Here is a 144,179-nt window from a genome sequence, read left to right on the forward strand (position 1 = left end):
CCAAAATGCTGCACAATACCTTGGTTGAGTCCACATTTTGGCAATTAAGAAAAATGCCGCTATAGTCCTTACTATGCAGTTTTCAAAATTGTGTATGTGTGTGATTTATGTTTCATCTCACTTGGATAACTACCAAGTGTTGTGATTTTGCAGTTGCATGAGGAGAGTGTGGTTGGTTTAGTAAGAAACATAAAAATTATCTTCCAACAATGAGCTGACTTTCTGTTGTTGCACATTTTTATCAGCATCTAGTGCTGTCAGTGTTTGGGACTTTGGTCATGGTAGTGGAAGTAAACTGGTATCTTGTATTTCTCTATCTTTTGGTGCTATACTTTCATTTACTCATTTGCTATCTATATATCTTCAGTGAAGTTTCTGTTCTGGTTTTGATCAGTTTTTTAATTGAGTTATTTATCTTCTCATATTGGATTTTAATTAGCCTTTGTATATTCTGAATAATATTTTTTATTAAATATATCCTTCAAAGACTTCATTTTTGCAAATCAGTGGCTCACCGTCTCATTTTCTGAGCAGATTCTTTTGTAGAGAAGAAGTTTTAAATTGTAACAAAGCCCAATTTGCCAATTGTTTCTTGAGTTTAAATACAACTTAACACAAACTGGCAGTTCTGAGCACATTCCTTGTCTAGAATATAGTCATCTTTCACAAAGTACAGAAGCTCATGCAAAACACTGCTTTTGATTTTGCCTTTTCACACAGTTTGTCCATTGTCCCACAGAGTTATTTCAATGAAATCTCTTTTATCTAACCTGCTATCCATTTATATACCTATCTGTACAATTATATTTAGCTTAATTATTTCACAATGTATATGCATATTAAAATATCATAATGTATACTCTCAATATATGTGCTTTCTACTTATCGATTATACCTTAATAATAAAGAAAATCAAAGTAGAACAGTGAAACCTTAATAATAAAGAAAATCAAAGTAGGACAGTGAAATAAAATCGAATTCTTGGAAACAAGGGCTGGTTCTTTGAAAATGTTAATGAATTTGCTAACATCATTGCATATGAAAATGGTGATATTGAGGCAAGACTAAAGAAAGACTAAATATCAGTGGCCCACTCAGTTTGCCTTAGTGGGCTTTCACATCTCTTCCCAATGGACATTGGCTCCTCATCAGCTCATAACTGCCCTCTAAAATGGAGAATTGTCCTTAGATGTGTCTGAGGTAGCTTGCATTGGAAGTCAAATGGGACATCTTGTGACCAAGGCCTGATCACACCTTGTTTCAAGGTCAAACTAACATTATGTAGTAAATTGTGCAACCATAATAGACTATAATTAATGTTCCTAGTTTTTAGTTAAGATCACATCTTTTCTAAATGTTTATCTCTGCCTTTTCGTGCTTCAGTCTATAAAGAATCCACTTGTATGTAAACTTTTGGGTAAATGCCCAAAATTGGGATTTCTGGGTCATAGGGGAGCTCTATGTGGAGTCTTTTGAGGAACCTTCATACTACTTTCCAAAGTGGTTGAACAAGTTTACACTTCCACCAACAATGCAGTAAGGTTCCCTTCTGTCCACATCCCCTCCAGCATCTGTTGTTTTTAGAGTTAGCCATTCTAACTGGAGTGAGGTGGTATCTCAGCACAACTATGTTTATTGCAGCATTATTTACCATAGCTAAGATATGAAACCAACCCAGATGCCCCACAGTAGATGAATGGATCAAGAAAATGTGGTATATTTACACAATGGAATTCTATGCCTCCATCAGAAAGAATGACATTGCCCCATTTGTTAGAAAATGGAAAGGCTTGGACAAAATTCTATTAAGTGAAGTAAGCCAGGCCCAAAGAAACATAGGTCCCATGGTTTCCCTTATTTGCAATATCTAGTATATGTCTGAGTCAAACAGAAAAGGTCAGATAAGGTGATGTTAGGGAAATGAACCCTAAGATATGTATTCAAATGTTTTTTTCCTTTCATGTGATTGTTTTCTAACACATTTATAAGATTATTTCTTTGTTGCTTTGTATGTCCCTCCATACCCTGCTTTCACTGTATAATTTGTGGAGGGGAAGGGAAAAACAAATCGTTTAAATAGGGATACAGGTGGACCCATTGCAACAATGAGATGTGCAAGTCATTAAGTCGAAAGGGAACTTTACAACTTTGGTGTGGGGGTGGGGCGGGGGGGGAGCAGGGAGGATTGGGTTGGGGGGTGGGGGGAGGATGGGAAGGGGAAACAAAGGAGGAGGCTACAATGCTTGATAAGAAATGTACTCATTATCTTGCCCATGTAATTGTAACCCCTCTGTACAGTATTTTCACAATAAAAAAAAAAGAATCCACTTGTAAGAAACAGGATTTAATACAACTAGTACTAAAAGAGGCTTAAGAATCTGACAGCAATCTGTCAGAATCTGATGCAATTCTGGAGGTGGCGCATCAGTAAGGATCCCGTGGCTCTTGATCTATGCTAGAGCAATCGTCTATGGCTTGCTGTTGCAGTATAGTTTCGAAGCCTGCTGCCCATGATGTAGTCAAATACATTACAGGAAGCAAAGGTCATATGGCTGGGTGATGTCTTTAACATATGATCATAGATGAACATCTATTATAGGATTGTGGAATTGGGTGGCTGTTGTACAGCACTGTTGAAAATAATACATTAATTATGTTAATGAACATAAATAGGACATTGAGAGTTAAGTGGTTTCCTTGAAGCTAAAGATACATTTTCCTCCTTCAGTAAGACACAGATGTTAAACAAAAAGTGACAAGAAATCATAGAAGCCTCATGTACTTCTGTAAGCAAGTTTACTAATATTTAATTTTCCTCAACTCACAAAGTGTTAAATTAATACAAATTATGTGCTTTCATTGAACTGGGTAGAGTATACATTAAACTGTAATTAGTGTATGTGCAGTTCAGTAAGTTTGGCCCCATATCTTCTGCAGCGAAACCATTGCCAAAATCAAAGTAACAAGTGAACATATCTGTTACCTCCAACTCTACAACTTTCTGGAACCATTTGGCCATTCCTTCCTTACACCCCACCCATGACAGCAGAACAAGTTTTGACTATTGTACAATCACTTCAGCAAGTATTTCCATATTGACACACTAAGTGAATTATTTAATGGATGTAGGTCTTCTCTGTTTCAAGCAGAAATAAATGAAGCGTATGTTAAGGATGTAAATATGCTATGAGTCACATAGCATTTATATATGTATATGTACATATGTATATGAAGTATATACGTGTATATATGTATATGTACATATATACGAGTACACACACATATATATACATATATATATATGTATATATGAAGGATGTAGTGGACTGGCTAGTGCTACCAGCAATGGATTTTTGGGAGAGAATGTAAGAAGACTGGGTTAGATGAGGTAAGAGTCTCTATGAAATAAACATGGTACAAGGAAAAGAGATCATCTCCTATTAATGAAGAATCAAGAATGAACTCTTCATTTCCCCAGGACTAGCCCTGACTTGGCATTCTGTCCATTGTTGTGCTCCAAAGTAGCAATGTGTCTTTAGCTCATTATAGCTGAAAGTCATTACCATTGAGAAATATCTGTGATGATTTACTTGTCATGCAGCTCACTTGCTGTGTTTTACAGCTACTAATGAGGATGAAAACAATCAATTTATGAACAAATTCTTCTGCCCTTTTAATTTTTTTGTGCTCTTACTGAATTGGCCAGAACATAGTTAATTCTCATTAGATTGCCCATATTAACAACACAAGAGTTTCATGGACATGTGCCAGGTAAAGCATTAAGAATTGATAACATTGAATGCCACTGTGATGGGCACTTTGCATTCTCATGGAATAGACACCAAAGCAGGAGTAAAAGAGAGCTCCATTTAAATTTTCATTATCTCAAGGAAACAACAAGCGAAACATCCTTTTTATTCTGGCTGTGAATCCTTCTGAGTACCTTGAAGAAGAAGCAGGTCTTATTTTTTTTTAAGTTATTTTCAAGAATGTTGTATCCCAGTGTGAACAGGTAACATGGGGTTTGCTGTTTTCCATGTCCGTAGCAGTCACACTGTTAGACCTTAATCATTGTATTTACTGTGTCTTGTCATATTGTAGGATATTTCTCTACTTGTGCCCTTAGGTATGTAATTAAAATTGTTATTGCAGCATAAGAACAAAGACCCTTACAGTTTTATAAAAAAATTAATTTCAGTTTTCTGGCCTGAATTATTATGTCTTGATTGTTATTACATTTTAATCCTTAATCTTTATGTTAGAGAGAAAGATAAGACACAAATGGAGATTGTTTTGATGTGTTTAGATGAATTCTTTAAAGATATCTGAAGTTGCTGGATTCTGGAGGCTCAAGCCTGTAATTCTAGCTATTCAGGAAGCTAAGATCTGAGGATCACCATTCAAGGCCAGCCTGAGCAGGAAAGTCTGTGAGACTCTTAGCTCCACTTAAAATGAGAAGTGGTGCTGTAGCTCAAAATAGTAGAGCTCTAACCTTGATGAAAAGAGCTCAGAGACATTGAACGGAGACTGAGTTCAAGCCCCATGACCAAAAAAATAAAAATTTTATATACATATATATATATATAATATTACATATATTTTATTGAAAAGACATGGATTCCAAGAACCTCAGCTTTTGGCCTTATTTGCAATCAAAGTTTTTAGAGCTAAAAGATGAAGATTACAAATTGAGATCATCTTTAGTTAGGTTGGACCTTAAATCCAAACACTTTTTTGTTATAAAATGTCAAGAGAATTAATTTTTACCCAAGTTGTGGTCATCTGTTTTGGAAAGCCTAGGAGGTTAACATAGATCTGGACACTGAGAAGTTGAGGAGGAAATATCTACACATATGGAAGGGCTTGGAATTGGATAAGGGCTAGATCCTAGATTAAGGCATGTGATTATACAAGGTTTAGATTGTCCTGAAGTTTCTCTTGGTAGAAAAATGGAAATTAAAATGTACTGAGTAAAATGATATAGACTTAGAGAAGCACAGCAGAGAAAACTGATCTTATCTTACAAAATATAATATGCTATCATGTGTAATATATAATGTTATATAATCTGTAAATATACAATATATAATACATCAATTAATAAATATTAGACTACCTATAAAGTGTCTCAAAAAGAGTATTGGTAGACACATGAACATTAAAAGTTCATATTCTCCTCTGTTGAGAACCTAGGAAAAAGAAGTGGGGAATGTTACATAAAATTGGAGGAAAAGCAGTCTTTGTCATAGAGGGGTAGGAAACTAGGCTGAATCATATTTGGTTGTGTGTAAAGTGGAATATGTGGGTATTGGACTTGTACATTCATCTCAGGATTTTTCTAAGCTAAGTGCTGATGGTATATCCAGGTTTCTCTTTTCTGCTCAGAGTAAAATGAGAGAGAAAACAGGAAAACTGAGGAAAGAATTGTTAAGCAACAGGACATGATGGTTTGGGAATGCCTCAACTTATCTAGATTTCAAAGGAGGCTAAAATGAGGGGAAAATATGACTTTAGAGAGGATGAAGATTATAGCTGAAGAGATGAGGTTTGGGAACATGAAGCCATTCAAGTATCTTAGCTGAGACCTGGACTAGAGAGAGGTCAATTAAGAAAGTTCTGCAGAGGATACTTTTGTCTAATGTGGTGGGTAACTATTAGCATCCCTAAGTTTAAAATATAATCATATCTCAAAAAATACTGCCAGCCCAAACTGACGAGGGTAGACACTGAAGTAAATAACTGTTATCAGATTCTCATATGTTTACAGACAGAAAAGAAGCTGATAGAGTTGCTAAGCAGCAAATACACGTTATTATCCCAGAAGGAAAGGGAGATAACTGAAGGCAGAGCCTTAGGTACGAGGCCAGTGCCATGGCCCCAGAGATATAGGTTTGCCACAGGTACCTTATTGGGTAGCAGAGTCGAAGGCCTACAGTGTGAACTTAAGGCCTGCCATACACACAGTGTCTGGCATCTATTTCTGGAAACACTGAAACAGAATTCCCAGGGAAATTATTTCCAGCTAATAGTACACAAAATTATCAGTTACATTTTAAAATTCTTCATGTAAGCCAGACCAGATCCAAAGCAGTAAGCAAGTTGTGAAGCTGGTCTTCCCTTGGGGTGTCTATGAACCTTCAGAGCTGAGATTTGAGTGAACAAATAGATGCAGAGGCGCAGGAGAGGAATCCTGAAAGCTACTGGGAAAGCTGAATTAAAAAACAGCACTCTGTGTGTGTGTGTGTGTGTGTGTGTGTGTGTGTGTGTGTGTGTGTGTGTGTGTGTACGTACATACATACACTGAGGCTTGAATTTGGGGCTTTGAGTTCACATAGCTGGAGCTCTACTAACTGAGACATACCTTCAATTCTGGCTTCTTTCTGTTGGTCGTGGGGCTTGAACTCAGGGCCTGGGAGCTGTCCCTGAGCTCTTTTGCTCAAGGCAAGTGCTCTACCACTTTGAGCCACAACTCCAGTTCCATTTTTTGAGTGGTTAATTGGAGATAAGAATCTCTCAGGGATTTTTCTGCCAGCTGGCTCCTAATCATGATCCTCATATCTCAGCCTTTTGAGTAGCTAAGATTACAGGCCTGAGCACCAGGGCTCAGCAAAATTCTGGCTTCTTATTGGTTAGTTAATTGGAGATAAAAGTCTTGAGGTTTTGTCTGCCTGGGTTTGTCAGAAGCCTCAATCCCCAGCTCTCAGCTACCTTTCCAGTAGCTAGGAATAAAGGCATGAGCTACTGATACCTGGTTAAAAGATAACACTATTGATGAGTAAATTTAGGAAGGATGGGGAGACTTCTATCCTGCTTGTAAAGAAGAAATCTTTCTTGATTTATTATAGAAATGAGAGAATGCAAAAGTATGAAGTAGCCAGATAAAAGATAACTCTCTCTCATACACATACATTTTTTAAGCAAACCTTACAGTTTGTAGAAATAATAAAGCAACAAATTGACATGATATTGAACATAGTTGAACTGAACACTTGAGAGTGTTATTTAACCTGGAGCCAGATTTAAAGAGGTTACCCAGACATATTAAAATTAATTACATACTAATGAATGAATTCAGAAGAATGAGTAAGAAATAAAGCCTGCACTTAATGAGTCCTATAAGGAATCTCATTAGAAGGAGAGAATAGCATAATTTTTTAAAAAATGAATTTATAGACATATCAAGTAAAAAAAAGCACAAAGAGGATCATTGATAGCACTGGAGACAGAAGAAAGAAAGAGAGTTATTGATTGAAAATTGCTAAGATGTTCTAGCCAGGCACCGATGGCTCATGCCTATAATGCTAGCTGTTGAGTAAGCCTGAAATTTAAGGATTGTGGTTCAAAGCCAGTCTGGAAAATAGGTGCATGAGATTATTATCTCCAGTTAATCACAAAAGCCAGACTGGAGCCTTGGTTCAAGTGGTAGTCTTGGTGGGAAAGGGGGGCAACTCAGAGATAGTACCCAGGCCTTAAGTTCAAGTCCCAGGACTGGCACAAACTAAAGCAAACAACCACACCAAAAACAAATGAAATGTAGAACTTTCTGTATATATAAGCTGTGCCAGTATAAGCACATACAGAAGCAGAATCTTAGTCTATATTGCAGTGGTATCAGGGAGGGTAATCAGGACTGTTTTCAGGATGCATGTCTAGAGACTTTGTGTGATTAAATAGTCAAGTTTTTTTAAAGTATAAAATGTGTGTAATTTCTAATTTAGCAGGAGGAGGGGAGATAATAGCTCCTGCCCATATAAAGCTCATTAGGAACACAGTATTTTTCTAAAAGTTCTTCACATTTTTAAATGATTGAACCCTTACACAGTTTTATGAGACTGTTAACATCATACTCACTATTAATGAAATAACGAAGGCAGAAAAAGACTAAGCAAGTTGCTCAGTCATCAAACTAGTTAGTGCTAAGCTGAGAGCGATGGATGGCTCACAGCTGTAATTCTGATTACTTGGAAGGCAGAGATCAGGACAATTGTGTTTCAATGCTTCCCAGTGGAAAAAGGTAGTGAGACCTCCATCTTAACAAAAAGGTTAAGCATGATGATACATGATGATAAGCTGTCATCCCAGCTGTAGAGAAGACCTAAATAGGAGGATGGCAGTCCAGGCCAGCCCTAAAAAAACAGATAACAACAAAAAATCATCAAAAGCTAAAAGAGCTAGAGGCAGGACTCAAGTAGAAGAATGCCCAAGGCCTTGAGTACAAATCCCAGTGCCACTCAAAAGAACTAGTAAGTGCCAAAGGTTGGATTTTAACTCGCCTAAACAAGCACTAGATCCTAAATTCAAACCTTAGTTTGAACCCTACCACTAATAAAAAATATTTTTAAAAGGTTTCATAATGCCAAGTGAAGAGAAAAAGGAGCAGATTAAAGTAGACTTGAATGTTCCTTAAATGAGTCATAAGCAATTGTAAGACAAAAACAAAAAACCTTTGAAGGGCTGAGATTGTTCTTTAGTTGTAGTCCTTGCTTCTTATGTGTGCAAAACCATGGGCTGAATCACTAGCACTGTATTTAAAAAAGAAAAAAAGAAGCCCTACAAAACATGTGAAAAAAATCAAATGGTCAAAAATGCATGCTAGGTAAATAAAAAGTAAAATCCTATTATTCTATATTATTATCAGATCAAATTGTATTTCAGGCAACATGGCACTAATAGAGATAAAAAAGTCCACTCTATTTTGATAAAGATTCAATTTATCAGGATAATATTCCAATACTGGTCTACGTACCTCAAAATATTGCTTTAAAACATATCAAGTTTATTGAAGGAGAAAGTAAAATAATTGATTTTTAGCATACCTCTCCTTGATGATCAAGCAGACCAAAAAAATCAATGAGAATATAAAAGACTTGAATAAGGCAATTAAGAAGCTTAGTCAAACAGGACCTCTGAAGAACATTATAATCCAAAAACTTTTCAAGCACTTATGGAACATAAAAGTGGTAAGTTATATAATTGGTATTCTGACTGAAATAGAAACTACATACTAGACTTGAATTTTATGTAGGTTTTAAATTCAGAACATAAGGTCAAAATTGCTGTTGGTACAAGTATCCTTGAAGTTCCTTGAAAAGGTTCCATATTGGAGACCAATGTTGGAACAAATTCTAAAGATTGTAAAGCAAGTCCTGTATTCCTGTCTCAGCCCAGTGTTAGTGTAGCTGTCTTTGAGTACTACATACCATTAGGTTGAAATTAAAGGCCATGCTGTGTTAAAAAGGTACACATTGAAACTTTATAACACATGTAGTGTGGTAATATACTCAATTAGAACCATTTGGTTTAAAAGATAATATGAGGAAAAAGCTGATTCATGACCTAAACCTCACAATCACTTTGTCTCCTGTTTGTGATGGAAATAGCTAGAAATAACTGCTCAAGCTCTTTCACTCTTTCCTCTTGCTAAGTATGTAGAGCTTAGTTCACCAAGTTGACTTTGCATAAGACAAAGGTATCAATCACCCCCAAATCTTTTCTCCCTAATAGGCAAAGTTAAATCAAGATTTCTGCCTTCTCTGAGATCTTGTCAAGTTTCCATCAATGAAAGTCAGACCCATCTTCTAGATCTTCAAATAAGCTTTGCCTTTCATTCTTAACCCTGAAATACAGCTCCAAATCTCCAGACTATCCTAATGGAAACACTTCCACAAACTTTCAATGAGGGATGAAGTGGGATTCCATCCATGACAGGTTTTTCCATGTGAGTTTCATTGGCCAATGTGTTGGCAGAAATAATGGGGTACCAGTTCTTTCTTTTTTCTTGTGTCCCTATCTTGGGGTTTATTTCGTTTAGCATCATCTTTTTTTTTATATTGTGAAAATATCACCAGAGGGTAAGATAATTTCTTGTCAAGCATTGTAGCCTCCTTCTTTGTTTCCCCTTCCCATCTTGCCCCCTCCCCCAACCAGTTCTTATGAGTTTAAAGATGTCATATTTATGATGGCCCCTTGAAGAGTTTCTGTCTTCCATGATTAGAAGATAACCCCTGATGCTTCTGATTACTACAGCACAGAATAAACACAATTACAGTCTTGACCATAACTTACAACTTAGACAGTACTGTCAAATGTACCGTTCCTGTAGACCAGGAACACAGATATGCTTTATTAGTGTTGTAAACCACTGAAATTATTTATGTTTCTTTGTTTGTTTGTTTGTTTTGCTGGTCGTGGGGCTTGAACTCTATGCCTGGGTGCTGTCCCTCAGCTCTTCAGCTCAAGGCAAGCGCTCTACCACTTGAGCCACTTCTGGCTTTTTCTGCTTTTGTAGTACTGAGGAATCGAACCCAGGGCCTCATGCATGCAAAGCAAGCGCTCTACTACTGAGCCACCTTCCCAGCCCTGCTGAGCCACTTTCCCAGCCCTTATTGTTGTTTCTTAAATAGCAGCATGGAGTTATATGTATAGCTAGTGGAATGTTACTCCCACTTATTTTCAGTGAAAACAAAATTGAACTATAGAACATACATTAGTTGGACAAAGTTAGAACAGAGATTAGGACTTAGATTTTCTGCCTTTGTGGTCTTTTTTCCCCCTATCCAACTTGGCTTCTAAAATATTTATTTCTAACCTATCCATAACTTCAACTATGATTTTATTTGTTGAAATTTGAAAATACTACTTGTGGCTATCTACCTTTTCTCAGTATTATTTTATTCATTAAAATTATTAGTTTATTCCTGGGGTGCAAGTGCAATTGTGATGAATCTATTTCTGTGCAGTTTAAGGAGAGCTGACCTCTTCTGTCTCACCCTGGGGATGTGTCTCTCTTGTCTCTCTCCAGGTCTTGTTCTCTGGTCTGTCTCATCTGCTTTATTCTGCTACCAGGATCTGATACATGACTCCTATGCTGTGGCTGAGATAAATTGTCAGTGAAGAGCAGGCCACCTGAAGTACCTGGTGAGGATCTCAAGTTGAATTGGATTTTAAATCACAGGCAGAGCTTTATAAACAGGCAGTTGTTAAGACTGAAAAACAATGAAAGCAGAGGAATGCTCCTACTGTGAAAATAAGACTGGTCTAATCCATGGAATAAGAAAAAATGAACAGAATATACATGGTAACAAAGAGGGTCACTATCCTCATTTCCCCATCGTTTAAAGAGAATTAACTTAGCAGTGCTAATTTAAATCAGTCTTTCCCCATTTTTGAAGTAGTCCTGGGCTCAGGCATTTTGTGATTTAGAATTGAAATGAAAGTCATATATATACACAATGGAATTCTATGCCTCCATCAGAAAGAATGACATTGCCCCATTTGTTAGGAAATGGAAAGACTTGGAAAAAATTATATTAAGTGAAGTTATCCAGGCCCAAAGAAACATAGGTCCTATGGTTTCCCTTATTTGCAGTAACTAGTATATGTCTGGGACAAGCAGAAAAGGTCAAAAGCTATGTACATATGACCAGATAAGTGATGTTAAGTGAAATGAACCCCAAGATAGGGACACAGTGGTTTTTTTCTTGCTTGCTCTTGTTCCTAGCGTATTTATAATGTACCATGTGATTTTTTTTGTTTCTTTTGTATGTTCTTCCCCCATGGTATAACCCCTGTTTTCACTGTATTTGATGTTGGTGCCCTGCACCTTGTATATAAACTTCTCTAGCTTGGGGAGAGGAAGGGAAAAACAAAATGCTTAAATAGGGATATAGGTTGACCCATTGTAACAATGAGATATACAAGACACTATGTTGAAAAAAAAACTTTACAATTTAGACAGGGAAGGGTAGGGGAGGGGGAGTATAGTTGTGGAGGTGGGAGGGAAGGGAGGGTAGGGGAAAAACAAAGGAGGAAGTAACAATGCTTGATAGGAAATGTACTTATTACCTTGCTCATGTAACAGTAACCCCTCTGTACAGTATTTTTACAATAAACATGCATTTCAAAAAAAGAATTGAACTGAGAAGCATTAGCAGAAACAGAACCAGACAGAATTTTGAAAGAAAAAGAGAGAAAGAAAGAAAGAGAGAAAGAGAAAGGGAAAAAAGGAAGAAAGGGAAGAAAGGAATGAGAAAGACAAAAAGGAAGGAAGGGAGGGAGGAAAAAAGAAAAGAATCTCTGCCCATGCAGTCCTATCTTGTGAGGGTTTTTGGTAATGGAAAATATGATTATGCATATCTTTTGATTCTGACATTTGCCTTCTATGACATAGGTAGGCATAGTTACATAAGCTCACATGGCAAAAGACAATTTATGAATATAACTAAGCAAATGATTTTAGTATGAGGAGATTATTTTGGATTGCCAAAACAGATCCAATGTAATCACCAACGCCCTCAAAAAAATCTGATGGACAGGGCAGAAAGAAAAGTCACAGAGACAGAAAGCATGAAGATTTAGTGCACCTACACTTTCTCATTCCCTTCTACTTTTACAGGCTTTAAGGTGGAGAAGGCCACAAACCAAGGATTGCTAATATCCTGGAAATGTGAGAAAAAAATTTATGGATAGCCAGCAAACAACAATAACAAAAAAAACAAGGAAAAATTAAGGAGAATTAGGTCCTAAAACAGAAAGGAACTGAATTCTTCCAGTCACTTAAATAGGTTTAAAAGTGACTCTTCCCCTACAAGGCTTTTCCAAAAGAGTCTAGCTGATTGACATTTTTCTTGGCTTCAACATAATCAAAAGAATCACTGGAGCTTCACTTGAACATCTGATCACAAAACCATGAGATAAAGAATGCATGTTTAAAATTGCAGTTTGGGATAATGCATTTTTGCAGAAATAGAAACCTTGCACAGGAGAAGAGAAAGGGAATTTATATAGAAGTTCGAGATATTAACAAAATAAAATTTGAGAGAGATTACATAGGTTTTGAAGATTACTTAGAGAGATTACCTGGATTTTGAAAAGAAATTGGGAAAAGAGTTGCAGGGTATGATCAGACTGGAGAAGGGAGAAAAGAATTGTAATACAGTGAGCTACAATGACCAAGATGAATTCTGCCATGAGTGGTACTTCTTCACATATGAATGACTATCAAGGAAGCCATGGGGGAGACTGAGGTCTGGGTATGCAGTTTAAATAAATTGAACTGGAGTTGGAGGAAGAATAAAATAAATAAAAGTAATAAAATAAATTTGGTAATCTGGGTAGTAACACAGATTTTTTTTTACTAGAGATGGTAGGAGTGGTGTTGAGGAAATCAGGCCCTCACCAATTGCCAGCCATAGAGAATTCTGGGTGGCAAAATGCCCTTCTGTTTATTAGCGAATGGTTATTTGGTCCTTGACAATACTTTCAAGAAATGTTTTATACAGTTTTGTGAGTTTTGTTTGACAATCAGAATATAACTTTATCCTATAATGAATAAAGATATTGTAAAGTTTAAGAGTGAACACTTGGTTTTTATACGGACTCTTAAGAAGCAAGCCCCTGAACTGTGAGCTTTGCTTTGCTTTTGGAGGTGCCCATCTTCAGAAACTCTGAAGCAGTCACTGAAATCCCAGGTAATGTAGCAGAGCATCAATTAACCAGCCTGCTTATGGAACAGGTGCTCTGATTAAGTTGATTTTTCTGGTTAAATCAGAATAAATCAGAAACCATTTTTATTTTCTTTCCTATTGTTGGCATTCTTCATAAAAATGCATATATCTGAATGAAGCAGAATGAATGTAATTTTCCTTTACTTTCCATTTTGGTGTGATAAGGTACACACGTAAAGCAGGAATTTGAGTGGGATATGAATTCAGCTAGATTATAATTCAAATTGAATAGATCTGATGCCTTTAATTTTTTTAGGTCTTTCTACAAAACAGAATAGGAGTAAGATTTTAGAAAATTGATCTGCTTAGTTGTTTGGGGACAATTATTTGTTATTATGTAACATATATCCAAGATAATTTTCTCTTTATTTAAAGCAATGAAATACAGAAAACAAGAATATTTACTGCATATAAAACATCGTAACTATTTTCCAAAGCAAATAAGATTGGCATACTTTTATCACAATATTCAGAAATGATGCTAACATTTGAAGAATAAACAATGTCTTTTGATAAGTAGTTTTTCTTGTTTTCTCTCATTTTCTCTAAATCTAAAGTTTTTTTCTACTTACAGGCTTTGCCCCCCCATATGTGTGTGTGTGTGTGTGTGTATATATATATATGTGTGTGTGTGTGTGTGTGTGTGTGTGTGTGTGTGTGTGTGTGTGTGTATGTATATGGTTACAATTAGATGAGCAAGGTGAGTATATTTCTTATCAAGCATTGTTGCCTCCTTCTTTGTTTCCCCTTCCCATCCCTTCCCATCTATTCACCTCCCACCCCTCCACCACCCTCCCACCCCCCCATGCCAAAGTTGTAAAGTTCATTTTCAACATAAGGTCTTGTACATCTCATTGTTACAATGGGTCCACCTGTATCCCTATTTAAACAATTTGTTTTTTCCCTTCCCCTACACAGATTATACCAACATCAAATACAGTGAAAACAGGGGTTATATTATGGGGGAGGGACATACAAAACAACAAAGAAATCATCTTATAAATATGTTAGAAACAATAGCAAGAAAGAAAAACCATTTGTGTCCTTATCTTGGGGTCCATATCTATTTTTATTGTAAAAATACTGTACAGAGGGGTTACATTTACATGAGTAGGGTAATGAGTATATTTCCTATGAAGCATTGTTACTTCCTCCTTTTTTTGTTTTTCCCCTACCATCCCTTCCCTCCACACCTCCCCAGCTCCTCCCTCTCCCCTCGCCCCAAAATTGTAAAGTTTGTTTTCAACATAGTGTCTTGGAACACCTCATTGTTACAGTGGGTCAACCTGTACCTTTATTTAAGCATTTTGTTATATCCCTTCCCTTCCCCAAATTATAAAAATGTATATACAATATGCAGGACACCCGAATAAAATACAGTGAAAATAGGGGTTATACCACGGGGGAAGAACATACAAAAGAAACAAGAGAATCATATAGTGCATTATAAGTACATTAAAAGAAATAGCAAGCAAGAAAAAAAACCCAAATACTTGTGTCCCTGACTTGGGGTTAATTTTGCATAACATCAGCATATATGGTCATATGTACATAGCTTTTGACCTTTTTTGCTTGTCCTAGACATGTACTAGTTATTGCTAATAAGGAAAACCATGGGACCTATGTTTCTTTGGGCCTGGCTTATTTCACTTAGTATAATTTTTTCCAAGTTTTTTCCATTTCCTAACAAATGGGGCAATGTCATTCTTTCTGGAGTCATAGAATTCCAATATATATGCCACATTTTCTGGATACATTAATCTACTGAGGAAGAGGCATCTGGGTTGGTTCCATATCTTCACTATGGTGAATAATGCTGTAATAAACATGGTTGTGTTGGTAGCTTTGGTATGACCTTGTTTGTGATCGTTTGGGTAAATGCCCAAAAGTGGGATTGCTGGATCATAGGGGAGCTCTATGTAGAGTCTTACAGGCTGTCTTTTATTTACTCTATGCCATGATTTAGATTTCTAATTTAAAAAAGCTGCTCCCCAGGGTAATGCTGTTTGGAAAGCGATGGAACCTGTAAGGGGCAGGGCTTAGTGAAATGCCTCTCATCATTGCCTTTCAATATTTTGAGTATGGCCTTGAAGAGGGTAGTAGGACCTTGTTTTCCTTGTCTCTCTCATCTGTGTCTTTCAGCTTCCAGGTTGTGGTGAAATGAGCATCCTAACCATATGCTCCCACAATGATATACTATCTTTTCACAGTAATAGGACCACTAGACCTTGGCATAAATCCTTTGAGTCAAAGAAACCTTTCATTTTCTTATGAGATTGTCTCAGGTAATTTGTTAGTGTAGTGGATGCTGATTAACCCTCTCAAATTCTGTGATCCCAGTATTTCTAGACAAGTTAGTAGGGGCTCAACTTCAAGCTAACATAAAATGAGGTATAGATGATGCTGAAGCAGCTTTACTCAGAAAGCTGTTATTCTTTGTACTGAATCTTCTGGAGAATCCATTGCAAGATTGCTTCTGACGGGCTTGACTTCCCATGAGACTTACTCAGCACCTCCCATACATGTGACAAGTGATCACCTCATAAAAGAATATCTGGATCAGCATCTGAAACATACTAAAACACATTAAAATACATCTTTCATTTTTCTCCAATCATCCACTCTAGTCTTCAAATTCAAGATGAACCACAAGTTAGAATTAATGATCTTAGAGGGTATCAGTGGAGTAATAAATGGATAGATAGTTCAAATCAGCTGAACCTAATGAAGTAGAATTTAAAGCAAGAGATTTTGTATGGCTAAGTGATGACACAAGAGATTAGAATAAAAAGGGAGGTTGGCCCTTAAAGTCTAGAAGAAACCCTGAGGAGATTTGTGATTAATTGCTTCCTCTGAGGACAGTAAGGATAGAATGATGATTGATTCTTGGTTTTTATTTGTAGTCTTGAAGGAGACTCATCGAGTCAATATGATTGTTTTGAATATAGTTTATATTTAAGAGAAATGACTGAAAATTGTCCATGTGTCTATGGAGCATCAAAAAAGAAGAAAAATTGATTTTGTATCAAGTCACATACTGCTCATTGTTTGCTAGCTGAGAGTGTGTTGCTGAAATCCTCCTAAAAGCTCATGCAATTTAATGATGTGTCTTTCCACATTCCATGTAGAAAGAAAGCAATAAACACTGAGTCTATTGGTACTGGATGTGTGCTATGGGGGTTGACCTATGCTCCTTTGTAAAATCAACTTGGTATTCACCCTCAACCCTCCTCCACTGAGGTTGTCTAAGTTGCATTTTATTTCCTTCTACCTCTACCTTTCCTCTGTATTGTTCTCCACTGCATTTGCGAACTACATGTGTCCTTGCTGTTTCCACTCAGAAATCCTGCAGCCCTTTAACCTTTCAAAACTCAGGTAGTCTCCCCCATGTATGAAGTTAATAGAAAGGTATTCTGAAATAATACATCGTATAGAGTGATACCTCTCAATTGTGGGGAAAAATATTTGGTAGTGGTTCAGATTATATTTTAACTTTAACTACACCCATGTCATGCCTATGTATAAATATGCAAATAAATGTGTTGTAAATGTATTATAATTACAGTCTTGCCTAAACATTTATAGTTTTAGAAAATATTGTCTTCAAGATGTATTGACTTGTAGCTTTTTCACAAAAATAGAATTGAGTTTACTGTCTCCTGCTTGTTACCAAGCAGGAGTTAGTGCTCTGGGTTAGTTATATAGCATGATTAGTATTGATCTTGGGGAAAATAAAAACCAACTGTGTTCTTTTTATAAAGTGAAGGAGAGATTTCTTTTTTTTTTGTTAAATCTATTACTGTCACTTTTAAAGGTAAATAAATCAAGGTTTTCAGACTCATTTTGTACCTCTTCTTCATATCTTCTCAGTGGAAATAAGTAAAAGATTCCTAGACTAGGTTAAGTTCTGGTTATGAGACCTGACACCTCGTAGTTAATCATTTACTGTCACCAAAGGAAGATGGGATCTTGTTTGCATTACCACTGCCACTCTGAAGAAACAAACGACTTCACTGAAGATGTAGGAAGCTTGAAATGTGTTTAATGGTTATTTAAAAGCCATTGTTCAGAAAATCCTGGGTCATAGACTCAGTAAAGCTATTAATATCAGCGAAGGAGAGTGTATTTAACAACAGTGTTTTGGCAAATTAATTTCTTTCTGTGACAAGTGCCAGTGGTTTATATATTTTTTCCTAAATGTTCATCTGGGAAGACCTTTGTCTTATTGATAAAATTTAACACCTTAGGATTGGTGCTTTGATGTTTATGCAATTATGCTAGTTAATTAAGAGAGAGTTTAATGCTTTCAGGAGATTATATTTTAACATTTAGGGTTCATGTTCTACACTACCTTAAAACAATTTTTGTTTAATTAGCCTTAAGTTACCAAGCATTTCAGGTAAATTGAAAAAAAAGAGCATTTGAGGTATATGAACAATATGATATTAACAAGACATGGATGTATGGTGTTTCCATTTTGATTCTTGATATAGACTGAATGTTTGTGTTTCAAGCTCCAAAAGTTCTACACTGAAACCTAATCTCTAAGGAGAGAGTAGTGTATGTGTGGATATGAGGCTTTCGGGGGATAACAGGGTCATGAGGGAGGGACCCTAGGAAATGGGATTGGTGGCCTTATAAAAAATCCCCAGAGAGAATACACTGATACCAAAAACTTCCTCTATCTTTCAGAACTGTGAGAAATAAATGTTGGCTAGCTACTCTTCTTTATATTTTGTTATAGCAGATAAAATTGAGACAAAATGAATTTTATATTTAAATTACACTTCTATTATCTTTAAATAACTAAATTTAAAGCAATATGCTCTTCTTTATATATTTTTTAACAAGGCATGATTGTTATTTAGGTGGCTTATATTCAATATTTCAGTCTTTTCTTTTTTTTATTATTGTGAAAATACCATACAGAGGGTTTACAATTACATGGGCAAGATAGTGAGTACATTTCTTATCAAGCATTGTTGCCTCCTCCTTTGTTTCCCCTTCCCATTCCTTCCTCTCTCCACCCCCCCCACCCCACACCCCTCTACCACCCCCCACCCCCTTTTCTACTCCCCAGCACACTATCCCTACCATATTGGATCAGCTAACAAGCAGAGCCTGTGATGCCATTATCTATGGAGAGAGAAGCCTTTCAAGGATACTGCAAAAATGGGAAGTAGGAAAGAGAAGAGAAAGGAGTGTACAAACAAAGTTACAGGGAAAAAACAGGGAGAGGCACAACTATAGAGCATAAACAAAACCATATACCAATTGTCTATGTTTCAGTATTAATTGATAACTCCACAGATAAAGTAGATGACTTCCCATACAGCCTTACTGCATTCAATGAAAAGCAAGCCTCCTGAGACATTGAACAGTTTGGAAAATTTAGGAAATAATTAATGCTCACTGAAGCTGAGGGAAGGGCCATGAAAATGGATATGAGTAAGCCCGACTACAATGTCTATCACATCCATGTGCATTCTTCACTCCTCAGTTGGCTCCATAATAGATAGGAAATTTATGCTTTGTAATTGTATCTTTATAGTAATGTCCATCATCTTACCTGGCCTTGTGTCATACTCCATTCGATCTGATAAAGATTTTCCTAGGTGTTTTATTTTTTGTGGGCCTATTACAAATGGAGTTGCTTTCCTGATTTCAGCCACGCTTTTCTCATTGTTGGCATACAGAAAAACCATTGATTTTTGAGGGTTAATTTTATACCCTGCTACTTTGCCAAAGTTTTGAATCAGCTTGAGTAATTTGGGAGTGGAGTCTATGGGATTCTTTAAATACAAGATCATGTCATCTGCAAAGAGGGAGAGTTTTACTTCATCGTTCCCTATTTGGATCCCTTTTATGTTTGCATCTTGTCTTATTGCTGTAGCTAGGCATCCTAATACTAAATTGAAGAGAAGTGGAGAGAGTGGACATCCTTGTCTCATTCCTGAGTTAAGAGGGAATGTCTTTAGTTTTTCACCATTAAGTATAATTCTGGCTATAGGTTTGTCATATACAGCCTTCATTGTATTGAGGAATGTTCCATGGATTCCTAATTTTTCCAGAACCTTCATCATAAAGGAGTGTTGGATCTTGTCAAATGCTTTTTCTGCATCTATTGAGATAACCATGTGGTTCTTATCCTTGCTCTTGTTGATGTGATGACCCATTACAACAATGAGATATACAAGACGTTATGTCAAAAAATAAACTTTACAACTTTGGGTGGGTGGTGGTGGTTGTAGGGGGATGTGGGGGTGGGGGTGGAGAGGGGAAGGGATGGTATGGGGAAACAAAGGAGGAGGCAACAATGCTTGATAAGAAATGTACTCACTATCTTGCCCATGTAATTGTAACCCCTCTATATGGTATTTTCACAATTAAAAAAAAAAGACTTTCCTGGTTCTAAACACAATGCTTATCACAGTTTCATTTTATTCATAATATTTCAATGGCGCTTCTGTACTGGATGGAAAAGCATAGATTTCTGTTTTTATTACCCTGCCTCTACAGGTTTACTGTCAAATGTGTTACCTTATGATTCTCAAACAAGAATGTCTTCTAAATATTTTCAAGAATCTTTACAAGTATCCATGTATTATCTATCTATTTTATATTGTATGATATATAGATATATCTATTATGTACATAATATATAATTATATGTAAATACATAATATATAATAGATATAACTGAGATATAATAGATATTTAGTAATATATAATAAATGCATATACTACATAATTATATAATAAACACATTATATAAACATATATTATAAATTTCTCTCCTTCCTCCCTTCCTTCCTTCCTTCCTTTCTTCCTTCTTTCCATCCTTCCTTTTATTTTGACAGTACCAAGGTTTGAACTCAAGGTGTTCTACTTGCTTAACTTGCTCTCTCCATTGGCATTTTATCCCTTGAGATGCTTCTCCAGGCATGCATATTGCTAGTTATTTTGGAGATGAAGTCTAGCAACCTTTTATGCTGAACCAGGCTCAAGTTTTCAAATCTCAGTCCCCTGAGTAGCTAGGATTACTATGTATGTTATATAAACATATATGTGTATATAATATACAAAATATCACATATATTTGTATATTATTATGTATATGTGCTATGAGAGAGGGTGATGGAGAAACAGAAACATTTATGTGATTTGTGGGTATCTCTTAGAGATAGAGTGGCTATAAAAGAAAAATATGGACATTGGTTATAAAATCTCAAAAGCCCACCTAACCTGAGATTTATGTTAATTTATGGAATTAGTTAAGTGGAAGAATAGAAATATTTGAAACTGGAAGAGCCTGAAGGAACTCTTAGTGGAATCTGTGACACAGTAGGAATAAAGCTCTACTTTTAATGGTAGAAATTTAGATAAAGGACATTTTTTCTTCATTTAAAAATATAGCTTTTACTTACCCATTATTGTTTTATATATTAGAACTTAATAGTTTGACAAGTTTACATTATTTCCAAAAGTTCTTTTCTTGAACAGATTACCTAAATTGTACAATGCATGTGTACAGTATTTCTTTGTAAAACTGACCCAGCACAGACACATACACAGTGATGACATCATGGCTGGGAATGACATGGCCCACACTGGTACTACGTTTGTGAAGCATTACCAAAACCAAAATGGCTTCTGCTCTTTAAATTACAGAATTTTATTTCTAAGAAGGCTGGCTTTGGGACTACTGAGGTGGGGAGTGTTGTGTATTGAGTTCAATTGCTACCTCCGTCATCTCAGGGAGAGTTCTCTCTTGTTTACTTTAATAATTGACACCCCAAGTAGCATTCTCTTTCTAGAGTGGAAAACTGAAGATCAAGTCTCAAAGAAGGAACAGAGATCATTCTAAACTGTAGTCTGAACTTTTTACTCAATTTTCTATTATTTTGGTGCCCATCTTAGGTCTTGAACTCAGAGCCTGAGCTGTTACCCTGACTTTTTCTGATGAAGGCTAGCACTCTACTACTTGAACCACAGCTCCACTTCTGGCTTTTTGATAGCTAATTGGAGATTACAGTCTCATGGACTATCATGCCACTGAACTGCCTTCAAACTGCAGTCCTCAGATCTCAGCTACCAATAGCTAAGATTACAGATGTGAGCAACTGGTGCTGGGTTCTTTCACTCTATTTTAAAATTGCATTAGTTAGTTCTAGACAATCTTGAGAAGAACATTCAAATACTTGGATTACCTAGCTTTTATTTATCCTGATATTCTTTTACTGTTGAGTACAACTGTACTTTTTCTTGCCAGTATTAAACCTCATTCTCTTTCCCTTCTCACAAACTCCTCTTCCCCTTCTTCTTCCTTCTCCTCCTCTTTTCCTCCTTTTCTTCCTTGTCTCTTCTCTTTTAACAGCTCTCCATTTTTCCTCTAAAGTGAGATGCTCTACTCTGGTTTGTACCTGCCCTTGGTTGTTTGGAAGGACTTCCAACCATGGGATACCTCCTAGAAATATAGGCACCAACTTTAAATCAGTTATTGCAAAATAGTAAGCTATTTTGTATATGGAAAATGATCAAAAGGTTGCAGCTTATCCCTCTGTACTTTAAAAAAATCTGACTATGACAATCAACTATCAACTTACCATAAGGTAGAGAAGTGGAAAGAATAAGAACCTTGAATTAGCTATACGCAGGACTTTCTCTCCTTCTCTGGCACCAGGCAATCTTATTTATTATGACAGTATTGTTGCTCTTGTCAATCACAGCCTTCTTAGTCTATGTCAACCCATTTATTCTGGAGAATTTAAATTTTGAATGAGTAGGCAGACCCAGTAAAGTTTAGCATTCATTGTACATGCCTGTCTTTGAACCTGATTTCACTGTTACTGAAATCCCTTCTCAAGTTTACCATTCAGTTAGAATATGCATTTTGGGGGCTGGGAAAGTGGCTCAGTGGTAGAGTGCTTGCATGAAGCCCTGGGTTTGGTTCCTCAGCACCACATAAGCAGAAAAAGCCAGAAGTGGCACTGTGCCTCTAGTGGTAGAGCACTAGCCTTGAGCTGAAGAGCTGAGGGACAGTGCCCAGGCCCAGAGTTTAGGCCCCATGACCAGACCCCCCCCCCAAAAAAAGGAATCTCATGGACTTTCCTGCCTGGGCTGGCTTTGAACCTTGATCCTCAGATCTCAGCCTCCTGAGAGCCCAGCCTAATAAGTACATTTTTTTGTCAAGCTTGTTACCCTTCTCTCATTGCATTTTTATTTTTGTAATATATTTCTAATGACAACTCCATATTTTCCTATAGGATATTGATTGTTTAAAAGCATGTAGAGAAATAGAGATAAAAGGCTCAAACTCAGTCGCATATTAGAAAACAGCAGGATGAAGGAAAGGTAGTGTACAAAAGGATTCACTAATAGTATAGTATTATGTATAGTATATGGACTACTATAAATATAGTATATGGATTCCTATAAATATAGTATATGGATTAATATAGTAATCCATGGTAACTGCTTCTAGGACAGGGAAGTATTCTCCTTTGCCCCCCTCCCCCCATGTGTGACTTGAACTCAGGGCCTGGGCACTATCCCTGAGCCACTTGGTGCTCAAGGTTAGTGCTCTAACACTTGAGCCACAGCACCACTTCCCATTTGTGTGTGGTTAATTGGGCATAAGCGTTTCATGGAGACTTTTCTGCCTGGGCTGACTTTGAACATTGATCTTCAGATCTCAAGTCTCCTGAGTAGATAGGATTACAGTCATAAGCCACCAGCACTGAGCAGGGAAGTACTTTGTAAAGAAAGTTGATGTAGCCAGTTATTGATATTGCTTACTAAATGACTCTAGGTTCTTCCCCCCTCTGGCACGTGAAAGGCCTAGGCACCTGTAATTTTGTCCAATGAGTTGTTTTGTTCCCTTCTAGGAGAGTATTTAATTGCTGGGTTGGGTGTCTCCTCAGCTCTGTCTCATTCTAGCATTGACAGTGATAGAAAAGGAGAGCTCCCGAGTAACTGTGATTAGGAGACACCCACGAACTTGAGCAATGAGAGAAAAATGAATTATTGCTATTTTAGCAAAGATTTTAGACCACAACAAAACCTAAGCTACCCTGGTTTCTTCTGATTTTAACCAAAATATGAATAAAAATAGCAAAGATGACCAATAAGAAGGATAGAGCAGATGAAATGAATAAAATCACAGACTTCATTTAAGTTTGCAAACTTTATCATTAGTAAAAAATTAGTAAGTCTGATTATAATTATATCCATATTAGATATATTGCAAGCATCATTAGCTTTTCTTTGCCCCATTAAGGACCTCTTCCTTGCCCTCTTGCAGCTGGAAAAGCCACAATCAACCATATTCACAGCTCTTATCCTGTCCTGTCTATTTTAAAGAGAAGTCATTTCATAGGCAGATTCTATATGCAAATCAAATCACATTGTTCAGGGGGAAAAGCATAAGAGCAAAGAGCATCAGAGAACAAGGCAAGACACATGGAAAGATGTGGGATCTCTCTCACATTCTCTTCTCAGCCATTCTCAGAAATATAACAACTATGATGTTGTAGGGCTGGCAGGGAAGTTAATACATAAAAATGTGACATTTCCTTCATTAATAAGCAACTGAGAAGCCTCGCACCAGTGACTCATGCCTATAATTCTAGCTGTTCAGGAGGCTAAGATCTGAGGATAGTGGTTCAAAGCCAGCCTGGGTAGAAAAGTCCCTGTGAGATTCTTATGTCCAATTAATCACTCAAAAACAAGAAGTGGTGCTTTGGCTCAAGTGATAGAGCACTAACTTTGAACACAAAAAGGCTCAGGGACAGCACTCAGGCCTTGAGTTCAGGCCCACAACCACCACCACCACCACCACCAAAAGCAACTGAGAAAGGTGCTTTATGGCATGAGCTTGAAGAATACAGTTCTTATCTTATAATCATATCACATAGCAGCTTCATAAAGCTTTAATAGCAGGCTTTTCTTTTTACAAAAAGATGGCAAAGTACTATGAATGGTATGTGTGGTATACAAAGGCATGTAGACATTCAATTAATGTTAGAATAAATGCAATGTCTGAAAAGTAAATCAATGCTTCAAAGCAGAAATGTCCAGCATTAAGTAGTCTAAAATACAACAGATAAATGTAGATAAATGCAGCAATTATGCAATGCACTGATTTTCTGAAATTCTTTGTATTTCTAAATATGCACAACAAAGCCACCTGATTACAGCGCACAGATTATGGAAAAGTGGAAGGCTGCTTCCCCATCTGGGGGCTGTAATTAGATCTCCTGGTTTATTTCCAATCAGGCACTTTTTATGCTAGTGATTTGAATAATACAACTGCGAAATTAAAGTAGTTATATTTAAAATTGTATTAAAGTATCACTAAAAGAAAATTAAATGTTATTTTAATTCTGATACATGTTCCTTTTAGAAAACACTGTTAGGATGCGATACATTATCAATATTGCTGATTGATTCATAGCCTTAATCCAATAGCAGCTGAAAATACCTACCACAAGAGGGCAGAAAATGGATGCTAATGGTTTAATCTGTGCTATCCTGTCCAGAATAATCTTATCCTACTGGCTTTCTTAGAGAAAAGCTCACAGTAATCATTAAAAGGATTCTCTTATTACAAACACAATTACCCCAATCTTAACCAATCTTATTCTATTGATACCTATTAAAGATGAAAGACAGAGAAAGAGAGAGAGAGAAGTAGGGATACATGGAGAACTGGATAAATAGAGGGAATGCTGGATAAATAGAAGGGGAAAGAGAGAGAAAGAGAAAAAGTTCAATTAGTTTAGTCCATGTTCTTGTTATTTTAGCAAATATATAAAAGATGTCAAGCTAAAAAATACAAAAAAACAAAATATGGTTTATTCATTCTCTAAAAATGAAGAATAAAAGGAATACTTTTGTAATTTCAATATAGTTGACTGAATTTGTAGTGTTGTTGCACATATTTGAATAAATTCATTTTTATATACAGTAAACATTCCCTATTTGAAGGGAAAAGAAAGGCAATTTGGCCCAAACTAATCTTTCAATTGGATGCTAATCAACTGTAAACATATGCTTGAGGCATGACTACATTTCTATTTATCAGGTGGTAAAAACATAAAATATGTATATCTATCTTGCAAATTAGGTGCAGATATAAAAACTCTGTCAGCAACTCTCCTACTTAACTATAGGATCTATATCTCTTAGTGCTAAAAACTTAGTTTCTCACAGTATTGATTTCTTATTGACTATGGTCCTCATATGAAACACCAGTGTAAACTTGATGCATCGTAAGTAGTGATTTACAGTAGTCAGTAGATGCTACAGCTCAAGAACATTTCTCACAAGGTGGAGTACAGTGCTGGATTTCTAATCACAATAAAGCTAGTCCGTTATTCCTTCTCATAATACCTGTCAATTCTGATGATATCTTCAACCTAAAAGCTATTACTAGAATTGTATTTGCTTTGAAAATGATGAATAGTCACAGAGAATTATTTATTGCTCTACTCAATCTTTGTCTGAATATATGACTTGTATATTTTTGTGTTCTCACACACTTGGAAAATTGTGTTCTTATAATACGATTAATATATACTTAAATGTTTAGTAAGCATCTACTATTTTCTGAGAACTGTGTTAGGCACTTTATATTATCTTTTGTTATTTGCCCTGGGTTATAGATAAACAAATAGAAAATTAGATATAAATTTGCCTTCTTCTAAAACCTTTGGAAGAACAAATTACATATGCCAGTCTCATCTTGTTAAATGAAGCAGATGTCATGTCCCCAACCTCTATTGACCGAATAGGGAGTTTCTCAGGAACCAACTCATCAGGGTGAAGAAGCAAATGTTCTCATGTAAAAACTTCTATGGTACATGATGAATGCAATTATGTTCCAGCAAATGCAATTAAAGATGATGGGAGTGACACACACTGTTGCCTGCTGGAGGTTGTGAAACTTTTATAGCAACGGTGATGTTCATAAGGATAAAAGAGCCTCCTAGGAAATGGGAACGAATGAAGACATAATAATGATAGAATGCCAGCTGTGTTTGGGAACAGATCAGCTTGATTAGAGCATAGACTTGACTCTAAGGTAGTGCTAGAAGATACGACTAAAAGAAGATATGGCTAAAAATCCATTTTCTGCTATGCTATGAATTCTTTCCTCTTTCTTCTAGGTGGTGTGAGGTATAGACTCTCTCAACCCCCTACACCCACCCTGCTCTCTCTGTGTTTGTGTGTGTATGTGTGTATAGGGAAGAAAAAGAATCCAGAGTTTTAAAGTTACACAGCAATAAAGTTTGAGAAAGACTTGAGAAAGATCAGTAGCAGACAGATGAAAAGGGAAAGGTTCTAGCAGTGTCTGAGGCAGGAAGTCTTTCGTGATGTTCATTGGAAGGCCAAGCCAGGCTATTGCAAAGACAGGAAGAGTTAGAGAAATGGAGAAGGGGTGTTAGACTCAAATAGGAGGATGTTAATAAGGTAATTCTCCTTTGAATAGAAAGCATATATATATGTATATATATATATATATATATTGAAGTTTTGCAAAGCAAAACAATGATTATTATTCTGTTTGTTCATTGACTGTACAAAATTGGGCAGTGTATCAACAGAATATTTAGCATTTCTTTTTTGACTTAAACTACAAAAGGGATTTACACAGATCGATTTTATGGGCAAAAGCTGGACAATGAAAGATTGACTTTGCTTATATAAGTAGTTTGAACTGAATTTCACCCTATTATTAAAACAGGAACAAAAAATTATATGTGATTATTATTTTTGTAAGTAGTCAAAGTGAAGAATTTTTGAAGGCTTTTTATTTAACTCAGGAAATTATACAAGAGAAAACAATCAAGAAGGAACAAAATGTCATTTCCTCAGGAATACACTAATTATTTATATTATGTCATATCTAAAAGAAAAGAAATTTGAGCTTTCATGCTTCTCTCTCAAGGTTGTTTTGTTTGTGAATGTTTTCTTTTTCTGTAAAACTCTGAAAACCCAAATTGCTTATATAATCTACACCCTAAAAGCTTCTAGTGATATCTTTGAGAAATTAATGAGTTTTATCTCATTCTATCACTACTATGACATTTTTCCTGTGTTCTTTTCATCTTAAGAAATATTGAAAGCACTTTATCTGGTTATTTGATTAAGTTTCTATGAGCCTAATGGAGTTGTATGATCTTTGGTGTGCATTAGCTACTCAATATGTACAATGTAATTGGAATAACTGTAGTCACTTGCATATAAATATACACATATGTGTGTCTCACTATTACTCTTCGCTAATTCTTAGAGGAGTCATTTATGTGATTAAAAATAAGCGATTTAATGCTCTATAGGAAATGGACTTATTACCTTGCTCATGTAACTGTAACCTCTCTGTATAGTACCTTTACAATAAAAAATATGTATTTAGCAAAATAAGCCATTTAAGTGATTAAAAGTAAGTCATTTAAGTTTTGAATCTCAATATGCTTCATTCTAACAACTTTCAATCATATTTTTTCTATTTTCCACTTTTTAAATTTATTTTTTAAATTTTCTTTTAAGTAGTTTTACAAAGGAGGTACCATATAACAAAATAATTTATTAATATAATGCACCCTGATCAGTTTCACCCTCTTCAACATTCCCTTAGTCTTCTTAATTTTGTGGCATATACAATAAACTTTTTCCTGCATTCTTCCCCCTTCTCTTCATTCATTTACCCCTTACTCTTAACCCCATTTCCCCTCTTGGACACACCCATTTCCTGGTATTGATTTTTTTTTGGAATTGACCTAGTCTTTCTAAAAGATTACACTATTTGAGCTCTCCATAGGGTCTATTATACTTCAGTTAGTTCATTTGTAACCACTTGAATGCAGCTCAGCCCAGTTTACTTGTAGATTTATAGGCACATTCTATTACTACAAATGGCAGCAACTATGTAAACTTTGTTTCTCTGGGTCAGGTTTACTTTACTTAATATATTTTTCCAAATCTTTCAATTTCTTTATGAATATTGCAATATCATTCTTTCTAATGGATGAGTAAAATTTCGCTGTGTATATATACCACATTTTCTTGATCCATTCTTCCATTGAATGGCATCTGGGCTGATTTCATATCTTGGCTATGGTGAACAGTGCTGCAGTGAACATGATTGTGCTGGTAGCTTTACAGAAACCTTGTTTGTGCTCTATTAGATAAATGCCCAGGAGTGGGATTGTTGGGTCATAGGGAAGCTGTATGTTTAGCTTTTTGAGGAACCTCCATATTGCTTTCTAGAGAGGTTGAACAAGCTTTCATTCCCACCAACAGTGTATCAAAGTTCCCTTTTGGCTGCATCCTTGCCAGCATTATTAGTTGTTTGTTTTCTTGATGAGAGCCATTGTATCTGGATTGAAGTAGAATCTCAGGGTTGTTTTGACTTGCATTTCCTTTATAAACCTGTATATTTTTATTTGACGTGAAAACTTTAAATTAGGATTTTATGCTATTTCCAAATCAATATGACAAGTTTATAAACAAAATCTATACTCTGATTTTAAGATTACATATGTACTATACATATATATATATATATACATATTTCTTTTTTCTGAAAACTTTTGATTTAATGCCAGTAGCATCAGTTATATAAATAAGAACATCTGATTGAATGTAATTAGTTATTGACATTCAAAAGTTTAAATATGCATAAAAGTTGAATATTTGGAATTTTCCTTAGAAATTAATAGAATTTTAACTCAACATTGCATTGGCATAAAGTCCAAAATCTGGCTTATATTTTATGGTGATAGAATGGGTCAACTTTAATTTTTCCAGAGATTAACAGTAGGAGTCTATGTATAAACTTACCATAGAGGAGCTACAATAAAAAGATTTTTCAGTTGACAGTAATGTAAGTGCATCTTGTATTTAGAAGTGTGATCTGTTCTATCTAATGAAACCTGAAGCCTAGGAAAGTAGATATTACCATAACAAAATTCTAAAGGGTTACACATATCCCCAAGTTTGTCCAATTATTAAATGACAGACAAGAAATCAAATCCCCCCTCTGGTTTATTTCCTGTTGTCACTGTATTTTATTTTGGTACCCTGTGTATTATATATAAATTTATCTGAATTAGGGAAGGGAAGGGTAACAACAGAATGGTGAGACAAAGGACAAAGAGTGAACCAATGTAACAGCCATACTCACAAGGCAACATGTTAGAAATGAACTTTACAGCTTGGGGTGGGGGGATTGGAGGATGGTAAATAAATGAGGGAGGGGATAACAATGTTTGACAAGAAATGTACTCACTACCTTATATAGGTAACTGTAACCACTCTGTGCATCACGTTGACAATAAAATTAAAAAATAAATCACAAGCCTGAATAATAACTATTGTGTAATTATTTGTTCCATTTTTGAATGCCATACTCCTAAAAGATACTGCATTTTAATTATATATTTTAGCATGATTTTTAAGAAATAACAGTAAGACACCTAAATGAGAATTTTAAATATTAAATGTATCCAAAATTTATTAAACTTATCCCTCAATAAATTGAAAGTATAGTGAGGGAATGGGGTTATTTTTCTATTAGCTATCAAAATGTATTCTAGAATTTTGGATATCTGGCATTGTCCAGAGTAATAAACCATAATACATCTGATAACAATGAAGTTTCAGAGTTGTATGGAAAAAAATGTACCAGTCAACAAAATGTGTTGAAAAAAGCATATGTACTTTCTAAAATTTAAAAATTAGCCCATTATATTGTCCCTTATATACATATATTTGAAAGTAAATTCAATTTTCTGAGAAATCATGTAGAAAAATATGTAAATTCAGCTTAAATATATTGGCACAGTGAATCACATATAAAGTTTTAAATTAAGGGCTAGAGATGTGACTCAAGGGGTAGAGTACTTGTCCAGGGTAACTAAACATTAGCAAAAACATAATCTCATGTACCAATGAGTTTGGTTCCACCTTTCAAAGTGCAGAATGATTAAATTTTATGAAATTGTATGTCATTTCACCTTGCGGTTCCACTCTCAGGGGCCCTTCTAGGAATATTGTGGTAGTAGTAAAATTGTATGATACTACTATATTGTGATGAAAATGAGAATGGTTGGTGCAAGGTATTTTTTCAACAGAAAGGATAGACAAGATAATTTAAATATCAAAGAGCACTGGAATTTTGAAATAAAGTTAATTCCATCCACCCTATTTAATTTACCTTGAATTTAGTAGTAGATAATACATGCACACAAATTAAAATAGATGGAAGTATGAGCATTAAGTCTGATATGCCATCTTTACTTCACACAGCCTTGGGGGTCCTGGACTCTATAAGCATTTATTGCCCCACTATTTCTATTGTGAGACTTTAAGTTCTCACGACCCAGAACTTAGAGTTGAGTACTCAACTTAGAGTTGAGTATGCAGCAGAATAGGTGTGCTTACATCTAATTTGTCAGAACTTACCTGCGCTGCCACACTAACATGATGGCTACTTGACCAACTGAACATTGAAGTCTCAGACAAAAGAATAACCGATACTCTAAACAGCTAGAAGCCTCTCAAAACTGTAACTAAATGAGCCATTTAGTATCCTCCAAGTATAGAACTTAAAAGAATGATTTTAAAATACAATTTTATTGTTTATTTAATTTTCTTTTAAATATTTTTATTGTGAAAATACCATACAAAGGGGTTACAATTACATGGGCAAGATAGTGAGTACATTTCTTATCAAGCATTGTTGCCCCCTCCTTTGTTTCCCCTTCCCATCCCTTCCCATATCCCCCCCATGAGTACATTTCTTGTCAAGCATTGTTGCCTCCTCCTTTCCCCTTCCCATCCCTTCCCAACCCCCGTCCTGTTACCCCCCCCGTCCCACATCCTACCCCCTCTCCCCCCACGACAAAGTTGTAAAGTACGTTTTTCAACATAACCGTCTTGTACATCTCATTGTTGCAATGGGTCCACCTGCATCCATATTCAAACAATTTGTTTTTATTCCCTTCCCCTCCATATATATATATATATATATATATATATATATATACAATGGAATTCTATGCCTCCATCAGAAAGAATGACATTGCCTCATTAGTTAGGAAATGGAAAGACTAGGAAAAAATTATATTAAGTGAAGTAAGCCAGGCCCAAAGAAATAGGTCCCATGGTTTTCCTTATTTGCAATCCCTAGTATATGTCTGAGACAAGCAGAAATGATCAGATAAGTTGATGTTAGGTGAAATGAACCCCAAGATAAGGTCTCAAATGGTTTTTCTTTCTTGCTATTGTTTCTAACATATTTATAAGATATTTCTTTGTTGTTTTGTCCCTCCCCCATGGTATAACCCCTGTTTTCACTGTACAAGTATGTTTTATAAAAGAGTAGTGTTCAGAAATACCACAACCTGTCTTTATCCATTAATTAGTGATAACAATTCAAAGTTGTCATGAAAATTAAACTAGACATTGTATATGAATGAAAGTGGCAAATGATATGTATTCATCATGATTGTTATTATAGTTGTCTAAAATGCTATAGGGGAATGGATATGTTTATGGAAATACATTTCATGTAAAGTATATTTTAAATATCTTTTATTTTTATTTTATATAAATCTTTTTTCTTAATCTAGTCAATGTCAGGAACAATGCATTTAAATGCATTTACAGATTTTACATATAATATATATTTTTTATAATATAGAAGATTCCTCTAAAAATTGAGTCAAAATTGAATTATTATATAGAGAATGTCTGTGTCTTTTGAATTATCTTGGAACTAAAGGTTTCAAACATTTAGACATGATGGAAAATAAAAAGTTATAGAAGAGTAGGCTTGACCTCCAAATTTTAGCTTTTATTCTAACTGGAGTATTTGAAGATAAGTTGTATGACCTTTTACAGTAGATTTCTCCTAAGTAAAAGTGATGTCAAAACAGGTTAGTGTTAGACCTTGCTAAGTTTCCCGTTATTCCACTTAATAGTTCATTGAGTTTTGTGATTTCAGAGAGGCCACAGAAATACAGTGATCCTCAGTTGTCCACTCTGAAAAATGGAAACTACTACAGGCCACAATGCCTTTTGCTTTGTGCTAATTATATGTTTAGTAAATGTCCTTTTCTTTCCCTCATCTATGTGCACCTTGGCTTTATTAGAGTAAATTAAAAATGTAGAATGGACCTTTTATTTTAGACAAGATCTAGGCAAGATTCTACTCAGTCCAAATATTCTGATTTTAAAATGAAACCACAGATTAATAAATACACAATCATAATCAATAGGTGGTACCAAAAAATCAGCAAGAGATCTCACTAGGAGAGTTACATGACTCTATTTCTTTATAAGGCAGGCGGAGAGGGTGAGACCTATATTAGAAAAAGAGGTATCTTCAATAGAGGGCAATTTAGTAGTGTTTTAAATCCTGGAGCAGATATTCACAGTCTCTGTCTTGGTTGTACTTAAATGTGGCTTTGGATTTTGCTTTTGATATAATAGCTTTGGGCAAGGAAAATACATCTGTGATCCTTAGGGCACCTGGTACATCTCTGCCCCCAGAGAAGAAGGGATCAGAGCTAAGCATGACTCACAAAGGGCAAAGCCCTAGTGGGACCATGAGCCTGCTTGTAAAGCACTGGATCAAGAGAAGAGGACTAGAGTATTTGAGAAAGCAGTAAGGCTACTCCTCACTCAGTGACAGGCAAAGTTGTGCAAGATAATTGGCACTTCTTGGAAGGATCTAGGAAAAATGCACCCAGACATGTCAGGGAGACAGGCAGACAAGAAAGTACAAGTAGCAGGTCAGTGTGAGGGTCTTCTGCAAACAGAGGTGAGAATTTATTCATCTTTAGAGAACTTAAACTTTTATGTGATGGATGAATTCTGGAAATCTTAAGGAAGGAAATTTGGGGGTGAGGTAGAAGTCATGACAATTACCAATAATGAGCAACAGCTAGAGATGATCGTCTATGTGCGCACGTGTGCCCGCGCGCGCACACACACACACACACAAATACTGCAAAAGAAGCAGTATTTTTCCATTTAAAGCTAAGAAACAGTCTTACCGAGGTTCAAAATTCAGGTTCAAAATTTTCACCCTTGGATTTGCCAAACCATCAGGCCATTGACTCCACAATCCCTCATTTTTGTTTCTAGATACTCATTAACTAAACACTGAAGAATGTGCTATTTAAAGTGTAAGATGTGTGCTCGCTTTGTCAGCACATATACTAAAAAATGTAAGATGTTAGGTATTTGCCAAAGAGGAGGGACAGTATGGGAGTATAAAAGCTCAAATCTCAGATACCACTGACAACACATAAAGAAACTTGCAAACATAAGTTTTATCTTATCCAAATTCTTCTGATTGTTTTATATTGACTTGGTACATAGAGAAGTTTAGATATAAATTCCTTACCCATTTTGTTATACTCACTATCCAGAGTATATGAACTCTGATCCTGGACATGTAAGCATACTTCTTACTCCTAATTCATTTGTCTAAGAGAGTTTCTCATAATACATAGAAAGGATTGGCTGGGTGCCAGTGGCTCATGCCTGTAATCCTAGCTACTCAGGAGGCTGAGATCTGAGGATCACAGTCAAAGCTAGCCTGGGCAGCAAAGTATGTGAGACTCTTATCTCCAATAAACCACTAGAAAAACAGAAGTAGTGCTGTGGCTCAAGCAGTAGAGTGCTCACCTTGAGCTGAAGAGCTGTGGGACAGTGCCCAGGCCCAGAGCCCAGAGTTCAAGCCCCACGACCATATATATAGAGAGAGAAATATGTGAAATATTTTAAATGACAGATTTTGGTTGTATTTTAGTGGTATTTTTATTCTAAATCTATATAAACTTGTAAAAATAATAATATTGGTATTTTTAACAAGTTTACTTCAAGAGTTCTTTGTCAACATCATCATCCATTCACTATCCATTGGACTGGAAATAACAGGGTTATATCACTTAAACTTTCAATAATAGATGTTTTTATTTCTTCACACAAATGGTACTTTACTGTCTCTTCCCCCTTATCTTTTTCCTTTGGCATTTTGCAGTACTGGTTTGATGGGATAATTAATGGCACAGTTGCTTACTTTAAAGTCATTTCTGTGTTAGAGTAATATAAAAACACTATTATTGCAGAAGAGAGCCCTGCAATTAATTGTTAAGGGCTGATGTAAATTAAAATTCTATGCAGGGAGATAAATGAACCTGTCACACATAGAATTGCCAACTAAAGTAGTTATAGCTTTACTTCTTTGCATTGGTTTATAGCTTTCTATTATAAAATGATATATCATTATTTGTTAAGATATAGGTATTCCTCTGTAGTTAAAGTTTTCCGTTGAAGAAAGAAAGGGGTGAGGTGGTCATACCCATGTCTTTCTTTCCTCTATGATTCAAGCTCTTGGTGGATGATTTATAATTATTCATGGACCAAAATAGTTTTAAGGGAAGGGATTTTCATGCTCTAGATGACACACAGTCACAGGCGAACACTATAACCTCAGAAAAAGTAATTCCTGAGGTGGCAGAAGTAGAAATCTGTGTGAAATGTGCAAAGAAAGTGTTTTAAGTACAGGTCACCTCTAAATTACTGCCTACTGGCTTTATACTCTGTCTACAGGGAACTTCTGATTTTAATGTTTGAATGAAAGACTTCTTTTCTTTTTCTTTTCTTTCTTTTTCTTTTCTTTTTATTTTAAATTAATTCTTTGCCTGGCACCATGACACTAACACAAATGTTTTGGTAGCCTAATTAATCTAGGCTCTGGATAAACCCATGATATAGCCTGAAAACAAATGATTTAGCAGTCTACCTTTCAGTATGCTACAATTAATTGAAGAGCCTGAGGCTAGGTAAGCTTTGATACTTAAATGTCAGCACTTGGTTCAAGAATTCTATTTACATAATTTGTTTACTAATTGCTGACTTGGTCCATTAGTTATTATGATATTGAGCCTTGAACAATCTGACTTTTTAAGTCAGCTTTTTTGTTTTTTACCTAAGACTGAGCCTAAAGGAAGGAAAGCTGGAACTTATTAATGAGGAGGCAAAATTTACTTGGTTATGAGTGAAAATAGATACTTCGAGTATATCAGTATCCTTCCAAATCACTGTAATCAAATGCAATGGGTTCACATCTTACCAAATTAAGCATAGCCAAGAAAAGACTTACTTATAGCATATAAGGAAAGGAGAAGAGTTATTTCTAAAGCAATGACCTCCTGGAAGAAGGAAGGAAGGGAGGGAGGGAGGAAGCAGGGGAGGAAGGAAGGAAGGAAAGAGGGCTGGGAAGGTGGCTCAGTGGTAGAGTGGTTGCCTCACATGCATGAGGCCCTGGGTTTGATTCCTCAGTACCACATAAGCAGAAAAAACTGAAAGTGGCACGGTGGCTCAAGTGGTAGAGCACTAACCTTGAGCTGAGGAGTTGAGGGACAGTGCCCAAGCCCAGAGTCCATGACCCACAACTGACAAAATCAAAAAAAAAGGAAAGAGGTATTTTGTGGGGAGCCTATATATATTCATATAGAAAAATATTTAACAGTTTGATACACTCTGGGCATGCTTAGTTGAAAGTCATAGGTCAAGAAGAAATGAAGATACATATTTGGGCCTGCTTAGCTCAAGGTCATGGAACACACATTCCAAAGGCTAAAATTGTACACAGAAACACTTTTGGGCATGCAAAGTTTCATCCTAAAGTTGGAGAACAGGGAGGTCTTTGAGCAAGCTCAGCATTTGTCATGCAGTTTTAGCTGTATATAGCAAAAGGCACTTTGAATTGAAGGTGTCTGCTTCACTGAATGGCTAACAATTGTTCCCATAATTTTTGAACTTACAGAAATGTTCAAAAGTTTATGACACAAAGCACTCTAATTATAGACTGTCTTTGAATTTTGGAATAGTACTTGTTACCATTTAATTTTATTTTAAGTTTTTAATTTTATTGTCAAGGTGATGTACAGAGAGGTTACAGTTACCTACGTAAGGCAGTAAGTAGATTTCTTGTCGAAGTTGTTACTCCCTCTCTCATTTTTCTTCTACTTTCCTTGCTCTCCCAACCCATCCCACCAAGTTGTACAGATCAGTTTCAACAGACTGTCTTGTAAGTATCACTGTTGCATTGGTTGCCCCTTTGTCCTTTGTCTCATCATTTTATTACATTTGTCAATTTGCACTATAGGAAGCTTTATTAAGGAGACTTTGTTTTACAATTATTTTGTTCAGAAAAAGCAATTGTCAGAGGGTCCAAGAGGATCTATAAATAAAGGATAATTTTGTGAGATTAGGTTAAAACAAATCACAAAATGCATCATAATCACAGTGAGCTGTCTCTAATATTCAAAATCTTTGGGAGGTTTGGGGAATGTAGCTCAATGGTAAAGTGCCTGGTTAGTGTGAAGAAAGTCCCTAGCACATCAAAAATCATGTGTTTTACTTACGGGAAAGAATTCTTAGAACAAAGGTGAAAGGAAGTCATTTCTCTCTCTCTTTCTCATTCTCCCTTTCCCTCTCCCTGTATTTCTCTCGATCTCCTTTTTTTCAGTAAAGGTAGAGAATGGAGAAAAAGCTCACTAGTTAACATATAGGATTTTTATTAAAGTGTGACAGTGGAGGAAAATTCTATAATAAAATTTTATGTTATGATACCTAATGATCATGGGATATTATTGAAGGTCATAAGAATTTATCCTAGTTCAAAATACATCCTCCTGGAGAGATTCAGAGTTGAATAGGAAATGGCCCAATAGGAGACAAATGTATCCACTATAAACAGGAGCAATAAGAGGGCATATTTTCAAATGTAGTTACTGAACATTGCTGCCATTTGAGATATAAGCCTCTGCATGTGAATTTTTCCAAAATGCAGAAGGTAGATGTGGAAATAACACCATGAAATATTTCACAAAATAGTTATATTGTAACAACTTGGAAAATGAATTCTTGCTCATATTTAATATCCTTTCTGAAACTCCTCCTTTACCCTTTCAATAATCTAGCCCCCCTAAACCTCATCTTTGCTTAGGAACACTGCATATTTAAATTATTACTAAGAAATGTTTTTCTTTCCCTCGATATTTATGCTACCAATGTGGGTTATGTTTGGGGAACCCCCAGAACCCTATAGGAACTCTGACCTGTGCATGGAGAATGCCTGATATCAGCAGAAAATTGCTTTGTTTTGTGTCTGAGGAAAGGCACCAGATTCTGAATGACTTTCTGCAGTCCTTCTGTCAAGGCATGATGGGTGTCCATGTGCACTTTTCTTACTGCTTGCTTCCTCATGTCCTGTTAACTGTCTCTTGAAATGTGCCCTTTGACCTGTACCTGCAAATGCCTCAAACAAAACTTTTGCTTTCTGATGCCTTAAAAGTGGAGGATGGGAAAGACTCCTTTGGTTTAAATCATATCAGTTGCTTGAACTCATTCTTTGCTCCTGTGGGCAAAAAATATTGTTGCATGAGTTTGTCACTGGTGGTCATGGCATCCACTGGACAAAACCGTCATATGTTAATTGAGAGGGGTAAGAAATAGACAAGATGGCAAAGCCCAGGAAATAAAGGAAAGAATTGATGAACTTAATTGTCATCATCATCAAAATGAAATTGATTCATTGTTTCTGCAATTGTAATGAGTTGGACCTTGGGTGACTGCCTTATTGAATGAATGCCCAGTGTTTCATTGTGATTGGAGCAGGAGGATGTTTTCTTGCTCTAGAGCCTTTCTCCTTGACAAGTGCCCTCACAGCACAGCCCAGTCCTTGCTTTCAGTAGTTCATGCAGCTGCCATTCTCCCATAAGCACATCACAGTCGTGCTACCCATCCAAAGATCTTTCATCAATGGCTAGCATGCATACATAAGTTTGGATACAATTGAAGTTATATTTTCTATAAGTGGCATTTTAAAGTAGAAAAAAGTCCCTATTCAAGCCTGCCAAGTAATCATTCTTATAAATTGCACAGCCCTATTCAAAATTCTGAACTGCATGAACATTTAGTGTATGTAATCTCTGATTACTACTGGCTCCAATAACTAATTGTTTCAAATAGGTTTCAGCAAAGTAATTTAATTAGAATTTGAATGAATGCTTATTTGAAGCCAACATTCAAGCTGCATTTTGAAAAGAGTGCCAGCCTTAATGATGAAGGAAAATACATATAAATGGCTATTGTAATGATGCAAAATGAATTTGATATTTGAAGATATCCAAGAGGCTAGGAATGGTTAGAGATGAAAGAAGAAAGGAGGGGCATTGAGTGATGTTTGTTGTAGTGTGAGGTTAGCCTGATGTGGCAGTGCACATTTGAGGGGTCTCAAAGTGTTTGTTACCCTCATTTATTGGGAAATACTCTTCTTCATAAGTGAAGTTCTCAGGAACATGTAGCAGAAGGACTAATCATTCCTTGGTGAATTCTGCACTCTGATTCAAAAGTGCTTCTTTAAATGCTAATGTGTGTTTCCTACAACTGTTTCCTAGAGCACATTCCCTGAGTGGAATTCAGGTTGCTGCTTTAGTAGATGATTTTGTGATCTTCATTCAGAGTCCTGGGTGAGACTCATTCTACAATTTACTTTTATCTCCTCACTTAGAAGCAGATCATATGATAGGATATTTTTTTCACAACCCTTTTTAAAAAAATAATCACTGATACGAATAAGAACTCTAATGCTCCTTAGAATTACCCTCTAGAATATATATATATATATATATATATATATATATATATATGTATATATGGAAAACAGTGGCCTTTGCAAAGTCAAAAACCAGATAGTCTTTTTGACAGTTTTAGTTCTAGCTTCAATATTAGAATATGCCTCTTGATGCTTGGCATTCTGTCTTTAGGTGTGTGTCGTGGTTTTCTTATCCTACACCTCTAAGATTATCTGATCTCTAGTAGAGTGACTGGGTTTTTTGAATTGAAGATACTAAATAAAATGTATTGTTCTATCCCAAATGGATATGGTTTGGAGCCAGCTCTATAGAGAAGCTTTTAATCATTGAATTTCTCTTCTAGTTGATTGAGATGGTGGCACCAGTTTTAGCAAAGAAAAGGAAATCAATTTTTCCCCAGAAATAATTTCTCCTGAGGCTTCTTGACATGGTGTGACATGCAAAAATGATGGATGCTCATTCGGAAATATTTCAGCACCAAGGCCTTTGATTTTCAATTAGATAGTATGTATTTTTTGTTTTGTTTTTAGTAAATCGAAGACTGGGCTCCAAGTCAGAACTCATGGGACTTGTTCTTGAGCTCACTGCAATTTAATACATTTTAGAACTGTATTAACACTTTGTGTTACATTTTGTTGTTTTCATCTGTAACTTTGTAGGAATACCAACCAGACTGAAGCTCCTTGATAGTAAATTAATGATGTATCTTCACAGACCTGGGCACAGAGAGGGCTCTCAATAAAAAAATATTAAAATAAATGAATTAGAGCAAAACAAATGAGAAATTACAACAGTTAAATGTGCTGTTTTATTCAATTGATATAAAATAATCACTTATCATCTCACATTGTACTATCTTCTAACAATTTGACTGCAAATGATTTGCTATTTCCTTCCCTGAAAAGTTTGTAGCAATTTGTTTGGCCAATAAATGGGTTCTCAAGTGAAGACATTGGACTACTAATGCTTGGTCATAAGAAACCTTGCATATTCTTCCAGAATACCATACTTGCTCTCAGAAGCCAGCCACCATGCCATGGGAAGCCCAACCACAAAGACAGGCCATCTATTGCTTCTATTTTTAGTCTTAGCTTTTCCTTTTCGTAGCCCTTCATATTTAATCTATCCACTGAGTGGCCAAATGAAAACCAGAATTGATTTCTAGACATATGTATCAGAATGAGTTCAATCTGGAGAAACTACATACTTATTTGAATAGGAGAGTTTTCTTGAAAAGAATTATTAGCTATAATAAATTGGAATTTTTACTGAAGTTGATTAATATGAAACAACTGAATGTAAGCAGATAATTAATACATATGGTATAATACAGGATAATCTCTATCACTAGGGTTAAGATTAAATGCCAGTAGGCGAGTCAGTTCTCTAGTTCTTGCCCCTTGCTCTTTGCCTGGGCTGAAAACCCAGATATCACTGGAGAAATGATAGCCATTGGGTGATAGTTTCTGTAAATAGCCAGAAATCTGACCTCTAGAACAGCAGAAAAAGCTGTTTCCAGGGATAGTCTTATCAGAGACGCTTTCCTAAAAGTCCTTATCAGAGGTGTGCTGGACAAAGCTGTTGTTTTGGGAGCCAACTATGCACTCTAAGAGCCAGGTGCTGGAGAAACTGCAAGTCTCCCAGGTGAGCACATTGGGACCAGGATACAAAGCCATTTCCCCCTTCAGTGTATCTACAGTGATTCCTTTTTTTAAAAAATAATTTTATTGTCAAGGTGATGTATGAGGGGTTCCAGTTGTATATGTAAGGTAACGAGAACATGTCGTGTCAAACATTGTCGCTCCCTCTCTTGGTTTTCTCTCACTTTCCCTCCCCCACCTCATTCCTTCCACCAAGTTGTACAGATCATTTCCAACATATTGTCTTGTGAGTATCACTGTTGTATAGGTTTCCCCTTGGTCTCTTGTCTCACTATTTTGTTTTTCCCCTTCCCTCTCCTAAATCAGGTAAACATATATATAAGACACAAGGTATCAAAAATCAAATACAGTGACAAGGGATAAGCCAAAGGAAAACAATGAAAGAAAAAAGAAATAACTTCACACAGTGCATTCAAAACCACCACAACAAAGAAAAACCTCTTGTTTCCATAGCTTGGAGATCATTTTGATTAGCATCATCTTATATGGTCATATGTACAGAGCTATTGAGTTATTGTGAGCCACTGCTAGGACTATCCTAGACATACATTAATTATTACAAATGAGGGAAACCATAGAGCCCATGTTTCTTTAATATGATTGTTTCCAAGTCTCCCCATTTCCTTACAAATGGGGTGATGTCATTCTTTCTGATGGAAGCAGAGAATTCCATTGTGTATATTTATCACATTTTCTTAATCCATTCATCTACTAAGGGGCATCTTGGTTAGTTCCATATTTTAACTATCGTAAATAATGCTGCAATGAACATGTTTGTGCTGGTCGATTTAGTACGCCATTGTGATCATTTGGGTAAATGCCCAGGAGTAGGATTTCTGGGTCATAGGGGAGTTCTATGTTCTTTTGAGGAACCCCCATACTCTACAGTAATTTCTTTTTTTAAAATTTTTTTATTGTAAAGATACTATACAGAGGGTTACAGTTACATGAGTAAGGTAATGAGTACACTTCCTATTGAGCATTGTTACCCCCTCCATTGTTTTCCCCCTACTATCCCTTCCCTCCCTACCTTCCCTGAGGTCCTTTTTTTTTTAAATTGTGATTAAGTGATTACCTAATTTCCCAAATTTTACAGTATTGTGGAATAATGATGCTCATGTAAAGTCACAAGCTCATTCTAACTTTCCTGGAGCAAATTGTCTATCACAGTCTATAACATATAACGGTGTACACATATACACCATACATGTGATATTTAGTATGGGGATATTTAGTAGTGGTTCAACCAGATGAGTGGGAGTTCTTTGTTTCTTAAGTCCTGTTAATTTTGTCATATCACCTAACATTGTGGATTTAACATCCACTTATCAGGGAGACCATGTACCGTTTGTCTCTTTGCTCTTGGCTTACCTCACTCAACATGATTTCTTCTAGCTCCATCCATTTCCCTGCAAATGCCATTATTTTATCATTTCTAATGGCTGCATAATATTCCATTGTGTATAGATACCACAATTTTTGAATCCATTCTCTGTGGTGGGGCATCTGGGTTGTTTCCATATCCTAGCTATTGTGAATAGTGCTGCAATAAACATGGAGGTGCATGTGTCCTTGTATATTGGCTCTGTTGTTCAGTGTAGATGCGTAGAAGTGGTATGACTGGGTCATAAGGGAGGTCAATCTTTAGCTTTCTAAGGACGCTCCAGACTGCTTTCCAAAGTGGTTGTATAAGTGTACATTCCCACCAGCAGTGTAATATGGTTCCTCTTTCTCCACATCCCCTCCAGCATGTGTCATTGACTGATTTGTGGATGTGGGACATTCTGACTGGGGTAAGGTGGTATCTCAGGGTTGTCTTTATTTGCATTTCCTTCACCACCAGGGATGACGAACATTTCCTCATGTGTTTCTTTGCCATTTTTATTTCTTCATCTGAGAAGTGCCTCTTTAGTTCCCTTGCCCATTTAGTAATTGGTTTGTTAGGTTTGGGAGGGATTAGTTTCTTGAGTTCCCTATATATACAGGATGTTAACCCCTTGTCTGATATATTGCTGGTAAATATTTTTTCCCAATTAGTTGGTTGTCTTTCTAGCTTGGTTGCGATTTAGCTGTGCAGAAGCTTTTTATTTTAAGGTAGTTCCATTTGTCGAGTCTCTCTCCAATTTGTTGTGACCCTGGGACTCTGTTCAGGAAGTTCCTTCCTGTGCCTATTAGTTCAAGTGTCTCTCCTACTCTGTCCTGCAGTAGTTTCAGAGATTCAGGTTTAATGTTAAGGTCTTTAATCCATTTTGAGTTGATGTTGGTGCATGGTGATAGGCTGGGGTCCACTTTTAGTTTTCTGCATATGGCCACTCAGTTTTCCCAGCACCAGTGGTTGAAGGGGCTGTGTTTCTTCCATTGTATGTCTTTGGCTCCTTTGTCGAATATCAGCTGTCTGTAGGCCTGTGGATTTATTTCTGGATCTTCTATTCTGTTCCATTGGTCTTCGGGTCTGTTTTTGTGCCAGTACCATGCTGTCTTTGTTATTATAGCTCTGTAGTAGAGTTTGAAGTTCGGCATGGATAGCCCTCCCATGTTGTCTTTATTCCCTAGAATTGTTTTGGCTATTTTAGGTCTTTTGTTGTTCCATATGAATTTTTGGACTGTTTTCTATATTTCAGTGACATACGTCATTGGGATTTTAATAGGAATTGCGTTGAATTTGTATATTAATTTTGGCAGTATTACCATCTTCACTATATTAAGTCTGCCTATCTAAGAGCATGAGAGGTCTTTCCATTTCCTAGTGTCTTCTGCAATTTCTTTCTTTAACTTTTTATAGTTTTCATTAAATAATTCTTTTACATCTTTGGTTAGGTTAATTCCTAAATATTTTATTTTTGGGGAGGTTATTGTGAATGGGGTTGCTCCTTTTATTTCCCTCTCTTCTTGTACATTGTCAGTGTACAGGAAGGTAACTGATTTTTGTGGGTTTATTTTGTATCTTGGTACTTTGCCGAAGTGATTTATGATTTCTAAGAGTTTGGGGATGGTATTTTTGGGATCGTGAAGGTATAGTATCATGTCATCTCTACAGTAATTTCTAACACAAAACGTTAATGCCAGCTTGCAAACAAAAAGTACTTAAAGGACCTGTATGGAATTTCTCAGAGCAGGCAAAAAGGGAAAATTGGGAGATGAGTCAACAAATTGATAGCTGGTAAAATATGTGAATGAGTCATCTTGGACATGGTATTGAGTTGAACCTTAGGCTAGTTCCAGATCTGGCTACTATCTGAATCCTTCTGCAGATACTTACCACCTCATATATATATATATATATATATATATATATATATATATATATATATATATATATATCTTGACTATTTTTATTAACGTCTTTTGAAGTTCAGTTAAATCCTGGGTTGCTTTTCTAAGTGAATCCTTGCCTAGGTGATCTTACTCATTTCTATGACTTTCAAAATCATTACTAATCTGATGACTCAGATTTAGATTTATGTTCAGCACACTTCTTTTCTAAGCTCCAGAGTCATATATCCAACCTGCCTCCTTGAACGTGTCAGAGGCATTTCCACATTTGCATGCTGAAAACAAGAGCCATCCATTCTACCCAGAAGCCAGTTATACACATATTTCAAGTAAATGGCACTACTAAGGTTAGAAATCTGAGACGAATTCTTGACCTTTTCCTTTTTGTAGCCCTTCTTATTTAATCTATCAGTGCCAGCTGTGCCTTTAGGATAGTTTGTGCAGTCTGTGTCTCCACTGTGACCAGCTGAACACCTGAACCTGAACCTTCATCTATTGCTTAGACCACAGAAAAACGTATTAACTGCTACCCCCTCCCCTGCCCCTGGCCTTTTCTCAAGTCTGTTTCAGCCATATTATAATGGCTAATATTTCCTAACTAACTAATTTACATGAAGCAATTGGCTTTTAAAGACAGGTTTGTTTGTACTCACAGTTTAAGAGGTTTGGGCCCTCTTGCTTTGGGCCTGTTGGGAATTTTATGGCAAAAGCCAGAGAAAGGACAGAACCACTCACCTTATAGACCATCAAATGAAAGAAGAAGGAAATGAGGATGAGGGTGGATTCACAATCCTCTTCAAAGATATGCCCCAATGACCTGAAAGACTCTCAGTAGGCCCGGCCTCTTAATATTTCCACCATCTTCCCATCAGGCCAAGTTGGGCACCAATGCTTTAACACCTGGGACTTTTAATCTCCAATTTTATTCTTCATTTTCACAGGCCTGAATAATATTCATCATCCTTCATAGCTCAAAGTATTATGATACCCAGGTTGGTTCAATCTAGCTGGAATACTATTTTTCAGGCCACTTCGAGGTAAAAAGTTAAAAAACAGTCTACCAAACCATGACAGTGGGAAGATTTAAATAACTTACAGCCAATTCATACTATGACTTTACGGTTCAAATACGGTTCATTCAGCTGTTGTGGGGAGTGGTGGAATTTAGCTTTCCTGTTACATGAGACAAACATTCTTTTTCTTTTCTTTCATATAAAATGAGGATAAAAGTAACTATTCTTGGAAAAATATATCTATGTGTAGCCAACAGAGTCATTGCGAGAACAATTGTAATTGTTCTCACATTATATGTGTAATATGTATTAGTATACTCTTATACAAATTTGTATATGGAATTTTATCTTTTGTAGCAAATTATCCAAACCAGACAACGTAATTGTTGTCCTTTGTAACAGTCACAATAGCTGTCAGATTCTGGCAGCTCCCTGAAGTCAATAGCCTTAAAGAAGCCAGAGTTATTATGTAATGATTAACCATTTTCTTAATTATGTTTTCCTCAAGTGTGAACAAAGGTCCTTCAACAACTTTCTCCTTGTATATATTTTTTTTTTACTCTAGAGGGTCTATTAACTTACCCTCTGATTTTTTAAGCTGGTTTTTAAGGCTCACAAAACTTTAAGTCATAAAAGTTTATGTGATGTCTCAAATATCAGCTATATACTGCATAATTTTTAGACAACTGAACAGATTTGAGACTTTGTAAAGTACTTGGAAAATACTTTTAAAAATACATTGTTTGGGGTAGAATTTCTAAGCCACTACATCTGTTAAATACAACCAGAATAGTTTTCTTTCTTTGGGTCTCCAATAAATATAATTGCCCACAAACCAAATATTTTGAGTTTTGGAAAATTTACCAAGTCTAAGTATTTATATACCTCATTGAAATTATGTTGAGTTATATTGTATTGCGTTTTAATTTACTGAAGTTACATTTAAAAGCTCAGTGTTTTATCAAGATGATTTCTACAACTCACCTGAGATCATTTCCAAAACAACACAGGAAATATATATTCACATGTATACATTTATAATAATAAATTTATATAAATTTATAATAACAATAATGTTACATTGGTTATGTTAAATAATCATGTCTTTCATCTGCTTTTCTTATGACTGTAGTTGTTATTTCTTCTTAAATTTCTACTCATTTTATATTCCCATATTTTGGCTTTCATGAAATGGAATATTCAGAGCGCTGGAAATGAAACTGAAGCCAAAATTCCATGCTATGAATTTATTTCAGTGGGGTGGGGAAGGAACACTGAGGTTCTGCTTTTCGGAATAATTTTTCTCCAAGGTATGTGTGGGGAGCTTACATTCTCCAGTCAACTGGATGATATATGGATAATTTACTGCATTTTGTCTATAAAGACATTTTAAAAAGTTTTAAACTTTTTAAATACTGGAAAATATTTCTACAATAGAATAGCAAGTTACCAAGATATGAAAGATACTAAGTTATGAAAGATAATTTTAGAGTTCAGTGGGAAGCATAACAGTATTATAGTTATTTCTATTTTTCATCACTGCCTGGGTATTTTCCTTTGACTGTTTGGGGTCTTGGTATTAATTTTGTCTTTCTTTTCTTTTCTCTTCTTTTCTTTACTCAAATGAACTCTAATATGTTTAACTGTCTAAGGAACTTTTTCTTTAAACATTGTTATCACAGTTTTCACATTCTTTGTCCTTTTCCTCATTTACAAACACAACACAGCCTCCAAATTGTTTAGTAGCATCAAATATTGCAAAATGTTAAGAAAAATGACAGAATTACAATATGCAAGAAGATGGTTTTATATGTATTCATTAAATATAACCTTTTCCAAACTAGATTAAGAAAAGTTACCTAAGAACAGTGTTATGGCAATAAATGCTTAACAATGAAATTTCCAAATAGAGAAAGCAACATTTTATGTTTGTCCTATCTGTGATATAAATATTTGCAACACTGGAAATTTTAATCTACCACCATGTTTCCTCGATTTTTGTGGGAAAAAGTGTTTACAATGGCTTTTGCCAGGTAATAAACGTCAGCTCTAGCATAACACCAAAGATGTAAGTTTCCTTTGGGTGTCCCATAGTGTAGTTTACATTCTTCATCTCTGGCTATACTCAAGCACATACATATGCAAGCACACACCTCACAAGGCCAAAATCAAATTCCCAGACCCATCATGCAAACTCACTTTGAATAATAGGAATCTTTTTATAAGTGCTCCATTGTTGTTTCTAATGCTATCACTTGGAACAATAATGTTAGCATTCACCAAGAAGAGTTAATTTGCTGACCTCACATCTACTTCTTAACTTTCCTTCTTTCTTTGGATCTTTTTAGAATAAGGAAAGTCTAACTGTGAATCTCACTGTGGCTGCCCTTATTGCTATCTTAATCCTTGGGGAAAGAAAACATTGACGGCATCCTTGGTAAATAGCTGTGGTCCCACTTGGGGAGATGTGGAGACAGCGAAGTTTCCTCTTCCTATCCGTCTCCTGTCCCCAACTCTGCAGCTTATGCACCATGAGCCTGTACTCCAACTTTCAAATTCTTTACAGAACCAAACAAAAAAGCCATGGGATCCTTCCAACTTCTCTTTCCCAAGATACATCACAGGCTTCATGCGTTGCTATGGAATTTCCTGCCTGTGATATACCTACTTTGGTGGCACTCCCAAATCTTATCAGAATGAACAGAACTGATTGTTATAAAAACTCACTTCTACTTATGAGTGGAGATGCCTGATGTCACAGAACTTAAATTTTCCTAATATTTGCCTTAGATCATTTTTGTCAACATATTGTATTTGTTTAATATATAATTACTTTATGCAGTGTGCCTCTAAGATATTATAAACTTTCCATCATGCACTGTGATTCTCTAGTATTTCAATTGTCTTTAGCAGGGAGTTAGTCTCAACCCTTAATGAAAACCTTTAAAATTAATTCCATATGAGAAATATAACTTCTTATGTTTCCTATGACATAAAATGAGAAATTTGAAATCAGAGCAGTAAGTCATCAGAGTAGATAAAATACAGTCGAGTAAAAATTAGAATTTCCTAAATGCTGAATATTGAATGAATAAATTCTAGAAGTAAGATTAATAAAGGAATATTGACAACTTAAAAGTTGTTTTAGTTTAGGAATTATCAATACACTTAATTCATCCACTCTGTCACTGCATGCTAAACCAACTTATTTGCTGGCTGAAATGTATTTTGTCCTTGGGTCCATACTTGTTTTCAGTCACCTGTATATATATATATATATATATATATATATACACACACACACACACACACATACATACATAGGCAATCTGCTATTCTAATAAAATTGCTTAATGTAAAATTTAAACAATTGGTGAACATTTATTGCAAGTATCCATAATGGGGAAGGAAAAATTATTTTCAAAAGAGAAACAGTATAGGTCTCTTTCGAAATGTAACATTTTCATTAGACATGTACAATCATTTTTTAATGAGAAGAACTGGACGACTGTGAGACATTGAGGAATTTAGAATGAAGAGAAGATTCTGAATCTAAATCTAGTTTTTAAGGGGAGATAGTAGATTCAAGTGGAGAATTCTCCCCAGAATGTCTTCGCTTAGAAATTCAAAATATAAAGCTGGTGCCGGTGGCTCATGCCTATAATCCTAGCTACTCAGGAGGCTGAGTTCTGAGGATCGCAGTTCAAAGCCAGCCCAGGCAGGAAAGTCTGTGAGACTCTTATCTCCAATAAAAGCCACTAGAAAACCAGAAGTGGTGCATTGGCTTAAGCAACGTGCTCTTGAGCTGAAGAGTGCAGGGACATTGCCCAAGCCCAGAGTTCAAGCCCCACGACCGACCGATCAAAAAAAAAAAAAAGAAATTCAAAAATATGCATGAGGAAGGAAGAAAAAATACAATATTAATTTTGTAGAAAAAAAGATAAACATAATTATCATGAGGTATTCATGAGGTACTTAATTGTATCACATATGTCTAGTTGTATGACTGAATAATACAGCGAACTCTCAACAAGACATGTCCGTTATAGTGCAGACAGGAAACTGAAGAATAATGAACATATGACTGGGACTGGCCTACAGCTGAGTTTTTATGTTCTAACCGAAGAAGCAGAAATAAGTAACAAAATCACTGGAGAATCCAAGAAAAAGATATCACATAAAAATAGTATCTAAATGGTGACTGTACTTTTGGAATCTTATGTAAGGTAATTAGAGTTAAGTGATTCGGCTTGGCATTCACAAACTCTCTTTTCACAGTGTTAGAAAACTGCTAAAAAAAATTTGTTGACTGGAATCAAAGTCCAGTGCCCTAGATCATGGCTTGTGAAAATATCTTGCAACTCTTTGTTTAAATCTGAGGACGTTTTCCTATTTTCAATAATTTTTAGTCTCATATTTTCTGAATTTTTTGCGACCATAGGAAACAGTGCAATAGTTTGGCTAGAGTTTAGTCACTAAATCATCTTAATCCAGAAGAGAAGCCTTTTGAAGGATGTGCACTGTTCTCTTAGGCACTGTTTCGGATCTTGGAACTCAGTTCTCTGGCACTACTGCAGTTCTGATCTATACACATAGAATAGGTGTGTGTGTGTGTGTGTGTGTGTGTGTGTACCAGTCTTGTGGCTTGAATCCATGCTGTATCATTTGAGCCACAGCTCCAATTCTGTGGAGCTAAGAGTCTCATAGGCTTTCCTGCTTGCTTGGCTGGCTTCGAACTGAGGTCTTCAGATCTCAGCAGTAGCTAGGATTACAAACATGAGCAACTAGAAACCAGTTTGAGTAGATGTCTTTTTAACGGAAAATGAGACTGCTGTAGAGCAGGAGCTCTGTTCTCTTTGACCCAACTAGTAATAAAGCAATGACTGAAAATAGAGACTTTGAAATCACATGTAAGGTGTTCATCACTGCTCACCATTTGCCAGTGGTGTAATCTTGGAGAATTTAGTTCACTTCATTGAATTTCAAGGGTTTTTGTTTGTTTGTTTGGTTTGGCATTGTTTGCAAAGTACATATAATTGCAGTGACGGATATCATTTGAAACAGTGACCATCCCTTGGTATTGCTTTTTCTATCAATCTCAAAGACCTCATTTGTTTTTTCCTATTCTCCTTTTTTTGGCTTTTATGACTTAATGAAATACTGCATTTTCAAATACATTTGAAAATTTAAAGAAAAGGAGATGACAGCTTATATACATTTCCCTATTTCGGTGGTAGAAAAACTACTAGGTCACAAGAAAGACAAAATTAGAAATATTTGATGAAACAAAGATGAATTTGTACTTCTTAATTGAGGCCACTCTCTCACTTTTTCATTCATGCAAGAATCACATACTTTTTTCATTGATTATTTTGATAACAGAAAAACTGTAAATGGGTAGAAATTTTACATAGGAGTAATAACTTAAGGAGCCATTACATTGATTTTAATGTCTATGAAAAGTATTTCTTATACTAACTTTAATGAATACAATATTAACTGTAGAGCCGTAGGCAATATTCCTAATTGTAGCCTAACCAATACCCTTCCTTTCAGTATGATAGTGGTCAGAAAAAAGATTTTCTGAAATATTTTGACTTTTTAATAAAGTATTTATAGTCTTCAGAAGTGAAATAGTAGGTTACCCAGAAAAATACAGAAATGAAATATTCTTTATAATGTAGAATATTCTTTTGTAATGCAGGCAAAGAACGATAATGACTTTGAGAACTTCTCAAGGATTCCAATTGGAAATTGGAAACAAAAAGTGAATCTTTACCTAGGCAAAAAGGCTCTTTATGAATGATGTAAGTGAAGTTAAACTCTCAATTTTCTTTTTCAGTCTGGTAATAGGAACACAAACTCTCAGTGACTCTGTAATCTCTCCTAAGTGGTCATACCATGGAGAATCATACTGAAATCAGCTCTTTTCTGAATGATTATAAGTCTTATTAGTGGAGTTTAAGTTGAATCTTAAAGCATCTATTGTCTCTTTCTCTTTCTCCATATATAAAATTTATCTATCTAGGGGCTGGGAATATGGCTTAGTGGCAGAGTGCTTGCTTAGCATGCATGAAGCCCTGAGTTACTAAACTCAGGGCTCACCTCAGTACCACATAAACAGAAAAAGCTGGAAGTGGCTCTGTGGCTCAAGAGATAGAGTGTTAGGCTTGAGCAAAAGAAGCTCAAGGACAGTGCCCAGGCCCTTGAGTTCAAGCCCCAGGACTGACAAAACAAAAACAAAAACAAACTATCATATCTGTATATGTGTATGTGTGTGTGATTGAAAATATAAACACCCGGATGAATTTTTCTGCCTCATTCTAAGATTACAAATAAAGAAAATGATGAGAAAATCTCTATCAGGATAAATGAGCTATTGATTCTGATTGTTTTTATTTGAGAAACAGCAGGGATAATTGTGGTTTTTCAGTTGGTATCTTTTGAGTGATGAAGCTTTAATGGGAGGATAAATAATATGCATAAATCAAGGAAATGGCCCCTGGGTGTTAATATTGTGCTTTTTGTCGTTGTCTTTTGTATGATGAGCCATTTGTAATTTCACAAAGCTACCTGGGAGGACAAATGTAATAATGTCTTGCACCCCTAGGCAGAAAAACACCATATAATTACAAATTTAAAATGTTATTACTACAATTCTGTCCTCAAATGTCTGTTACTTAAAGGAAAATCTTTTCTGTAGATGAATCCCCCTGACTATGCTGATTGTTCCCCTTCTCCAAAAGTGCTTGAAAGTAGCTGAAAAGGGTCCTTCCTGAAGCACTGGCTCCCTTGGAGTAGCAACAGGATTAGTGATAGTTGACTTTTCTGAGTTTGGTGTTCAAAAATTGCCAATAAATATCGTAATGAAAGGAAAGCAAGCTGACTGAAAATTCTTCTTCTTAAAGCTTTAGATATCTTTTTCTCCCCTGAATTTATTTCAATTAGCATGATTTAATTCTGAGATCTGAAATGAAGATAATTTTCTCTTGAAAGGGATATATTTATGATTAGGAGTCAGAGAACATTGGCAGTTTTCAGGAAACAAGGTTGGTTGTTTCTGCACTAATTCATACACCATTTCAATAAACATGAAAAGAATTTACTCTGTGCTAATGACTTGTGACATCATGACAAGGTAAAACCTGGTGATCATTGTGTGGTCGACAGACAGACTCTAATCAGATGTAATATTATAATTGTTTCAAATGCTTTGAAAAAGAAGCACAGCATTAGGAGAGAAAACAGCAGGTGTCCTGACCTTAGCGGAGGGCTGCAAATAATTAGGAAGACTTTCCCCAAAAGGAAAGTATTATCATAGTATTGCATCATTTTTAGCAGAGGGCATCTTTTCCAAGTAATCATGGTTTTCATTGTTTCCCAAATATGTCCTGTGATAGATTAAAAAGTGTTCATTTACAATACAAGGATTAGAAAGACCACCTTATACTGGGTCCCTCCAGTATCCTCACTTGCTTACTGCAGAATTGAATATGTGTTGATTCATTATTTCTAAGCATTAATATTTTTGTCATTGGCAAGCAATTAAACAGCACCTAAAGGTGAACATCGGAGACTAAGTTTCCTCCCTGTTTCTATAAAGTGAATTCTAAAACATAAAAAAGTAAAAAAGAAACCAACTTTGATATTATTTTCATCCGCTAGCTGAATGAGGATTTTGAACAGAAGTGTTACCTTGCATACAGCTGTGTTTATAGAGACAGCCCGTGCCTCAATGACTACAAACATACCTAGATTAAACAGTTTTACTTGGGGGTGAATTTCCATTGCTACTGGGCTGGACTACAGCTGTTCTGCAGTTAAGGCTGCATTTCCATCTCTGTCATTCAAATAGCTTTCATGCGTTCTCTTTTCCACTTTTAAAGCAGAGGGCACATGAAAGATGCTATATAAAGTCAAATTCATTTTTATAATCTCTGATATCATCTTCATCCTGTTACTGCTATTCTGGGATTGTGTAGCCACAACACAAAGAACAGCAATCAACAGCAGAATGCAAGATGAGATTAGAATTGCTGAGCTTGATCACCCAATCAAATAGTGCATTTTTAGTTGAACACATGGTTTGACTATGACTGTCCATTTGCAGAAATTACAAATCACCTTTTAATGGCCTGAGTAATCAGTGTAACATAACTTTTCTTCTTTCTCAATGCAGAGTTCAATCAGAATATATATATATGTATATATGTGTGTATATCTATATCTATATCTATATCTATATATATATGAGTACTTTTGAGTTGAAATGTACCACTCAGCAAAAATTAAAGTTCTGTGAAGGAAAATTTTAAAGGCAGTAATAACAATTCTGTTGTTTAAGGCTATCTACTTTTAGGCTACATTAAAAAATAATATCTTTATGATTTAAACCAACAGTAAATTAAAAATAGCTATGAATAATACCTTACTATTAAAGATTCTTAAACCATAACAATTTATTATTATCACTGCTTTATTTTTTTCAGTATAGGTCAGTGGAGGTTTAAAGAAAATGCCTGAAAATGCCTGAAAATTCTATATACTTTTCTCAATGAGGAAACCCCTGCCTGCCACAAGACTCTTATCTACCAATTAACCAATACCAAACGCCAGAAGTGGAGGTATGGCTCAAGTGGTAGCATACTGACCTTGAACAAAAGAGCTGAGGGACAACATCTAGGCCCTAACTTCAAGCCCCAGGATTAAGCATGCGTGTGCGCACGCGCGCGCACACACACACACACACACACACACACACACACACACAGCCTATGATATTTTGATTTTACCAAAATCTGCTTTTTTTAAGAGATAAGAATTTAAATGTTAGTGATGAATTTCAGGGTTGCTAGTTTTAATTAGCCACTCCTACTATATGCACCTGCATTTCCTAGGAAGTTTGTCACTGTGTGCATAGACCTATGGTTGTATTTCTAACGGAGGCATGCATGTTTGATTTGGAATATGCTATGTATGCTTTATCGGACTCAGCTTTGTGAGAACCATGATTTTGTTTTCTTCATCCCTGAATTTCTAAACCCTAGTGCAATGCCTGCTACCTGATAACCGCTCAATTCCATAATTCAGTGAAATAGAACAAGTTAAGCTGATTTCAACTGTCTTTAAAATTTCCTCTGCTATAAAAATATCTTACAAGATAAATAGCCATCTTACTAGGTAAGCTGTGACAATTTATCAACAGATAATAACACAGAACATTCAGTAGGTAGTACTACCCATACTCCAGGTCCTATGCTCCCGTGACCACTGCCAGTTCCCCTCTCACAAACCATCCATGGGAGTGATCGTGTAATGCTTACCTTACTTTCTTTTGGGATAGCTTAAAACTGGAAAGACGATTATTCTGGATGAATATCTTTTGTGCTCTTGACAACAGAATCTTTAAGGAAGTCCTATTCTTCCAATTCATCTGTGCCACAGATTTTGAATCTGTTCAAGTTAATGAAAGGGTACCAAGTAAGAGAAATCAGAATAGCATTGTAATAGCTTATGAAACAGACTTGTATCTTCCTGTCACCACAGCCTCGGCTGGCCTTATGGACTGTGAGTCTTGGAGTTCTTATTGTCCACTTATGACTAGGCTCCAGGACATTGTCTTTCCTATAATTTCAGCAGTGTGGTTCCAGTCTAGATTGCATTCATGAATCTCTGATTACAGTTCCTAGGGTGCTAGGATATTCTTTCCAATCTTATAAAATCTGGTCATAATTTGAATCGCATATTTTTACGAATGCCACATTTCCTACTTGATCTATAAAATCCTATTTCTGTTTCATGTCCATTGAACATTGTTTCTGCCTTATTCTCAGTTTACTTCAAATATGGACACACACATAGTCACCTTGATTGTGCTACTTTCTTTCTATATGATTTGATACCCTTGGACTTTTTAATTTCTGTTGCTTAAGGCCACTTTCTGAAATGTCTGCTGTCTGGATTCCAGACATTACTGTAAAAATTAGTGATGATACTGACCACACTCAATTAGCATAGGCTTGTCCTGAAGTGATTTCTGAAAGATGGCGGATCTAGATGCTGCACTGAAGGGTTTCTAGAGACACAAACTACAGGTGAATATGTGAATGCTAAAGCTCAGAATGTCAAGTTGATATCACTTCAGCATTTATTCTGTGATAGTTTTCTGGGTAAAGCTGTATGGATTTAAAATATGCTACATTTGGTATGTTCCAGCTTTGTCCATATCTACAGTCTCTGAGAAACAATTCATGTGACAAAAGTTGTTGGAGAAATAGGTTTTGTATTTAGCTGTCTCCACTTACAATTCTATACAATCTGACAAATGATGTATTTCTTTCTGGCATTTGCATTTGGCCAGTGTTCACAGTGGCTAAAGTATACCTCAATTTGGTTACTACTGATCAAGTGTTTCAGGTGTACTTAATCTATTTTACTGTAGTCTCATAAACATCACTAATAATTATTTTTGTTTAACTCTCAAATTATTCACTCTTTATGTTTTTTCTCAAAATGAATAAATTTATCAGAATCAGAAAGAAAAAAATTCTCTTAACCAATTTATTTCTGCTGTTATTTACCCAGTTGCTTACTGGAAATCATATATGTTTTATTTGTCTTGAAATCCATAAAGTGAACATATTAAAGTAATGAATCATGTCTCCCACTGACATTAATGTTGCTCTCTGCAAGCCGGTGAAGCTGTTTTGATCATATGCATAAATTGAGATGTTGTCATCTAACAGCTTGGGGAATTAACCAGCTCTTTCATTCTGTTCTGTAAATAACAGAGAAAGATAAAATGGTTTTATCATTAAGAAACACTCTGTAGTCCAAATCTTTTAAAAGAATAGTCAATTTTCCTAAGTTATAAAATTTTCTATAGATTTCGTTCCCAAAGCATTGGTTTCTCAATGAAATTTATCACTTCAATTAATCGGATGTACTTCTTTTCTTGCAATATGCAGTTGGGAAAGTTGGGACACAGAGTACACTTAGGTTTGAAAAAATTTGGGAATGCCATCAACAGAAAGTTGTTCACATATTTGACTTTTAAATTAGAGCCTACTAATAATGCAAGAATTACTAGAAACTGACTGGGTCCTAAAAAATTCTGAATTCCAAATTGATTGAATTCTTTTTTGGTCCTCAATTGAGAATAAGTTGAGAATTTTCTTCTATGTCCAACTGACATTTTAGCTTTTTTAAAGAAGAGAGGAAATGGGCTGGGAAGGTGGCTCAGTGGTAGAGCGCTTGCTTTGCTTGCATGAGGCCCTGGGTTCTATTCCTCAGCACCACATAAGCAGAAAAAGCTGGAAGTGGTGCTGTGGCTCAAGTGGTAGAGTGCTAGCCTTGAGCTGAAGAGCTGAGGGACAGTGCCCAGGCCCAGAGTTCAGGCCACATGACCAGCAAAAAAAAAAAAAAAAAAAGAATAGAGGAAAAAATAGGATGCCATGGGCACTGTTTCATGAAAGGAAATATGTTCACTTATAGGACTTTAATTTGTCTTACAGTTATTAAGCTAAAATTTAATTAAGAAGGGCTGGGAAGGTGGCTCAGTGGTAGAGTGCTTGCCTCGCATGCATGAGGCCCTGGGTTCGATTCCTCAGCACCACATAAGCGAAAAGAAAAAAGCCAGAAGTGGCGCTGTGGCTCAAGTGGTAGAGTGCTGGCCTTGAGCTGAAGAGCTGAGGGACAGCGCCCAGGCCCAGAGTTCAGGTCCCATGACCGGACCCAAAAAGAAAAAAAATAAAGAAAATTAGAGTTGGCATTACATGGTAGCTTTTGAAAAACTGTTTTTATTTACTGATGTCTGAAATCTAAAGACTAAGAATGACTCTTAGAGAACCATGTGGCTCATATATGCAACCCTAGCTACTCAGGAGGCTGAGATCTGTGGGTCATGGTTTGAAGCCAGCCCAGGCAGGAAAGTCTATGAGATTCTTATCTCTAATTAACCACCAAAAAGCCAGAAGTGGATCTTTGGTTCAAACAGTAGAGCACTAGCCTTGAGCAAAAAGCTCAGGGACAAGGCCTAGGCTCTGAGTCCAAGACCCAGGATAGGCACAAAAAGAAAGAAAGAGAGAGATAGAGAGAGACAGACAGAGACAGACAGAGAGACAGAGATAGAGAGACAGAGAAAGAGACAGAGAGAAAGAGAGAGAAGAAAGAGAATAAGAAGCAAACCATAGAAACTAAGCCTACAGTTGTTTATACCGTTCTCATTTCTCACAAGTAAGAGTTTGGCAAAATGAAGGTAATCCCAGCAAAACCTTTCAAACTGAAAGCATCTTTGCAGTTTTCATTTGCATTTGAATACTTGTATTCCCTTTATACTCTCAAAAAAGCATTACATTAAATATTAATGCAACATTTTGCTCCTACTTTTGTTCACTTTCACTTCTGCTAAACATGAACTCCTTGGCTAATACAAGAAAATGTACATGAGAAATGATGTTTCCTGATACAATATAGCCAATCTCAAGCTATCATTTTACCTCTAAAATAGTTTATTGTGTAAATGCTGACAACTGAAAAGACTGACACTATTCACATGAAGTTATCACTCACCCCCTGCTTAGCTTACCATAGCTTGCTTCTTTTCTATTACTTCTTCCAAAGATACAATTGCAGGAATGGGTAGTAATTATAATACAAAATAGAAAACATCAATATAGAAGCACGTTTTGCTTCTGTTTCTGGAAAAGACAGTAAGTGTAATAGAAATAAGCTCTATAATCAAGATTCACCTTTCCTGCGGAACAAGGCATTAGTTATGTGAATTATTTCAACAACAACCAAAAAAGCCTTAGGTACAAAAGCTTCATAGAATAGTAATAAAAATAATATGACAATTGGAAGCTTTAGAAATTACATTTTCACTTGCCAACTACTTTCCCCATATCATATTTCATTTGACCCTGATATTGGCTTTAAAAAGTCAATAATGTATTTCACCAACCTTCGGTAATGAACAGTTCTATGGAGGGTTTGCCTCATGTACCGAGAAGAGCTGCATCTATTTGGTTCTCATCTTCCTCTGTCTCCAGTTACAATAGGCTTGTGTTTTGCTTTTTATTTCCATAAGCCTCGGTGTCTGTGTCTGTTGTATAGCTCTACCGCATAGATAATTTATGGATGCAAAATGACAACACAGCCTTGCCTGTTTTCTCAAATCCCATATAGTGAAGTTTCAACGAATGGAAATGGGATATTAATCAATTCATTTTATTTCCTCACATCCTCTATTTGGACTGAAGTCTTTATCCAGGAGTGAGGTAGTTCAGGGTCGGTCATTCTCATAAATATAAATGCCCACTCTGTCCCAGCCCGTGGTCTCATTGCTGCTCATTACATGAACTACATACAGCTCGTGATATAAGAGATTTTCATTCCAGTGATTAAGACATCTACAGGTAAGAGTAAGTTGAGTACAAAAGCTAGAGGATTGAAGGTATTCAGTAAACGTAAAAACGAAGGAGAGATTTTCAAGTGTTGACATTCATTAAGATAAAACTCACTAGAGGTCAGAGCACTGAGGCTGGGTGCTAAAGAAGGAATATAATCTTTCTCTCTTCTCCTCTCTCTCTTTCTTCTTTGCTTTAACAGATGTTCATTTTCTTTAAATTATCTCTAAATAGTTGTACAAAAGGGTTGCCATTTTACAGAGCAGTTTATGCCTACAATTCATCTTGATCTGTGTCACCACTTTCAACATTCTCAGCCCCCTGCCCCACCTCTTCCCTGCTGTCCTTAATTTCATAGTCTATACAATAAATTATTGACTATATTCTCCCCCCCCACTTCAAGCATCTACTCTTCTCCCTTTGGTCCCATGTCTCCTCTTGAAAGTATCTATTTTCAAGTGCTTATTTTGTTGAGCTTTGACTTTGTCTTTCTAAGGAATCATACCATTAGAGTTCTCTAGAGTCTATCATATGTCAGTTACATATTTTTAACCACTTGCTTTTTGGCAAACAAAGATAAGGTGGCTTAATTTCTTTATCTTCCAGGTCTAAGACACAATGTGAAAAGAGGAGAGTGAGTAAAAGGGCCTGATTCTGAAAAGGAGAGTGTTATACATATCAATTATTTTGGGCTAGAAAAATTTAGCTAATATTGAAAATAAGAAATATATTACCCATGCACTCATTGCCTTACTCATCTAATTGTAACCCCTCTGTACAATATCTTAACAATAAAATAAATTTTTTTAAAAGAAATATATTACCCTTCCCCAATATGAACTTAGATGTCAACATCTCTGTGACTTATTATTTTGTGGACATATATGTGACTACATCACTTATCTGATAGTTTATAACCCCAAAGCCTACATAAATAATGAAGAAAACATTTTCCATTTCAAACACAGTGGGAAGAACAGATGAGGAATCTAGAAGCCTCCAAGCCCATTCAAAGGTGCATATTTAAAGCTCCGATCTCCTACCTATTACTCTTCAGGTTTTCTCAAACCCACGCAAACACACTGATGTGTGTATCATTTAAGATTAAACAACCTTTAGAAAACATAAACAATTGATGTATCAGTATAATGTAATTTGTCTCACCCAAACTTGGCACTATATTGAAAAGCTATTGTAGTTTCATAGTTTCCTAGGCAGTTAATCAAGACTGCATAAAAAGTCCTTAAAGGTTCAAAGCACTTTGGCATTATTTCTATATAAGGTAGTCAGGATTTTATATTCCACAACTTACAGGAGTATGCATCATCTCCTTAAACCCATACATACTCATATTTGCAATGTTGCCTTGGAAAATTGCTTATTGTGAATGTAGCTTATCAAAATATGCATGATTCTACTTATACATAAATAGAATGCATTTGTTAAATGATTTCTTATTTATAAATGCCTAAGCATTACTAAAAAGAAAGCTTAGAAAATATAAATAAGCAAAGACAAGATGAAACAGATTACTTAGTTATCATTTAATTATTATGAAGTCATTATATAATGATAATCATGAATAATATGAACTGATAAATATGCATTTTATATGATGTTATTTGATTAGTGGATGGGTCATGAAAAAATATTTATTCATTAAAGGTATATATTTGATATATATGATACATAAGATATATAATCTGTATAATTATTTCTGTACCTTGAAATAAAACAAAACTGATTCATAATTATAAAACTACGTAGACATGTGCAACAGCCCTTATATATTTGGGACATAATTCTAAGATTTTTCAGTGGATGTTTAACATAGTACCAAACCTTGCAGTCTATTTGCTAACCAAGGTAGCTACTAATAATTAACACACTAGTAGCATACACAGCATGGATACACTGGACGAGAGATAATTCAGTTTCTGAGGAAAAGGGGTAGAAAGACAAGAGATTTCATCACAATACTCTCATTGTTGAATCACACTGCTGAATAATCTTTTAAAGAGATTACTATCAGGGTGGGAAGGTGTCTCAGTGGTAGAGTGCTTACCTTGCATGAATGAGGCCCTGGGTTTGATTCCTCATCACCACATAAGCAGAAAAAGCCAGAAGTGGTGCTGTGACTCAAGTGGTAGAGCATTAGCCTTGAGCTGAAGAGCTGAGGGAAAGTACCCAGGTCCAGAGTTCAAGCCTCATAACCAATTAAAAAAAGAGAGAGAGATTGCTATCAAGTAAACAAAACATGGTCCAATTATTTTTGTTATTTTTTTAAACACTGCCAAATCTACCTCTACCATTGTGTATATTTTGGAAATACTCAAATACCCAAACAGAAGAACAACATCCTAGAAGGTGATAATAGATTATTTTAAAAATGAGATAATATAACATCTTGAGTTTAGTTTCCACAGAAGCATGTTGACAAGAAGTTGTTTCCTTATGGAAAATTATATCTGGAACAATTTGTTGAATCTAAGCCCTAATTAAGTCACTGGTTGGTAAGTGTATTAAATTATGCTTTATAAGTATGTGTCATGTTTAAATAGAACTTATAATAGTTTTAGACAGAGCCATATTCATCTACCACATGCTATTCTCCAGATAATTGACCTTGTTCTCCCCCTGACCTTGGATGCGAAGAGGAGCAGCAGGGACAGGTCCATAACCCTCAAACAACTAAAAATGCTGACATCGTCAACCCATGTATTTGCATATTTGCATTAAATACACCAAACTAATAGACACTGATGATGTTAGTCACAAAACTTCACTAAATGCTTAAATCTATTTTGGGGACAAAAAGATTTTTAAGTCAATTCATTTTGTGTAAAGAACAACTTAAACAAGTTAGCAATTTTGTTGACAGAATTATGATGATACCCATTTTGTCTACATCATTGATTGGACAGCTAGCAGAGTGCATTTCTCTCTTCAATAAAGGATGTGTAGAGGTTGTAAAATAACATTTCCTCCTTGATCTCCAATCATCCTGCCAACAAAATGAATACAAAATCCTTTCATATACAAAATCAATACCAGTGACAATTATCAGCAGATGGAATTCAAAGTCAAATTCTTTTCTGTTAAATATTGATAGAAAAAATATTCATACCATCCATTAACATGATATTAATCTCACAAAGGGGTTGTCCTGGAAGAAACTTACAGATAATCTATGAAACAGGGTCGGTGTGTGGTTTGTTTTTTTTTTCATGTTCAGTGATGTGAAATAAGCACATTGGTTAGATTCTTTTTTTTTTTTAAATAAATGGCTGGCAAGAGAATATTGAGGACACCATTGAGAGGCAGAGCACAAAGAGGGTCATGAATCGTGCATGATAGGGAAGATTGAGAGCGACAAAACAAGTTATCAACGCTAAATGTAAATTTACATCATTCTCCAGATGCACTTTTAATTGAATTAGATTATTGTGTTCTAATCCACTTAAGCCTAGAGGCTTGCACAATGAGGACCAGTGGTGTGACTGCCACTAATAATGGATCCATGCCATACTTCTCCTCATTTGCATAGCACCCATAGCCAAAAAGCCTATGAATACTGAGCATGAATTCCTACAATGTTAGATAGACTGGGCCACTCATCAGTCACATGTTCTTTTAGATGGACGTTATTTTGACATTGAACCTCTTCATTCTGAACACTGAAACAAGAAAAAAAGAATGCATTTGGTAAGAAGAACTCTTGAGGGTTGTTATTTCAATTTATTTATTTTGCTAGTGAACTGATCAATCTGCAGGACTGATGATTGAACCCACAGCTTTGTGTGTGCTACGCCAATGTCCTTCCATTCTGTGGCAGAATATATTCCATTGCACTTTTTATTTTGAGACACAGTCTCACTAAATTGTTCAGAACGGCCTCCATGTTGTGAACCTCTTGTGCCTCCTAAGTGTAAAGGCTAGTGTTACAAATACACACCATACTGATACGTGATAAGGAAATCAAAAATACAAGCCTGGGTGTTGTGCCTCATACCTGTTATTGGAGATACACAGGAGGCAGACATTATGAGGATTGTGGTTTGATGCCATCCTGGGCAAAAAGTTAGTGAAATCATATATCAGCCAAAGAATTAGGAATGGTAGTATATGTCTCTCAATTCACTTTAATTTCAGCTAGGAGAGGAGCGTAGGGAGAAGGCGCACCTGCATAGGTCATACAATGCCCTGAGCTCATCAAACTCTAGAACCAAGAGAAAGAAATACAATCTCACACCTGTAATTGTAGCTATTCAGGCGGCTGATATCTGAGAATCAGGTTCAAAGCCAGCAGGGACAGGAAAATCCATGAGATTTTTATCTCCAAAAAACTCATCAGAAAAAGCCAGAAGTGGTGCTGTGGCTCAAGTGGTAGAGTGCTAGCCTTAAGCACAAAGAAGCTCAAGGACAGTGTTCAGGCCTTGTGTTCAAGTCCCAGGCCTGGAGAAAGGAAAAGAAAAGAGAAGAGGAGAAAAGAAAAGAAAACAAAACAAAAGAGCAGAGAAGAGAAGAGGGAAAGAAAGACAGAAAAGAAAGACAGAAAGAGAGAGAGAAGGAGGGAGAGAGAGAGAGATAGATAGGGAGGGAGGGAAGAATGGAGGGAAAGAAAAAGGGAGAAAGAGAAATAAATAAATAAATAAATACAGTATTCAGCAATAATAATAACTTGTAATAACTTTTCCCAAACATCAGAAGAAACAAAACAATACTTTAAAGAAAGATCCAGTACAAGTACCCAGCTTTGTTAAGAAAAATACAACTCTTTTTATCCCACCATATACCATTTCTTGGAATAAATAAAGCTTAGGTTCAATTTAAAAAGATGATCAAAACGCTATCCTATATGAAGACTTTAAAAAGACATAATTTGAGTGGCAGGAAGTTAATTAAATTTAAAGCTAAACGTAGTGACTGAGCTTACCTGGGGGAAGCTTTAGCTATTTAACCAGGATTGTTTCTAAACAATCCAACGGTGGCATACGTACGCTGCTTTGAAGACTACATTTTATGAGGAATTATTATGAAATCAATATATACTCTACTTGACAGGTTTTAACTTCTTTCAGGGGATAGTAGTACTGGAGTTTAAATTCAGGGCCTTACATATACCACACTGTACAATAGGTAGAGTTGTTTTTGCTTTAGCTATTTTTTTTTGTCAGTCATGGGGCTCTGTCCCTCAGTTCTTCAGCTCAAGGCCTATGCTCTACCACTTGAACCACAGCACCACTTCTGGCTTTTTCTGCTTATGTGGTACTGAGGAATTGAACCAGGGCCTCATGCATGCAAGGTAAGCACTCTTCCATTGAGCCACTTTCCCAACCCCTCAGGCAGGATCTTGTTGTTTTTGTCTGGGGCTGTCCTTGTATAAAACTTCGCTTGCCTATTTTTTCCCCAGTACCCAGTGATAGGGACTACAGGTATACATTAACAACTGCCCTTTGTTTTGTTTTTGTTTTTGAAATGGTGTCTTCTTAACATTTGGTTGGGAATGAGCCTCCTGATATTCACCTGGGATTCTTGAACACACTGGGTTATATGTCTCATAAAGTTATTGTGGAGGTACACTCCTCAATGACATATTCAGTAGGTTATTTAGATATTGAGATGGTCCTACAAGGTGTAAAATGTCTCTAATTATCATGCAGAGGTCAAATGAGAGGCCCTGGCTATCCATAATACTAAACAAAAAAAAGATCAGGATAGCCCTACAAGGAGAAGTTTCTTTCATCACAAATACACTCAACCCCTCAAACCAGACAAGGAATAGAGTCTATAGCAGTTATTCTAATTGAAATTCAGTTGTATGGCACACCTCTGAACAATTGTGGATGTTTGTAAATAAGAATAGTTTTACGTTTTCAGGTAAAGATGGCACCTTCGTGTATCTTCTAGACATACCTCACCTCAAAAGTGAGAAGAAAATAATTTTTTTCCCTATGCTCACAAATTCTGGGAACATACCAAAGTGACCCTAGACCCATAATTTTATTACTGGAAAATAACTTAACAAACCTGAACAAATTGGGAAAGAAATCCCAGAATTAACCCCACTGCCCCAGAATTCTCAGTGGTGTGTGAATCTGTAGCACCAAACACACAGGTTATTTATTAGTGCTATGGAAAAGCACTCCAACACTTAGTGTAAAGCACAGATATTTGATCATGCTCACAAATTCTGTGGGTTAGGAAATCAGAGAGCTCACAGTGAGGTTATGGTTCTTTGTTTCATTATGTCTGAGACCAAGTGGGGATGATTTAAATGGCTGGGATTTGGAAGAACCACCGCTGGTGCAATAGAGTGGATGTATGTCTCTTCTCAATTAGTTATGTGTAGGTCTACTCATCAGTGAGAAGGTATCTGGAAGACAGGTTTGTGGGGAGGTGACCATGGCATGTGGATGGTGTGAAAGAAGACCCAAAGAGATTTTTGCCTCCTTTGCTACTTTAGAAAGCAAGGGCATAGTACTCTAGCATCTAGAAGACAGAGCTTCACCCCTAGATGTATGTTATTTTGTTATAGTAGCCTTGAAGACTCAGAAAGCCCGAAAAATCTACTTTTGAAGATATCTTTTTAAACCTACGGCCTAATGACCAGGCTAAATTAGACAAAGAATGGGCTCAGCTTGAACTGTTGACTAGAGTTCCTACTGACACAAAACTGCTCCAGGTACTCAAGACACTTGACATTTTTATATGATGATTTGGGACTCCAGGATGAGTGTTTCAGGCCAGGAAAACAGATGCCACATAGGCTTTTAAAATTTTTTGGCCAACCTTAGCAACAGCATAGCAGCAGATCTGCCCTATGCTGCTGGTAGAATCAGTCACAGATCAATTTGGATTCACAGCGGCACATCAGCTGCATCTGAATGGGAATATCACCAATCAGCAATTCTGAAAAGAAAAAATGAGGGAATCATGTGAGAAGCTAACTAGTTCATCCTACTCTAGTCCACAAATAAGGATGTTGCTCTCCCCTTACTGTTTCAAAAGCCTTAAGGTATATTAGCTGGAAAAAGAAGTAGTATACTTGTTTTTTTTTTGTTGTTGTTGTTGAGGAAAATAGAGGCATACTTGAAAGAAAATGTACGAGAAAGGGAACTGGACATCATGTGAATGGTGTGTGTGTGTGTGTGTGTGTGTGTGTGTGTGTATCATATATATATTACATAGCCATCCTTTGCCCTTTAAATACCAGAACAACAGGTCCTCTAGTCAAAAGACTAAAAGATTCTTATGTGACCAGCTCAGCTTTTGACATCAACATTCCTTAGCGAAAAGTCTCAGCTAAAGCTTTTCATAGCAATATAAATACCTGCAAGTTCATTCATGACCTTCTTTTCAATTCTTAGTGTCTCAGTCTCAGAGACTTGAAAAAAATCCTCAATCATTAATAATATTGGGGGGGAAAAGAAAACTAGAAAAAATGGCAATATAAAAAGAAAGGAAACGTCTTTAAGAAAAGAGTTTTACTAATATTCTCTTATTTTGTAATACAAAATAAGAAAATATGTAAATATATACCATGGGACATAAAGTTGAAGAGAACAAAAGGAAACAGAACAAAAGGGAAAAGAGAATAAGAAAACAGAAAAAAGAAGATGAGGAAGTTAGGAAATTAAAATAGCAATTTAGGATGTCTAACGTGAAAGGTTAATACTTTTGTTAACTGTAAGTAGTTGTACAAAGGAGGTGCCATTTCACAAGACAGTTTATTAATACGATAGATATATCTTGACCAATGTCAACCCTCTCCACATTCTCACCCACTCCTCCCCTTCCCACCCCTTCCCTCACTCTTCCTCATTTTGTAGGCTATAATCAAAATATAGTTTAAGGAAATTTTCATAGACAAGGAGCGCTTTCCCGGGTTGGGAAAGCCTAGCTTACAGTATAACAGGCTTGCAGCAGAACCTCGTGTCCTATTTCCCCCCAATTTTTTGAGCTTCTGAGAATTTCCTGTATGTTTACTTATGTAGGTGTAAAGAACAGTCATGTGTGGAGGCCTTTCAGCAATGATGGAGGCTGGAAGGCAGGAGAGGGATGCTTTCCATTTTCTCAGGGGGAATAAAAGCCTTCCTAAATTTGAAATATAAGGCAGGCAAATGTTAATCTAATAAAAATCATATAGCAAAGGGATTTGAATAGACAATGTCTGAAATTTTTACCTTCTTTTTCTCATCTTTTCTCATAATATATCTGCTACTATAGGACGAATCCAGTAAAGGTGTGATCCAGGGTGACAGAAAGTGTGAGCAAAACCACAGAGAGCTGAGGAAGGAAAATGTAAGGGAAAGCCACGGTCTGGAGGACACCCAAGACCGCCAGGGCAGGCTATCGCAGATCGGAAAGTTCTAGAAGAGAATTCTTCAGGAAGGTCCGTGAGGACACAGTGCATTGGTAGAGTCTCAAAGAATACATAGGCAAAAACCAATGAGGCTATTTGTTTTTAAGCATAGGAAACTAAGCTAATAAATTAAAAATCTCTTTCTGGAGAAAGGGGAAAAGGAAAGAAAAAAAATTCTGATGTTCTCTGCATTTCTACTGATTTGATGGAGTACTAGATAGTGGAAAAATTTATAAAGAATCGAGGTTAATTTAGCTCATACATCTGGAAATTAGGAGGCCCAAGACGATAGACACCAAGGACATCATCTGGCTTCCCGTGAGGACCGCCGGTGAGGACTTCCGGTGAGGACCTTGTGTGTGTCAGGAATGGCACCGGAGAGGAGAGCAGGAGGCTCCCGCTGAAGAGTCCAAACCCTGAGAGCTGGCTGCGCTTTCTAACAACTCAATCTAATGGTGACTAATCCAGTCCTGCAAGAAAGTCATTCATCCATTCATGAGGTCACCACCTTCCTGGCAACTCCATTACAGTAAGAATCAACTTTTGGCATAAGTTTTGGAAACGGAAAACCACATCTCATTATAGTGGAGAATTTACCATACTCCTCAGCAGTGATTATAACTAACAGACATGAATTAAATTTGGGCAGTTACCTATCCACTCTCACAATGTGATTGTACAATGAACATAGGGTGGAATCAGAAGTTAATGTTGAGGGATTGGAAGGGGAGAGAACTAGAATAGATTCCCCCATTTCTATGACAGTATTTTAACTTCATATTAATTAAAGTCATAGATGCAATTGCTAAAATACTAATCTACAAGAGATGGAAGGGGTTGATGGAAAGATTGGGAATATAGGAGCAGGGAAGTTGGGACAGCCAGGCTGTTTTGCTTTACTTTTAAGGAAAAAAACATTTTCAAAGTATCTGTTCCTCTAAGTTATTTACATCTGCAATTTTATTTTAAATTAAAGTTAGCATTATGAATAAAGATCAAAAGATGGAGAGAGACAACCCCATTACAAATGCGGTTTAACAGAATTCCAAATAGCAGGATCAGAAATGGAGCTAATGTGCATAAGTGTGTGTTTGTAAAATATGTGTAATACCCTAAACACTGAATCTATATATAGACGCACATATGTGAATGTGCATTTATATTTTTATAGATTCAAAATTTCATTTTAAATATCCCAAATCTATGAGGAAAGAAGAAGCAAGTGTGATGGCAAGAGGAAATGGGAGAAAGAGGAATGGGGAGAAGAGAAGAAAAGAGAAAGGAAGGGAATGGAGGGCAGAAGAAGAGAGGGGAGAAGAAGGAAAGGAAGGGAGAGAAAGGAAAGGGTAGAAAACTGGGGTGAGAAGAGAGAAGAGAAGACAGATTCTTTTGAAGGCATATTTCCAAAGAATAGTGTTGTTGTTGTTTTTTTTTATCATGCCAAGGATGTCTTTATAAAGACTGAATCCATTATGTATCTTGATCAATATTTAGAATGCTGTGAATTCTCTGACCTAAAGGGTTTTCAAATAGGCATTCACTTACCTGATTGTCCCAAATACAAATGGACATTTTTTTTGGTATTCATTTCAGCTAATGAAATAGAAAAATACTGAGTATGACATTTTTCCTGGTGTCTGAAGTAGCTTTCAATTTATAATGGTTTATATAACCTGGAATCATTAGATATTCCTTAACTGACTTAGAAGGTTAATATCTTTGTTGCTTTGTATGTCTTTCCCCGACGGTATAACCCCTGTTTTCACTGTAGTTGATGTTGGTATAATTTGTGGAGAGGAAGGGAAAAAACAAATTGTTTAAATAGGGATACAGGTGGACCCGTTGCAACAATGAGATGTACAAGACGTTATGTCAAGAAAGAACTTTACAACTTTGGCGCGGGGGTCGGGGGGGTGGCAGGGGTGGGGGAGTGGGGGGTGTGGGGAGAGAGATGGGAAGGGATGGGAAGGGGAAACAGGAGGAGGCAACAATGCTTGATAAGAAATTTGCTCATGTAATTGTAACCTCTGTGTGCGGTATTTTCACAAAAAATGTCAAAGAAAAAGGTTATATTTGTAAAAAGAATAAGAAAATAACATAGAAAATACTAATGTAATACAACAAAAATAATATATGAATATCCACATCTACTTTTATGTTTAAGAGAAATTTTTTAAGAACCAGAGGAGTCCAACAATTACCAATTTGATAGTAAGGCCTTGAATCCTTTCTATGCTCTCAGTTTGAATGGTATGGAGGATGTCTCCAATTATTCCTGGTAGGAGTATTCTTAGCACAAACCTAGAGGAATTGTCTGAATAGAGAGAGGCTGATTCAACAGAAATAAGTGTATTCCTTTTCAAAATGCTTGTCAGTTACAAGAATATCACGGTCTCTAAAGGCAAAGTCATGAACTCTTAGTACCTTGGATATAGAAGGAATATTAGATTTCAAAGCTATATCCTACAGAAATGACCCTGAAAAATGGTCTTAACATGAAAACAGACCACACAAGTCATTTTTACGGCAAAAGCAGCAGTGCCCTGAACATTGATGCTTTATAATGTGACTCAATGAACAAAGCCACAATACCAGTAATTTCTAATGGCATGATGGCTAGGTGCTATAAGGGAAAGAACAAATCTGTTTTCTATAAAATATATTGTTTCTAATGGAAGAGACACATTTGGGATTAAATTGATACTTCTAACTTAAAGAACACTGCCATCCCTATCTTCTCTGTCATAATTACTCTCCTTGTTAACACCTCATAATGAGAAAGAAGCACAAATCCGTTGTGTCATTATACCTTGCTGCTGAACAGAAGTAACACAGCCATTAATGACTTTAACATATGTTCATGTTTTCCTGGCCACTGGGATTTTCATTTATCTATTTCTCCTTCAGGAGGCAAGACATGCCTGTTAATGACATGATTCTGAACTTCCTTGCCTGGAAGTTGGTTCTCAGAGCATAAAGCTCAGGGTCAAGGTTAGAGGTCAGGCACCTGAGAAGGAAATGTCCAGGAAAAGAATTTTCTGTTCTCACCTTTGCTACTCCCAAGCCATGTCTGTCCTTATTACAAATAAGTCCACTAGGTGGCGATATAAATATGTAACAGTTAAAAAAAAGACCATAAATTGACACAAGCTTTAAATGCCATCCAAAGGGTTCATCATTTCAAGAAAAAAATTGTTTCATTAATAAATATCTTAAATATTCTAACAGATTTAGAGGACAATAAATTTTCATCTCGTGTCTATGAGTTTAGGTTATTATCAATTATTCATTTAGTAATTCAAACTCCTCCCACTCTTTCTTTACCCTACTCCCTAAACAAAAGATGTGTTTTTAATCTCACTTGAATCGTTTAGACAATTATTTTCATCCTCAATTCTTTTCTTGTCAGTTTAAGTTAGTCTTGGTCAAATTACTTAATCTCTTCATATCTCGTAGAGTGATATAATGTGAAGACGCACTAATAAAAATGATTATAAAACACTTTGCAGATTTTAGTGCCCGAGACAACTACATTGCTTTGAAGTCATCAGAAGTGTGACAAGTGTTCAGACAAGTACATAATTAAGCTGTCTAAACTGCATTAGCTATTGATGGCATTTAACTAGGGCTGACTCTTTCTATCTGGCTAGGAGTTTAAATTATGGCCTCTCTGCTTCTCGGAGTCATTACCAGAATAGAACTGGAAATGGGTATTTAAGAAAAATGTTTATGTGTATCTTTAGCAGCAATCATAAAAAACACCATCTGACTGAAATCTCTTCAGTTTCTTCTTTTGTTCTCCATAGAAGAAATAGTAACTCAATTGTTTCTTGGGAAAATGTTGAATGACATTGCCTATAAAGACAAACTGATAGCAATAGTTCAAAATGGAGTGTTGCTGTGTAGCTTGCAAGTCCCAGCCTTTATGGTTCTGGGCATAACTGAAGCCACATTAACCAGTGAAATGCTTGTTTCTCATGGGTGCCAACCCCTTGCTTCTTCATGCAAGAATTTCATTACCCCAGAAGGGCTTAGGAGAATGCTTAAGATGTGGCTTAAATGCCCGCTCCCCACACTAACCCCTGTTGTTGCTCACTAGACCTGGTAACTGAGCTCCATCCTAAAGCTGCTGCTATTGCAGTAGCAGAGTGACTTTGCTGTATTTCATCTGGGAAGCCACTGAGCCTTAGAAACATAGAAATCATCTTGATTATTTGCAGCAAAAGAAATTTAATACTGGGAAATAGTTATTGGAGTGATGTAAGGACTAAGAATTTTTAGGGGGGAAGTAACAAACTATCCTAAGATTAGCAGCTAGGATTCTCCTAAACTGGCTAGAAGCCACTATTTTCTTAAACTTGGTGTGTGTGTGGGGGGGAGGGGTTAATGAAGACATGATATATGTAGAAGGTATAACCCTGGGATTCAGAGTTATCAGGAATTGGAATCATGGAAGAGGTACAGCCGTTACCCCCTCAGCAGCACAGAAGACATAAAGAAATACACAGTCTTCTCCCTCTCTAATCTTCCCCTGGTATTTTTCATTATCCAAATTCAGCTGGAAGCCAGCTAAGGGGAGACCACAAAGGGAAACATGTGCTACCACAATACAGAGCATGGCAGATCAAGGGTGAAAATAGAACAGAGGGCATTGAGTCTGGAAGGAAGATTGCTGCTGTTCCTGGGATTGATGCTAAGCAAGCTCAGCTCATCAGCTGCTGGCTCAGACCAAGCTGATGGCTGGGGGCTGCTTTGCATCACCACCCTGTGATTCGAGTTATATGTCCTCTGTGAAAACTGTCTCAATTTTTCTAGAATCTCATAATATTTTAGGCCCAGTGGTCCATATTGTCTGTAACACAATTATTTGGTCCTCCCCTTTGAGCACAAAACATCCAGAGGGAGTTCATAAACAAGTAAGCAAAGTCATGCTACAATAAGACGTTTTTATTTAATCAGATAACAGGCTAGATTTGGTCTAAGGAGCAACACACCTGCTAATAACTACCTTTTTAGGAACAATTCTGTCCTTTTGATGCATGGTTAATTTTTTCAGGACAATTTCCTGACCTCAGAGTATTAAAAATATAATGGATATAAATCTTATTTCTCAAGCTTACTATGTAACAAATGTCACACATATTTAAAGTCAACATGGCAAAAATGTGTCAGGGAATTCAATGCTAGACCAGTTGTGTGTGTGTGTGTGTGTGTGCGCGTGCGCATGCCAGGGGTAGGGTTACCATCTTGTGTCCCAAGTCATAGAAAAATATAAGAGAACAAGAATGGATAATGGGGAGCATGTATATGCTCAAGGTTCATTATAGACATGTATGAAAATGTCATAAAGAAATGTATTCTAATGTCACTTTCAAAGTGGGCCATATGAAAGTGTACCCAAATGAGAAAAAAAGGCTTTCAATCCTTATGCTATTATGGTCCTCACTGATATTATCCAGACAAAAGACTCTAGACTCTGCACAAATGGCTGGGTGGGGGAAGTTTTTGTGTTTTCTTTTCCCACAATGACCAAATCACACTGTCTCCAGTCAACAGACCTAGTCACTAAGTGCAATTTCTGTGCTGGGATCTTTTATCCCAAAGCAACTCATTCTGGAAGACTTCTTCACCAGTCCACCACACATCACTCCATTTGCCAAAACTCTGTCCTACTGAAAAATCCATGTTACTTTTTTGTAGCATCAGCCAATACACCAGTCCAAGAAGAGATCTCAGTGAATTAAAATATCTACTCTACTCTATTTGATTTTATAGGCATCCCTAAAAATCTCAGATGCAACTGGGTAACAGATCTTTGATTTTTGAGGTAGGGATGTAGATGATTTGTGATCCGTGGTTGGGAAGAGATCGTTCTGATTCTAGAGGCTGACAAGTTAGCAGTTTGTATTGGCGTGATGATGAAGTATAAGTGGAAAGTGGAATTCCTCTGAATTTTGTCACTGTTTCTATGCTTTTGTGAGTGGGTTTCTCTACCTTTCCTTTCATTTGAGGAACTTGTCTGCCCTAGATGAGACTCTCTATTCGGTTGAGTTTCATAGAAGATTGTGGAGAAGTAGCCAAAGCCTGGGGACAAAAGGAGAAAGAAGCGTGGGTCTAGAGATCCATGAGAGGTCCTGGTATTGGTTTCAGATTTGTTATAGTTACCTTACCAATTGGTTGAAGTCATTATGATAGATATGACATAGGTTCTTTCAAAAAGCGAAGAAAAACATGTATATCCTAATAGATACTTTGCCCTGCTGAACATTGTACAGGGAACAGAATATTCTGGCATGTTTGCAGGGACTTTGGTCACAGCTATACATGTTATATAAATATCATTCCATTGGAGAATGGGAGTTAACTTTGCTGGAAGTTCAGTGTGGATCATATTATCTATTCCATCTGTCTAGTTCCATATTTTCTGAGGGAGGCACTTCTACTTTTAGCTATGGTCAGCTGTCCTCTCTGCCCAGTGATATTTTTCCCCCCACAATAACCACAATCAGTTTTCTACTTCTTTTCTCTTTTTTGATTTTTTTTTAAAAAAAATCTCTCAAGTAGTCATGTAAAGGATTTTCCATTGAACAAAGCAGTTTATGAACACAATATATCTTGATCAATGTCATCTCTTTCAACATTCTCACTCATCCCTTCCCTACTTACTCCTTCCCTTCCTCTTGGATTCCCTCACTCTTACATTGGATTTTTGACAAATAAATAAAAGAAGAGAGGAAGAATGTAAGTCAGGTTTCTATTTAAATGTACTATTTTAAAATCAGATTGTGTGATACTCCCCCTGTTCAATAAAACCATGTTCCCGAGAGCGGATGTGATGACAGGTTTGTAGTGCTACTTGCTGGAACTTAAGGCATGAACTCAGAGGAAGGAGTCCACAAGAATGCAACCAGGACAGAAGCCAGAAAAGGAGATTTATAAGAGCTCAATCCTCATGTTATACTGTATAAAACAAAACAGGAAAACTATGAATAGGCTGTAAATGCGTGTCAGGATTTGGAAAAATTTTATGACCCTCTAGAGTTACACTCTTCTATATTTTGATATTACTAGGTCCTTTCCAGAGTAATATACACTTTAAAATTTTCCCCAACGATATCAAGGCAGCATTCTCAACAATGGTTGCTACTATGTCAGGAGTTATAGGTTTTGCTTTATTTTTATTTTCATGAAGTCAGCAGTTTCTAAAGAGTAACCACAAGGCTATGTTTAAAGATCCAGCTTCAATAGCCAACATTTTAAGGCATGCATGGGTTCAAATGGTCAACCAGAGTGGTGAGACAGATCATTAAAAATGTGTTGATTGTATTTTCTTGGTTCTCCTCAAGAAATGAAAACTATGGTTTTTATAACTTATATTCTAAATATAGAATCAATAGCTTTTTAGATACTGCCATGCTCTAAGAGCATTCAATTTGAGTTTGGAAATGACAGTCCCTCTGCTCTTTTGTTTGCTTCCCATTTGAGATTGGCTGCTATAGTCCCTGACAGAAATACAGACAGCTTCTGCTTCCAGTGTCTGAGGATGAAGCCCTCCCATGGTATCATAAAGCCAATCTTTCCTGAGGTATCTAGACTGCTATAAGGTCTATTTGTTATTGATCCAAATCTGTTTACTTGAGCCTGAAGAATATCTTTCTAGTGTTTATAGAACTACCCAGAACAATCCATCTTTCCTCCAGGGACAGGACTACTGTACTGGAAGGACAGACAGAATTGAATTAGAAGCATATGGCAGATTTCAAACAAATTGATTAGCAAGGGATAACATATTTACTTATGCATAACATAAAATAAAATTTCCTTGTGTCATACTTACCATACATTTTCTTTACATTTGCGTAAGGCTCTTTTCTGTAGTTCCTTGGTCTGGGGCAAGGTAATCTTGCTTCACAGTTACTATAACTAGGGGGAGATGTGTGTGTAGAAAGAATTGTGAGAAATCAAATGGAAAAATGATAGATTTGGGATTATATTTTATTGAATCTAACATGCCCACTGCTCACAAAATACCCCCTTGTTTTATAGACTGCTGTGGATCTGTGAATTGTGGTATTTTTTTAATCTGAGAGATTATGTATCTAAATAGAGGTTGAGTCAGAGCCTTCCTTTTCTGTTTTTATCTAAGGGAGGAATGGCAGGAACGGGGGCAGTACCACATGATATGACTATTTTTCTCTCCATTTATCTGACTTATCCAAAGCTCAGAGCAAATATTGAAAATGATTAGGGATTGGAGGATAGTATACATATTTTCTATATGATTGTTAAAATAGTATCATTGGAAACTGGCTAACATCCTAGTGGAGGCATTGTGGATGAGAATAATCATGCCCATCTTTTCTATGAAGACTGCACTCTTAGCAATTCTTAGCTTTCAGATAGTATCAATAGCATTTATTAGGCTCAATCGGTTACTGCATCATATCATGCTTTCTTTTACTTCTTGCATATTATTTTTGCTTTATAAATACTATTTTTAACAACTAAAAGAAAGCCAAAATCTCAGAAGGAAAACTAGAATGAGAACTTTGGGGGAAGGATTGGCAGAATCTGAAAGCAGGACAAAGTGCAGCAAAAGGAAGACATCATTTCCATTACTGTGGTTCATTACATGCTAGTCAAGGTCTTGCTTATTTTGTTTAATTTAAAAGAACAAGTCAATGGTATCACATATGCAAGGTTATAACAGGAATCTGAATGAAAGAATGTATAAGGGGAAGAATTGGATATTGACCTCAGTAGCAGAGATTTCTCTTTCTCAATGTTTCGCTGCTGGGATATTGGATCTACGCAAACTCATAATCTCTACTTTCATGCTCAAAAAAAAAAAAAAAAAAAGGTCAAGCCTGAGTTTGTTACTGTTGTTTTTAGCATGAATGTTATTACCAGATCAATGCTGAAGTTCAGGAAAGGAAACTTCACTGCAGAAAATTTCTTAGAGAGAATACACACAGAATTTGCAGGGTTGTTTTTAAAAAGCCAAAAGCTCTATCAGAGAGGTTAGTACCTCTTTTCTGTTCTAAATAAATCAGGCTACCTACAAACTTCCTTGATGTTTGAGAAGGCAAACATGTTTTATTGAGCTTGCTTGTAAAAATTAACAGGGGAGCTACGCAGCATTTTGTACTCTGCTCCTGAGTCACAGTTCCTAACTGAGCTGTCCAGATCACGTGTTCCGTCTCTCAGCACACTGACCTGATGTTTGAGCACCAGTCCTGGAATTTCAAGGCCAACCTCCCATCAAGAGAGAAACCACAAAACTGGGCAGTATAAGGATTCTGTCTCATCACGGTGGGGAAGTCTTAGCGTCTACATTTTCCTTTTTCTTCTTTACCTTTACCTTTATATTTTGTGTAACAGCGTCAAAGTTTTTCCAAGTGTTTGGAAGTGAGGGAAAAGTGAAACAAAACAAAACTTGTCCTTCTCACTCTTACCTACTGAAAGCGATACTCAGATACCAAGAGCTTACAGGAGTTATTGGCCAAGAATAGAATTTGAAGGCTTCATCAGCTTGACACCAAAACTGACATATTGAAGTGTAATGCTTTTTTTTTCTTTCCTTTGATATTACAGCAGACTTGGAGTGCTATTATGCAGTTCTCTCATCTCTTTATTTATCTGAACAGGGAAGTGATTTTATTGAGCGATGGACCTACATATGGCGAACATCATTTTTCTGGATTACTTACAGTGAAATGCAACATGAAGAGCAGAGAAGGGCTAAAATACAGGCAGGTCTTTCTTTTTTCTTCCTAGAATGCGACCCCAGCGGTGCTAAGCTTTATTGATGGTAAACATGGCCCTGATTCTTCCGGGGCTGGTTCTTCATGGCCCCAGTATCTGTGTTCTTTGCAACACAGAATAGTTCCTTACCCCTAATTCTGAAATGATTTGGCCCAAAGACTATGTTGGCAATAATCACTTGCCAGATCTGAGCATAGTTCCCTGAAAGCTTATATATTACTCCAGTATCTCTCTGACACAAATTTTAACCAAGGAAACAAGCCCCATGGGTCTCCTGGAGGATAAGAAGCCATGTGGACCAGGCCCAGGCAAGTGAGATCCTTCTAAATCCACTAGCAATGAGCCAACCCACCAGCTGGCCTAACCATATAAGCCTGGCCAGCCTAGGTCTGTTGATTGTAGCCTAAATCATCAGAACCTCCCAGCCATGTGGTAAAACAAATATGCATTGTGTGTACAACTGAAGATTTGTGGTTGTCAGGAAGTATTACCGCACCAAAAGACACTGATGTAGGACTATTTCTAAGTTTCAACCTTTATTCCTTCCCTGTTGTGTGATAGCCAGGGATGCTGACATGTGGTAGTAGATTGGAGCATCTGCTGATCGCTTCTGTGTTTACCTTTGAAGTGTGTTTTTTTTTCCTTTTTGGGGGGACAGGGTCTCACTATGTAGCTCAAACTGTCCTCAAACTTTCAATTCTCTTGACTTGGTCTCCTGAGCACTGGGATTACAAGTGTGTACTACCAGACCCAGGCCAGCATCTTCTATTGTCCTTCAATATGGTTCTAAGATTCTTGGATGTTCTCAAGGGAACTATACTTTTCCTTACATTTGTTTCCATTTTCTTGCTAGTGGGTGGCAACTTCCTAGTCTAAGGTGCACTTTTGGTTTTGCTTCTTTTTCTTGTTTTTCTATCTTCCTAACAAGAGTTTCAACGTACACATGCCCCCACTTAGAATTCAGCCTGAAGAGTGGCATGAATGGAAAGGTGTGTATGATGGAGAGAGCTCCATGGAGAGGCGTGTGTGATGGAGAGAGCTCCATTTTAACAGCCCCCAAAGTTAACACTGTTTTTCCTCCATTTATCATCTTAGGCCACTTGCACCTAGAGCTGTCCTGGGGAGATGAGTCAAACAATTCCTCTAACCCAACCCAAGGTGATGGTGTTACATTTGGCTGCCATTGTTAAATTATTATTATTTGTCTGTTGGTTTTTAAGAGTGTCATTCTGCTGAAATTGTCAAGTGGAGTCAGATCAGTAGGCAGCGCCTCCTTTGCATTTGTTTTGTGTGCACACAGGGATCTGTCAGGGAAAAAAATACCTCTTTGTGTATGTTTCCACTACACAGTTTACATTTGAATCTAAAATGAAAAGAAATAACGAATTCCCCAGCCACTTGCAGTGTTTAGGGAACAAAAGTGAGGCAAGTTAGCACCAGCAACTCCAGCTTGTAGCACCTAAGCAGCCAGCACTTCAGAAATGAGCGCGTGGGTTGTCTCAGGGCTGCGTCTGACACAGGCCTGTGCCGTCCCCAGCTGTCTCTAGGGATGCGCCGATTCCTGTCATTCGCTCTGTAGACTTCATGCAAATGTCTCTCATTAGGAGACTCTATCCTGACACCAGATGGAGAGGGGATTCCGGAACATGTGTTTCTCAGCTTTTCCTCTGTGATGCAGGAACACTTTCACAGGAACTGGTGGCAATGGCAACCGAGAATCCAGAATATATCCATTGGGGTTCAAGAGTTTTATATAAAGACCCAAACCTCCACTGTTAGGCACAAAGTTAAATGAAGTGGGAGTTTATGTAAAAATTACTTCAAGTGTTTCTTCATGGGACAAAACTAGGAAAAGATTTAGGTGGGAATTCTTTTTTGTCGGTCATGGGGCTTGAACTCTGGGCTGTCTGCTGTCCCTGAGCTCTTCAGCTCAAGGCCAGCGTTTTACCGCTTGAACCACAGTGCTACTTCCAGTTTTCTGGTGGTTAAATTGCGATTAGAGTCTCACGAACATTCCTACCTAGGCTGTCTTTGAACCCCGATCCTTAGAGCTCAGCCTCCTGAGTAGTTAGGATTACAGGTATGAGCCACCAGTGTCTGGCTCTAGGTGGGAATTCTTGTAGATATTAACCATTTGATCTTCAGGGGGCATTGGGCTAGAGGTGTGTGTGTGTGTGTGTGTGTGTGTGTGTGTGTGTGTGTGTGTGTGTGTGTTTGTGTTTGTCTGTCTGTCTGGTTCTGTGCATGTGTTTCAGTGTGTCTCTATGGTTTTCTGTGTGTTCTGTACTGGAGCTTGAACTCAGGACCTTGAAGACTAGATTGGCTTTACCACTCACTGCTACTCTATTACTACTTGATCCATATCCCCATTTCCTGCCTTTTGCTAGTTAGAGACAGGACTCCATGTAAGCATTTCCTAAAGTACTCCAATTGAGTGCTTTCTTAGAGTTGATATTGTCTTCTGCACAGAACATAGTTTCCCTTCCTTTTATGCTTCTGTGTTCACCTTCCTTTTATCAATGGCCAGAATATCCTGCTCAATAGCTAACACAGAACACTTTCACAGCAGATACTTGTTAGGAACAATAAACTGGAATTCATTTCCAGGCAGTACTTCAGAGAAATCATAGTCTTTTGCTTTCTTGTTTTTTTGTTTTTTGTTGTATGTGTGTGTCTATGTGTCTGTGTGTGTGTTTCTTTTGCCAGTCCTGGGGCTTGAACTCAGGGCCTGGGCATTGTCCCTGAGCTTCTTTTGCTCAAGGCTAGTGCTCTACTACTTGAGCCACAGTGCCACTTTCAGCTTTTTCTGTTTGTATGGTACTGAGGAATCGAACCCAGGGCTTCATGCATGCTAGGCAAGCAGTCTACCACTAACCCACATTCCCAGCCCAGAAATCATAGTTTTAGTGATGTGTGTTATTGATTTCTTTTCCAGTTCTCTTGTTTATTGCTTAATAGACATTGTTAATATTTTGTGAGTGGTGTAAACCAAGGAAATAAATGAACAATTTGGGAGACAAGTGTATTAATTCACATTCCAAAATTACAAGAAGGCGAATCAAGCTAGATTACAAAAAGAAATTAGTAGTTTATATTTCTACAATCTAAGCAGTGATTTTCATTTGCTGCTCAAAAAGCCAAGCTCTGGAGAGCATTTTACTGGCTAAAAGTGAGACACGTGTTCATATCTTGGAATGTACCATGGAAGGGAGCTGATGTATTCTGCCATTTCAGCTTTTGTAGAAGGACATAGACACCTGCTTCCAACTTTCCACTAAGACTATAGATAGAAAGGAAGAGATAGAGCATTGGTAAGAAGAAAGAGATACAGTAGTAGGAAAAAGAAATTGGCCCTAGGACTAAAAGGAAAAATAAATAAAAAGGGACCAATAGACACAATAGATTAAGATACAAATCAATTTACAACTTAAAAAAAATGTCACAGAAAATGGGCAGAAGCCCCAGAGAGGAAGGTAGAAGTTCCATGTGTGAAACATCTCTTCATTTCCAATATAGTCAGTAGTAGAATCAGATAGACAAGATTGAAGAAGGAAACAAGGCCACCTTGTTCCCACTGTAAAATGGAGAGGACTCCACATGCTAGAAAATTTTATTTGTGGAGGCAGAGAATGAAGTAGGAAAAGCATAGCACTTGGGAGTCAGAAGCTATAGATTTCCATTCAAGTTCTTTTATGAAGTATGTAACTTTGGGTTAATTTTTCTCTCTGACCTTCAACCTCAGCATCTACAAAATGGGAGTCATCCTCAATTCTAGGCTGTTTGTGAGCACTGAATACTACCATGTAAGCCAAATTCTTGACACTTACAAACTGCTTTCATTTCCTGCCACATGCGGAATCTTTACTTTTTTTTTTTTTGCTTAAGATAGAAAGTTTGAATTTGCTCAGGATCTTCAAACTTGCCAACAGTCACAGATAACTGCTGGAATATTAACCTGTGAACTGTTATCACCAACCAAGTGACATGTGTCACTTGTGGTATCATGTTGTCCCCATGGTTATTTTCTATCTCCAGAGTATTGTATTTATCCTTATTTCTGAAGCATTTCAGAATGAATTCTGTGAGTACAAAAGCATTGGTAGTATTGATTATGTTGTGAGGGGAAGCCAATATATTAAAAATCAAATTAGAAGTACTCTCAATGAAATGCTGTTTTCCATATTATTATCTTCTGACATTTAGGAATATATTTTTTTCCAATCATTCACTTTCAATTTATGTGAATATTTATCAGTAAATTTATTATAGGCATTATATAACTGGATTTCATTTTTCCACTCATTGGCTGGTCTATAGCCTTTTGATGGGTTAATATAATCTGTTTTCATTTAAGCTTATTATTGATAGATATAAATTTTGCTCCTGTCATTTTCTGATCATTTGGTGTATATATATATATATATATATATATATATATATATATATATATATGGTGATCGCTGGTGGAACTTGAACTGAGGACCTGGGCACTGTTTCTCAGCTTTTTCACTCAAGACTAGTGCTCTATCACTTTGAGCCATAGCACCACTGAGGGTTTTCTGGGGGTTAACTGGACATAAGAGTCTCATGAATTTTCTTGCTGCAGCTGGCTTTAAACCACGATCGATCCTCAGATCTCAGTATCCTGAGTATCTGGGATTATGGGTGTGAGCCACTGGCACCTGCTTCTTTTATATGTTTTCTGTCTCTCATTATTTATCTTTGTGGTTTCATAGCTGTCTTAAAAATATTTCAATATCGCCGGGTGCTGGTGGCTCACGCCTGTAATCCTAGCTACTCAGGAGGCTGAGATCTGAGGATCGCGGTTCAAAGCCAGCCCAGGCAGGAGAGACCGTGAGACTCCTATCTCCAATAAACCACCAGAAAACTGGAAGTGGCGCTGTAGCTCAAGTGGTAGAGCACTCGCCTTGAGCTGCAGAGCTGAGGGACAGCGCCCAGGCCCAGAGTTCAAGCCCCACGACCGACAAAAAAAAAAAAAAAATTCAATATCTTCTCTTTCCATTTTGCAAAAGTGTTCCTGCAAGAATCTTGAGTATTTGTGTTGTCATGATTGTTACAGTCATTTGTTTTGAAGACAATATTTTAACTATCATCATTTTTGGTGTGTGCGCACTGACGCTGGGGTTTAAACTCAAGGCCCCTCTCTTGGCCTTTACACTTGCAGTTGTCACTCTACCATGTGAGCCACACTTCTTTCTGTGTGTGTGTGTGTTTGTTAACCGATTATTTGGAGGTGAGTTGTGCAGACTCTTTTGCCTGTGCTGCCTGTAATTCTCAAACCTCAGACTCCAGAGTTTGTAGTGTTACAGACATGAGCCTCCAGTGCTCAGTCTAAACTGTAATTTTTTTAAAAGGAGGTATGATTGAATATTGTTCAATACAAAAGCTAGAGAATAGAAAAACATTTTGACAGATTAAAGAGTAGGTTTTCTGTTGTACTTTGGTGTGTTGATAAATGGGGTTCCTAAGATTGGAGTTAGAGAGAATAAATACTTATTTTATTTTATTTTATTTTTTGGGTCCAGTCGTGGGGCCTGAACTCTGGGCCTGGGCGCTGTCCCTCAGCTCTTCAGCTCAAGGCTAGTGCTCTACCACTTGAGCCACAGTGCCACTTCTGGCTTTTTTCTTTTTGTTTATGTGGTGCTGAGGAATCGAATCCAGGACCTCAGGCATGCAAGGCAAACGCTCTACCACTGAGCCACCTTCCCAGCCCTACTTATTTTATTTTTATACTGACCTTTTGATGCTCAAGCCCAATAATGTGGATCCTTGAATTTCATACATAATCTATATCGATTCACCTTCAGTATTGATGACATGTCAATAAGTGATATGCATTTGTTTCTCAAAGAAACAAATGATAATGATGATTATAGATTCACTTCATTAAAATTATAATTACTTCTTAAATTGTATTTTGTGTATAACTCTTGCTTTACAAGCTGTCTGCACATTTGTTCAAAGAAATAACTAAGGTCCTAATTAGGCAAGAACATAATAATTTGGGAACAGTAACAAATTTGTTGTCTCAAAATATTGTATGCATTAGCCTCTCAGTTCTACCAAATAGGACCATACTCATAAATCTGATGTCTAGATATTAACTATATACCAATTGTTTCGAAGTCCCAAGGCCATATTTTTGGGCTCTTTTATTATATATTAGAGTGTATAGTCTCCACAGTACATTCACAAGGTTTCCTTGTGGGTTGCTCTTGGTTAGGTTCTACCAATGGGAGGCACAGAGAAAACTGGAAAGTTGGATGAAGGGCAAAGATGATTCTATTTCTTTTTAAAGTTTTATCTTCTTCCCTCCAACAGCAGAGAATTTCTATAACCTCCAGCTTCTTTTTACATTAATGATAGCTGCGTGAAGCCCTGCTCAAACTGCTTTGTGGGACCTCATTTTAAGCTTCAGTCTTCTGGTAGCTCCAACTCTTCCCTGTTATTCTTTCTAGTACAGAAGCAATCACTGCTTCCTGTGGTTATTTATATTGAGGCTACCTCAGCATCCTTTTAATTCTTTCAACCCTCATACACGTTGGGATACATGATGCCTAAGTTACCTATAAACCATAGCTGTTAAACAGAAAACAAATAAGGAGGCAAGACCCTATGGAGACTTTGGACATGAGGGAACATCCGACCAGCTTGAGGCAATGCTAGTCAGGGCTTGGCTTGGGACATAGGGGCTGACCTGAGGCAGAGAGAACTCACCAACAGAGTAAAAGGAGGCCGGAGTCTATGAACAGAGCCACTCTTGACATGTCAATACACAGTGCCCACTCTTCTCTATTACAAATAGCTGTCCAGCCTGTATGTTGAGTGACATACAAGATACTCCTGTGAGGCATAAATTATCTAATTGATATTGTAAAATTCTAGCCATGTTGCCTTTTTAAAAAAATTCAGTGGGTTTAGGGGATAGTTAACACCAGGGTAAAAGTAAGCAGAAGTGATTGGTTTATTTATTTATTTTTATAATGTTCAACACACCTTTCCTAGAGATAGCAATAAGCCTCAGTTGAACTATCTGTGATTGGATCTATGTACTGTTCACAACCAAACCCATGTACGATTATGATTATGATTGTTATTATTTTCCAAGTGTGATGATGTGGAGTAATATGAATTGCTCCACTCGACTCTGAGTATTAGTGCATCAGATAAGCCAGCCTAAAAGGCTTCAACACTCAAAGCATGGACATAGTTGGCCCAGAGGGAAACATTTCCTTTAGTACTCTCTAAGGCATAATTTATAAAAAAGAAAGCCAGTCAGTGCTAATAAATGACCATCTCATCCTACCATTCAATTGCTGAGAAGCAAAGGGAAATAAACTCAAAATAAGTAAGAGGTGTTGGCCATAAAAGAATTGCCCTACATATGGTACATACATTTTACTATGGTTTATCCCTCAAATAATTTTTATGAGGATTCCTTTCATCTGTTTCCTCAAAATTATTATTTTTGTTCCAGTAATCAAGTCACTATATTTCACTTTTATCTCTTTATATTACTTTTCAAGCTTTGAATACAACCAAGATACAATGCATATTACAGGCTGATAAGGATACAGGTGGACCCACTGCAACAATGAGATGTACAAGTTGTTATGTTGAAAAACGGACTTTATAACTTTGGCCGGGGGTGGGGAGGGGAGAAGGGGGAGACACAGATGGGGCGGGGAGAGAGGGGAAGGAATAGGAAGGGAAACAAAGGAGGAGGCTACAATGTTTGATAAGAAATGTACTCATTACTTTGCCCATGTAAGTGTAACTCCTCTGTAGGTATTTTCATAATAATAAAAAAATTAAGTAAAAAAAGAGTATACAATCTACAATTATGACTAAATCTTTTGTTAACAGTGAAAACAAAACACATCACCATTGTTGACCGAAGCCATAGGCACTTTTGTTCATTTGTCACAGATTAACCTTGCATATCGCACAAACAAGAGGTAACTGAAATATTTACTTCTTCTACAAATATTTGCATCAAACCAGCAGGGTGAAATGCAACACTGACCATAACGAAGAAAAATCATTTTCACATCACAGTAAAGAAATATAACAACAAAGAATAGCTGCCATTCATAAAAAAAACAACACATCTAGAATTGAGGGATGACTGCTATGCTCAAATACTTTTGGGGGCATTCTTGTCCTGAAAACTTTCCAGGCGTGAAAAAGATGCCAGACATTTTGGGATAACTTGGACCACTCTGCTTTAGGCTATAGTATCGGTGTTCTGGGCAGTGGAGGAAGGCCTTGATATTCAAAGTTTGGACTTCCCATTTTGGAGTACATAAATTTGAGAAGGTTAAAAGATATGTAAGTTTAGAGATCAACTAGACAGTATTGGAGAAGAGATGAATATAATAAAAGCAGAGCAATTTGGGATAAAGCAGAGAGTTCAGACACAGTGGTTAGGGATTTTTGGTTTTTGTTTTGTCAGTCTTGGGCTTGAACTCAGGGCCTGGGCTCTATCCTTGAAGCTCTTTGTGCTCAAGGCTAACACTCTACCACTTGAGCCACAACACCATTTCTGGCTTTTTCTGATTGTCTTATTGGAGATAGGAATCTCATGGACTTTTCTGCCCTGCCTGGCTTTGAACTGAGACCTTCAGTTCTCAGCATCCTGAGTAGCTAGGATTATAAGTATGAGCCACAATGCCCAGCTCAGGGAGTTTTTAATGAAGTAGAGTTTCATGGATCATAATAGGAACATTGAATTTTAATCTGAGTTAAATGGGAAAAAACTGGTATATCATGAACAAAGGAATTATCTGAATCAGACTCTACAGTTTCATTTTGTGTATGTATGTGTGTGTGTGTGTTTGTATGTAAATGTGTGTAAGAAGGCTTAAAAACTCAGAAGGTTGATTGTAGAACAATGAGTCTGTGGTGGCTATTAACATCACAGATAGATGTTGAGGAGAGGTTGGATAATTAGATGATGTATAGATCTGGATCAAAAGCAAACTCAGTGCTGGGGTTACAAATTTGGAAATCATCAGCATATAGAATGTCCATAAAGCAATGACATAGGACATGAACGTGAATAAACACAGGCAGAAAAGTGAAGAGGCCCAATTGCTTTGCCCTGAAGTAGTAAAACAATATAAGGGCAGCACATACAGAGGGAATCAATAAGAAGTCAAGAAGAACATGACTAAATCCAGGCAGCTGTAGCCTAGAGCAAAGTGAAGAAAATGTGTCAAGGAAATGAGAAATGTCAGCTGAGTGCAATGCTGAATAGTGAAATCCTGAGGAACTGGCTATTAGAATTAGCAATATGGAAGACACTTATGGTAAGAATATTTTTAGCTAGGCTAGACGAAGACATGACTGGAGTGGTTTCAAAAGAAAAATGAGATAAAGATATTGCAAACATCACATTTTACAAACGATTCTCAGATGACATGTATGCACTGGCAGCACAAATCTAAGAAGAAAAACTCGTTTGTTAGAAATAGAACTTCTCTTTGCCATAAATGGAATTAATATTAGGTTCAATTCATACATAAAGCCCATCGCAAGATTGTTCACAGAGTAAAACATTAGAAAAATCTGACTATCCAGGATTGGTTAAGTAAAATATGGGTTTTCAGGGTATTTGGAATTGCACTGTGTCACACTGTAGAGCTGTTGGAGGAGATTGTAAATCCTGCATGTTTGCACATGGAAACATTTCCAAGGTATGTTTTAGTGAACAAAGCCCATGAAAATATAGCATTCATATTTCAGATCTTTGGGTGTGGACCTTCATGTTAGTTTATTCAATTGGTTGAATTTGACAGGGTGTAATGGAAAAATTGTTTTGGCCAGTAACTTTATACTACTGACATATTAGAATACTCTGGATAGTAGTTGTTAAACTGTTAATGTGACCAGTCAGAATTCTTATCTTGCGTCTCCCTGAAAGTTTCTCCTCTTCTTCCTCAGTGTTCACCTGCCCAGCGTGGCATCATTTGCCTTCTCTGCTTTCCTCACAGCTCTGCCTCACAGCTAGCTGCTGTTCTGTTCCTCCAGGGTCGATGCTAGATGGAAAGAACAAAAGTCCATCTCCCTGGGTGGTTTTGTTGAATTTTCTAGGTGCTAGCCTCTGTCCAAACTCGGGCTCTTCCAATGCTTTCGTTGCAGACCAATCGTTGGTGCTCTCAAGTTGCAGACAAGAGCAAGCACTCACTCATGAGTCGGCCTCTATGACCCCCACATTGGCATCTCCCTCCCTTGATGGAATACCCCATGCTTCTTCTTTCCTCTGTGTAGCCTCCCTCTGACATGATATCATCTTAGCATGATTAGCTGTACGATTTAAGTTCTTTTGATTAACAGTGGGACTCTTCCAAAGAAATGTGAGAATTTTCTACTCTGATGCAACCTTCCTGATAGATATTATTGGAAACAAGTCTTGAATTCTGAGACATATCAATATTTGTTAAGCAAATACTCGGAAGTAAGGAACATGAAAGAGCTCTTACCAGGTTCTCAGAATGCTTGAGGATGCCTCAGCTCTCTGAATTTTTTTAATTTTATTGTGAGAATACCATACAGAGGGGTTACAATTACATGGACAAGATAATGAGTACATTTCTTATCAAGCATTGTTGCCTCCTCTTTGTTTCCCCTTCCCATCCCTTCCCCTACTTTCCCCCTCCCCCCACTCGGTCCTCCCCACCCCACCAAAGTTGTAAAGTCCTTATGTCGAAAAACTCAGCTCTCTGAATTTTTACCAGTTCCAGAAAGCCTCTTGCTAGATTATTCATAGCAGAAAAGAACATTTTTTTGATTGCTTTGTTGTAGAAATAAGATGACCATAAACCTACCTAAACTAATGGCTTAGGCATAAGACCGCTTGAAAGTAAAGTTCTGAAGAGCATTCTTTGAATAAAAAACAAGAATCCCATGGATTGTTGCATCCTAATTATTAAGTATATTTCTAGAATATTCTAGCCAATCAACATCCCTTGAATATCTCTACTTTCATTCATGAAAAATCCATTTAAACAATCCTTCATAATGATTAAGGTGTTATTGTGCCAATAAAATCTCATTTTCTGTTCTTCATGTTAATTATAAGCATCTGACTTTGTTTGATAGGTGTAATTGAAAACTTAGACTGTCCATATCTGGTATGTTGATTTGTCCAAGGGAAGGGCCTCCTGTCCTAGTGATTCCTGTGGGACACCAAGAAATATACTCTAAGAGAGGAAGAAACAGTCCTAGTCCAAAGCACCCTAGTGGCCTAAGGAAAACATCTAATCCTTATCACTAAAAATCTTCACAGTTATGTTAACAAGAAGTCATGTGAACTCAACCCTCATCCTTGGAGATGAGCTCAGTATTCCACCAACTGCTGCAGGTCTTTCAGAAAAGTAGATGAGAAGGAATTGTATTCTTTTTCTGGAAAAGAATCTAACATATCCTGGAACATTGTGGCCCCACAAGCTCTCTTTCAGAGATCATCTTCACTGTGAGCTAGTGGTTCTCAGACTCCAGCAGGGGTGGCTATATTCCAGGAACTGAAGTACCAAATGCGCCAATGTCCACTGGCGCTTCCTTCTCCTGTGGACATGGCTGAGGTAATTGGTCAACTAGGCTGATGTGGCACAGGATGTTCATGGAATACAGTTTGCATGGCCTCTATCTTTTTCTCCCATCGAATTCTAGATTTATGGGGCTTTTAAAACAAAAGTTACCAATTATTTCGAGAATGTTCTCTATTCTTTACATAATGCTTTTGATTTATTTACTAATTCAGTTACTGTGTTTTGAAAATACAGCATGCTAGCCATGTTTCCTTTTTACATTGTGACATTCTAGGACCTTTTCTTATAAGCTTCAAAAAGAAAGAAAAAAAATCACTGCTCTCCTAGTGACGTACTTTATTTAGTAAATGTAATTGCTCCTCCATGAAGCATTGATTAAACTTTATAACTTAAAAGGTCAGATGTAGATTTATGCAAGATAAGACCACATCTTACTTACAAGAGCCATTTTAAGTGATATTGCTACTACTTCATTCTTCTGGCTATTTCTAAAAGTATCTCTTTGGAATTTATAAGGACCAATTGTAAATGTATATCCCAGACCTATTGAAAAATCTCACTCACCTAGAACAGTTAATTATTCCTTATGTCTACCAAATCAATGAATTAATGAGAGATGAATCTTTGCTTAATTTGGGGCATTTATGGAAAGTAGGATAGAGGGTTCACATTTAATATTTCAGATCAAAATTTAATAAAATATCTATGAATTTGGTGTCTTTTGCTGTGTAACAAATCATTCCTAAATTTCATTAAACTAAGAATGAATTATAGTTTTTCCTAGTCTTTATAGATGAGTAATCTGATTATGACTGAGTTAACATGACTCAGTTTTCAGACCTCTCAGAAGGCTGGAACTGAGGTGTGGATTGGAATATGGTCATCTTGATGCTAGTGGAAAAAGACTTGCTACCAAGCTCACTTGTGTTGTTGACAGGTACTTAGTAACTATTGACCATAGTTATGAGTTGTATGCCAAGGGATTCTCCTTATAGGGTTATTTCCTCATGGTAGCTAGAAACCCTAAATTGGAAGGTGAGGGAATGAGGGGGAAGAGAGAAAATGAGAAGTCAGTCCAGTCTTTCATCATATGTATTTTGTCTTTTAGAAATGAGTCATTAAAGTGAAACTACCAAGCTGGACACTGGTGACTCACACCTGTAATCTTAGCTACTCTATAGGCTGAGCTCTGAGGATTGCAGTTCAAAGCCAGCCATATCATAAAAGTCCATGAGACTCTTAACTTTGATTAACCACAGGAAAAAAAGAATAAGCTGGAAGTGGCACTGTGGCTAATGTGATAGAGTGCTAGCCTTGAGCAAAAGAAGCTCAGAGATAGTTTCCAGGCCATCAATTCAAGACCCAGGATCAGCTCTAGGAAAAAAAAATAATAAACTGAAAAATAAAATAAAATGAGTCTACCTGAAGGGAGAAGAAGTATAGAGTGTGTGAGTAGTAGGTGGCTGAAATCTTTGGGGGCTAAGATTCCATCAACCTATAGAATATTCTTGCCCTTTAGCCCTTGCATTCCACCTTTTCAAGGCTCCCTTTTCAACTAGCCTCAGGATATGTCAGATACTTTAACACCCCCCCCACCCCCCCCACACACCTCAGCCAACTAAAATTCTATTTTCTATTGGAACATTCTTCTCATACTAGTTTAGCAGATTTTTTAGGCATTTATTCTCTTTAGTGCACGCAATTTCTTGCCTCTTAACCTCATTTGTTACTTGTTAATTAATTAACTAGTTAATTAATTTCAGTACTAAGGTTTAAACTTGGGACCTTATGTATACTAGGCAAGCACTTTACCACTTGAGCAAAGTCCCTTAACCTATTCTTTCTTAAATATGCCTCCTAATGGGTCTTAGCAGTATAATTGGAGCCATATAAACTTACTGGCATATGTTACAATTAGGATTAATTATTTTAAATATTTCAATTGAGTTATTACCATAGCAGGTTTTTAAAAATAGTTTCAGAGATTAATTTTTAGGATAGAATCTGTGTTTAAATAAATTTTACTATTAGTGATATTTATAGTAAAGTTTCGTAGTAATAAGCTATGATTCTCAAAAGAGTTTCCTGTCTAACATTAAATTTCATTCTGGGAAAATTGTGTATTTATTGTTCCCAGTCTTACCTTAATCCTCTCCTTCGCTTCAGTACTGGCTCAATTATAAAGGGACAGAAAGCTTTTGACACTTGGACCAAGAACAATGTTGGTTATTAGACTTGGTCTTACCTTGGAACAAGCTGCCCCCTCAGAAAACATTTTGTTATATATTTTTTTATTCTCTAGAGTCAGTGAATGGATAACATTACCCAGCCTGTGTGTGCCAGGAAGAAATGATAGCGGCCTTTGAAAAGTTTTGCGGCTTTTTTGGCTTTGTGCCCTCTCCATCTTGAAAACTGTGATTTTCTTTTATATTAAGTTTAAGTCTTTTTCCTACTTGTCCAAAAATTTCAGAGGGAATAAACTTCACTTAATAATCCTTACCGAGCCTTTTAACTACTCTCAACCTTTTTTTCTCTGAAGTTTGGAAACTGATTGCTACTGACCTCTGAAAACAAGAAGAGAAATGCTAGATCATTCTGTGAACAGCAACAACTTGACTATTCCAGGAAGCTCTTGTCCAGAAAATTCTTTTATTTGTTGTTTCAAGATCATTTCAAAAAATCAAGTGTCCTGGGCATCGAACTACTCAGTGAGGCCTCCAGAGAGAACTGAGAGAAATAGCTGCCTTCTCCAGGCTGTTCACTTTTGAAGACCTGCTTAGCACCCTGGCCTTGCTAGAGACATCATACTTTATTATTCTGAGATAATAATGATGATCATTATCTCAAGTAAGGTATTATTTTTCTCATGCTTTTTCACTACCTTAACAGACTTTAACAGGTAAAGCAGTCCTTGAAACCCTTGTAAATATATTGTTTGCCTTCTCTACCTGCACGTGTGACTAAGAGATTTTATCTTTCTTGCTGTTCTTGTTAATGTACTTATAATGTATTATGTGATTTTTTTTGTTTGTTTCTTTGTACGTTCTTCCCCCGTGGTATAACCCTGTTGTTACTGTATTTGATTCTGGTGTCCTGCAACTTATATATACATTTTTCTAATTTGGGGAAGGGAAATAACAAAATGCTGAGATAAGGATACAGGATGACCCATTCATTGTAACCACGTGATGTACAAGACACTATGTTGAAAACAAACTTTCGAGGTGGAGGAGAGGGAGTAGTTGGGGAGTGGGGAGGTAAGGGATGGTAGGGGAAAAACAAAGGAGGAGGTAACAATGCTTGATAGGAAATGGGGTCATTACCTTGCTCATGTAACTGTAACCCCTCTGTATAGAACATTTACAATAAAAAACTATATTAATAACTCCATGAACAAAATAATCTTTAGTAATCTGACAAATAAGAATCTTATCTACAAGTTAGTTATTATCTTCCTTCACCAGCTAATAGTTTGGGGAAATCTTTTTGAGAAAAGACAGTTGACATAAGTAACTGAGATTTGGCTATACAGAGCAGAATTTGTGTGATCATTTCCTTTGAATCCTGCGTACATCTGTGAAAGATACCACAAGATACTCAAGTAGTCTTGCCTAAAAGTGAAGAAAATGTGTACAGGAACAAGTAAAACAATTATTTCAAATAAGGTTTTGCAGTTCAGTAATAACGTTTCCTTCTAGCTAAGATGGAATATGAGGAGTCTTGGAAGTCAGACAACCAGAGTTGAGGAACGAGACAAAACTGTTGCATGGCAAGGTCTTTGTTAGTTTGGATATTTAATGTCTCCTACAGGCCCTGAGTTAAAAGTTGATCTCCACAGTGGCAGCAGCTGGAGGGAACTTCAGGAGTTTAGATCTTAGCAGGAGATGATTGAATCATTGGGGGAAAATTCTCAGAAGAAAGTATTCTAATAAAAGGTAAAGTTATCAGAAGATGGTGGTTGTAAAAGCCTGCATTTGATAACAGCTTTCTGTTTCTGGTTCAATGTGTGGTCACTTGCATTCATTTTGTATCTTCCCCCTTTGGGTCAGATTAAGGCTCAACTCTATACATACCCATAGTCATCACTCAAAGTGCGTCTGTCTTAAACCAGGTGATATCTAATCTCTCACACTTCCTACAAAGGGAGATGAGGATAACTAGGCATTTTACTGTCAGCTTTCACAACAGCTTGTTTTAAGTTCCTAAAAGAAGCATCTGTAGGTCTCTAGGCTTTGGCTGAAGCCTAGTTACTTTGGACTGCAGCATCAGCAGAGCACTGAGGACAGATCCTTCCATGATGTGATCATCCCAAATTGAAGCACTTGATGATGGGAAATGATGCTGTTCTCCAAGCAGGAGCCATCACCTCCCAAGAACTGGATTGTAGCCCCAGCTGACAAGGACTTCTATGAGCCACCTTGCAAAATGGCAAAATGATTAACCAAATCATAGTTGACCCACACTTCTTCATTTGTGCATATCTTTTACTTCCTACTCCAAATTATTCTCTAAACCAAATAGCAGTCTCTTTCTTCCCTAAGTAGCCATTTTCATCAACATTCTTTGCTGCCTTTTCACTGTTATTGTAATAACTTTGAGATGAATGTGTGTACTGACTTGTTAGAACTCATGTGTCTGCAACTAGGATATTTGCTTCTAGGAAGTACTGCATTATAAACCTAAGTGATCATAATTTCAAGGAGGTTCTCTAATATACTGACAACCATGAGGTTAAAATATGAAAGAAAATACCATATTATAGGAGCCCAAAAGCTCTGTAGGGGCTGTGACTGCTGCAGGAAATTTGACTGATATTTGAGGGGCATCAGTTGAAACCCTGGCATTCTGTGTGTGTGTGTGCATGTGTGTGTGTGTGTGTGTGTGTGTGTGTGTGTTTGACCTACTGCCATCCTGTCAAAAGACAAGAGAAGTCCCTTTATTTACTTATCACAGTGATTATTGGCATCCTGAATCTGTTATGGGAACTGCCAACATCAGTTGATATCTTCTTGCTATCTTGTTATCTACCTCTTGGAATGTGCCCTTTTGTTTATTTTCCTCTAACTCCCAGCAGATAGTGCTAGGCCAATCTGAACTTATAAATTGGAGGTTGGTGTTGGGGGAGGGCACAAGGTCTTTTCTTTTTTTCTTACCATCTGTGTTCATCTAGCCCTTGAACTAAAGGATTAATCACTTCTAGGGCATTTTTTCATCCATGATCCTGGAATCTGCTGGTAGGAACTAGCTCTATGTTTGTATTTATGTATATAACAATCAGTATGTGTATATAGTTCACTGTCCCTTTAAGCACTGATGGTAGTATTGTGTGTAAACTCACTTTATGGATACAGATATGTACTTTCCTTGCATAGCCTCTCTATAAAGTCTGATGATCAATTATCTGTCTTGTTCAATTAGAAAAGAAAAGTTTCACCCTTGTCCCTCTGTTGAAGTTGTCCTTGAACACCAAACTACTGTGCTTCTGAGGTGGTCTTCCTATCATTGGCAATCTGCCATCTCTCTAACCAACACCTCATCCACTCAGCATTGTGACATATTTTAAAGTCCAGTGAAGTTATTTGTATCCAATCAGAAGAGCATTTGACTCTCTCTCTCTCTTTCTCCTCTCTTCTCTCTCCTCTCTCTCTCTCTCTCTCTTTCCTCTCTCTTATATCAAGTTCTTGGCTTTCCTAGATGATAAAACACAGCAATGACAAGCAAAGTCTCAGGTGACAGCAGATGAGGCTTCAGGAAAGGAGATAAGCAGCAATGGAGTCATCTCCCTCTTAACATTATAACAAGGAATAAAAATGAGTACATTTTCTCTGTACTTTGAGTTCTGATCTTTATTCATTTACTGTAGTAGAGAAAATACATATTGTTACTCAATGATATGATATTTAAAGTCAGTGCAATTAATTTGTCTTTTTATGAAATTAAGGAAATCATACAACACTAAGGGGCATTACCTTTGGTCTGTCTGTTTTCTCTGAACTAACACTATGCATCTGGATAAATTGGTCTTATAGAATTGCAGTAGCTTCTTATGATTTCCATTTGGAATAGTACATATTTTCATTTCTTGATGCCAGTCCAATTTCTAGAAGTTTTTGTCAGACCTATTTCTAATTCACACAAGCAAACCAAAATGCAATACCCAAATTAAAATACTCATAGCTTCATCCAGCATAAGTTTTAGAGAATTTAAGCTATGAAGAGAGTGCATATGTATTTTTTCAGTCTTCAAAATATTTACTTACTCTGATTTTAAAGTAACTGTGCTTGACCCAGTTTGAGAAAAGTACATACAGACATTTTCTCAGTGCCAAAATGATTTGGAAGTCATCTTTAATGCAAAACATTTTTTTCTTGCCACATAGAGAAATTTTCCATTGATCATTTCTAGATACTTTCAGAGAATTACTAAAACATTCACTTCTGGATGAACTCTATTAGAGTAATTATTTTCTTGTTAAAACACTCCAAGACTTAGTAGTTTAAAACTATTTATTTGGGGTCAGGGGAGGAGGGTCAGGAGGGAAATAATGAGAGAAAATGAGGGGAAAGGGGACACTATCCAAAAAGAAATGTACTCATAACCTGACTTATGTGACTGTGACCCCTGTGTACATTACCTTTATAATAACAATTTAAGTTTTTAAAAAAATATTTATTTGTGCAAGGTTTTTCACTTCAGATAGGCTAAGGTGAGTGATTCTTACTCGGAGTTCTTCTGGGTCATTCATACAGGTGCAGTCAGGAGAAAAGTAGAATTGAGGACTGGTAGGTCTGGAATGGCCTTGTGTGATCAGGATGTCCTTAAGGACATCTGGAATTACTCTTTCCACCAGGATAGAAGATCTTAAAAGGAAAAAAAATCAGTAAAAATTACAAGAAGTCTTGGATTTTGCTTGAAATTCACACTTCTTTTTTGTGTCAGTTGATGATTTATGGATCTCAATTCAAGTTAAGGTGGAAGAGATACATGCTCTTATCTGACAGCGGGGGCGGGGGGACTAGTGAGATTAATATATCTTCAATATGGAAGATATTTTAAGCCAATTTTTGTATTTTGGAACTCAAATATTTTATAGGATATAGTCTAGTTATTTGACAGAGTAACTTAATGTAGAACTGTCTGCTATATCTTCACAGTTCATGAATTAGATTATCCATCCTCAGTGATGAAAATGTGCTCTTTACAAAGTTTCATTTCACCAAATTACTAAGTATATGCATCTTACTGCTAGTGTTATTAAGTTATAATTTGCAAATATAACCTCTTTTAGAATACTATTTGTACTTAATATAGTATATGTATGTCATATAACATATGTGTACATATATAATGTAATCACTGATGATACAATGATACATCATTATGTATAACGTGACATATATATGTATCATATGATATATCACACACATACACAATACACACACACACACACACATATATACATATATAAATGTCACACCAAAATCAAGATAGAGCATTTTTCCATCATCTCAGAAATGTCTTTGCTGTCCTTTCCTGTCAAGTCAACTTTTCTCTCCAGTCCTGTAGGAAACTGCTGATTTACTTTCTGTCAATACAAGTCAGTGAGACCTACTTTAGAATTTTTCAAAACTGGGACCTCTGGTAATATATCATGTGCTGTGTCTGGCTTCCTTCATATAACACGATGGCACTGTAATGCATGTGATCCATTACTTTATTGTTAGTAGTTTATTCGTTTCTAATCTTGAGTAATGTTGTGTGAGATCAGTTCTTTCTTCTCTTGATTGCTAATAGGCGTCTGGCTTGTTTCTATGACTGGGATATCATGAATTAATATATATATATTTAAAATTATATATTTAGGACAAATATAAAGAAGGAATAGGAAATTTGAGTTGAATCTTTCAAGTTTGCCTCTAAATAATGTGTACTCTATTTTTTGTGCAAGAATGAGTCACATGTTGGAGATTCAAGCTTATTTTCCTGTTCACACATTTTAACATAAATTGTATTCATCATTGTATTTAAACTCATTGTAGAAAAATCCCTGCTTCAGCCCGGCACCGGTGGCTCACCCCTGAAATCCTAGATACTCACGATGCTGAGAACTGAGGATCACAGTTCAAAGCCAGCCCAGGCAGGAAAGTCCATGAGACTCTCATCTCCTATAAAGCACTAGAAAACCAGAAGTGGCTCTGTGGCTTATACGGTAGAGCGCTCACCTTGAGCTGAAGAGCTGAAGGACAGTGCCCAAGCCCAGAGTTCAAGCCCCACAACCAAAAAAAAAAAAGAAGAAGAAGAAGAAAATACCTGCTTCTTATATTTTTGGTTGAATATTCTGGATATTTATTCTGACACCTAGATATTTAAAGCCTGATCAGGCATTCTATAAGCAATTATATTATGGATAATTAGTGTTTGGGTTTGGGATTCAACCTGCAACAATAAAATTAGAATGCTTCAATTATCTTCTTTAAGGAGACAAAGATAGTCTTTAAAATATTTATGAAAATATATTCATGAGATCAATTATTTTGTTTATAAAATAAAATATTTATGAAAATATATTGAAGGAAATTTTTAAAAAGCAACTCAGTGTGTGATGTTGCAACCCTCTACAGTACAAATGATTTATTTTGATCAATATAAGGTTAAATATAAACCCACAACATATAAAGATTTCTTGAGAATCAGTGAAGTATCACTTAGTTTTTAATTTTAAATAGAAAAAAAATCACTTGATCAGGTACTTCAAAATAAATAATATGATGAACAATAATTATGAAAATAGACCTCAGAGAAATGTAAATTAAATCTAAAATAAAATATGCTTACTTATCTATTAACATTCAAATTAAAAGGCCTTTTTAAAATGAGTTTTGGCTGCTTGATAAGAAATGTACTCATTACCTTGCTCATGCAATTGTAACCCCTCTGTATGGTATTTTCACAATTAAAAAAATAAAAAATAAAAATAAATTTAAAAAAGTAGATTCATTTAAAAAAATAAAATGAGCTTTGGCAAGTCTGTGGATAGATATAGAAGTCTTATATTTTTCATAGAATTCAAAATTTGTAGAAATACTTAGAAATGTCTAGTCATGGTGGCACATTCCTATAATCCTAGCTACTTAGGAAGCAGAGGTAGAAAAAAAATCTCAGTTTAAAGCCAACTCTGGCAAAGTTAGGGTAAGACCTACTCTGAAAAGTTTATCCTGCCTTATTCATGGATTTAGTCCAACTGGTTTTGTTCAAATTTCCTTTTAAACATTGAATAAAGAAAAAATATCAAAATATTTTTCAAACATAAAAAAATTAAACTTCTGTTGACCTGTCAGTTGATGTAGAGAAGCTCAGTTGATGTAGAGAAGCTCAGTCTGTCCTGAGATAGTCTCAGTTGTGTTCAAATCATGGTGTGGTCTGCTCATTGTTTCTGTACCCTTAATTTTGTGAAAATCTGCCTCCCAAAAAGCAGATGGTGCTCAAAAAGCAAAAACTTAGTTCATGTAAGTGATAAAGTCTTGTTGAAAAGCAGTATGTCTTGTCATTACTGTATGTGAAAACTAATCAAGCATTCCTGGTAGACATTTCAGCATTACTGTATGTGACAAATGAATTGAGAATTCATAGTAAAGTACTGAACGCTATGTATCCCAAGTATTCATGGATTTTTCTCAGTGACAATATCCTTGGAACCATATACCTGGAAATACCCAGGGTGTGCTGTAGAAGCAAAAATATAAAGTATTTGCCTCATGTGGGAAAAAAAAGGAGGAAGAGGAGGAGGGAGGAAGGAGGAAAAAGGAGAAGGAAGGAGGAAGAGGAAAAGGAAGGAGTAAAGAGGAAGGAAGGAAGAAACAAATGGAATGAAAGGAGAAAACAACAAGAAAAAAAAGAAAGTAATGTTTTAGGAAACAGTTTACAGAATCTACTAAATTTTTCTTTATAAATAACCTGCAACCCAGCATTTCTACTTGTAAGCATATCTAGCATAAATAAATATGTATGTGAATAAAATGACATTGCAAGAATGTTCATAATAGATTTACTTGTAATAATCCAAACCTGAAAACCATCAAAATAATCTCAACAGCAGAATGGGTATAAAATAGTAACATATTCATACAACAAATCACTGTATAACAAAGAATAAAGTATTACACTGAAATGCATACATTAATTTCTCATGCATATATTTATTGAGAGAATTCAATGATGAAATTACACATCTTTATCATTTGTAAAAATAATTATCCAGTAAGTATATGTTTTACTCATGACAGAATAGAAACCACCCTGAAGGATTCAAAGAGTAAAAGAATGAGCTTATTTTAGAACTATAGAAATATGCTATACATTGATCTGGATTGTAGAGATCTATGAAAATAATGCACTAAAACTCATAGTTGAGATTCCAAAAAGAGGTAAGATTCAATAAAGACATTTCAGAGAAACAAGTATTAGTTGTTCACAACAGTTAAATCTTCACATAATAAAGACATGCTTCATGAATAAGGACAATGACCCTTAAAGAAAAATGTGAACAAGTTAACTTCCTTGTGTGAATATATTTATGCTTACACATAAGCACGCCATTTATGTATAAATATTGCAGGTCACATCAATGTCTAAGTTGAAGGTTTGGAGAGGTCAGAGATACAAAAGAATAAGTTTTGAAGCAAAAAGGGATAGATTTAATTTCATTTTGTTTTTGGTTTCTTTAGTTGCTTTCGAATTTTTTAAAACATTCTTTTTCTATATTTCTATATCTAGCTATATGGGTATATGCTTTGTATAATGTCTATTTATATGTATATGTAAGTCATACATTTATTATTTATACAATAAAATATTTATTTGGCTTAAGAGATATAGTTCAGTGGTAGAGAACATATCTAGTATACATAACATTGTGTCCCAATTTTCTGCATTGTAAATATGTATATTTACAATGTATTTTATAAGTATACATATCATGAATAAGTGGAGAGGATTTTGAAATGATAAGAGACAATATAACATGTGACGGTGATTAAATCATAAAATGAGATGATTAGAGAGGCGATTCATGACACGTGGAGAAAAGCTTGGTGCTGGGTTGTAGGTTAAATGTTCTTTGGGTAACCATATGTGCAGTCAAATAAAGCAGGGTCCCGAATTTGCTGTCTTGTAAGTTATTTTCTTAATTTTTTGACATGAAAGACTTAAGGCACTAGGATACATATTCATAGAGGTTAAATGAGAAGAGAATAGTTTCCTAGTTCTAGGGAACATGGCTACGTCGATTGCTTTATGAAGAACATTGAGAGTATGATAGAAAAATCTTTTCCAGGAATCTGAGCTCGTCTCCATTAACCTAAAACCTTTTCAAAACTGAAATCGTGAAAATGCAGCTAACTTTCACCTCCCCCTCCCCGTCTTTGATGTTAGCTTAAGCAAATTCATCAGATGAGCTTGCCAAGGTCCTGACAATGCCATCCTCTTCTTCATCATCATCACCATTTTCTTCTTCATTACCAGTCACAGAGTCTTTTTCTTCAAATTTCTGCTGTGCAAAATGCAGAGATTCTCCAGTTCAGGTAATGTGAGACATGTGATTGCAAAACATTGAAAACAGCGTTTTAAAACGTTTTGGTGTCCCATTATACAATGGACTGTTCTCTCAGAAAATGAAAGCACACAAATTCAAAGTTGTCATCCAGCTTCAAGATGTCCCCATACCTAAGGTTAGGATGGCTTAGACTAGTGGAAGTGAATGGAAACAGGCTGGGGTGAGCATTCCTCAGCATGCAGTTATTCTAATAAACCAGCATAGGCTCTGTGTGGCAAGCACTTAGTCACAGATGGGAATTATTGTCATGAAGATGAAAATGCCCTTCTAGGTGAAAGCCCCAGAAAACACATTTATGGTCTTGGTCTCAAATCTTGTATAATTTTCCTATTTCACCTCTCAAAAGTAAAGTCCAATCACTGCATTTAGTCTAAACAACTCTTCATTTTTCTCTTTTTTGGACTTATGTATTAAATTAATTTACTTACTTGCAATTTGATCTAGAAAAGGAATGCTCAGTCTTCAATAGCCCAAATAAAATCAGTAAACTTTTTGACCTGAAGTCCCCAGAATATTTCAAATGACATCATTACTACTGATAAGGGAAAAATGCAAACAATTAAACATCTGCAAGCTTGAATAACTTGAACTGGAATAAAAACAAGCAAAATGTTAGTAATCCGATGTAATTTCTTCAGTACTCTATGCCTGCCATTCATTATGGGAAGATTCAGATGCTTTGTTTCTCCTGGCAGGTTATGAAGTCTTGCAGGATTCAGTCTCTGATTTCCAGTAGAAGTTCTTCAGTGCTTTCTGCCTTCTTTGCTGCTGTGACCAGATGGAAGTCATACTTTCTTTTCCAGAAAGTCTATGAACAGGCAGAGTAAAGGTGACAGCTCCCACGAAGCAGTGCCAGATGCTCTTGTTTATTGCAGAGTGTTTAGGGATATTTATTGGCAGAAGTTCAATGGCTTTGTGGAGGATTTTTCAAAGGGTCTTAGCTTTTTGGATTAAAATCTGCTTCTGTGTATAGCCAAGTAAGGGAAATATACTTTGCCCACTAGACTTAGTTTTGTTTCCACTACCCCTCCCCCAATAGAAAGGTGTTGATTTGATTTATTTTATTATTTTTAATCTCAAACCTTCTCTGCAGACATAGCATGCTGTTTTGCATAACGTCTTTAAGAAAACTGAAAATTGGTACCCACAGCCACACAGGTTGGCATGTTTTAATGTTCCTTTCTGTTTTCTAAAACAGAGCCATAATTGCTTTAGCATAAAAGTTACTAAAAATGAACACACTATAATAAATGGCACGGATGTTATTTTATTGTAAACTCAAGCTGTGCTAAGACTGGGAATTCCATCTTTCTCAGCTTGTTTAATCAGCTATTTTTATTATTATATTTTTAAGATCTACAATCATTTATTCTCTCAACTGATCATTTAGCAAAGGCTAACTCACTCTGAGGTGTGTGGTTCTATATCAAGGTGAGAGATCCAAGAACCATCAAAGACCTGGGCTCTTGAAGATGAGATTCCCGGCTAGGAAATAAAGGATGAGCAGCATGTTGATCAAAACACAAGTCAACATCCTTGAGTCTTGCCTAAGTCTACTCTACATGCATTCATGATTTCCATTTCTGGAGCATCAGCTACTGACTCCTTCTGCAAACTTATTATGTGGAGAAGTAGGACGCTGTTAGTGCTCGAGTTAGAGCTTTCAATTCCAGTATCACCTTGGCAAAGTTATTAACTTCTTTGTGCCCCAGTTTCTTCAGTAAATATTAGCTACTATTATGACCACTTCCATTTTCATTATGACTCTGCAATCATTTTTATTTTCATTCATTACATTACAAAATGTGTGCTTTTCCTTACCAAACATCATTGGTTTTAGGGAAAATGGGACACAAATACCCAGATTATTAGAGATGATAAGGACCTTAAGATATTGTCTAAGCACAGCCTTCAGACATAAACTAGAAAAGAAAGTATTTTGTTTAGGAAATTTTCCAAGAAACTAAAGCTAGTGGTTGTTTTTCTTTTTTACTTCATTGTTTAATTTTTAAGGTCAGTTGCTCTCCCCAAATGCAACAAAAATCATGTACCACTTCCTGCTTGTGGGTGTGCATTCTGAGAGCCCTATTCATTAACTATGAGTATTTTATGCCATAAGTATCAAAAGTACACATAAAATGCACACATATTTGTTGATAGGTCACTCCTCTAATGTTAGCTACTCAGAAGGTAGAGATCATAAAGTTTGTGAGACTCCCAGTTTCCACAGGAGAAGCTCAGTGTGGGGTTTCACAGCTGTCATCTTAGCTACAGCAGTGAGCATGAAATAAGCGGATGGTGGTTCTGTCCTGTCTAGACAAAAAGCAAGAGCCAAAACAACCAGAGTGAAAAACAAGGGGCTAGAGACATGGCTCAAAAAGTAGAACATGCCAGGAGCCAATGCCTCATGTCTATAATCCTAACTGTTCAGGAGGCTGAGATCTGAGGCCTGCTATTTGAAGCCTGCCCAGGCAGCAAAGTCCCTGAGACTCTTAGATCCAACTAACTACAAGGAAACTGGAAGTGGTGCTGTGGCCCAAGTGGTAGAGCACTAACCTTGAGCACAGAGGCTCAGGTTCGCTCAGGTACTGCGCCTGCCCTGGTCCTGAGTTCAAGACCACAATAGACAAAACAGGAAGGAAGGGAGGGAGGGAGGGAGGAAGGGGAGGGAACATGTGCCTGGTAATTGCTAAGCCCCAAGTTCAAACTTCAGTACCACCCGAAAAATATGGTGTTTTTTTTAAAAAAGTTTAAAAAATTACTTTAAATATAAAATTGAAAAGATCGTTTATTCACATTAATAGATTTTATTGTGAATCATATTTTCTTACATGAACATTTGTTTTTTCAAGTTTGGTGAAAATGCTTTAGACATACATATAATACGGTAATTCATTAGATGAACTGTTTCTAAATTCTTTTTTTTTTTTTTTTTTTTGATCATCATGGGCTTGAACTCTGGGCCTGGGCGCTGTCCCTCAGCTCTTCAGCTCAAGGTTACCACTCTACCACTTGAGCCACAGCACCACTTCCGGCTTTTTCTGCTTATGTGGTGCTGAGGAATCGAACCCAGATCCTCACGCATGCAAGGCAAGCACTCTACTACTGAGCTACCTTCCCAGCCCCAACTGTTTCTAAATTCTTGAGATGTGAATTTAAATCATAGGTGATTTATTCATAAAAGATCAATTCCATTTTTTAAAGTTGATGTTAAATTTAGCTTATATCTGATTGATCAGAGATGTTTGAATCTGCTTAAATTGAGTACTTTATCAAAGTAAATCAGGTTTTGAATTCCCAGAACACTTGTTAGGTATCCAAACTCTTCAAAAATAGTAAAATACAGCTGGTAAAAATGTAATGAACTTGGCTGCAAATTACAGTCTGAAAGTTTGTGTTCCAAGGTCAATGTTTTATACATATATGGCTTTTGTGGCTCTCAGTGAATTTTTAAAGGATAGTCTCCTGACTATAAATCACATTTGGGCTGGCTCTTCATGGCTAAAAGAGTATTCCTAACAGACATAACAAGTTTGTGACATGATTTCTTTAACAGTCAACTAAAGAAATATAAATGACTAGGTTGATTGAAGTGAAAATTAAACCCTCCCACAGGAAAGATAACCTAATTGCATTTATTTGTACATGTTTTCTTTTCTTTCCTCCTTTTTTTGTTTGTTTGTTTAATTCCCACTGAAAGCATTAACCTGAGCCCAGTGGCTCTTGGCTTATAGTTCCAGATGGAACCAATCTTCCAAAGCCACTAGAAACCCAGGCATGGAATGCCTGTCTATGACCATAGAATTATCTACCTCCCATTGAAAATCTGTAAAACACTGATTCCCAAAAGGATATTTTTAATAGATAACTATACCTCTGAAAGCAGAAAATGATCTATCATTCATGATAGAGGACAGAAAGCAAAGTAAAACAAAATACAGTCTTTGTATTCTAAAAATGCATGCAGCTAAAAAGAAGTCACATTTTTATTGGACTTTGGTCTGGACTACTTGGGTATTATAGATAATTACATTATTGAGATCTAGACTTCTTTGATCATTCCCAGTATAGTTTGAATACTATTTGAAAATAATAGCTAATCTTAAAATCACAGGTTGAGGTTTATAAATTTGTTTGAAAAGTTGGGAAGAAGGACATTGATTTACAAAACAGGAATGCACAACTAATTCTCTTGACTGCCATTAGATAGCAACTCTATGAAGCTTTAGTTAGCCAAGTGTTCAAAGAAGCAGTCCTTTCCCTTGTAAGTCTATTATTATGTAGATATTTATTTAATGGAATATCGGGTGTAGTATTTGTAATCCTGCAAAAGGCACAGGAAGGCTGTCTGTTTCTAAATGACCTAATAGTCAATAATGCTTATTATATAAGTATGCTCCCATAATATATCAGAACACGAGAGTATAAACTGTGCCTGTTCAATGAAGAAATAGATGGAAGTATGTTATCACTAGCTAGAATTTCCAATTATCAAAGCATCTGCATGATTTTCTCCAGGATAAGACCAGAGAGCTTACATTTACACATTTTATCCACTTTTGTAACTACTTGTTTTGTTAACTGTAATGTAACTTATTATGAATATGTGACTCTTACCTGCATTTCCACATAATCTGATAAATTGGCACCATAATCATCATATGCATACTTATAAAACTTCAGATGACTGAGCTGAGTTTGAGTAATTTTTAAAATTTTTATCCAATTCCAAGAAATCAAAAATGTTTCATATATATGAAATGCTACTATGATAATTTACTTTTGTAAATATGTTCTGTGTTTTCAGCATAGGCTTACATATGATACCTTCCTAAAATATTATTTCCTAATTTTTGACATTTTCCTTCTTTTAATTAGGTTAGAAATTAGAAAATCAGTTATTTGATTTAACAATAAAAACTGGGTCTTATCTTCCTTCTCTTTAAAATTAACAATAGTTAAATTTCAAGTCAGTTTTAAAAATTAAATAAAAACTACATACATCCATATACACATAGTACATAGTAAAGTGCCTAATACTTGAAGGTGGTTGCTAGATACTGTTTTTGCCATAAATAATAATTGTGGGACAAGTTTAAAAGCCTAGTTAAAATTTATTTTGCATTTACCAGAGATATTCAAAACAAGTGGTCTAAATGTTCTTTTTATTCTAGCGTAACTTTATTTTACTCTTTTCCCCACATACTAAATTATATGTTTTTATTATCTTTATATAGTTGTACAAAGGAAATACCATTCATCAAATCAGATTATAAGAACATTGTATATTAGTATCAATTAGTATCAATTACAAGGATAATTCATTTTGACATGAACATCTATGCATATAATGTAGGTCGACCAGACACAACTTCTCCATCACTTTCCTTCCCTCCTCATTCTAATTCAATCTCAACCAGCTAAATTGTCACAGGTTTCATACATGTACAAAAAGTATTTTAATCATATTGGCCCTCCTTCACCTTTCTCCCTTGGTTCATCTTCAGTCCTTCCCCTAGTGTCTACACTCAAGGAAGACTTGTTTTACATTTCTATCGTTCATTTTTGTGTTGTCTGAAGGTTTTGCTGTGGTATTTCACATATACACATACAGTACTTTCATCCGACTGATCTCTCCTCCTATTCTATTTCCACAGCCCTCTGCCCCATATTATTCAACAGCTTCCAGTGAATTTAGCTTTGCTCTCTTCTTTTAAAGATCTCATGGATTTCAATATTCTTCACCTTCTAGCACCCTCTTCCCACAGCTCCATCTAATTCTCCACTAATACTCATGCAATTACAAAAATGCATCTTTTTTTCTCTCTCTCTCTCTATATATATATATACATACATACTGAGGGCTCTATATGTTTATCTTTAAATCTAGCATCCATATATGAGAAAAAGCATTCTTTGTCCTTTTAGACCTGACTTACTTTGCTTGATATGATGTTCTCCAATTCCATTCTTTTCCCTGCCTGCAAATTACCACAAGTAAGTGCATAAATAGCTCTTTAACTATGCATTTTATCCTCTGGGGAACTCAGGAGGCATCAAATTGTGCTCAGGAGATGTGTCTTTTAGAAGGGTAAATGTTTGCAAATGAAGAGTTCTTGTATAACTGGTTTCTCCTTCCATTCACCATCATTATTTACTACAGCTTTAACCAAGAATATTTTGTATATATGTAATCTGTATCATAGACATGTATACCATATGTATGACTAATATATGTTAATATAAACATATAAACACACATATACATACCTGTGTGTATAGACAGAGAGAGGGAGAAAGACGGGGGGAGAGAAGATTGCTGAACTCAAGGGCTTTAAAATATTTTTTAGGAGGGACAAGTTTTCAATCTTGTTAATTGTATGCTCCTGCAAAAGGTCCTACTACTAGCTGGGGTCCAGTGGCTTATGCCTGTAATCCTAGCTACTCATGAGGCTGAGATCTGAGGATCATGGTTCAAAGCCATCCCCAGCAGGAGAGTCTGTGAGGAGACTCTTACCCCCAATAAACCACCAGAAAACCTGAAGTTGCACTGTGGCTCAAGTGGTATAGTGCTCGCCTGAAGAGCTCAGGGACAGTGCCCAGGCACAGAGTTCAAGCCCCAGGACCAACCAAACACACCTTCCCCCCCCCACACACACAAACACTCCTACTTAATAAGTTCATAAGCTAAATGTGGAAGACTTTATGTTAGCTTGTGATTAAACCGTACTTGTAATCACATTATTTTATTGTCACTCTTTTTCTATGGTTAAATTTTTTTTTAAATGTTCCTTAAACAAAGAAACTGTAGCCACAAGCTTTTTAATTGTTTTTTGTCCTTTGTGGGACTTGAGCTAAAGGCCTAGGTGCTGTCCTTGAGCTCTTTTGCTCAGGGCTAGCTCTTTACCAATTTGAGCCACAGCTCCACTTCTGGTTTTTGAGTGGTTAATTGGAGATAAGAGGCTCACAGAGACTTTTCTTCCCAGGCTGGCTTTCAATCTCCAATCCTCATAGTTCAGCCTCCTGAGTAGCTAGGATTACAGGGGTGAGCCACTGGTGCCCGGCATAGCCACAAACTTTTATGTGCAGGGATCAAGGAAGTAAATGAAGTCACCAGATAAATTTCTGCAATATAGACAATCCTGTTTTCACAGAAAAAATATTCTTTGTTTTTCCATCTCTGAACCTTGACTGTTAGGTGTGAGTGGAAAAATGTGGAACAATCCATGGGCAGCATTGATGCCCCTTCCATTTTCACATATGTCATTTGGATCTGTGAAATTTAAAATTGTTCATGGGATTATTTTGATCCTCTTCTGGTATTTTTTTACTCAAGTTGGGCAAAAAGTACAAAATAAGTGTTTCAGTATTATTTATTCAGGAAGTAGCCTCATTTATGATTAAGGAATAGTGTTAGGAATATAAAGATGAGTTATAAATCAATGTTCATTATTGTATGGATTGTCCTTGAGAGGAGGATTGTGTTTATCTTTGCAGCCTTTTATAACTTGTATAACTCCTGGCATATAGTAAATTCTTAATACTGTTTCTCCTCAAGGCTTTGACTTAAGATGTTTTGACTTTATGTTGGGCTGTGATATGCATTAAATAGAAACTACACTTTGAATTTTGGATTTTGATCTTTCTCTGGATTAACACTATGTTATATGACCATGCCCAGTCAGGCTGAGATTATAAGGAAGACCATCTGGTTCTCTATGCTGTACTTTATCACTAAGCTATGGTTTCAGTAGGTTATATGTATTAAAACCATTTTTTTTCTGGTGCTGTGGATTCAATCTATTAGGCACACTCTTTACCACTGAGCTGCATTTCCAGCCTGTTAAATGTACTTTTGGCTCATGATGCATTTTTCTGAGTATAATTCCATCATAACTCAGAAACATGGGTATTTTTGGTTTGAATCCATGAGTCAATGAATTGAATTACTTTGAAGAACTATATTTTTCTAGGAAATTTAGGTCTACAACAAATTGACATCTTTCCAAAGACTAATCACACTAATATCTGGGGAGAAGTTTCAAGGAATAACATAGGAGAAGATAGTTAATTTTAACTATATAAAGCAAAGAACATCAAGTTCAACATCAGGGGAGCAAGAGGGAGATAGATAAGCAGCATCTAGACCTAGCGGTGCTTTACGGGCTATAGAAATATTTAAAAAAGCCAGGCACCAGTGACGCATGCCTGTAATCCTAGCTTTTCTGAAGGCTGAGATCTGAGGATTCCAGTTCAGAGCCAGCCTGGGCAGGAAAGTCCACAAGACTCTTATCTCCAATAAACTACTCAGAAAAAGCTGGTGCTTTTTCTGGTGCTGTGACTCAAGTGGTTTCTCAACCACTTGAACACAAAGAACCTCAGGGATAGTGCCCATATCCTGAGTTCAAGCCCCAGGACAGGCAAAACACACACACACACATACACACACACACACACACACACACACACACACCCATCTCTAATGAGCAATTTCATATAAATTTCATTCTGTGTATTTGGTGTCAGGGTTTGAGCCCAGAGCCTCATATGTGTTAAGCAATTGTTGTATTACTGAGCTACACCTCCAGTCTCTTGTATTATTTTCATTTTTGTCTTAATTAGCATATATTGGTTATGCATGAATTTTGTTGTGGTATTTCCATATATGTATAAAATGTTACCTGATCACCTGCTCATGTTAGGACAAAGGGTGAACTAAGTCAGCAGTGATACTCCCTAGACACTATGTTGAAAATGAACTATATACCTTAAGGGGGGATGGGAGGGAAAAAACTGGGAGAAAATGAAGGAAGAAGTGACACTATTAAAAAATGTACTCACTCCCTGACTTGTGTGCTGTAACCCCTGTGTATATCATCACAATAAGTTTTTAAAGTTCACCTCTTCTATAATTCCCTCATCCTCCATCCCCACTTATCAGAACAATTCCAGTATGTTTCATCGTTTCATTTTTATATGTATAAATGAGTTACTTAGGCTTTATTCTCTCTTTTATTCACTATATTTACCCTCCTGCCTCCCACTAATACCCACTCCACAGAGAAGCTATTATTGTACTCATATACTTTCATGTTAATTATACTAAGGGGCTTCACTGTGTTATTTTACACATGCATCTATTATACCTTAGTCAGATGCTCAGTTTCACTCTTTTCCTTATCCCAGTTTTCAATAGCTTTCAGTAAGTTCCCTTATATCATCCTCATACACTGACAAAATGTGCTTGAATATTAGTTATCCTGCATCATTCTCCTTTCCTCTATTACCTTCTCCACATTGCCCGGAGATTCCAAGAGTCACAATCCAGTTACAGTCACAGTGAAAATCATGTCATTATATATATATATATATATATATATATAGGTGTGTGTGTGTGTGTGTGTGTGTGTGTGTGTCTATGTATGTATGTGCATATGAATGTGTGTATCTTTTGGAATTAGTCTCCATTTGTGCCTTTATCCTTTTGAACATGGCTTACTGCAGGTGATGTGATGATCTTTGTTTCCATTCATTTTCCATTCATTCTTTAGGGTTGAATAGCACTTCATTGTGTGTATACAGCACAATTTCTCTCTTCATCAGCTCTAGGGCCTGTAGGCTGCTGCATCCATAGCTTGGCTACTGTGAATAGTGCAACAGTAAACACTGGCTGTGCAAGTATGGCTATGTCTCCTGACTTACATTTCTTCAGATATGTACCTAAGGTGATATCACTGATTATATGGTAGTTCCATTTCTATTTTTGCGTGGAACCTCCATATTGTTTCCCATAAAGGCTCCACTAATTTACATTTCCATCAAGAGTATATAAAGGGCTTCTTTTTCATTTCATCCATGCCAACATTTGCTTAAAGATTTCCATTCTTGCTCTGGTGAGATGAAATCTGAATGTCATTTTAATTTGCTTTTCCTTTATGACTAGGGATGTGGAACATTTCTTCATCTATTTCTTGACCATTTCTACTTCTCAAGGATTTTCTGCTCAGCTCATTTGTCCATTGATTAATTGACTGTTGATCCCTTGGACCATTTCCTTTTCTGAGCTCTCTGTATATTCTGGTTGATAACCTCTTGTCATATCTGTAGCTGGAAAAATTTTCTCCCATTCTGTCTGTTTCTTTAGTCTAGTGACTATTTTCTTTGTTGTGATAAAGGAAATATTACAACAGATACCAGTGAAATTCAAAAGGTCATTAAAGAATATTTTGAAAACCTGCACTCCAAACTGGAAAATCAAGTTGAAGTAGACAAATTTATCAAAACATATGGCACACCAAAACTGAACCAAGAAGATAAGCACAACTTGGGTTTCTAAAGAATAATGAGATTGAATCAGTAATTTAAAAAAATCACATAAAAGAAAGTCCAGTACTAGATGGATTCACTGATGAATTTTATCAGTCCTTTAGAAAAGAGTCAGCCCAATGCTCCTCAAACTATTTCCAAACATGCAAATGTAAAGAATACTCCAAAGTTATACCATAAAGCTAATATTATTACTCAAAGAAAAAACCTACATTTGCTGAGAGGTATTTTCCTTGTATAAATCAAGTTTTGGATTCTGCCTTTTAATCCAGTCTGATAACCTGTGTTTGTTAAAAGCTAGCACTCTACCACTTGAGCCACAGCATCACGTCCGGCTTTTTTCTGTGTATGTGGTACTGAGAAATTGAATCCAGGCTTCATGCATACAAGGCAAGCACTCTACCAGTGAGCCACCTTCCCAGCCCAATAGTTTGGATTTTTTTTCTTTTTTTGCGGCCGTGGGACTTGAACTCTTGTCCTGGGCACTGTCCCTCAGCTCTTCAGCAAGGCTAGCACTCTACCATGTGAGCCATAGTGCCACTTCCTCCAGATTATTTTTGATATTTTTCTTTTCTTTCAACATTATTCTAACTTGAGTTAGTTGCTCTACTTGGTTAAATACTTTCCTAGCCCTCATGTGTTCATACATTCCCTTCTGAATTGTGTTATACTAACCCTATTGTTATTAACATCAGTTATACGGAACATTTCATTTTGATATATCCATATATGCACACAATATACCTTGATTGAGTTTGCTCTTCCATATCTTTCCCTCATCTTTATCCCTTCCCAAACCAATTTCACCAGTCCTCACCATTTGATGTTCACACATGTAGATAAAATATTTTACCATATTCACCCCCTTAACCTTTTCCATTCATCCTGAATTTTATTCATTCCTGGACTTTTATTTATTTTTTATTATATTCTGTCCTTTTCTGAGATACTTCCTGAGTATCTTCTATCCTGCAGGCTTGGTGGACAAGAATTGTTTTAGCTTGTTCTAATCCTGGAAGGTGTTTATTTCTCCATTGTTTGGATGGAGCCTGGGTGCAGTGTTCCATGATCAGTTAGGCTCTGGACCTGGGATAATTGCTGGAGTGCAATGGGGTAAATCGTGTAGACTAGCAGCAATTACTCAGGCCTGTCTAGATTTTGATGGAGGTGAGGTGTTTCCAAGCATCTAAAGTAGCCCTTCGGGACAGGTCTGAGTACATCAGGATCACTCTACCACTCTTGAAGTCCATACATTTCCCCTAGAAAGAATCCAGAATTCTCTCATCCATTTATAGCGGAAGACAGTAGCAAAGCAGTTTCATCTACCCACCGGTGAGGCCAGTGAGTCTTTATTCAGTCAGATTCACTGAAAAAAATCTCTGTGAGCATCTGCATGCAGGTTGTACCCTTCAAGGGTAGGACCAGTTCCAGAGAATTTTCACTCCTGGCTTGTGAGCTTCTATGAACACCTTTTGTTAAGGGCTGGGAAATCAGTCCAAGCAGATTTATCCAACAACCAGCTCAGGGACAGGTGTTGGGGCTCTTTTTCAGCCTACTTAGCCAAAGAGTCTCATAGGCAGCAGCACTCAGAGTTGGCCTTCCTAGTGCCCTCAGTTACTGACTATCACACTACCTTGTCCTTGGCAGAGGGATGCAACAATTGGTTGCATTTCTGTATTTGTCTATTTCCCTAGGTTGGGCTTATTAATTTCTGGGCAGATGTTTTGTTCAGTGTGTCTGGTGAGTGGCTCCTAACAGAAATAGAAAAACAAGACAAACAACCACAAAAACCCTGCCTTAGGATGTCTAGCATATCAAGTCCATTCTGCACATAGCATTGGGCTCTATCCAAGCAAGGATTTTTCTTTGTTTCTTTTATTCACTTAAAATTTGGAGTTTCGATTTTAGCCACTCTCTGAACTAGATTTTTACTGATACTTAGGAATCCTTAGGTTCTCCTGTTATCCTCATATTTGTAAATGGAATGCTGTCTATGGACAGAATATAAACATGAAGGAGGGGAGTAGTGGAAAAGAGAAATGTTAGAGATGAGATATATAAGATTTGTCTAGGAAGAAAATGTTGCTAGCGTGGAATAGGACAGTAGGCGTGGAGATGGAAGTAGACAAGTTGGACTCTTTGAAAAACAATTAGACTAGTCCTTAGTAAAGGACTGAATGTTCAGGATAATAGAAATGTATTAAAGAAAACCAATGAGAATATTTATGAGGAAATGGATAAGGCTATAGAGGAATAAATTTGAGGGAGAAAAATTCCAATACTTCTATTTTGAATATGATAAACAGAAGAGTATTATGAGAAATGACTCAGATTGGAGCTTAGTATTTGACCTACTTACTAAGTAGAGAAGTATTTAATATGTTTTATATCATTTATATCTTATATGGAATATAATTAAAATGACAATAAGACTTTCCTCCTAAGGTGGTCATGAAGATAAAATTAGTTAATTCACATAAATTCTTCTAATTTTCAACTAGGGTAAGCATTTATTATGATTGTAACCCCAGGAGAAATGTAGATTGTTCATGCATGTAGAATTACAGAGACCACAATTGAAGCTGCCATTAAGATATTGAGCCTTAAGATCAACTAACATCGTAGAGAAGAAATATTTTATATTATGCAGGAAAAAGTAAAGCACCTAATATCAAAGACAGAGCCCTGAGATATTCCAAGAGTTTGAAGTTGAGAAGAGGACAAGGAATTAGCAAAGGAGAATCAGAAAGAGTTGGCAGTATACTTGGAGTAAAACCAGAAATGTGCTATAGTCTGAATGCCAAGGAAAATTGTGATTAGAATGAAAGAATATCCATTTTTGTATAATAGTGATTAATAAATGAGCACACTAGACTAACTAGCATGGAAGTTGTTTACAACCTTAGCTTCCAGACTTTAGTGGAATTGTTAAAATGGAAACCTGATTGAGATGACTCAGAGGGAGAATGAAAAAAGAAAACAATGGCTCAGAATAAACTTTCTCTGAGAACTTTTGCTTTGTTTTGCAGTGGGGCCTTGGGGAGAGCTCTGATGGGAGAGAGACATCTATTCAGTTGAGAGAGATTTCACTATGGTTTGGGGTTGATGGGAATGCTCCCATTATAGACATTAAGGGAATTTTCCTGTTCTCCTTTGTACTGCAACAAATACAAAATGGAATGCACATTTGGGTAAAGGGAACATTACCTGTTTGCCTCCAAATAGAGAGGCTACAATTATCTCCCTAAAGGGTGAAAGGAAGATTTTGATGATAGTACTTCCCTTACTCTTTTTTCATCAACAAGAATATAGATCTCCTTTTTTCTAGAAAAATAAAATTGACTGTGATACCCTAAGGAGATATTTCATGGTAATATCAAGATCTGAATTTTGATCTTTTAAGAAAGAGAGAAAATGATCTTTCATTACTAAGGGAAACAATGACTTTATCCTCAGTCAGGATGAAATAATGTCATAAAGTATATGAGTATATATATATATTATAGGTATATACATATATACATACACATACATATTTCTCATATCACTGTTGTTACTGAGACCCAAACTACTATTTTTTCCGTATAAAATACTAAGCAAAAATCAGTCCATTTATCTCAACAACTCCACTCAGGTTCGCTCATCTAGTCAATCCAGTCTTTTATTGAACATTCATACATCTGGATTACTCCTGATCATGTTCTAGATTTCTTAGTAATGTAACTAATATAACATCCTAGGTCCTTTGCAACTTAAAAATGTATGATTATACAACTTTTGTTTTTGGTGTTGGTCCTTGGTGCTGTTCTGAGCTCTTTTTGCTCACGATTAGTGCTCTACCACTTGACAGCTCCTCTTCCAGCTTTTTGGTGGTTAATTAGAGATAAGAGTTTCAGACTTTCTTGCCCAAGCTGGCTTTGAACCATGATCCTCAGATCTCAGCCTTTTGAGTAGCTATAATTACAGGTGTGAGGCATTGATTTTCAGCTTGATTATACAACTTCGAATATCCTTTTTATTCGTCATGTAAGTATGGCTTAGTTAATATTATTGTAACTGTAGGTGTTTATGGGTATCAGTTGATAATTGAGTGATGTATATAGCATTACAGTGACCAAAGCAAGGTGGTTAACAGCAACTGAACTTTTAATGCTTTTCCGTTAACTGATCTTTTTCATCACTATTCCACAGGTCGTAATCATCCTTTCCTACTGACCTTTGCCTCATGTTTTCTATTAATTTACATTTATGCTAATATATTTTATGCAAATTTAATTATTTACATTATGGTAATGCTTTCTGTGTGATGATGAGCTCTTGCCAAAGAATGTGTGTTCCTTTTTTATAAGTAAATGAATGATTGCTGCAATACTATGGTAATGCAGCATTTTCATGTTCAGAAGACACACACATAGGTCTAAGATAGTTAGAAGGGAGGCATGGTCTGAATTATTTTCTACAATATACTCTTAGAAAGATGATTGTTTTTAAATGATAAGGAAACTTGTGTGAGAGGTAGATGTTTGTGACCATTATTGCTACTAGAATAAAGCCTTCAAGAATAATTATTAGATTATTAAGCAATACCCTTCCTTCATCATAAACTCATAAATTAATTTTTAATATTTATCAGCTAATTAACTAATGTAATATTATGTGGGATGGTTAATAAAATATAAATAGAAAAATAAAAATAGTTTTAGTTATGGCTATCAGAAAATTAATTGCTTAATGGGAAAGAAATGCATTTTGTACTGTCATAGCCAGGATTATAAACTCTTACTTAAATAATGGAAAGAGGTCACAGGGAACAAATATATACATATAGATATACAACATATATGTATATATTTATACATACACATGTGTATATATACATATACATATACACATATATAGTACACATACATACATGTATATAAGTACATATACATACATGTATTTGTATATATATCTTTGTATAATGAGGAAGTATCCTTGAAAAAGTGACAGTTTAAAAAATCCTGGTAAGTATAAGTTACCTATTTGGACTAATGAAATAAATAAAATAAATTCAAGAAAAGGAAGAAAGTCTACTAATAATTTTAAGTAACATTAATTCAAGTATATACAGAAATACAAAGGAAAGACTCTGAGACCCTCAAACTCCAAATAACCATCATAAATCAGGACTGGGGGCATGACTCAATGGTCGAGTGCCAGTCAAGCATGCAAACAGAACGTGCATGAGGTTCTGAGTTCAAACCTTAGTACTACTACTAATAAAAATAAAAAAAGATAAAAGAAAATGAAGTAGGTCTGTATGTATGTTCATATGTGTACTTGGTTCTTGTATTTTGTGTGTAAATATGTGTATATGTGTGTTTCTGTGTGTGTTCAGACTACAGGAAGGGGCAAAGATGTGTGGTGAAAGGACATAGAGAAGTCTTTTAGAAGAGGCAGCCCATATTAAGCTACACATTGTGCATCTGAAGCACAATGCACTGTGGAAAACATTGAAGGATTTTAAAGACAGCAAGTACAGAATCCAGTTTGTAGCTTTGAGTGCAATAGAAGAGGTTTTCTTAGAGAAGATGAGATTAGCACTGGGAATCCTCTGGGCCTGCTATATTAAGTCAGACAGGAAAGAACATGGGCTTAAATGAAAACAACAGAAAAGAAAAACACAGTGATTGTCTATTAAAAAATCATGTTTTAAAGGACTCAATGCTCCTAGGAGAATAAAAATAATTTCTCTTCTTCATGGGAAAAACATAACCAGCAAGGTCCTTTCTCTCCTCTTATAGACAGCACTGTTCTATTCCCACTAAAAAAAATTACTAAAAACACACTATGCATGTATTATTTTACATTTCTTGGTGGCAGAAACGTTGAATGGATCTTCCAAGGTGAAGCTGAGGGCTCTATGGAACTGTACTCTTACTGGAAGCTTAAGGAGCAATGTGTTCCATTGTCTTTCCCAATTTCTAGAGCACACTCTCTTTCTTTCACTACTCCTTTTTACCATCAAAGCACTGCTTCTGTTGTCACATTTCTCCCTGCAGACCTTGACCTTTACTACCCCCTCTTCCCAGGATCATTGTGTTTCAATCAGTCACTACCTTAGTCTTTTATTACTGCCATAAAAATACCTTTCCCAACTTGTGTTGTGTAATTTATAAATAATGAAAATTTATTTTGTCATAGTTCTGAATTCCCAATGATACAAGGTTAAGGTCCTGGAAAATTCTGTGTCTAGTGAGGGCTGAATATGGATTCTGAAGTGAGTTTTTTTTCCCTCAGTCCTCAGATTATAGAAGAGGCAGAAGAACAGAAAAATAATGAGTATTGAGAGGCCATGAGAGTGTATACCCCATCATCTAATCATCTTCTAAGATTCTCATCTCTTAATAGAAAAGTCTTGGGAGTAGACTTGTGGTATATACATTTTAAGGCATATACACATTCAAACTTCAACAGTCCAGAGAATTCAGGACAATATCCCCATTCCAAATTTCTTAATTACATCTAGGAAGTCTCTTTGCCATTTAAAGTTATAGACCCATAGGAGATAAGGAAATCTTTGCAGGGTCATTATTTTCACAACCAGGCTGACCTGTATGAATCACTGCAACCCCTAATATAGGTGTGAGATACAGTTCTGTGTCTTGTCTCTACAGAACAGCTTGTGAATCTGCTTGCCTTCCACTGTTCTCATGCTCATTCATTGGCTTAGCATAAACTGGAGAAAGCTATTTTGCTACCATAAATATTCTTTCTGTCCTTTGCCTACTCCCAAGGTAAATATTAGTTGTTGAGTCAGAATATGCTTTATACATATATTAGACAAGAAAAAAAAGTTGAGGCCAAGACATTTTGGTTGTTGAACAAAATGTGAAACAATACCCCACAGAAATTTGCTATTCAGATGGCTGCTGAATAAAATTTGTTCCAATAGATGGCAATAGAATAGAGAGGGATTCTTTTTCTTCTCATCATCATTAGAAAAATCCCAAATCTTTTTTTTCTTTTTCTTTGTTTTTTTTTAATTTTTCTTACTGATGAACTCAGGTCTCTCCTACCCAGACAGCTTTATTCACTCATAGTTGGCACTTGACTACTTGAGCCATGCCTTCAGTTTGGCATTTTTCTGATAAATTGGAGATAGAGAGTCCCAAGAACCTGTCTACCAGAGCTAGATTCAAACCATGGTTCTTAGATCTCAGCTTCCTGAGTAGCTAGGATTACAAGCCTCAGCCGCTGGCACACAGCAGAAAAGGCACAAATCATTATATTTAAAGAAAATATTTAAATTATTATTAGCTAATCATCATAAAAAACAGTAGTAATATTCATTGCTCTTTCTATTATCTTTACTTTCTAGGAAATATCATAGAAGGATTGAAAAATTAAGGTTTTATCCTTTATAAGCATATGCAGAATCAGCACCAACAGGCTATGTAAGTAATACTCCAATATTCTTTTCTAAAAATATTTATTTCCCCCTTTTCTATTTAACTTCCTCTGAAATAGTACTTACCTGTGCTACCTAATTATGTTACCATCACTCTTAAAACATAATCAGTATGGATTATTTAGACTTCCTTAACCATGAAAGCAAACAGACACTTGTAGCCATCCCAAAAGATATTCTCAACCCTACTGAAGCAAAAGAACAGATTTGGGTTTTAGCCTTTGAAAGTCAGTTTTCTCCCTGAACTCATGTTTATCTGAAAATAAATCCAGCTTGGACATGTTGCTTAGAATAAATATGCAACACATGGTCAGTTATGTTATAGGGCCAGCACTTTTTATGTTGGAGTCTGCCTTCTGGATCTTCTGTGCATCACACAAAGAACTTAAACATTTAAGTGCATTGTTTTTCTTGTAGTCATTAGTCTTTGCTTTAGATTTTGCAGGGTTTTTTTCTGGATAATTCTTTTTCTTGCTTCTTTCAGTTTACAGAGAGAACTAGTAAGATTTGTCATTTTTCATTCTTGTGTGATAATAACATTGGATTTATTTGCTGCATTTAACCTCTCAGTAGGCCTTCTCTTTGGTATGCCTGTAGAAACTGATGTTAAAGATTTTCTTTATGCTGCTGTCCACTGTTGAAGTAAATTGGATCCTAAAAGTCAAGAAGCATGCATTTGCTTTGAAGATAGCTAAAAGAAAATCTTTTCCTGGCAAATCATAATTGCTTACGACTGCTTATTTCATGGAATTTTTTAAAAAATGAGACTATTACTAGAACAATCCTCTTAATAAAACTACATAATTGCTATTGAAAGGGAAAATTTAGGAAAGCTAGGATGCATCTTACTAGGCTAGGAGACCAAGACAATGAACAAAGTCAATCTAAAACAGGGGTTCAATTTCCCATGGAAGTTGGGCAGAACCAAAATGCCAGTATCTTACTACTTTTCATTTGGAATCAATTATTAATACTTTTCAAGCACATAACTAATTTTGAAGGTATCTCAGGAAACTTTTAAAATGCTTATTTCAGAAGCTCTGGTTTAATTAAGAAACATTTTTATAACTTTATAATTGTTATAGCACTAAAATGAAATCACTACTGATTTCTGTTTTATTGTGCTTTCTGAAACAGCTGTCTAAAACCATAGTAGATTTTCCCATCCTTGTGTATATACTCATTGAATTGTTGATGCCTTAACATTTGAACAAAAAACCCATATGTATATGTATTAAGTTTATGTTAAATGTGACATTGTCAAGCTTAGTTGACTACTAAGCTAGAGCACAAGGTAATAATCCTCTGTAAGATAGAAATAGAAATGCATTTCTCTGTAATAACTAATTTGATCGATGTGGTCTCTCATCCTGTATGCTATTTCCTGTCATCCCCAACATTCAGGTTCCATTTTATCATTCTAAGCATAGCTCCCTCTCCTACCAGCAAATAGCGAGAGAGAGGACAGTGTGTGTGTGGGGGGGTACTCTTAAAATGTACAATCAGAAACTTGCTTATATTACTTTTTATTTTATTTGATAAGAATCTAATCATTTGACTACATCTAGCTGCAAGAGAAATTGGAAAATAATGAGACTTAGCAGAAGCCTTGCTAAGATTATAGTGTCTCTTAGTGAAAGGAGAAGGGAAGAATGAGTGTTTGCATCCAAACAGTAGCCCCTGTCATTGACTCAAACATTGTTTTGGACTACTGCTTGGACAAATTACAATATATTGGAGATCCAAGGTTAGAGTGGCACACATTAGAATTTTAATCTTTGTCAAGTCAGGCTATCTTAAATTCTTCCCTCCTCTCTTCTCCTATCCTCCTACTTCCCTTTTTCCCTTCCTCAAACTCATTTCTCATATTTTATTCTTTTAGCAGATTTTAAATATCTTATGTCCATTACACCAAAATTCAAAACTGGAAAGGACATGTTCTTTCTTTTACAGTCATATAGGGAGAAGTAAGAAAGCAGCACAATCTAATCATTAATTTAGTAATATTCTATAAAAATACAAAACAAAATCTTCTTGGGAAAACATCAATAGATGACATTTGAATTTGATGTTGAACATATTATAGAAGTTAGTGCTTAATACATGGTACTGTTTCTTCCCTTCTCCTTGTTGAGGATTAACTCTTTCTAAAGACTTTTTTCATGAGAGTGGGGATGCTGAAATCTGGTATCCTACAAAGACTACACATTCTTTTTCCCAGTTCATTGTTTTCTAGGTACAAAGGATTGTTCTTAGTTAAAATCAGAAGTAAACGTGACTTTCTTTTTTTTTCTTTTTGTCAGTCATGGGGCTTGAACTCTGGGCCCGAGTGCTGTCCCTCAGCTCTTCAGCTCAAGGCTAGCTACCATTGAGCTATAGCATCACAGTTTCATGGACTTTCCTGCCCAGGCTGGCTTTGAATTATGATCCTCAGATCTCAGCCTCCTGAGTAACTAGGATTACAGACATGAGCCACCAGCACTTGGCTGTAAACGTGACTTTCTTTGGCAAAAAGCAGATGAGCAGGATAGTGAAATGGACTTTTGAGTGAATGGGCTGAAGAACGTGTGTGTGAGCCTTCATTCATTTTCCGCCACTTTTACCATGATAATCAAAAAAAATAGTTGAGCTGTGCAACCACAGAGAAGTCAGCTAACCTGAACACCTGCTCAGATTGAAGCATATTCCCAGAGAAATAAATTCCCATTTTTTTTTAAGGGACAGAGGTTTGTTAAATGTCTATTAAATGAAGTCACTCAGCTTACTAGCATTCATGAATCTCAAAACCAGTTCTTCCTTGCAGTTGATTCTTCTCAGATGCTCAGTCATTCCTGTTCATACTTGTTTCTTCAACAAGGTGAGAGGCATCATGTGGAATAGAAAATTAGAATGTTCTAAGGCTAGGCTGGGACTATGGCTTAGTGGTAGAGTTCTTGTCTTTCACACATGAAGCCCTGGGTTTGATTCCTCAGTACTACATAAACAGAAAAAGCCGCAAGTGGTGTTATGGCTCAAGTGGTAGAGTGCTTGCCGTGGGTAAAAGAAGCTCAGGGACAGTACCCAAGCCTTGAGTTCAAGCCCCAGGCCTGGCAAAAAAAGAGAAAGTTCTAAGGCTTTATTCTGTTTTAAAATATTACAACATCCCATCTAGTCAATCAAGAACCAAAATGTCTGGTATTTACTCAAAGCATCATAATTTTAAAAGTGAAAGGGCAAAAAAGTGATATTTTTGCAAGAATAGGTTTTCTATATATATACATTTTAATGTGAGCAGTCATTAATTAAATGTGTTAAAGTATTCAATATCTTTGGGAATTATTCACCTTGTAAGACATAATCTTTTCTTTTACCTATGTAAAGAGATTAGTCATATGATTATTAAAATGTATACAATCATGAATTGCCCTTGGTGGAAATATAATATAGACAGGGGCATGTTAGGGAGATAGGCCCTTGATCTAGTCCTGAAGAACTGAAATTTACTTGATCTGATGGTGATCAGTGGGGAGTATCCTGGAGCTGTCAGGAGTCTCAAAATCTGACATGAGGATTCAGAATTGAAAAAGAAGATAAAATGCTGAAGTAGACCTTTAGATATATTATGAGAGGCAATGTGCGGACTTAAAAATTAAGAATGTTTATTCATTTAAGTGAAAGAATAAATGTTTGTTTCTTGATCTCTGTGGAAAATTAGTTAAATGCGTATCTACTTTCCTTATATCATGAATACTTTGTGCCATTTTCTTGTATTTCTTGGTATCTTTCAACCACTATGACTGCCTGCAGAAAACACCCCGTAGAATTCTCATATTTCAATGATTAACAAAGTGATATGGAACTGAGTGGACAGAATCTCATACTTTATGTAAAATTAGGCGTGGTCACAAAATTCTAAGATTCAAGTCAGTGGTTTGCCACAGGCAAATTTGATTTAGACAAACTAAAATATATATGCTTATCATTGCCTTTAATAATAACTGCTTAACAAATGTACGCATTATCCTGCCCATGCAATTGTAACCCCTCTGTACAGTATGTTCACAAATAAAATAAAATAAAATTAAAAAAAATAATAACTGCTTAACAAATGGTTAACAAATGGAACAACATAGACTATAAAATTCACCCATAAAGGAACATACAAAAAGTATCTAAATCATGATTGCTGAAGAAGGGAAAAATGGAAGGGAAGGAAATGATAATAGAAAAGGGTTAAAAAGGGGTCTCCATATTTATAAATTTTTATTCTTCAAACCAGAATAATGATGGGTACATGGGTTTTGTAATCATATGCATTAAACTGTTTTTTGACTCTCTAAAATATTTCTTAATAAATTTTAAAGTGCTACACTCTCAATTCTTGTTCAATATTTAATTTTCTCAAATGTTCCAGGATGTTTGTTAAAGAGAAAGTATTAAATCACTTTTTTAAAGAATTTCTTTTGATCTTTCTTTTTTTTCTATAATTGAATGCATTTGGTTCCCCCCTGATTTTTAGATATTTCTGAATCCATTTTTCTATCTATTTATTTTTTTTGTCAGTTGTGGGATTTGAACTCAGGGCCTGGGCACTGTCCTTGAGCATCTTAGTGCTCAAGGCTAACATTCTACCACTTGAGCCACAGTGCCACTTGCAGTTTTTAAGAAGTTAATTGGAGATAAGAATCCATGGTTTCCCTTATTTGCAATAACTAGTATATGTCTGAGACAAGCAGAAATGGTCAGATAAGTTGATGTTAGGTGAAATGAATCCCAAGATAAGGACTCAAATGGTTTTTCTTTTTTGCTATTGTGTCTAACATATTTATGAGATGATTTCTTTGTTGCTTTGTTTGTCTCTCCCCCACGGTATAACCCCTGGTTTCACTGTGTTTGATGTTGGCATAATTTGTGGAGGGGAAGAGAAAAAACAAATTGTTTAAATAGGAATACAGGTGGACCCATTGCAAGAATGAGATGTACAAGATGTTATGTCGAAAAATGAACTTTACAACTTTGGCGCGGGGGTGGGTAGAGTGCAGGGGGTGGGGGGGGAGGAAGATGGGAAGGGATGGGAAGGGGAAAAAAGGAGGAGGCAACAATGCGCATTACCTTGCTCATGTAATTGTAACCCCTCTGTACGGTATTTTCACAATAAAAAAACTTATTAATAATAAAAAAAGAATCTCACAGGGACTTTCTCCTGGGTTCGCTTTGAACCTGCAATCCTTAGATCTCAGCCTACTGAGTAGGTAGAATTACAGGCATGAGCCACATTTATCTTTAATATAAAAATACTAGCATAATTTTGTTGCTCCAACTCTGAAGTTACTTTATTTGAAAAATTGAACTTGAAAGACAAGGTAGAGAATTCCACTGATGATGTAGATAAAAGTAAACCTTTTTATTTCTGTGGAGAACTTTGGAAGGAGATGGTCATAGGAAGTTTAGCTGTATGAATTTTCTAAACAATGGCAGTAACTTTGTTTAACTTTGCAATTACAGATCAGGTCAGGGATAGCAGTAATACACAGAAAAGATGCAGCTTCAATTTTCATGTCACTGTGTTCATCTGTTCATCTGCTCTCATCATCAGTTGAGAAGTGATATAAGAGGTTATGTTTTCTGATGGCAAAGATTATTCGGTTGAATTTGTCCTGTGGGCTAAGATAAGTGGGTCATGTTTTGAATATTTATGAAAAATATGTGCAGATATTGGAAATGTGAAGTGTGTTTGCTGTATTAAATTGTGATTTATAGTGCCATGCTATTAATACAGAAACATGGCCTGTTATTTCATCTAGCTCTATTTCTCAGGCGCAGCCTTGACTGGCTTAGCTTCCACTCCTGGCAGCCCATTGCGTGTACCTCTCTAACGCCAGGGCTTTCTTTGTGAAAAAAGAAGTCTGCACTTGTCACAGAGGCACAAGCCTTGTCAGATTTCAGGCCATTTCTCTTAACTTGTCTAGGTGCAGAGCATGCACATTTGCATTGTGACCTTTGCAAAACCAAACAGAGAAGGTGATGTGGGGTCATTTCTTAAGCCCTGCTAATGAACTGATTATCCCCCAAAGCCTCATAGTCTGAATAACAATGAAGAATGGAAAGTTCACTTCAAATCCTTAGGGACAAAATAAATCCCTGAAGTGGAATTTTTAATAAACTGATTGTATATTACAATCAGTATTTTAATTATTTGTTACGGAACTGCCCAATGCTAAGGGATCAAATTGTTTGCCATGATGAAGTTGACTCTTGCCTTCCAATGTGCTCAAGTTTTAATTATTTCCTTGTCCTTGAACTATTGTTCTTCAAGTTGGATATCCCTTCCCTTCCTTTTGTTGTTGAAAGGGCAGTATAAGAGCAAAGGTTTTCCAGAATATTTCCCAGGAAAAAAAATGCAAACATTTTCAGTTAAGCTTTTTGTTATTGTTACTCTCCAAGGCTAATCAATGTGCAAATGAATTGAGCATATTTTTATTTTCTCCCCATATGTATAATTTCTCTACAAACATATGGTATAGTATTTTTGATTGATATTAAAATAATACCAGTAGGTATTATAATAATTAGAGATCATTTTGGCAATGAACCTTCTGTATCAGAGAAAATTCCAAAAAAGTAAACAAAATGGGGTAACAAGTTTATATGTCATCAAAGACTATCTCTTTAATACAAGAAATTTATTTCCTGAGTCCATTTTCTGTTCTATGTTCCAAAAAGTTCTAAACTAATTCTCCCCAGTAATTTCTGACTGAATTCTGATCAGCAATCCTTTTGATCCATCCTTAATTCTGCATTCTGGACTCTTCTGTTACTACCTCTCTAATTAAAGTAGTGCTAAGTCACACCGAGCACTGGCTCAGTTAGAAAGACTTCAAACTTCTTAGCATGGCACTTTACCACTTGAGCCATGTCTCCAGTCTAATATTTTACTTGTTAATTGAAGATGGATTTCTGTAGATTTTCTGCTAGGGCTGCCTTCAAACTAAGATCCTCAGCCTCATGAGTAGCTAAGATTACAGGGGTGAGCTACTAGTTCCCAGTTGAGTTTCATAAGCTATCATGCCCAGGCTAGCATTGAACTAAAATCCTATCTCTACCTCCAAAGTAGCTAGATTTACAGCCTTGAGTCACAATGCCTGGCCCTCAATCATGATTTTAAGTTTCAATACAAAATAGAGAGTGTGACATTGTGATACTTTTGACCTTTGGAAAAATGCCTAAGCCATGACAATATTCACATAGGTAAAGAGGCAATACATAATATATTTTATTTTATTTCATTTCCACTCCTTTCCTCCCTCCTTCCCTCCCTCCCTCCCTCCCTCCCTCCCTCCCTCCCTTTCTCCCTTCCTTCCTTTCTTCTTTCCTTCCTTCCTTTCTTCCTTCCTTCCTTCCTTCCTTCCTTCCTTCCTTCCTTTCCCTACTCATTCTTTCTTACTTTCTCTCTTTTGTCTTTCCTTCCTTCCTTCCTACCTTCTTTTTATTTTATTTTTTTCTATTTTATTTTGTTTATTTTACTTTTTGATCAAGATCTTGCTGTGTAGTCCAGGCTGGAGTCAATCTAATGATCCTCCTGCCTCAGCCACGATATCCTGGGATTATAGGTGTGCAATAGAATGCCCTGCCCCTTCATTTTACCCTAATTTCTTTGAGAATGTTTTTTATAAATTAAGTCTACTGGAGAGCATCTGGCTTCATTCTATGAGAACTCATTCATTACAAAAATTGCTCAGAGAAATGCTTTCCCATTTTGAGGTAGAAAAAGACCTTCCTTATAGTGTTATCAAGTTGAATAAAAACTTTTCCTTTTTGGAAATCATAAATTTTGGCTTCTTTCCTCTTTCTTTTTCTTTTCTTAATAACTGCCCAACTTGCAACAAAGAAAGGTTATTGGAAGAACTCACCGAATATTTTGTTTTGTTCAGAAAATGTGAGCTCATCAGGGACACTTACATGATGCTCATTAGCATGTAGTACTTTCCCTATTGGAATAAAAGCTATTCACCTTGCATTACAATTAAAGGATGATTACTATGGATGATTGGAAAAGTTTATAATACTGTACTTACAGGAACTCTTAGGTCCAGAGTATTCATTTTCATGTCTGTAAAATGGAATGCAATTATTTATAAATGATTATGCTCTTTCAAATATCTTCTCCCAGCCAAGACAATATTAAGGGCATAATATCAACAATGGTGGTATAGGAGAAGCTCTAAAACTATGAACATGACTGAATACCTTTTATGTCTATAAATCTGAAACTACTTAGAAGGCTCTAAAATTTATGAGTACTTCAGGTATTATAAATTTATATCAAGTATGGCCTTTTAAACTAAAGTTTTTACTCATGTTATGTGAGATTTTTACACTGCCTTTGCTGAGTAGAACCATCTTCCCATATGAATCCTGATTTCCTGATAACAAATCCTTTAAAAATGCCATATCCTCTCAGTAATCACTAAGAACTTAGCTTAAGACCAACTTGAACAGAGTAGTAATTAATTGTATAGAGGCAGGAGTCAAGGAAAGATGGCAGCACTACAGAAAGGTATCTTCCTTCATGCCTTTGATTATCATTTTTTGTAGGTATCTCCAAATCAGCTCTATCTGGTATAATATTGCAGGCATATCTATCTTTTGCCAGGAATAAGATGGAATTAGCATAGGGGTTATAATTATTTAATAAATTAACATTTATTAAATAAAAAGTAAAGTTGGAGAATTTTGTTTGGTACACCCTGTTGTATTTGGGCTGGTTACTCTAGACCTCATGGTGTAGTTCATTTCCTCTGTTAGGAGACATAGCAGTGCTGTATATACTGTTTTGTCTTAATACCCGTTGCTCAGGTGTGAAGGAGTGAACAAAATTCTGAAGGGTTTCATTTTGTCTATCAACATAGAGACCTTTACTTATCTCTAAACAAAACTGCAAAACTGTGTGTTTTTAACCTGGAGGAAAAGAACACTTCTATAAATCTGAGGGCTCAAAAATATAGAAAAAATCAAAATGTCTTAGTTTATTTTGTTGAAAATTTCTCTCCTCTCCTCTCCTCTCCTCTCCTCCCCTCCCCTCCCCTCCCCTTCCCTCCCCTCTACTCTCTTCTCACTGCTCTCCTTATGCTTTTTCAGACACTGCAGTCAGCTTTCTACCATGTAGAACAAACTTTTCCAGGAAGGAAACCTACATACAGAGAGGTAACCATTCTGAAGTAAAATAAGATCCTGGAAACAACATTAACAATCCAGCTATGATTGAATTCAGTTCCAATTTTTAGACAGTTTAATTGCATAAGTTAAAGTCTTCTTTAAAAATCTTACTTTTTTATTTTACTGTTTGTGGTTCTTTTTTCTTTTAGTCTTTTCTCCTTTCCTTTTTTCTTTGGTTTATTCCCTTCTGGTATTGTTTTATTATTATTATTTCTGTACCCGTTGTCTTGTGTATAAGTTTATGTAATTTGGGGAGAGGAAGCAGCAGCACAGAAAAGGTGGGACACAGGTGATCCAATTCAACAGTGAAGTCCACTAGACACTATGTTGAAAAGGAACTATACAACTTGAGGGGAAAAACTGGGAAAGAATGAAGGAGGGGCTGACACTGTTCGAAAGAAAATGTACTCATTACCTGACTTATGTAACTGTAACTCCTCTGTACATCACCTTTTCAATAAAATTAAAAAGAAATTACTTCATTAGGTTTCTGTTACTTTCAACCAAACATCCTGTAACAAAACACATAATATTATTGTCTGAGGTGTATGTATGTATGTGTGTGCCAGTCCTGAACTCAGGGCCCAGGCACTGTCTTGCTCACATCTAGCACACTTTTACTTCTGGCTATTAGGCTATTATTAGTTAATTGGAGATAACAATCTCACAGACTTTCTTGTAGGGCTGGTCTGAAACCATGACTCTCAGATGTCTGCCTCCCAAGTAGCTAAGAATATAGGCATGAGCCACTGGCTCCCAGCAATTTTAGTATTGGTACTACTTCAATATGCTCAGATTTCTATCATTTTAAAGTATTTTAAAAGAAAACAAATATAGATAGTATTTAGTGTCAATTTCCCTGAGAGAAGATAGCCTGGAGTCAAGAAATTTATTTGCTTGCTTTGTTTGCTGGCTCACTTACTTATTGTTTGCTTACTTGTTTGTTAGCTTACTTACTTGTTTCTTACTCTGTGTGATCATGTCTACTAATTAATTCATACTATATACCCAGTTTCTTAGACAAGAGTGAAGTTTTCTCCAAACTTGGAAGTGTATTCTATTTTCATCTATGTTAAGGATCAAAGTGTGATATTTATATTCTTATTTTGGTAATCTAGACCAACAACAGAGATGAATAATGTTTGAATTTGTCTTTCACTATTTACATATAAGATTTTAGTCAATATCCATCTTAACAAATGAATCCTTTTATTTGGTAATTTTTTATTGTTCTTTAACTTTCAGTTGAGATTATCTATCAAAATATAGTAATGATATTCTAGGTTTCTTTTTTTTTATAGAAGCAATTGTTTCCAGTTGCTGATTATATCAAAATCTAATTTTGAATGCCAGTAGCACTAATTAATAACACACTGAAACTTAATAAAAATTCAGCTACATTACTCAATGAGAAGAACTAAATCAGTCATGCTTTTAGAAATACTGTTCTTAGGTAAACAAGCATGCATTTGATCCCAGAGTTGGATAAGTGAGTTTCCATATGGACAGCTATAACACTAGTTAGTCCTTTAGGAAACTCTTCCGATCCTTTTTTAAGAACTGATTACTAGCGGAAAATTAATTTAGCAAACTGAAAAATGGATCATTTTAAACTCCATATTCTTCATAGAGGCTTGACTGAAAAATATTAGTTATGTGATATTATCGTACAACAAATTATACCATGATTACCTATGCAGGACATTGTTTTGTCAGTTATCTTTACAATAACTGAATATCTGGTTATTAAAGACTAATCCCTACTTTAAATAATCTCATAGGCCTCATAAGCAACTGATTACTCTCAAAGTACTTTTTCTTATTACTTGGTGTCTGTACCTGTCTCCCTAACTCTGAATATCAACTTTGTCTTCCACACCTACTTGGAAATCATGATAAATCCTTCACGTTTACTCTAAAAAGAAAAAAATCCTGGATTTTTATCAATCTGTACTTCACTCTCCATTTGCTTTCCATTATGGTAGAATTTTACAACTTAACAATTTCTCTGAGGGTCAAGATTACTAGCCTAGTTTTCCAATTGGCTACCTTCTTGATGTTGGAGTTTAGCTCTGTCATTCGAATTCTGGTCTTATCAAAGTTCCATTCCTGGAGTCTCTTTGTTTGGGGTGACTTCAGGAACTAGAAGTAACTCATCTAGGATGCAGTTTAAACAAATCTAGAAGCTGGGAAATGGTGGCTCACACAGGAAGCTGAGATCTGAGCATCACAGTTTGAAGCTTGGTTGGATAGGAAAGCTCATGAGACTCTTCAATTAAGCAAAATAAGAAAAAAAAAAGCTGGAAGTGCTACTGTGGCTCAAGTGGTAGAACGCTAACGTTGAGCAAAAAGCTCAGTGATAGCAGCCAGGTCTTGAGTTTAAGCTCCAGGGCTAGTACACACCCACAAAAAAACTAGAGATATAATTAAAGGACAATATGTACATATCACCCGATGTGGAAGAAATAATTGTATTGTCAAAGCTCATAGAACTCATAAATTTTATAGAGCATGATAGCCAATTTTCTCCATGAAAGTTAGGATGTGTTTCTGACTTTAACTAAGCATCACTATCCCATAATACTGTGAAATTTGTGAAATTGCATAATCATTTAATCACAATAAAGAATTTGCAAAAAAATAAGTTTAAAAAAGGATAATCGTTTAGACCAGGAATAAATCAGAAAAATTAACTTAGTAATGGTACACCAAAAGACTAAGAAGAACAAATTAGAAATTACTTCTAAGAACTACACTCAGGTATCTTTATGTATTTTAAGAACATAACACTATGTTTCTTTCATAATAATAATACTTTGTATAATAATCATTGCCTAGTGTCAATTTATTGTTTTCACTTAAAACTTGGCTTCGTTTGAAAAGTCACTAGTTATACAGGCCTTATTTCCATATTTTAAACAGAGCGTTACCACCCACATTTATTTGCCTTGGTTGTCCTCTTTTTGACATTGGCACAAGTTAATTGCTAAGTAAAGATCACATGATTAACACCGTCTATTGTGATGGCAGTAGACCATGTCATGTAAGAGCCTATTAGAACCCTAGCTGTCACTTTTAAAGAACAGAAAACTGTTAAAAACGTCTTTGAAATGTTGATGACAAGGCTGGTAAGGTGGCTCCGTGGTTGAATGTTTGCCTTGCATGCATGAGGCCCTGGGTTGGATTCCGCAGCACCACATAAGCAGAAAAAGCCGGAACTGGTGCTGTGGCTCAAGTGGCAGAGCGCTACTATTTTTTATGGCAGGAGGGAGGGAAGGTCCGGTCGTGGGGCCTGAACTCTGGGCCTGGGCACTGTCCCTCAGCTCTTCAGCTCAAGGCTAGCACTCTACCACTTGAGCCTCAGTGCCACTTCTGTTTTTTTTTTCTTTTTGCTTATGTGGTGCTGAGGAATCCAACCCAGGGCCTCATGCATGCAAGGCAAGCGCTTTACCACTGAGCCACCTTCCCAGCCCAGAGCGCTACTCTTGAGCTGAAGAGCTAAGGGATGTGCCCAGGCCCAGAGTTCAAGCCCCACAACCAACAGCAACAACAAAAATGTTGATCACATATGGTGATGTTACATTTCTGAGGCTGACACTAATGCAGTTAGCTATGTAAAGCTTTTTGCCTGACTATACTTTTACTGATTGTCTCTATGCTATGGAGGCTGCTAAGGATCTTAGATATCACCTTATGACACAAATATCCTCTTCATGCTGCTGCTCTAGCTTATTGCAAGGGTGTGCAAGGATGCTTAATCCAGTAAAGTTTATAATGACTGATACCACAACTGATGACACTTTACATATATCTATGGGCCTCAGAAAAAGGGAAGATTTTGTTGCCTAAAGTTTGTCTGGAAAAAAAATGGAGCATTCTATAGCCAACTGATGCTTTCAAAAGCTACTTGAAATGAAATTTTCCTAGCTGGCCTTTATTTTAGAAAAGAGTTTTAACGCTGGTGTTTCAAAAGTCTGATATTCAGCCTTTAGGTTGCAGCCTGAGAAAAACATGACCGCACTTCCAGATGTGATTCCACTTGGAAGAACTGATTGTGAATGGTTAATCACACAGGGCAGGAAACAGATAACAGACAAGCAGAACGGCAATTTATACATTCCTAATGTCAAAGATATCTGGCAAGATAACTAGCACCTGACACTACACTGGATTCTGCCTCCCTGATGGGTAAATCAACCCTAGGCAACCAAATTACAGATCAGAAGCTGATATGTGTGTACTGGACCACAACGAAAACACTCTTGTATTTGGGGATAACAAATATATAACTTTTAACTGGTTAATTTGTTTGTTTGTTTGTGTGTGTGTATGTGTGTATACTTGAAATCTATTTGCATCCATATATTTGATAACAGTCCTTAAAATTAGCTATTTTCCCCCTTTTCTATACTGAAGAAATACTTGCATCTGCATCTGGTTTAGATTTAGACAGGAAAATAAAGTACAAGGATATACAGGCAAGTTTGCTCTTTCACTTATTACTTAAAGTAACTATGTGAATATTTGACATTGATGAATTTTAGAAGTATATCAGACTTCAGATAAACCCTCTTCAACTTGACTATGCTGGGGAATGAATTGTATCCCCACTCAAGCTTTACTTAAAACCCAGTATTAATTCTAACTTTCAAAAAAACATATCGTTCAGGGAAAACAAGTGTAACCACACAAACCTTTCTATGTTTTCTTTTTATAAAAAAGTTTTTTATTGTGAAAATACTGTACAGAGGGGTTATAATTACATGATCAAGGTCACGAGTACATTTCTTATCAAGCATTGTTGCCTCCTCCTTTGTTTTTCCCCTACCATCCCTGCCCTCCCATCTCCAGAACTACCCCACACACAAAGTTGTAAAATTTGTTTTTTGACATAGGATCTTGTATATCTCATTGTTGCAATGGGTTCATGTGTATCACTGTTTTTTTCCTTCCCCTCCCCAAATTATGCCAACATCAAATACAGTGAAAACAGGGGTAATACCATGAGGGAGGGGCATACAAAGCAACAAAAAAATTACCTTATAAATACATTAGAAAAAATAGCAAGAAAGAAACCACTTGTGTCCTTATCTTGGGGTTCATTTTGCCTAACATCATCTTATATAACCTTTTTTGCTTGTCTCAGGTGCTGGCAAAATTGGTTAATCACTTGTAGAAAACTAAAGCTAGATCCTTATATATTACCCTGCACTAGAATCAACTCCAAATGGATCAAAGACCTCGGAGTCAAAGCAGACATTACAGGAAGGAATAGGAGAAACCCTAGGTCTCCTAGCCACAGCCGAAATTTTCTTAAAAGAGACATAGAAACACAACAAATCAAAAAAAAAAGGTTGGACAAATGGGATTGCATGAAGCTGCAGAGCTTCTGCATGGCAAAGGACATAGCTAGCAAGATCAATAGAAAGCCCACGGATTGGGAGAAGATCTTCACGAGCCATACAATGGACAAAGGTCTCATATCTAAAATGTACCTGGAACTCAAAAATTTAAATCCCCCAACAACAAATCTTCTATGTTTTCTTTAAAATTTTTATTGTAAAGGTGATGTATAGAGAGGTTATATTTACATGTCAGATAATGAGTACATTTCCTTTAGAATGGTATTACCCACTCCCTCATTCTCTTCCCCCTACAAGTTGTACAGTTCTTTTCCAACACAGTGTCTACTGGGCTTCACTGTTGAATTGGTTCACCCTTTGTCCCACTGTTTCTGTGCTACACTTCCCCTCCCCAAATCAGATAAACTTATATACAGGACAAAGGGAACAGAAATAAGAAAAACAAAACAAAAAAAACAAAAAGCAATGATAGAAGAGAATAAACCAAAGAAAAAAAGGAAATAAAATAAAGTAAGTCTTTTAACTGTCTATTGGGTTTATTTGTAGATTTGTAGACACCTTCTAATTATTACAAATGTGAGATACCATGCAGCCTATGTTTCCTTGGGTCTGGCTTACTTTGCTTAGTATTTTTTTCCAAGTCCTATTATTTCTTTACAAATAAAACAATTTCATTCTTTCTGATGGAAGTATAGAATTCCATTATGTGTATATACCATATTCTCTTGATCCATTCATCCACTGAAGGACATCTGGGGTGATTCCATATCTTGGGTATGGTAAACAATGCTGTAATGAGCATGGTCATGCTGGTGGCTTGAGTGAAGCATCGTTTGTGGTCAATTGGATAAACGCACAGCAGTTGGCTTGCTGGGTCATAGGGAAGCTCTATGATTAGTCTTTTGAGGAACCTCTATACTGCTTTCCAAAGTGGTTGAACATAGTTTACCTTCCCACTGGCAATGTAGTAGGGTTCCCTTTTGGCCACATCTCTGCCAGCATCTGTTATTGTTAGTTTTCTTGAGATTGCCCATGCTAACTGGGGTGAGGTAGAACCTCAATGTTGTTTTGATCTACATTTCTTTTATGGCCAGAGATGTGTCTGTTGCCATTCTTGTTTGTTATTTATTTCATAGTCTTATTTAGCCCATTTATTAATTGGGTTGCTGTTTCTTTGAAGATTTGTTCTTGGGGGGCTTAGTTTCTGTGCTCTGTGTTTATTTTAGATGTGAGGCCCTTGTCTTCTTCCATTCTGGAGGCTTTCTTGTTATGTTTCTATGTCTTTTTCCATGCAAAACAATTCAGTTTGGTGCAATCCAGTTTATCAAGTAATCGTTTGATTTTTTGTGATTCTGGATCTTTACCTAGGAAGGTTCAACCTGTGCCAAGGAGTCCTAGTTTTTCCCCTATTCCTTACTGTAATATTTTCAGGTCATCTGATCTTATATTGAGGTGTTTGATCCATTTGGAGTTGATTCTGGTGCAGGGTGATATATAAGGATCCAATTTCAGTTTTCTGCTCATGTATAGCCAATTCTACCAGCACCATTTGCTGAAGAGGCTGTCTATTTCCATCCTGTGTTTTTGGCTCCCTTATCAAAGATTGGGTGTCAGTATGACTGTGGGTTCATTTTTGGGTCTTTGATTTGCTCTCATTGGTCCTCAGGCCTATTCTTGTTCCATTATCGAGCTGTTCTTATTACTACAGCTTTGTATTTGTATTTGAAGCTTGGTATTGATATTCCCTCACACTGTTCATCCTGTTAAGGATTTTTTTTTGCTATTCAGGGTGTTCTATTTTCCATATGAATTGTTGAATTGCATCTTCTATTTAATTAAAGACCATTGTTGAGATATTGATGAGTATGGCATTGCATTTAAAAATAGCTTTGTGCAGTATTGCCATTGTCACAATGTTAATCCTTCCAATGCAGGAGCATGAAAGATTTTTACCCTTCCTTAAATCTGCTTTAATCTCCTTTTTCAGATTTTTAAAGTTTTTATCATAGAGATCCTTCATCTCTTTGGTTAAGTTTATTCCTAGGTTTTGGGGGGCGTTTTTTTGAGGCTATTATGAAAGGAGTTGCTTTCCTGATTTCAGCCTTGTTCTTCTCATTGTTGGCATACAGAAAAGCTATTGATTTTTGTGGGTTAATTTTATACTCTGCAATTTTGCCAAAGTTTCAGATTAGTTCAGGTAATCTGGGAGAGGAATCTGTGGGGTTCTTTAAGTACAGGATCATGTCATCTGCAAAGAGGGATAATTTTACTTCTCTCTCTATTTGAATTCCCTTTATGTTTGTCTCTTGCCTTGTTGTTCTAGCTAGTAATTCCAGTACTACAATGCATAGGAGTAGAGAAAATGGACATCTTATCTTTTTCCAGAATTTAGAGGAAATGGTTTTAATGCTGGTTGTAGGCTTGTCATATACAGCCTTTACTGAGGAATGTTCCATGGATTCCTAGCTTCTCCTGAGCTTTTATCATGAAGGGGGATTTTGTCAAATGCTTTTTCTCCATCTGTTGAGATGATCATGTGGTTCTTGTCCTTGCTCCTATTGATGTGTTGAATTACATTAATTGACTTGTATATATTGAACTTGCTTTGCATCCTAGAATGAATTCTATTTGATCACAGAGTATGATTTTTTTTTGTTACTGGTTGAATTCAGTTGGCCAGAACTTCATTGAGAAGTTTTGCATCGATGTTCATCAAAGAGATGGGTCTATATTTTCCTTTCTTTGATGAGTCCCTGTCTGGTTTTTGGATGAAGGTTATGCTAGCTTCATAGAATGAGTTTGGTAGTGATCTTTCTCTTTCAATTTTATTGAAGAATTTGAGGAGTATTGAAGTGAGTTCTCCTTTGAAGGCCTTATAGAATTCAGCTGTGAAATCATCTGGTCCTGAGATTTTCTTGGATGGGAGGTCTTTTATTGCCATTCCTATTTCCTTATTTATTATGGGTCTATTTCATTGGTTTAAATCTTCTTGGTTTAGTTTGTGTATATCAATATTTGCTAAGAATTCATCCATTTCTTCCAGAGTCCCCAATTTGATAGCATAAAGGTTTGCAACATATGCTTACAATGTACTGGGTCTTGCTTGTTTCTGTCATGATGCTCCCATTCTCACATCTAATTTTATTTATTGTTTGGATGTATTCTCTTTTTTTATCATCAGATTTTCTAAGGGTCTGTCAATTTTGTTAATTTTTTCAAAGGATCAATTCTTTGTTTTGTTGATTTTTTTTTGGTCTCTAATTCATTTATTTCTGGTTTAATTTTGATTATTTGTTTCTACCTACTTGCTTGGAGTTTGCCAGACTGATCTATCCAGAGGTGAGAATGGTGTATTAAAGTTACCATCCATCAATGTGTTTGGATCTATGTGTGTTTTAGGGTGAGTAGTATTTAATGAAATTGGGTGCTCCAGCATTTGGAGAATAGATATTTAGAAGTTTTATATCCTCCCATAGGAGAGATCCGTTCATTAGTATTTTAAATCCTTCTTTGTCTCTTCTCACTAATTTTATTTTGAAGACTTTTTTTAAAATCTGATATTAGTATTGAAACTCCGGCCTGTTATTTTCTTGATAGATTTTATTCCAGCCTTCTGCTTTCAGACTGTGTTTGTTTTTCTGGGCTGAGTGTAACTGCCTCCCCTTGGGTGGGCCTTTTGTTTTCCACCAGAGGGGGATGATGCAAAGCCCCTTTTCAAAAATGGAGCAGCCTCTCCTACAAGTGTTTTTGGCCAGGTATTCTGGCAGACTCTTGCCACTGTCAAAAATCACATTCTTCTCAGGTAGAGGGAAGAGTTCCCTTCCTGATGCTGTTCTCTGGGCGGGAGGGAAGATGTCTTTTGTGGGGTACTCACACTTCCCCTTGGCGTTTTGGGCCTTTGGGGATGTGAGGCGATGTCTCTGCCATCCCCATGTGGCAGACTGGACTGTGGGCTCCCATTCCTGGTCTTTAAATTCGAGCTGAAGGTATGTGGAAAGCCTGCAGGCTAGGCTGTCACCACAGCAGCCATGGCTACTGGCATCACTGCCAACACCACTGCTGGTGGGCACTTAATTCTGTCTTCTTATGCAGGAGGTGTATAATTTTCTTCTTTGTTATTAATCTTTGTATATTTATAGTTTACTTGGCGTGACTCTCTAGACATGGGTAGCCTGATGGGACCCTAAAACTCTGACTTTCTGGAGAGAGCTTAGTTGGTTCCCTGTTATCTTTCTTCCATCTTCTCCACACAAACCTAAGTTCCAATAGCGATTGTAATGCCCGCTAATAATATATGATGCATTAAGGGTAAAGAATAAAACTGCGATTTTGAAATTAATTTGTAGAGAAAGAAAACCTGAGTTGACTTGGAAAAAAGAAATTCTTTCAGCTTGTCAGCAGGAATGGACTTCATCCAGTAGTTAAGATAATAATACCAAGTTTGGATTTGCAAATTATTGCACACCCTAAGATTTCTTGACTGGAATATGGAAACATCCCAACATCATTAGAAATATAGTTTTAAACATCTGGAATGAGCTTGTTTATTTCATATTAACTTGAATATACAAGGAATACTTTTATAGCTTTATAATACAAATCTAAAAACTTACCCCATTTAGATTTCTAATGTATTTCAGACTCACTAAGACCAAAGCAGCCCATATCTAAATCTAACTGGCTAATTGGAGAACTTGATACAATTTGCATTTCTGCTTTATTGCTCTATCAATGCAAATTCTGCAGAGTTGGTAATATTGGCTTTCAGGCGATGAAAACTAGAAAAAAAGACAATCATTGATTTATTTGCTGTTGAATGTGCATATTTTAAATTTTAATAAAAGTGCCACATTTCTACTGTTTCAAAATACTTCATAACTAGGGTCAGAGGATTACTAATTTTATGCTTTTTAACATGTTAATGCTAAGCATATGCTGTGTAACTCTTCCTTATTTCCAATTGCTAACTCCAACATTATCCTTTTCTCTAAAGTGATTTCACTGCAATACCTAGAAAAAGTATATGAAATATGAAATAGACACCATTATTATCTGCACTTTATGGACCAGGAAACCGATGTAAAGATGTCAAGTAACTTGCTCAAGGCCACATTGTCACTAAATAGTGGAGCTGAGATTCAAACTCAGTGTAGACTAGCACTGTATTTGCCATGTTTATAACACTTTGAGAAAATATGCTGGACCCAAGGAAGAGTAGAAAGGAAAGGAACTGAAGAGAAAAGAAATTATTAGATTATTTTCTGGTCTGCCTTGAAAATGAGAAAAGAGAGAAAAAATGATAACTTGGATGAATAGATAGATGCATAGCACTGGATTCAATTATGGATACTTCCAGGACAAAAATAAACCTCATCTGTAGTGAGACATTGGAATCACACAAAAAGCTTCTTGAATATGACTGAAATTATTTTTTCAGGTTGCAATTTTCATAAAATTGTAGCAGAGTTCAATTATAGGAAAGAAAAAAGAAACAAGATACTTTATTGTAATTGAGGTTGTGGGCTAAGTAATGATAGATTTTTCCAAAAAGCAGCACAAGGCACATTTGATAAATAAGCAAACTAAATCACAGAGAGGCTAAATGGTTCACCTGTTCTGAGTCTTTCATTATGTTTATCCAGCCTGATCATGTATCAAGGATCTTCAAAACTAATTCTTAGAAGGCCTGTATTTTTTTCTGGCTTAAAAATGTTTGGCTTAATTATTTCCTCAAACAATGAAAATTACACATTTTTCACACTGTTTTAAAAATGCACAACAAAATAATATCTATAATTTTATCAGTTAGGTCTAACAATGAAAATCAAGCTGAATTTCTTTAAATTTTTAATGCCTTTTATCACCTTTGGGTACTTGTGTGAATGGGAGTGATTTTTGTATAATGTAAACCATTTTTAGCATTTTTTACCTTCATTGTTATTTTCTATTTAAACTACTATAACAAAGCTTTGAAATATAAAGTTTTTAATCAATTCTTGACAGCTCTTCAAGCTAAAAATAAAACTTTAAGTTGAGTCATTGGATCAAAAGTCTATACATATCTCTCATTCTTGATATAAATTGTCAAATGCTTTTCAGAAAAGCCATAATAGTTTGTACTATAGTTATTTTTGGAAGAATTAAAATACATAAAACAAAAATTTTCTCTTCTGGACTCTCCAAAGATAGGTCTGTGGTTCTCAATTGAGTTTTGTTTTTACAGCTTTTAAAATCACAACATATATAGCACTCTGTCATTCATTCAGGGAACAAGAATTTTGTTCTATTATCTAAACTTTGACCTCAGTTGGCCTATGCTATTGCTAGACAGAAAAAAACTGTTTCATTATTTATTATTGCATTTAAAGTATGTTTGTATCTAGCTTGCCACAATGATTTTTGTGATTTTTTTCAGCAAGTTAATATCCCATTAGTTTTTCTACAAGAAAATGCACTAAAAGTAATTCCTCTGTGATTCACCAAATTATCTTCCCTTTTTCTTTCTTTCTTTCTTCCTTTCTTCCTTTTTCCTTCCTTCCTTCCTTTCTTCCTCCCTCTCTCACTACTTCCTTCCTTCTTTCCTTCCTTCCTTCCTTCCTCCCTCACTACTTCCTTCCTTCCTTCCTTCTTCCTCACTCCCTCCCTCTCTCCCTCTCTTCCCCTTTTTTCTTCTTTCTTTGTTTCTTTGTTTGTTTGTTTCTTTCCTTCTTTCTTTCCTTCCTTCCTTCTTCCTCTCTCCCTCCCTCCCTCTATTCCCTTTTTTCTTTCTTTCTTTCCTTCTTTCTTCTTCCTTCCTTCCTTCCTTCCTTCCTTCTTTTCAAAACTCTTTTATAAGTGGAATTCTGATCGACATCACTAAAGTAAGTGATTATAGAAGCACTCTTACCGCTTATATGATCTAATGCTCATCTTCGTATTAGGGATAAGAACACCCAAATGTAATGATAAACTAATTTTTTCAGATAACACCAGTCTATTACTTCTAGGATTATTTCAAGCTGTTCTTCAAGTAGAAGAAACAGAGAAGTCTGCTAATTATTTCTCACCCTAACATTAGTGGATTAATTTTGTTGAGCACTATTAAAGTAGATATGAGTGATTAAAAGATAGGTGTGATTTCTCTGTAATAAGCTAGCCTTCAAACACAAAAGTACAAATGCTTGTTTAGGTTATAAAGTGAATGAAAACACACATAACAAACTTCTAAATCACAATCTATTTCATCCTCAAAATTCCAGAAAAATTGTTTAAAACTTCTACACATAATTTGCAAATATTTTATACCTTAGTAGGTGGAATTTTAATCTGAACTTTAAATTCTGTGTTTATCTGTTCATCTTTGTTTACTCTTCAACTCTGTTAAAACTATGCAAAGTTAATTTTCTATCTGAATATAAACCCAACAAAATAATAAACTGACAACATACACACAATATTCTTTCTTTTTTCTATCTTTCTATTTTTTACAGTTTTAGGTACTTCTTAGTATAAAATAAGCACCAGGAGTACAATGTGCTTTAGAGAATGAAGTTTACTCTTTCTCAATAAGAAGCAAAAGCTTAGATTTTTTAATGCCTCAAAATACATATACAGTAAATGGTAGACATGCGATTATAGTCTGAACTCTTAACTACAACAATAACATATTTTATGTATCATATAAAAATTGTTTCATGAGATAACAACACACAACCATCTCTGGAAAATGCACTAAGTAGAAACATGTGATAAAGCAAGGCTGAAATGCAAGTTCAAAGGTTTTTCTCAGGGGAGGTATCCATGTGAACACCTGTGAGCATCTGTAGTTGAAACATAGCTCCTCTGAGTTAAAATCATTGTTCTTCTACTAAATGATACCACCACTCACTAAGCCTTAATTTCTATAGCTGAGTTCAAAATCCAGTACCATAAGAAAACAAAAAAGAGAGAAAGATAAAGGAAAAGAAAAATAAAATTGTTTCTGGTAGATCCAAGGCAGGTTTATTTTTTTAAGCTGAGTAAAAAAAACACAAAGTAAAGGCAAATATATAGAAGTTAAAAAAGAAATACAAGTTGGGTACAAGTTAGCCTATAATCCTAGCTACTCAGGAACCTGCAATCTGAGAATCATGGCTCAGAGCCAGCCCAGGCAAGAAAGTCCATAAGACTTTTATTTCTAATTAGCTACCAGAAAACCAGAATTGGTGCTATGGCTTGAGTGTTAGGCTTGAGTGATAAAGCTCAGAGACACTGCCCCTGCTCTGAGGTCAAGACCCAAAATAAACCAAAAATGAACAAACTAACTAAAACATATTCACAAGTTGCCCTAAAAGGAAAGAGCATATCCATTGTAAACATATATGATTATCACAAACTTTTAACACCTTGGGCAACATAAAGTTTTTATAGGCTTGAAAAAGTTAAGTCCTCAGTTTATTTACAAAAAATAACAAGAAATATAGGACAATCATTTAAAACTGAATGGTCTTAAAATATTAAGCAACACATCTAAGGAATTCATTAGTCACAGAAGACATGATGATAAAATTAGGAGAGAGAACTAAATAATTTCTAGATGCATATGACCTGCCAAATTGAACCAAGATGATACTAAAAACATGAAGCTGAACTTCTTAAAGAAGGTAAAAATGGAATATTCAAGCAATGATATCAAGAAAGTTGTTTTCCATGAGGAAAAAAAAAAGAGGATGAAGCTGGACTCTATAATATACCATAAACAAAATTAATTCAAAGTTGATTACATCTACACAAGCTAATTAGAATTTCAGAAAGAGAAAATAAAACTAGCATAGGAGAAAAGAGTATTTTAAAAGAATATTAGGAAGGATATCTTCATAATTTCATGATAGAAAAAATATTTCTTAAATGAGGAAAAAACTGAACTATAAAGAGAAATATGTTTTTGTTTTTGTATTTTTTTATTGTGAAAATACCAGACAGAAGGGTTGCAGTTACATGAGCAAGGTAATGAGTACATTTCTTATCAAGCATTGTTGCCTCCTCCTTCGTTTTTCCTTCCCATCCCTTCCCATCTTCCACCCTCCCCATGTTTTTGTTTTGTTTTTTGTTGTTCCTGGGGCTTGAACTCTGGGCTTGGGCACTATCCTAAGTTCTTTAGCTCAAGGCAAGTGCTCTACCACTTGAGCCACAGCGGTTAATTGGAGTTAAGAGTCTCACAGACTTTCCTATATAATAGTATTCTGGAGTGCTGAGAAAGGAGCCCAAGTGTGTCCCTGTGTGAGCCACCAGTGCCGTCAGAAAGAGTTGTCCTGCTTGCTTAAATGGGTGTGCTAGCCAATGTATATCACAGGCAATGGTGGTATTAGGCTTCTGTGTGAGTAGTTCGTAAGTCAAATTTCCACTACTATTAGAACTATACTGATGGATAATAAGAAATACATGTGAGGCAGTGATGAGGATATGGGAAATTAAATGAATACTCTGTATATCATAATGGTAATTATTACCGACACTTATTATACTCAGTATACCTCTTCCTTTTTTTTCTTATTTCTATGTCCACATTTGATAATATATGTAAGGTGTTCTTAAAATATAATGGTTGACTTTAATTTGATTTAAACTTATGTAGTGGACCTGAATATATGAGGCAATTTAACATTTTCATTGGGAAAGATGTTATTTGCATATTTACACAAAGTTTATTTTCAGTGCCTTTTAATTTTTTTTCTTTTGGTTGTGGAGCTAGAACACAATGCCTGAGCTAAGCACTGTCCCTGAGCTTCTTTGTGATCAAGGCTACTGCTCTACGATTTGAGCCACAGTGCCACTTCTGATTTTTGAGTAGTTAATTGGAAATAAGAGTTTCACATGGACTTTTCTGCCCAGGCTATCGGCAAACCACTATCCTCAGATCTCAGCCTCCTGAGTAGCTAGGATTATACGCGTGAGCCACCAGAATCCAGGTTCAGTGCTTTTTAGAGAAGAAAATAAAATTAATATCAACTTTTGTTGAAGGCAAAACAATGTGCTGAGTCAGCCTGAAAATATTAATAACACTTTTAAAAGCAATTATAAATAACTTTTACAATTTCCATTAAACAATACTAGATTAGTCAATATTTCATGGAAAAAAATTTCATGTTTATTCTAGGCTTGTGTCTATATTGCTTGCTTTTTATTTAGCATATGTCTGCATGACTATAAATGATTACTTTGTCATAACAGTGTTGTTATTTCTAGCAATTCTTACGTATTCAGTAAACAAATCAGACAAATAAGAACAGGAACACATTATTTCTAAAAACATTTCAGTAGACTTCTTGGTGGTAGGGTAACTAGGGTAGTTGCTGGATTTATTTTTTATAACAAGTGGGCAAAAAAATCCCAATCTGAATATAAATTCTGAGTGTACAAATAATTACCATATTATTATGAATATTAGTAAAATAATCAGTCATACCCAACATGGTAGGTATTATATGCTTTCCATGATTTATATAGGCTGGCTAAATTTAGGTAAAGCTATTAACTTGGAAGATTAAAAACATCATGGGTAGTCAACTATGAAATGTGGTTCTTATGAAGGCAATAACATCAGGAAGCTTGATCATAGTGAAATTCCTCTTTTTGGAAATGTACTATAGGCTTTTTAAATGATTAAATCACTTAATGACAAAGTACAATTATCAACATACTGTTTCTAGAGATATTATAGTGTAACACAAATTAAAACAAACAGGATGAAATTATTTTTCCTCTGTTTTCACCGCTCATGTTCTAATTTCAAGCACTTAAACCATAGATCCATAATATAGGAACTGATTAAATATATTTGCTGTCTCTAAGATATCACTGTCTTCTCTAAAAACCTAAACAAATTATCTTATTTAATCATCTTAATAATCTTAATTAGATTCATATCTGTAATCTGGCTGAAGAAGAATTAGATTGAGATCTGCCTGTGCTAACTAGTGAGTTTAAGGCCATCCCTAGGCTTTGTAGGGAGACCTTGTCATGAAAAAATAATCCTACTGTATCTTGCATACATGTTTATCTGATTTGGGGAAGGGAAGGCAAATAATAAAATGGTGAGACAAAGGATAAAGTGTGAACCAATGCAACATCAATACTCACAAGATACTATATTGGAAATGAACTTTACAACACAGTGGGGAGGGGAGTATGGGGAGAGGGAAAGTGGAAGGAAACAAGGGAGGGGTAACAATGTTAGACAAGAAATACACTCATCACCTTACTTATGTAACTGTGACTCCTATGTACTTCACCCTTACGATGAAATAAAATAACAAAACTCCTAGTAAATAAAAGTTCAGGGTTTTTTTTGGATTTTTTTTATTTTATTTGTGAAGATACTGTACAGAGGGGTTTCAATTACATGGGCAGGATAATGCGTACATTTCTTACCAAGCATTGCAGCCTCCTCCTTTTGTTTACCCTTCACCTCCCTTCCCTGCCTCCCTCCTCCCCCCAATCCCAATATTTTTACAAATAAGGAAATGTGCAGTTAAAACAGAAATGTTATATAATTTGTCTAAGATCAAGTAAGAAGTGAGTAAACAGCAGTTCCATGATTTTTATTTATTCTTATTTAAATATCACCATGCAATGTTACTCTCATTTAAATACTCAATCTCATAACCCAACTGGTCAAATAAACTCTTTTTCATATAATCTCCTTTATTTCTTTGTCTAAGTGAGTTATTTTTAACAAATTATAAACAAATAGATATTTATAATATTTAAATGTTTTAATATTTCTCTATGTATTTCTGTAGCATGGGCACATATTAAAATATAACAAAGTATTGTTAACTCTAAGAATTTACTCATATTTGTCAAATAATAATGTGAATTCCCATGATTGTTCTCAAACTCTATGCCTTTGTATCAAACTATCTGAAGTGCCAAAATTTACATAGTTCATATGATTATGTGATCTCTCTCTTTCTCCTTCTCTCTCCCTCTCTCTCTCTCCTCTCTCTTTCCAGAGCTGAGGACCA

Source organism: Dipodomys ordii, unplaced genomic scaffold (genome assembly GCF_000151885.1).
Source record: "Dipodomys ordii isolate 6190 unplaced genomic scaffold, Dord_2.0 Scaffold1, whole genome shotgun sequence".
NCBI classification, from domain to species: domain Eukaryota; kingdom Metazoa; phylum Chordata; class Mammalia; order Rodentia; family Heteromyidae; genus Dipodomys; species Dipodomys ordii.